The 130,104-nt window shown below is 43.8% G+C and overlaps 6 protein-coding genes across 7 annotated transcripts; all 6 read left to right on the top strand.

Annotated features, from left to right (window-relative positions):
• The first annotated feature begins 203 nt into the window (after nt 1-203).
• LOC119165333 (neprilysin-1) lies at nt 204-74,057 on the top strand. The gene is made up of 20 exons (XM_075870189.1): nt 204-228; nt 2,155-2,202; nt 3,594-3,749; nt 7,022-7,224; nt 10,605-10,799; nt 11,042-11,131; nt 13,295-13,425; nt 16,226-16,436; nt 17,773-17,871; nt 32,414-32,491; nt 37,153-37,262; nt 38,861-38,922; nt 39,323-39,374; nt 42,395-42,462; nt 44,228-44,358; nt 49,287-49,352; nt 50,400-50,495; nt 51,413-51,417; nt 71,036-71,144; nt 73,452-74,057. The coding sequence occupies exons 1-20, from the start codon at nt 204-206 to the stop codon at nt 74,055-74,057; spliced, it is 2,541 nt and encodes an 846-aa protein (XP_075726304.1).
• A 1,135-nt stretch (nt 74,058-75,192) lies between these two features.
• Nucleotides 75,193-77,577, top strand: LOC119165331 (uncharacterized). Its single transcript, XM_075870441.1, has 2 exons — nt 75,193-75,280; nt 76,848-77,577. The coding sequence occupies exons 1-2, from the start codon at nt 75,275-75,277 to the stop codon at nt 77,538-77,540; spliced, it is 699 nt and encodes a 232-aa protein (XP_075726556.1). The 5' UTR covers nt 75,193-75,274; the 3' UTR covers nt 77,541-77,577.
• A 5,485-nt stretch (nt 77,578-83,062) lies between these two features.
• On the top strand, nt 83,063-84,976 carry LOC119164384 (uncharacterized). The gene is made up of 2 exons (XM_037416564.2): nt 83,063-83,197; nt 84,365-84,976. Exons 1-2 carry the CDS (start codon nt 83,192-83,194, stop codon nt 84,935-84,937), a joined length of 579 nt encoding a protein of 192 aa, XP_037272461.2. The 5' UTR covers nt 83,063-83,191; the 3' UTR covers nt 84,938-84,976.
• A 17,202-nt stretch (nt 84,977-102,178) lies between these two features.
• On the top strand, nt 102,179-104,107 carry LOC119165328 (uncharacterized). Its single transcript, XM_037417508.2, has 2 exons — nt 102,179-102,336; nt 103,335-104,107. Exons 1-2 carry the CDS (start codon nt 102,202-102,204, stop codon nt 104,073-104,075), a joined length of 876 nt encoding a protein of 291 aa, XP_037273405.2. The 5' UTR covers nt 102,179-102,201; the 3' UTR covers nt 104,076-104,107.
• A 13,890-nt stretch (nt 104,108-117,997) lies between these two features.
• Nucleotides 117,998-122,430, top strand: LOC119164381 (uncharacterized). The gene is made up of 3 exons (XM_037416561.2): nt 117,998-118,236; nt 120,196-120,926; nt 122,321-122,430. The coding sequence occupies exons 1-2, from the start codon at nt 118,231-118,233 to the stop codon at nt 120,922-120,924; spliced, it is 735 nt and encodes a 244-aa protein (XP_037272458.2). The 5' UTR covers nt 117,998-118,230; the 3' UTR covers nt 120,925-120,926; nt 122,321-122,430.
• A 3,570-nt stretch (nt 122,431-126,000) lies between these two features.
• On the top strand, nt 126,001-128,754 carry LOC119165326 (uncharacterized). Of its 2 annotated transcripts, none has more exons than XM_037417506.2 (3): nt 126,001-126,106; nt 127,022-127,719; nt 128,649-128,754. In XM_037417506.2, exons 1-2 carry the CDS (start codon nt 126,101-126,103, stop codon nt 127,715-127,717), a joined length of 702 nt encoding a protein of 233 aa, XP_037273403.2. In that variant the 5' UTR covers nt 126,001-126,100; the 3' UTR covers nt 127,718-127,719; nt 128,649-128,754. The 2 variants fall into 2 exon arrangements, with proteins under 2 accessions (XP_037273403.2, XP_075726557.1); XM_075870442.1 differs by having other exon boundaries at nt 128,671-128,754.
• Nucleotides 128,755-130,104: the final 1,350 nt, after the last annotated feature.

Consider the following 130,104-nt stretch of genomic DNA (forward strand, 5'->3'; position numbering starts at 1 on the left):
GTATGCAATAGTTGTATGTTCTACCAATACCTTCGTGCAAAGAGTAGCAGCGAGAATTTATGTTAAGTAAAAAATTAAGACGGGGGAGGGGACTGAAGGCTTAAAGCTTCATAGTACGTTACGAGGTAATGCTCCAGCATAGACCTTGTGTGCCCAAAGCGTAAGCCACTAGCGTTCTTAAGCCATAAGGGCCTCGTCAGACGATGGCCTTGAAAGACGTAGAGCGAGGTACGAAAACCCACGTGACATCTTAAAATCCAGAAAAAGATCGTGGTTCAAGCCAAAATCAAACGCAGTTATTTTTCTGGCAGCCAAAAAGTGAGTGTCATGCGGCCATGCCAGTGTGCAAATCCACTTTGGAAAAACAGACCCTATACAGTCGTCGTGTCTGCAAAAGAGTCACTTACATAGGCATGCGAACGGGGGGGGGGGGGGGGGCTGGTAGGCGTTGGTCCCTCCCCCCCTCCCATAGTCACATGAGAGGGGTTGCGCGAAACTGCCCCTTACATTGCCTTACATAGAAGGGGGAGGTACGATGAACCTTCCTCCCCCCCTCCCCTGAAGGCGAGCCGTGCGCGCGCGTTTTTCACGCTAACAGATGTAATCTTGCGGGTCAGTTGCGGTTGCACAGAATCGCAGCACGGCCTGCAAGGCGTGACGATTTGTTAAGTCTGGAGACCCTCGACAAACGGCTTATAACTATCATCGTCAGCAGCAATGGCCTTAACAAAAGTGTGCAGCAACTCACGCGACTTACCGATCCTCGATGATAATGCTGATGATAACGATGATAAGAGAACAGCTACAGCTAATGGTCGCCTTCTAGACGTCTTGGCGTATGAATAGGCGACCGTGAGAGAAATAGATAGAAATATATGTAATCAAATGCTGGAAAAGCTGGTCTGGCTTCTAACATTACATCCAGAGTTCTCGCAGTCAACGTTCAGGTGATACGCAGCCTCCTTGGCAAAGAATCGAGTACATGACCTCCTGCACAGCAGTTATTTTCCGCAGAAACAGAACCGATACTCCAGGGAGTTGCTATTTAGGCTTCAGTGAGTCCTAGTGCGCTTACCTAGAATAAAACAAATGTTTTGAGCACGTGCTGGGGATCTGAAACTCAGCTCTACGAGCCCACCGCAGTCAATAAATACAGTCCCGCAAGTGCCAGGACAGCAAAAAAGGTCGGAGTTGGACGGAGCAGGGGGGGGGGGGGGGGTCAATAGAACAAAACATTTGGTAGAGGCTAGGCCATTCTCAAATCCCATATATCGGTCATTTCCGAAGGATATTTGACCTCAGAGGATTCGAATAGCATACGAACAATAATAGGAAGAACGACTTAAACCTGGACATTTTCTTCCACAGCATGAGGTGCGCTACATAAAAAAAGCGGGGCGGGGGGCAAGGGCAGGTACCTCCTCGAAATGGTCATTTTTCGCGGATTATATGTCATGGGAAAATATTTTTCCGGGTGGAGGGGGGGGGGGCATGGCCTGCGTGTGCCACCCACCGGCTGCCTCACTGCTTGAGGCCTGTGACATATCCATAGCCTGCCCGAACAAGACGTCACTAATCGCAATAGGTCGGCCAATAATGCTAGTACAATTTAGCAACGTCACAAAAACGTTGTTGCAAAGTAATGAAAAAAGTATATAAAAATATATGGGAAGACAGTAAAGTGCATGCGGGCACGGGCTGCGTGTTTGAGAATTTTCATCTACATATAGACATGAGTCTCAGTGCTGATCAGAAATGTACAGAGCTCAACACGCCTGCCTAGAAATCTGGAGTGGCTCACTCGGTGCTCCACAGGCGGCGTACATACTGATGACACGTAGTTTCAGACGGCCCATGTGGGAGCAGGCATCGTTGGTAATCAGGCATGCTTAAACTTATTCTATTTCATATAATGTGTTATCGGTAAATGTCATCCATAGCCCGGGACCCGCTGTAACAGCGCTGAACTCAAGTTGTTGAATACTGCACAGCTACATTTAATGACACCATGTGCTTGCCATTCGTATTGCCTATATGTTCGGAGATAATGCTGCAGTTTAATATTACTGAACCGTCGCAGTGAGTTTCTGCTTGGTTTACTCCTTTTTTTTTTTGCATTGTCATGGCTTTTTGTTTGTGTGGTTCGTTTTGCAGGAATCACAGGCAAACAAATGTGCAAGTCCGAAGAATGTTACTCAAGAGGTATGTATATTAGATACACTACGGTAAATTAAAAAAAAAACAGTTGCCCGTTTTACAAATGTAGCACCATTGCCTGTTGTATTCAACTTTAAATGTGAAACCACAGACACATCTGCTTCACAGCAAAATGGATCATTTTTTACTACTTTAGTTTTTTACGCGCGCTTATATTTACGGTATCAACGTCTTTACAAGCTGCCTTCATCGAAATACGTAAGTCGTGGTTGGTAGTCGAACCTCCGATCTCCTGCTCAATAACATAACTTCAAAGTAATGAGCAACTCAGCGGCGGGTCCTGCCGACTTGAACTGCTTCTAATTTGCCACTTGATTAACTGCGAATGACACATTGCTGGTGTATTCCAACGGTGACCTAAAAGCAAGGAAATTATTACTCAAACTATCATTATGAGTCCCCGGCGGTTAAATTCGGGCGTTAAGCCACGTTCACATAGCAGTCGCATCTAGAAGGGCCGTATCGCGCCACAGCTGTATCAACCGTTTGCGTAGGTAGAGAACGCGTATGTTCACATTAATCTTTTCTGCATGGTACGTTTTTCTTTACAACGCGGCAATTACCACTCTCTATGTGCGATGCGTCCTTGCTATAATCACAGACAAGCATGACTCGCGTATTTGGTCGCGGGTGGGGCTGGTGTATCTAAAAGGCAACTGCGATGAGCGCTTCTAATAACGCACGTCTCGTCTGCTCTCTAAAGTCGTGGGCCCAACAACATTTGCGTCCCTTACGTTGCACACTTTACGATCAATAGACAAATGCGTGAACAAGCTCATAGCATCGCTTGCGTTTACGATAGCTATCCTTACCGTGTATCCGTACTTTGCGCACGTAGTCTGAACATGGCTTAGCAAGATACATTACCATGCCACGACCTCTTCATTGAGACGCCCCGCCGCGGTGGTCTAGAGGCTAAGGCACTTGGCTCCTGACCCGCTGGTCGTGGGATTCAATCCCGACTGCGGCTGCGTTTTCGGTCGAGGCGAAAATGCTGTAGGCCCGTGTGCTCAGATTCGGGTGCACGTTAAACAATTCAAGGTGGTCAAAATTTTTAGAGTCCTCTACTACGGCATATCTCATAATCATATGGTGGTTTTGGGACGTTAAACCCCACAAATAAATCAATCATTAATCTTTTTATTGAGGGGGGGGGCACTGTGTGGTTATTCCGTACAGTGCCCCCCACCTCATCATGCAACACGTTAACCTCCATTTAAGACATTGAATCGAAGGATAGTGCGTATTGTTACATTCTTCAAAACGAAATAGCCTAATTTCGCAAAGAAATTTTTTTTTATTAAATCAATTCTAATTTATCTTGCTGCCACTTTAGTACTTGCCTTGGCCCAGTTTCATTCTCTGTATTCCTGCAGGTGCTGCAATGGTTCGATCCATTGACTTCAGCGTCAATCCATGCGATGATTTCTATTCCTTCGCCTGTGGAGGTCTATACAATTCGCCCAACAAGAACGATCCTTCTCTGTATCCTTTACCAAGAATGTCGGCAAAAATTCAAGAAAATGTCAATGGTAATTCGTTGATTTAGAAGTATCTCTAATTTTCCGTTAGCCTACCAAATGCTTCAAAAGACCAAGATTTTGGTACGTGTACCCGTGGCTCCATTCCTCCTCAGAATGAGTGAAGCAAAAATCTTGATCGTGTATTTCCGTGATCATGACTTCACATATGTGTTGCTGTGTTATATTATTGATCAAGACGTCACTGTGACGTAATTTAACGTGGCGTCGCTGATGGCGTCGTCATCCTTCGGTAAAAAGGGAGTCGATTCGGGCAGCAGGGAAAAACCATGCTGGTTGTAACTGGAGCGTAAGCAGTTTTTGGGATGGGGGGTGGAGGGCACTATACACTCATAATCAAGTTCCGCTCAATCACCCAATTAGATGGCTATATCTATCAATTTAGATATAACCAGGAAACCAGACATTTTTTGTCTCGTTTCACGAATACAACCAGCATTTAACCAGGACCTGATTAAGAGCGTACCTTGATCTGATGTGGCAGTAGTGATGGAAAAACAATCATTCAGAGAAGCACTGAGAGTTGTCGGTCAGGCAGACGTGGTCGAGTGTCAATTTGTTCTTGGTTTACCTTGGCAAAAACAAAACAAAACAAAAAGAATTTTGAGAGGGGCGGGGGGCACGGGCTCAACGTACCACCTGCTGGCCAAGTCACTATAGTATGGGAAGCTTTCGGAGGGGGGGGGGGGAGTAAAAACAGTCCGCTGGTTTGAAAATACGGCTTTCGCCTTCGAGTCACGATAAATTATTGTATCGTAAATTGCCCAATAAATTGATGACTTTGGGTATTTCCATTGACTGAGGAAGTTGCTAAGGTCGTTTTGATCAGCCGGTCCCGTTACGAAACAGTTCTACTAGGACGAAGATTTCAGAATAACATGCCGGGAAAGTAACCAGTTTCTGTTCTTTTCGAATACAGCCCTATTTCGAGAGTTGCCCGACGTCAGCGAATCCCGGAGTGCCGAGGAGAAGGTCGCCGTAGCCTACCACGCTTGCACCAACAGCCGTACGTACAAATAAACAGCCTAGTTTGTGAAACGTGGAAACAGTTTATATCTACAAATCTCGCTAACGATCACGATACATTTAGGACAATCATGTGCCCGAATGGTTGAGAAACTGTGGTGATTATGAACTGAGGTGAACGGTGTAGACGTGTATTTTTTTCACTGGACGATGTACGTCGCTCTTGGTGCACTCTACCTTGATTTTTTGTGAAGAATGTAGCGGGAGGAAAACCCATTTCATTTAAATATTTATTGATTCACGAATCTGGAATTCAGCACGGAAGCCATAATAATTGAGTCAGTTGGATGCAGTACTAAAGATTAAACCGACAGTGGCTAAGTAAAAATGAACCCAGCACAATTTAATGAAAGCATTATTGAATGAATGAATGATTGAACGAATGAATATAGAAACGAATGAACGAACAAATGAATGAATGAATGAATGAATCTTTTTTGTCCTCTCACTGGCGAGAAAAAAAAACCATCAGAGTAAAAATAAACTGAGGAAAGCTTGGTTTACAAAGATGCCACCTATGTCTACACAGTGTGACAAAACAAAAACACTGTGCCCACCAAAAGTTGTAGCATATATTAGTGGGCATCCGGGCAAGCGTTACGTAAAAATGGATCTGTGACGACACAAATATTGAAAATACATATTACATTAGGATATTACCGCATAAGCTGTAAAAAATATATGCCAACGGAAGCGGAAATAATGCTAGGTAGCCTGGATTACCATACAAAGGCTGCTTAATTTGTAGGCTCCTTTTGGTGTGACTTTGTGCTTTTTTCTTGTAGAAATACTGGAATTCGTGTTGTCAGTGGCGAAAAAGCAGTGTGATTTTGTTCGTTTGGGGAGGGGGGGGGCGGGTTGTGGAGCATTATAATAATATATAGGAGTTAATGTCCGAAAACAAAAAAAAATATATATGATCATAAAAGACACCGTACTGGAATGCTCCGGGAAATTATGGTCACCCGGTGTTCATTAATATGCACTGACATTACGCAGCGTTACGATGATTACGCAGTACAGGGGACTTCGGCATTCTACCCCCATCGAAATGCGACCGTCGTGGCTGGAATCGAACCCAAGACCTTCAGGTCGGCAGCCGAGTACCGTAACTTTTACACCACGGCTGACGGATTTCAGTAATTATTGCCCGTTAATTTTCCGCACGTTAACTGGGTAAATAATATAACTCAAACGCATCCCCCGGTTCCGCGGCCAGCATACGCATATTTGAATGGTACAAAACTATAATTAATTCGTACATAATCGGACACAAATCATTATGCACGCAACACAATTCGGATGATTCTCGGAGAGCGCTGAGCGCGAAGCGCCGCACAAAAGCAGGCGACGCGTAAGAACGAAAACGGTGTTCGCGCACTACCAAAGGAAGACGTCGAAGTTTGCATTGTCATTGTTATCAAACACGAAAACTACGATGAAACGACAAAATGAACGTTTGCGGTTAAGTTCGGGTTAGCACGTTTTGGGTTACTCAAAGCACGGATCGTGCTTTGATCGAACAACGTCGTGAGGGGTGAAAATTGTGGCTCTTACACTGTTCTTATGCAAAGTAAGCACAAGATTTCCGTATTAAACAACTATGAAGAAGAAAGGGACGATAGAGAAACGCCGATTTGTGGCATGAAGTGACAGCGAAATCCTTACGGATTTCTCAGAAAGAAAAGCTTGTTCGCTGCCAAAACTTTCGTTTTGGCTGGGGATCAAACCCAGGACTAACGTCTTTCCAGGGTGGTTGTTTTAACTAATTGGCCACCCAGGAAACTAGCGATTGGCAGCACGAGGGCGAACTCGTCGGCAACTCGAAGCATACGGACACAAGTAATGCGATTCAGTTCTACAGAGACCCACCAGGTGGGAGAAGGTTAAGAAAAGAACAATAGGCAACCACCCATTTGTGGCATGAAGCCTCAAAAAAAAAAAATCCGACGCATTTCTCAGAAACAAAAGCATGTCAGTTGCCAAAAAATTTGTCCTGGTCTTGGGATTGAACCCGGAACCAGCGCCTTTCCGGGGCAGTCACTTTACCATTCTGAAGAAGGCAGTTTCAGTGTGTATAAGTACCCTATCAAAGTGTCCATTTATTTATAGTTTTCTAGATAGTTTCGATAATTTGGGATTTGGGTAAATTGGCTTGTTTTCCGGTTCCGCGAAATCCAAGTTAACGAGCTTTCACTGTAATGTCGCACTGTGTGTGTGTATCTTTAACATCGCAGAGATCAGCGAGGAGGAGGAGATAGAGGCAGTGAAGGCGGGACTTGCCATCAGAGGCTTCGAGTCGTGGCCTCTGATGATCGACAACACCACGGAATCGCACTTTGGAAACGTCACAGACGTGCTCCTGAATATAGGAATATGTAATGTTCTGAAATGTACTGTGAACGCGGACCCAGATGATGCCAGCATAAGCCGCCTGATGGTGAGTGTAAATGTTTATTTTTATTTTTTACATTCATGTACTTACATTTGTATTCATTATGATTCACTGTAAAAAAGAAAAGTGCCATTCGACTCTTCTTCGCTACATTTGTGAGTAACATGTATCAATGAGTAAGCATCGTGCCTCTTTATAGGGGCACGATCCTCAGTCATTTTTGAAGAGTAATCGTAGGATGACTTGTGGCGAGTCGTGGAATGCTGCAGTTTAGGCGAGTGATCACACGACTCTATTCGGTAGAATCATCGACCACTCGTTGAGAGTCGTGGAATGTCATCACAGGACTCCCCTTAGAGAAGAGTCATCACAGGACTACCTTAGAAAAGTCGTGGAATGCAGAAATGTTTCTTTAAAGAGACGCGCCAACTGTCTTTTTGCAGAGTCGCGCGTCCCACGAATTCCCTAATCAGTCAACGTTACTCCCTTTTGTCATTAATTCTGCTGTTCTTGTGCGCTTTACTAACAGCAGCAAAGCCGCAATGCAGGAACGAGTGACTGTGTGAATAAGGGAAAAGAAACTTGTGCTGTAGATTGTATCGATTGTAAACACTTCGTTGTATCCAGAGTTTCGTAATAGTTATGTCCGTTATGCCTAGATCGAAAATGAACTGTTTTATAATTTTAGTGTCGTATGGTGCGCCGCTGAGTGCTATTAAACAAGATCGTGATCAAAGTTCTCAACAACGATTGACTGCCTCCTGTAGCTCGCGTGAAGACGCCAATCCCGATGAAGGAATTTAAGGCTGATCATGTTTCATCGTGACCAAAACTGATCCTATGATACCGGTATGACATAGAAACCTCTTCGTGGGTTTTCTCAATAGATATTTTCTCATGGCTGAACAATAAAAAAACGTAAACGAAGATGCTAGTGGTCCTTACGCGACATCTGAAAGAACAGTGTTTCTCAAGATGAAGGTTTAGGAAGCTAGTTCAGTTCGATTGTGTCTGAATTTTTCGTGCGTGAGTGAGCTCTGCTGGTGGAAATAGAGAAAATTGGGGTTTGGTTTCTGTGGCTTGATGTTCCGGTCTAGTGTCCCATGTGGATGTTGCCATTCGAGAGGCTTCTAAAACCCAGTTCGGAAAGTGGCACATTCCCACGACGATAAGTCTGTCCTTAATTAACGATGAGACAACGCCTGCACGATATTGAGTCCACTGCTAGCATAAGTATGCGCCACGTTCCCCATCAGGGGAGCCAAGGTTCATCGCAGCATCCTTTCTCCCCCTTATGTCGAGTCCAAAAGACAACATGCTGCGCAATATATGAAGAAACGAAACTGAAGTAATAAAAAGCTTCCTGCAGTGAGCTGTCTCTGGTCTCTCGCTTTGCGGGAGTAAAGACGAGAATCAAATGGTGGTTGAAAAGCAACATCAGTGACCCTTGGCCGTCATTATCATCCAAAATAAATAAATAAACAAAAAGTGCGTTATTATCGCCGTATGTTTCTCGTCATTCTGGTGCTCTCAGTGACACAGCTTGGTGACTCGCGCGACGCCATTAGGGTGGGTTTCAATCGGTTCATACACGCAAAATATGTACGATAAATTTGTTGGCCTTAATCAAAACATACCCCTAGACGCACTTTTCATTGACTTTGAAAAAAGCATTCGATAAGGTGCCACATAAACGCTTGCTATCAAAACTTTCGCGACTTAACTTAGATGCTCTTGTTTTCCGTTGGATTAAGGTGTTTCTTGCTAACCGACAGCAATGCTGTGCAAGCGAATAATTCATCATGAACTGTCTTATCCGGAGTGCCACTAGGCACTGTATTGGTTCCACTGCTTTTACTAAATTACATCAAGGATCTCACCAGTAACATTTCTTCAAACACACGCCTGTTCACCGACGACTGCGTCATTTATCGCCCGATTATCGACGTCACTGATAACTTGGCACTAAAATTAGATAAATAGTTTAGTGAGTGGTTAATAATGGTGAACACTAGCAAAACATCTTTGGTTTCATTTAATAGACGGCATGACTTCCCGGCATTCAAATATTCTCTTAACGGCAGCGTCATCTCCTCAGAACCCAGTGCTAAATTCTTGGGTATTACTCTCCATAACGAGCTCACTTGACCTACTCACATTAACAATATTACTAATGCTGCTAACCGTACTTCGAGCTATCTTAAGCGAAATCTAACACATGCCTCTCCTTCGGTGAAAAAACTAGCTTATAAAACACTAATACAACCTAAATTAGAGTATGCTTGTTCCGTCTGGGATCCCCCTGAACGCGTTCTAACCGATATAATAGAATCAGTACAAATCCGAGTGGCGAGATTTATTTATTCTGATTAATTTTACAAGGCTTGTGTAACTAACCTAAAAAGAAGGCAGGTCTAACTACTTTTTGTACTCGGAGCGTAATCTCAAGGCTTTCATTCTTTCATGTATTTTTTCATGTCCTACTTAAGTGTTCTCCTATCAATCCAGCTCATCGCATCTCTCAACTCAGTAGCATTGATAATGCCGTACACCTTCCTCGTGCCCACACTGCCACGCATCTGCAATCATTCTTTGTGAAGACTGCAATCGGCTGGAACAATCTTCCCCCAGACATCATCTTTCACATCAGCCATGCTCACTTCAAGAACTCCACTGAGACACACATTGTAAACATTAACTAACTCGATTGTTTGTTTCTCCGACTCCTCATGTAAAACCCTGTGATGTGTGCAGGGTCCTTGAGGTATTTTCAATGAATAAATAAGTAAATACCAGTCGTGAATTGTCTCCTCCACTGCTTTACCATGGAGCCGCCCACTCGTTCTTCCTCGTCTCACGTGACCACCACGCGCGATCGACTGACTCGATTTCACTTCGTTTTGTGTGTTTTCAACTGCGCAAGGGGAGATAGCGTGTAGCCGAAAAGCACGCGTTTAAAATAGGCTATACACGCTTAGTGCTGTGATTGTACAAGTAAATTTAAGAAATGAGGGGCGTGGAGGAGATAGTACACCTGTCGGAATGGTAAATGTGAAAAAGAGACCACTCTCTCATCCTGGAACTCAGGGCCGTGAGGGGACCTTGAAACAATGACGGGATAGGTTGGTCTGTCTAAAAGTGTGGAGGAGAATTAGCGTCCCGCTCTTGTGTGATTATGGGGGGCTGAAATGAATGCCCCCCCCACACATACACATCATCCACACGCCTATTAGTGGTAGCTGTGAGTAAAGCTACCACTAAGTACAGTCCCAGTAGTACAGTGAGTACAGTCACACCACGAACATTTGTCACTGTGTTTTTGGAAAACATCTCCGGCACTCTAAGTGCAGGTATGTAGGTATTTGTGTTTAACCAGACCGAATTCGATGCAAGGAAGTCTTTCTTTTGCGCTCTTGTCGTTGCAGCTAGAAGTGGACACCACTGCGAACTACGATGTTTGCATGAAAGCACTGCTCCAAGAATTCCTTGAAACCAATGAAACTGCTTACATAGAATCGTTCTTAACGATGATAACGAAGATTATGGTACCGGACCTACCCGAAGAACAGCGCACAAAAATCGTTGAAGACCTGGCCGTTTTCTCAGTGAAGGAGATGAAGGTACAATCAAACTTTAATTCAATGAACCCGGATGTATCAAATTATCACTTACAACGAAGTGTACAAAATGCTTTGTCATTGATACAGTGCTGAGAATATATGCTTTTCACAAATTTTCTGATATAACAAAGCGTTTTTGTTGCAGATGTGACTTTTGAGAAAAAGAGGTCCGAGTGTAGTGCCATTATAGTTTTGTATATTTACAAAACCAGGGTGTGAGTAATTTGCACTTTCTCTTGCAGTTTCTGAAAAGCTTGATGAAGGGTACAGAAAATCTGAATACAACCACACTAATGGCAACTATTGGACAGTTTGAGAACATGTTAGATCAGGTGAGAAACGTTACTTAGGGTTCACATTACTTAATTAGCATTCACATTTGTTAGTTAGCGTTCACTCAGTGCAATCGCTAACGCTTGATCTTACTCTCATTCGCAGAAAAAAGAATTATGGCGTTGTGGGCATTTCACAACTGTACTTGCAGTCTGCACTCTAGGATATAGCTTGAAACACACAATGTTACACGCAAAGTCATTTCTTTTCTCTGGCACGGCTGAGCCATGCACCGAAAACGAAAGCTGGTTTAAAAGGCAATGTGCGCGGGACTCCATAGCACTATCGCGTATTACTGTTCATGCGAAAAAAAATTGAGAAAGATGCAAATGAAAAACTTGGAGGTCAAAGTTTTTTATTTGCATCTTGCTCGATCTTTCGGTCACGGACAAGCTTATGATCTTTCGCTCAAAAGAAACGACTCCAACGCCGACCCCGATGCCGACACCAAAATGTCTGTGAAATGAGCTCATCGGGACTATTACTTTAGTACGTTGAATATTCGTTGAAGAAAGCAGATGCAGATGTGCTAGCACACGCGAGAGGAACATACTTGTATGCGCGAATGAACTTCCATAAACCAAAGCTGCAATGAGATACCAAGCAAAAGAGCCAAGGACAAGATTGAAAGCGATGTAGCGATTCTTTAAAAAAAGATCGAAACTTGCAATGGTCAAAGAACGCTTCTAAACAGTGAAATGTAATTTTGGCGTTCTCGGGGCTCAAAACCGCGATAAACTTAGGGCATGCCGCTGAATAATGTTGGCCGCCAGCAGTTCATTTACGTGTTCTGAGTTAGGAGCACGAGGGTTTCTGCATTTTTCTCAGGACTATACTGAAATGTGTTGTATTTTGTGGTAGTCGAATCCATGGCATCATGCTTAGAAAGAGAATACGTTGTTCCCAAAGCTGTGCAGATGGATCTTACCTTAAAAGTATGCAAAATTTGGTTTCTTACAGTAATAGCGACCATTTAATGCAACGCAAAAAATGTCGTCAGGTTTAAATGTTCTTTGTGTTAGCTAAGAAAGTAAGCACTCTTGGATGAAGGATAATAATATAAGGTGTTCGTATACATTTTAAGTCCACTAGTTGCTGCATTCACCACAATGCGACAGGCTTCAAAGGTTATAAGGCACAGGATTGGAGAGGTGTGACCATAAAAATACATCTTTGTAGTGATAACGTCCAGTGTGCCTGATAAAATATTTGCGATACAGTGATCGAGAGAGTGGAGATTATTAAAAGGTTTGCTTGTCGCAGTCTAGCGCTGTTGGTTGGCTGTAATCTTAAGGAGCGTTTACACTAGAGCGACACGACGCTGACATGACCCCGACAAAGACACGAGGCAGACGCAAACCATCGGTCGACGAGTCGCCTGCCGACGAAGTCGCCAGACCCCATGATCACACTTGGCAGACGACGCCGATGACGCCTCAAAAGACAACATTTCATTGTAGTGTAACTTGATGAGAGACCGAAAACCCCAGCAAAACGCATCCGCAGATCTGTCGTCAGCGTGCCTTTGGGAGATCGGCGGCTGAGCGGAAATTCGGCCCATGTCATTGCTTCAAACGACCACACAGCGGGCAATCTCGGGGGAGTTAACAATGGCCCCTCCGGGGCTTCCGCGGCGTCTGTATAGGCAGCTAGAACACCCAACGCTAGTCTTTTCTTCGCTACCCTATTGTGTATCCCCAACCCCGTCCCTCGTTGCCATGGATTATGGAGGGGGCTTCGCAGCTTAGCCGGAGAGGGCAGAACGGGGAGCATGGCTGAAATTGAGGTGCAGGTGTGCAAGTTTAGTCGGTGTCGTGACTACAGAATTGTCCAACGAAATACTGTCAGCACGACAAGGCGCGAGCGGCTTCCTCGAAAGATCACACGAGGACTGTTTGTGTCTTTGCAGTGTACATAGGCCGACGACAAAAGAAAAGACACTCCTAAACACAGCCAGCAGACCGATACTGGTGTCATGTCTCTCTAGTGTAAACGTGCCTTTAGGAGTCAGTTATGACAGAAGCACACTTTAGCAGGGGCTGGTTTCGGTCAAGTGTCTACGCGTTACTCTTTTCTCGAACATTCCGACTTACTCGGAGAAGCAGAAATGGACACAGCAATATAAATGTGTTTTTTATCGGTATTTTTTTTCTGACACACAGTTCCCTCTACTAAGTGTTTTGAACAGCCAGTTTCGTCACTGGAACATAACCTTCAATGGGACCGAAGAAATAATTATGAAGAAAATTGGAATGGTGAAAGAGGTGCTGAAGTTTTATACAGACAATGATCCGTGAGTATCTGTTTGTGAGATAATGCTTAGATACGGTCTGAAAAATGCGTAAACACAGGTTGTCGCTATAGAGCTCACGTTTCGGCAAGTGGACTTCTTCAAGGTCGTTGGAACTTTGAAGAAGATGTAGTCTTCTGTCGTGTTGACAATTTTGAACAGAGGAGCTGTTTAAGACCAGTGGTGGTTCATCCGTCGCGAACAAAAACTACGCGCAGTGAGGACGTCACTGCTCGTAGCCTAGCAACAGGTGGCATAGCTTCGCGAGAACAGACGATGATCCGCGGAGCTTCGCGAAACAGACGATGCTCCGCGAAACAGCGCATGCGCCGTGACGTCAGTGTGGTGCAGCTGCGCTTGCCCCCGTATTCTAGAACTTCCCTTCACTCAAGGTTTCACCTTCACTTGAAAACTCCGATGGGAACGCCCTCTCTAGGCATGGCAAGCCACTGAATATCAGCAATAGTCTGCTGCAGTTCTCGAGTAGCGCAGCGTCACCTTCGGCCGAGTGATGGCGCAGGGCTCGACTCTGTCAAGTGAAGGGTGAAAGTCGAGTGGAGGAGCGTTTGTGACTATGGAGGTTAGATTCGCACATCCACCATGACAGTGCATGGGAACACTCTGCTCCACCAGTCATGACGGCATGATTAGCTGAACTTGCCGAGCCTCTTCAGACGTGGTCGACAAATAGACGTCGAAATCGTAAGGTTATGACGCAGCACTGCTTGAGAGAAAACAGAGCTGCGCTCTAAGCTTACGATTTCATGATGCATCAACTCGCCCAATCTGCGACACTTGCCCGAGTTTGCGTTGGCCTTGCTTGACGCGAGGTTGCTGCAGTGCCACGCCGTGGGCTTTAACACAGGACGAACTGGTGCACAGGGCCACGCTGATTGGCCTTACCGAGTCGTGGAACATCCTCATGCAGCTGGACGATTCAGAACTTTGACGTATCTTCGAGAGACAGACAAAGAAAGAAACCAAGAGAAAAATCAGGGAGGTCAACCAAGTTTTGGCTCGGTTGGCTACTCTACAATTAGGGTGGGACCCGCAGGGTGGCCGTTGGATGGACTCGAAAAGGTGCCAGAACTCAAGCCAAAAGTAGCCAAAGAAGCCATTTCATTTGAAATATAGCCGAATCGTTAGCCTATTAGAACATGAGTGGTTTATTTAGCAGAGAATTTACTGTTTGTAATTAAATAAAATCATTTTCAATAAGTAAAACGAAAAGCTTAAAACTACCAAGAAGATAGCGAAGGCACCAACAGAAAGTTTTTTTCGCGAACTGGTCCGAAAACTAGCCAAATAGGAGAAAAGCAGGCACCAGCAGCAAGCCTCGGTGGAGTGAAGGGGTTATGGAAGGATAGAGAAGAAAGAAGAAGTGTTAGAAAGAGATGGAATAACGTTTAACTTGGAGCTATGTACACAACACCAACGCGTGTTCAAAACGGCGGTACCAGCTGGGAGCCTGTCAGCTTCGCTGTGTCTTTGGATAGCTTGTACTATAGTGCAAACTATCCCGCGGGTTTTTAGTGTATTCAAGTTTCCGTCTTTTTCTAAACTGTTTTTTGAGTAAGGATCTATGCGCAAACACGACTGCATGAGGTTTATAAAAGAAAGTGTGTGTATGTGCTCAATTCAGCTCACCTATTAGCTGCCAATAGACACTTTGTTTGAGGTCCTTCTTACACACAAAAGGAAATAACTGTTCCAATAAAATATTTCAGAGCATTATAAATTACTAACCAGAGTTACTCAAAATCCGTCTCAAAAATTGCTGACTGCAAAATTACACACAAATGTTCTTGCGTGTCCATACGTAATTTAAGTTGTGAATTCTCCAAAGGCCAATGAGTAAATAACGTACAGTTGGGACCGGAAAAAAAAAAGGCGAACAATGCGACATCAACATTCTCTGCCGTTTCGCATATCCTTTCAAGCGGTTGTAGCCTGGACAGTAATAAAATGCCGCTAGAGTAATTTATGATACCATCAGAAATGGTGGCATCTTTTTCTTGACACTAGTAAATAACAGATACTGAGTTAAGAGCGCGATAAAGACTGCGTGCCACGCTGTTTGCGTTTCTGCCCCGCCTCCTCTCCCTTGTACGTTATTGTTAAGTACACTCTATGTACGATCTAAATTATTTAGTTATTTAGGTAACTAATGATGCTGCCTTCCCTCGGGCCTGTTTACTCTTCGTGCCCATAAGCCTATTTCATGCTCGTAAACATGGGTAGGCGTCCTAAACAAAGCGAGGCGGCTGTAGTGACGTGACGGCACATATAGGCTCCACTTTGCACAAAGCTTGCCACCACCCTCTATGATTGCTTAATAACTCAATAACAGCTCACCGAGCACAGCGTGTAAAGAAGGCTTCCTATACTTCAGTTTTCCATGCATAATTGAATGGTGCAGTCATGTTCATCCAGCTATGGCTTGTTTATGCGACGGTAAGATAAGGGCCGTTTGTTTGAAAGGTAGTATGCACTTGACGCCATCCACGAGGATCGCTAGCATCGGTGTCGTGATTTCGGAGGTACACGCGCTCGGCGCGCTCGAACTAAACTGGCTGCACACGCTGTGTCCATGATCCGTACAGAAGTCTGGATGTCTAGAGACTTCCGGAACACTTTCTGCACGCCCGAAGCACGGACAACACGACCGAGAGTATGAACGGAACTTCAAAATGGCGCAGCGATAGTGTTGTCGCCTTGCGGATCGAGGTTCAGTGCGTACCCTATATACACCTAACTGCTGCAACCAGTGATGGAACATTGCGTGTGCAATCTTGTCTTACAGGGACGTCGTTTTCAATAACTTCGGCGTAAAAGAAGCCGCCAGACTTCTGCGATACTCCTCGAAGGAGTACCTAAACAACACGGTGGAACTGTGCGACGGAGTGGAGACGGACCGGGAGCGTTTCTGCATTGCTCTCTTGAGGTCGAAAGCGCGACACATTGTGAGCAAGTGGTACGGCCTACGTTACCTGGGAACGCACGCGAGAAGGCAGGTGAGTGTGGTAGTGCAACTTAACGTATTGAAAACCTGACACTGTACAGAAACAATGAAGCCGACAAGGTCTCTTACGTGTTCACCTTAGAAAAGTAAAAGGCAAAAGCCAACTTCTTTATCACCGGGTCGATGCTTTAATCCTCTCCCGCAGCCATCTGGAAGCTTTCTGCGTTTTTTTTTTGCACAGGATTCGTGATAAAACCCCCCTTGACCAAGCGATAATCTCATGTGATTACGTCATTTTCTGACGTTACGTAATGGAACGCCATAGCGACGTCACAAAGACGAGTGACCCATGAATTAAAAGTGTGACAGCTTGGGCTAGTTGGCATGACATGACGATAGCTATAGCGCGAGAACAGAACGACGACGTCCTTCGTGTCCTTCTTGTCTCTGTTTCGTCGTTCTGTTCTCGCGCTATAACTATCGTCATGACCCGTGAAGTCATACAGTGACGTTATTAAGAGAGGACAATTTTTCCGCATCACTCGTGTTAACGTCGATGCATACGGGAACCCGTATGCATGCGTTGGAGGATGCAAACTTAATGTAGTGGATCGGGACACTGATTGTGATGACAACAAAATGAAAAGTATTAACGTATAGGTTCTCCAACGGGAGCATTGTTTACAATCTGTTGCATCAAGGTTCCCTTAGGAGAGAGAAATGCCGAGAGGGAAAATTTATTAACAGATAGGCAAGGAGGTCTGCCTGAGTGGTAGTTTGCTCTGGCCGGCTGCTTAACTCTGGAGAGTGGACATGGGAAAAGAAAGGAGTAATGAATGAAAATGCTGAATTATTGCGGTGATCTGGACTGCAGTTCCGGCACGTTAGAACTGCTCCAAAGATGGACATCCAGTTCACTAGCTTGTAGGAAGGCTGTGATGCTCCAATAGCAAAATTTCCGCTGTTGACGTCAGTCCAAAGACGTAGCATCACCTCACTGGTTACTGGTCGGCTATAAAACCGTGCGATCGAGGGAATCGGTTTTTACGTTCCCACGCGTGCTCCAGACAGGAACAAAGTATTGTTGAAATGTTTGTTGTAATTAAAAGTAAGCACTAATGGGAGCTGCATCGCTCAAAACTTGAGTAATGACTGCGTAAGAGTTGGTGCTCGAGCACCCGTCGTTCCTTTTTATTTGTAATGTATTTTGCCCAGTTTGAAGACGTTGCGAGAGCTCCGAAAGATGCTGTTTCGTATAGTTTAAAAATATTATTATGCATATTTATTCCTTGTTCGCAGCGACTTCATTTATTATGATAAAAACAATACGCTTTTTTAATTGACAGCGACAGTGATGTATTATAAACAATGCGATTTTTTTTTCAAAGGCTCGGTATCTCCTCAGCTATATTGGCGAAGCGTTCGACCGTCAGCTTAAACGTGTGCCATGGATGGATGAGGGTACCAAGAAGGAAGCGAGAATGAAGGTGCGTATGAAAATTTACACGAGGTTCTTATCATTATTCATCATCATCATCATCAGCCCGACTACTTTCACTGCAGGACAAAGACCTCTCCCATGTTCCGCCAGTTAACTCGGTCCTGCGCTAGCTGCTGCCAATTTATACCCGCAAACTTCTTATACTCATCTGCCCACCTAACTTTCTGTCTCCCTCTAACCCACTTGCATTCTCTGGGAATCCAGTTTGTTACCCTTAATGACCAGCGGTTATCCTGTCTACGCGCTACATGCCTGGCCCATGTCCATTTCCTCTTCTTGATTTCAACTATGATATCCTTAACCCCTGCTTGTTCCCTATTCTACTCTGCCCTCTTCTTGTCTTTTAAGGTCACACCTACCAGTTTTCTTTTCATTTCTCGCTGCGTCGTTCTCAAATTAAGCTGAACCTTCTTTTTAAGTCTCCAGGTTTCTGCTCCATAGCTAAGTATTGGCAAGATGCAGCTGTTATATACCTTCCTCTTGAGGGATAGTGGCAATCTACCTGTCATGATTTGAGAGGGCTTGCCAAATGTGCTTCACCTCATTCTTATTCTTCTAGTTACTTCAATATCCAGGTCCGGCTCTGCGGTTATTGCCTGCCCTAAGTAGACATAGTCTTTTACAATTTGAAGTGCACTATTACTTATCTCGAAGCGCTGCTCTCTTCCGAGGTTGTTGTAGATTACTTTCGTTTTCTGCATAATAATTTTAAGACCCACCTTTCTACTCTCCTTGTCTAACACCGCAATTATGAGTTGCAACTCGTCCCCTGAAGTTACTCAGCAATGCAATGTCATCGGTGAAGCTCAGGATACTAAGGTACTCTCCATTAACTCTTATCTATATCTCTTCCCATTCTAGGCCACTGGAAACGTCCCGTAAGCACACGGTAAATAGTATTGGAGAGGTTGTATCCCCCTGCCTTGCGCCCTTCTTGATTGGTATTCTGTTGCTTTCTTTATGAAATACTATGGTAGCAGTTATCCCGCGCATCTTGATTGGTATTCTGTTGCTTTCTTTATGAAGCACTATGGTAGCAGTTGATACCCTGTAGATTTCTTCCAGGATGTTTATATATGTTTAATGGACGCCCTGATTCCTCAGTGTTTGCATGCCTGCTGATATTTCTACTGAATCAAACGCCTTCTAGCAATGAATGAAGGTTATGTAGTTGGCTGCATTCTGAGCATTTGTCTATTATCTGATTGATGGTATGAATGTGATCGATTGTTGAGTAGCCTGCTTGAAATCCTGCTTGTTCCTTTGGTTGATTGAATCATAATGTTTCCTTAACTCTGTTAGCAATTACCTTTGTAAATAGCTTGCATAGATATGGAGAGCAAGCTGATCGGCCTGTAATTCTTCAAGTCCTTGCCATCTCCTTTCTTATGTATTAAGATGATGTTGGCATTCTTCCAAGACTCTGGTACTCTTCCCGTCAGGAAACACCTCGTAAACAGGTTGGCTAGTTTTTCTAACACAATCTGTCCTCCATCTATCAGCAGATCTGATGTTACCTGATCCCCACCACCAGCTTAGCCTCTTTGGATGCTCTCCACGGCTTTTTGACTTCTTCTATCATTACTGGTGAGGTGTCATCTCGGTTACTGCTAGTTCTTATAGTATTAAGGTCGTGGTTGTGCCGGCTATGCTGTACAGATCTTCGTAAAACTCCTCCGCTATTTTAACTATCCTATCCATATTGGTAGTTATTTTGCCTTCTTTGCCTCTTAGTATATACATCCGATTTTCGCCTATCCCGAGTTTGTTCTTCATTGCTTTGACGCTTCCTCCGTTTTTCAGAGCGTGTTCGATTCTCTCCATGTTATACCTTCTTACATTGGATACCTCACGCTTACTAATCAACTTCGAAAGCTCCGCCAGTTCTATTTCTTCTGTTGTACTTGAGACTTTCATGCTTTGACGCTTTTTAATGAGATTTTTCGTTTCCTGGGAAAGCTTGCCAGTGTCCTGTCTAACTACCGTGCCTCCAACTTCCACGGCACACTCCTTAATGATACTCGTCAGATTATCATTCATTGTATCTACGCTAAGGTTGGTTTCCTCACTAAGAGCCGAGTACCTGTTCAGCAGCGACCCTCTGAATTCCTGTACTTTCCCTCTCAGTGCTAGCTCATTGATTGGCTTCTTGCGTATCAGTTTGGGTCGTTCCTTTTTCAAGTCTAGGTGAATTCGAAACCGTACCATTCTATGGTCACTGACCTTGCCAACCACTTCCACATCCTGCACGATGTCTTGGTGTGCACTGAATATAAATTCTATTTTGTTCTTACTTTCGCCATTAGGCCTCTTCATGTCCACTTACGGCTTCCTCGTTTTCGGTAGAAGGCATTCAATATCCGTAAATTACTGCGTTTTGCGAACTCTACTAGTAGCTCTCCTCTGGCGATTCTAGTACCGATATCATAATCTCCTACTGCCTGGTCTCCAGCCTGCTTCTTCCCTACATTTGTATTAAAGTCTCCCATCAACATACTATACTGTGTTTTTACCTTACTCATTGCCAATTCCACGTCTTCTTAGAAGCTTTCAACTCAAGCGTCATAATGGCTGGATGTAGGCGCGCAAGTCTATACCACAGTCATCTTGTATCTCTTATTGAGTTTAATTACGATACCTACCACCCTTTTAATAATGCTATAATATTCCTCAATGTTGCCAGCTATGTTTCTGTGAATTAGAAACCCCACTCCAAATTCTCTTCTGTCAGCCAAGCCCCAATAGCAAAGGACGTGCCCAGCATTGTATAGGCCTAATCTGTCCTTCTAACCTCACTGAGCCCTAATATATTCATTTCAATACGCTCTAGCTCCTCGAATAGTACCGCTAGACTTGCCTCACTAGAGAAGGTTCGAGCGTTAAACGTTGCCTTATCCTTATTATAGTTATCAAAATATCTACATTGCACGCTTTGCTCACGCTACCCCTCCCCCCCCCCATATTGCATTTAGAAGCAGACGGGAGGCCAATTTAAAATACCATGTAAACTCTCACTACGGCGTAGCTGTGTGACCGGATAGCTGTCCTTACCAAGTTAGAAGGTTATTTGAAGAAAGCTACGTTTATCCACGAAGCAGTTGCTGATGATTGAGTGAAGGAGGCTGATGATGATGATGATGATGATGATGATGATGATGATGATGATGATGATAGATTTTAGTGGCGCAAGGGCAACTCAGGCCGAAGAGCGCCAAACACACGGTTTTTGGTCGATTTGATTATAAAAAGTCTACTCAGGGTGGCAAGAATAAAAGAGTAATGTATAGGACTTAAACTTAGGTGTAGTGACTATGTGTAATGGGTTTAAAACGGGCTATGCTTATGGGTTTTACAAAGTCATGTTGGGTCGTCAACAGCCCTTGTCAAGACAAGGAGTGCGTGCTGCATGACATATGATAAAAAAGTCTCAGCGATTCCCTCAGGATTGAGAGGTGGCTGAGATTAGTGAGAATATGTTATGGAATGTAGGAAGCCTACACTAGCTAAAAACTTTAACACTACTTTTGGGGGAAACAAGGAATCGTCTCCAAGAAAAAAATTGTGGATGAGGCGGAATGTGACATTTGTACAGCTTTGAAAAGTGACACAGTCTTTCTGGTTCGAGGTACGGACAGGTAATTAGAACGTGAACGACAGACAGCTCATCACCACATTTTGCACAATGTGGTGCTGGAGAGTTGTTTAAAAGGTGCGAGTGTGTTGCATGTGTATGACCGATCCTGAGTCTGCACAGTGCAACCTCTTGGTGCCTGTTACGTTTTTCAGTCACATATCTTCCTATTCTTGGCTTTACTAAGTGCAGTTTGTTTGCATTTGCTGCGTTCCATTCTTCTTGCCATTGTCTACGCATTCGGGATGTGATGAGTGGCCTCAAGTCCTCATACGTGATGGTGTCTACGTCAACTGATGGGCGGAGTGCTGCTGACTTCGCAAGTTTGTCCGCTATCTCATTGCCAGCAATGTTGCAGTGTCCCGGAATCCAGCATAGCGTGATTTTGAGCTTAGACTTGCGGACTGACATGATTCATTTTAGAAGTGTATTAGTAACTGGGTTCTTGAGTATCTTAGTGGAGGACAGCGCAGTCACAGCACTGGAAGAATCTGTGTATATGATTGAGGCTGGTTCTTTCTCCTTTAAAATGTGCGTTACAGCTAAAAGTATGCCATAGCATTCTGCAGTAAATACACTGGTATGTTCGTTCATTGTTCTAGATTAAGAGAAAGCGGGACCGTGTGCCGCACATGCGACTGCAGAGGACTTGGAGGCATCAGTATAATATTCAGCACACCTGTATTTGGCCTGCAGGTACTTGAAGTGTTGATCGATTGCGACTGGGTGACCATTTTTTCCTACCTCTAGGAATGACAAATCACAATCGATAGCCTGCATTTCCCATGGCACAACAGTGTCCTTGTGAAAGGTTAGTTAAAGATTGGAGACCAGTATGTGCATATTTCCAAGGTGTGAGGCCACTCTGAGGGGATACGGTGGCGTAGCTTATGGTCGCCTCAAAAACAGGAGGGCTTTCGATGTATCCTGCAATAGCGCACGAGCTGGGTGGTCGACATGGGAAAGCACCTTGGTGGCATACGTGACACTTGTAAACTGACGTCGCCGTTCTAGTGACCACCGGTCTGTCTCAACATACAGGCTGGCTGTCGGGCTGGTTCGGAAAGCACCGCTGACCAGCCGAAGCCCAAGGTGGTGCACTGGGTCAAGCATCTTCAATGCAGATCTTGAAGCTGACTCGTAAACTACTGAGCCGTAATCGATACGTGATAGCACTACACTGTTGAGAAGGTTCAGTAGACACTCACGGTCTGTGCCCCATGACTGATGCGAGAGAATCTTGAGCAGGTTTAAGGCTTTCAAGCACTTAAATCGTAGCTGTTTGATATGTGTAACAAAGCTTCGCTTTTCATCAACCACAACACCTAAAAATTTGTGATCTTTTTTGGTAGTTATGGTTTGTCCTTTAATTGAAATGTTGGGGGGTGGCCTTATGCCACGTAGTTTTGAGAAGAGTACGCAAACAGTCTTGTCACAGTTAAACTTAAACCCATTTTTGTCTGCCCAGCTTGACAGCTTGTTTACTGCCAACTGAATCTGACGTTCACATGTGGCTAGGTTGCGTGATTTGAAGCTGATCTGAAGGTCATCCACATATACAGAGTTGTTTTAGGCAGTATGGTGCTTATGGAGTTCATTTTTACGATGAATAGTGTGCAGCTGAGAACACCGCCCTGGGGGACGCCATTTTCTTGCGTAAACCACTTCGATAGGACATTTCCAACACAAACCACAAATGTACGGTCAGAAAGGTAGCTTTCAATAGTATTCAGCATATTTCCTGACACTCCAAAAGATCGCACGTCACGGAGATTTCCATAACGCCATGTCGTGTCGTAAGCCTTTTCCAAGTCAAAAAATACAGATAGGCAGTGTTGTTTTTGAATGAAGGCATCTCTGACATAGGATTCAAATGCTACCAGTTGGTCAGTTGTCGACCGGCCAGACCTGAATCCAGCTTGATGACGATCAAGGAGGCCATTGTATTCAAGGTAATACTTAAGGCGGCGATTCACCATTTTTTCGAACACCTTGCTCAAACAGCTGGTCAGCGCTATAGGCCTGTAACTAGCAGCAAGTGTGGCTTCTTTTCCTTGTTTAAGAATTGGTATGTTAACTGCCTTTTTCCAGGTCATGGGCAGACGCCCAGAGGACCATACATTGTTGAAAAGAATGAGGATGACGTCAAGCGTTTCTTCGTGTAGGTGTTTCAGCATGCCGTAAGTAATCCTGTCCGAGACTGCTGCTGAGCTGCCGCACTTTGCCAGTGCGGCCTTTAGTTCCCCTATAGTAAAGGGGGCATTGTACCCTCCTGCCGATGGCCTGTCATCACAAATAGGTTTACGTTCCTCGGCAAGTTTGTATCGCCTAAAGGAGTCTGTATAATGTGCAGAGCTGAAAATATACTCGAAGTGTTGGCCTAAGGCATCTGCCTGGTGTTCCAGTGTATCACCAGCAGTACTAACAAGGGGCATCGGATGAGTGCTGTGCCCTTGGAGTGCTCTTACTCTGTTATACACCTTATGCGTGTCAGTGTAAGAGTTCACCGATGAGAGGAAGGATTGCCAGCTCTGTCGTTTAGATTCTCGTCGGACACGTCTACCGTTTGCTTTTGCACGCTTGAAATTCACCAAGTTTTCGACTGTAAGATTCCTGCGGAATTTCGACCATGCTTTGTTTTGATTGTCACGAGCATTTTTGCACTCAGAGTTCCACCAAGGTCGTCTTTTGTTCCGTGTATTGTTAGATGTATGTGGGATGGATTGCTCTGCGGCGTGTATAATGTGCAGTGTGACCAACGCTTCAGATTCATCGATGCCTAGGGTTTCAATTGATGAGCGCGATAGTTTTGAGAGTTTTCGGAATTTCGTCCAGTTCGCACCCTGTTATCGGAACCTGGTTACATTCACAGTCATTGTACTCGTATTTCCTTTGTATTTTAGACAAACAGGAAAATGATCACTTCCATAGAGGTTATGAATTACAGCCCACTCAGTTGTTGCCAAGAGTGAAGGAGATCCGATAGCGAGATCTATTGCTGTGTATGAGTTGTGCGCTGCATTAAAGTATGTTGGCTCTTTTTTGTTAAATATACAGGAGCCGGAGGACAACAGAAAGTTTTCAATTAGGGAGGCTCGAGAATCCATTCTTCTACATCCCCATAAAGGGTGGTGCGCGTTAAAATCTCCGACCTACAGAAATGGATGCGGAAGCTGATCGATGAGTGCTTCAAATTCTTTAGTAGAGAGTTGGTAGTCTGGAGGGATGTATAGGGAACACACTGTTGTTACTCGTCCAAAAATTAGGGTTCGTATCGCCTCTGCTTCTAAGTCAGTAACTAGAGTGAGGCTTTGAGACGGAACTGCTTTTTGCACCACGATAGCGACACCACCAGATGAATGGGCAGTGCCCTGTCTGTCCTTTCGGTATACCACATATCTTTTCAAAAGGCTAGAGTGTGTAGGTTTTAGGTGTGTTTCCTGTAAGCAAAGTATGTTTGGTTGGTGTTGTGCAAATATTTCATAGATGTCGTCTAAGTTCTTAAGTAAGCCTCGACAATTCCATTGGATGATATTTTCTGCAGCCATTTTTATGAATGAGGAAAAGAGCGTGACTTATTCATACTTCGCTGCCTTTATTAGGGGGCTTCACTGGCGGGTGTCTTTTCCCTCTGAGGCGATCTATGGAGCCCCGCCTCACTTGGGGGGACTCCGTCAGCATCTTAGACGCTGAGGATCCTGGTGTAACTTCCATTGCCTCCGGTGGACCCTCAGAAGCTAATGGAGGTTTGTCAGAAGAGACAGGTGTCTCAGTTGTCTGTGTGGTCCCTGGGGTCTGATGAAGTTCGACCTCCGGGACGTGAGAGGTTGGCGCAGCCTGTGGCTGCTTGGTGGGGAGCAAAGATGTGCACGCATCAGCAAAGCTGTATTGCGTGCCCACGGTTACTAGACGCCGCCCGGCCCCCCGGCGCGCTGCGTCAGCGTACGTTCTTCCGGAGAAGAGCGACACCTCCTTCCGGGCTTCAGAGAATGTGATGTTTTCGATTACTTTTATCTGGATAATTTCTTTTTCCTTTTTGAAAATTTCACATGTCCGCGAGTACGCTGCGTGCGGCCCGTGACCGTTAGGGCACTCTGTTTGCGTGGAAGTACAGCTCACTGTTGGGTGCTCATGATCACCACATTCTGCACATGTTTGTTTTCCGCGACAGGTATTCGACCCATGTCCATATTTCTGTCATTTGTAGCACCTTCTAGGGTTGGGTATGTAGGGGCGGACTTTGCAGTGAAGGAACGCCGCTTTCACGGATTCTGGCAGGATGGAGCGGTTGAATGTTAGTACTATATGAGGCCTCAACACTTCTTCATTGTTTCGCCTGATGGTTATCCGACGGATGGCTACTACGCCTTGCTCTCGAAAGCCTTCAAGGAGGTCAGCTTCAGTTTCTCGCATCAGATCACGTTGTGAAATGACGCCTTGAACAGTGTTAAGGCTGCGATGGGGGGTGATAGACACGTCCAGGTGGGCGAACTGCTTCTGTTTAAGGAGAGTGTTTGCATGCTGTTTCTGGCTTACTTCAACAAGAAGATCACCGGATGACAGTTGCTTTGCGTCGTACTTTTTGCCTATTAGGTTAGCAAGGGTTTTAGCTATCAGGAAAACTGACAGTCCTGCAACTGAGACGTTATCTGCCAGAGAGTGTATGACTAAAAAGCGTGGAAAGTGGTCACAATCGCTTCCGGTTCGTTTGGAGCTTTCATCGGTGCGGTTCCTTTTCAGGGACCGATCATTGTAAGGGGGGAAAGATTTTGCCATGTGGTGCATTTCATGTTCGGCGGCGATGGTGACCACCCACCACCGAGCCCAACAGGGGGACGCTACAAGGTAGAACACTTGAAGGCGCCAGTCATACATCGCCGCTATAACCAGATATAACTACCCAAGGTTGGGTAACTACACAAGGTTAACCCTTGCCGCCAGGAAATTTGGAAGTAAACAGAAGAGAGTAGAAGACAGGACAGATAAATAGTAAGAGATAAAGACGAAGATGTAGGGAGAGAGAGATAGGAAAAGGCGACTGCCGATTTCCCCTGGGTGGGTCAGCCCAGGGGTGCCGTCTACGTGAAGCCGGGGCCAAAGGGGTGTGTTGCCTCTGCCGGGGGGCCTTAAAGGTCCAATCACCCAGCATTGGCTCAACCCCCAGGATCCCCTTTTCCCCGGACACGGCAAGGCCACGCACGGCTAGGCGTGGGAGGGAGTAGAAACTCCCCCGTTAGCTCGGGTCTGTGGTGTCGCTACACACCAAACGCCTACTTGCGCAGGCGCCCCTGCGGGGGTGAAGGAGGCTGAATAGAACAAGTTGGCTTGTTCTATTCATTGTTCTATTCTATTCATTCACGATTTTGAAAAACAAAGGCCCCCCCAAAAAAAGAAAACCAGTTTAATGCAAGCGTGAACCATCGCATTGACGTCACGTCGGCCTTTTATGTTGTACCGGCACCCTTTTCTAAGGGGTTTCGAATAAAATGCCGTACGCAACTTCCCACAGGGTGAACGCGTCGCAGAGCGGTGGGGGGGGGGGGGGGGATTTCGCGTGAATGTTACGTACTTGGGTATGGATTGGGAAAGCTCAATGAGTATTTCGTTTCTATTATTCCTAGTTATTGAATGTAGTAGAAGTGTTGCCTTCGACGTCAAGCGAAAGCCAAGGAAAGACGACCTTGACTGAATTACGAACGCGTGATCTAGTGCCTCTCCCACCTCGCAAACGTCGGCCTTGCGAGGTGAGAGAGGGGCAGGGGAGCGACAGTTCTGTGCGTGTCTTCCTGGGCCGGCACGAGACGCGAGCATGCGCTTGTCGGCACGAGATTGTAGGCGCGAGCATGACCAGTGGGGGTGTGGACGGCGCCACTGCCGATGCCAAAGCGCGACATCGTGCTTCTAAGAAATGTTTCACAAAAAAAATGTGAAAAAACCGACAATAATAGACACACTGTATGCAGCTATACTCGGGGACAACTTTCTGTGGCAATGAAGGGAAGGCTACGGAACCAAAGTGGGTGTGTGTCTCCGCTGAACAATATAGTGCCACAAATGCGTCTGTGTTTTTAGTGTGAAGATAATAAAGAACAATATTACTTTATTTCCTACAGGATGCTTGTAATAAAGAGACACTGAAAAAACCAAGGGGATATTTATATTTGCTTTACTTCATGAACTGTCATTTCACGTTGTTTTACGTCTGAAAACGTCGCACATTTTAGGTGCCCCTTACATTCAAAATGGCGTTTCCGTCTTTAGATGAGTGCTCGTCGCTCTCCAGTTATTCCGACGACTCGCCTAAGGCGCTTGTTCGAATTTCACTTATGAATGGCTGTGTAAACAGACGTAGCCAGTTCTATGCAGTTGTATTATTCGAAAACGGCCAGCATTCTAAAAGTGACTCAAGCCGGACTACTTGGCGGAAGAGCTGCATGTAGCTCCACCCCCGTAGCTTTTCGTTCACTGCCGCAGAAAGTTGTCCCGACTGTAGACACTTTCACTGTCCACGAACACGGACCCTTGATGACTTCCAGTTCTGTCCACCGATGTGCTTCAAGAACTTTGGAGGACCACAAGAGCTTTAGAAAATAGGCCGCTGATAATCTGCAGTTCTTTTCCCTTGTATAGAAATATATATTCATATAAACTTTCATTTGAGCTACATAAAAATGATGAAACATTCCCTTGTACTTCACGCACGTTTCTTTTATGTGAAAAACGAAAGACATACTTTCGTTACGCTTGAAAAGAGAATTGAAAACATCCTTTCAGTTCCAACGTTAGGGGCTGGTAATTGAGGTGAGTGGAAGTTTTTTTTTTTCTTGGGGGGGGGGGGGGTACAACGCTTGTGACCTTGAAACCGTCTATAAAACGCGCTATCCGCTTTTGATTTCTGTTGCTGATTTTTTTCATTGTTACTTCGAAAGCTCAAAAGCACCAGGCATACATGAGCTCTCCCAAACTGAGCTATTTCAGATCTTTTTGTTTGAAATTTGCGGTGTGATTTTTTTCACAGTTCATTTGTTAGCGCGCAAGACTGTCGAAATAATTTAAAAAGAAATGTACTATCAATAAGTTGTCTTTACAAAATGAAATCTCTTTACATTGACTGCTTAAAAAAGACGTTAACGCTCAGCCAATTTGCCTGCAAGAAAAGCGCTTCATTGAAAGTCCGATTGTGAATACCTGCACACAAATGTTAGTATTCCATTTTTTTATGTATCTGAAGTTTGCTGCTGCGTCATGTTGTTTCTGTGGTATGTATCTGCGGCTTGCTGCTATGCCACATCCGGAACCGTCTCAAGCTGGTGCTTTCTACCCCTAGGGAGTTTTGGTCAACAAGGCCTCTTTGAGTGTGAGGGCCACGGGACGGCTTTAAGCTCCCCCATAGTAGAGTACCAAATCCTCTAAATTGTGAACTCCTTTTTTCAAAACACACTGCTTAATCCTCTCTCATATGGCAGTCCGTACTAGAAACCCGTATTTTTGTCGACAAGGCCCTGTCGAGTGTGAGGCCCACGGAACAGATTTATGCTCTGCCATAGTAGAATTCCAAGTACTTCTCTAAATCATTAACCACTTTTCTAAACAGCTTAATACTCTCCCATAAATCGCGAAACATTTTTAAAATAAGCCTGTCGTTTTATTGGTCTCTCATAGCATAGTATATTGATCTATTTTTCTCGCTGTATAGTCGCTGTTTTCAATTGCTCGTTAAATGTCGCGACGCAATGAGCTTTTTCTGAACACGCTGTCACAGGTCGGCGTACCACTTTCCAGACTTAGGTTCCTCATCACACACGAAGGGCTGCCACACTATACTCTTATTAACGCTCGCCTCTGAATTTTATTTGACGCCTATGGTACACAAATTCAGCCGTCTCAGGTGCGCCGGTTGTAAGCGTGTTTGTATGCACCGTTTCCCGAGAATGATAGCTTCCTGTTCGCTCTGCACGTTAACATTAATGGTTGCTGGGTTTTTACGTCCAAAAGCCACGATATGATTACTAGGAACACTGTAGTGAAGGACTCCGAAAACTTTGACTTCCTGGCGCTCTTCACGGGTACCTAAATATATATGCACGGGCCTCAAGCAGATTCACCTCAATCGAAACTGCGCTGCCGCAGCCAGTATTCGATCCCGCTACCTTCTGGTAGCCGATCGAATCGCGGCCAACCTTTTACTACCTTCTGGTAGCAGTCAAGCGCCATGTATACTGGAGCCCCAGGTGGAGTCGTGCTTGTTTTTAATGGTCAGCTTAAAAAGTGCACCGCTGTTAAAAAATTCAGATCATATCCACGGAGTGAATGATGATGAGTGGGGTGAAGCGTCCCTCTGCCCCGTCGGTTCGTCTGTGTGACAGAGAGATGGACGAACAGACGGACGGATGAACGTTTCGCCCTACTGATCATCAATCAATCCGCGGATAAGCTGTGATTTTCTTATTATAACAGCGCCATCTATCCTTTTTAGTCATAAAATATACGACAACCACTTACGCTATCTGGCCATAATATTTGCATAGACGTATACATAAAATGCCATGTAGTGAGCAATTATCCAAACTAGAAGTGGCTACTACTACAACATGCTATCACGAAGGAACGACCCACATTCTAAGGAGGTTCGCCCCTAAAAGTAAAGTAGTACGTTAGGCAAACCCACGCCAACCTTCAATCAATTCCATTTTCCTGATAAGGAAAGGGCTCCTGGTTTTAGTTTTCAGTAAGACGGAACCTGTACACTTGGACCACAATGCGTCAACAGTGGCTTCAAGTTTATCTCTTCAGCTGTCAGCTGCCGCCTGCCTGCCCTGTAATTTCTGTTTCGCTTGCTACATTGGTGACCAATGCGCCACGTAAGAGCGTGACCGCTATTTCTTGGACGCCGAGATACGCTATTTATTACCAGCCGTGCGCCTCAATACTGGTTCACAAGTGCTTAACGTGGCCGTGTTTTTTTTTTCTAACGCATCTCCTTTTATCGCTACGCACATGAAATTTGACCTGGTATACATAACTTCGAAAACCACGTCATTGGCAGAACGCCAGGCGTCCTACTCCCTCTGGTGCCAGTCGTGTTTCGAGGAGCGCCACAACAGCTACATTTCTGTTTGTCCACGTGCGCGACTTCTTGCGGTGTTTGGACCCAATGCTCGAGATAGTAGAGAGCTGCGGCACGGTACATCTTCGATTTGTCCAATCTGTCTCTTCAAGCGTTCAAGCAACACCTGACAGGTGAACGAGTAGTTGACATGGTAATCTGGAGAGTCGTACAAGCTGGTTTCTGTGGTCTCTGGGAGTTAATCGCTTTGTTACATTTTGTCACCACTGAATTAGTCGCTTTGCAAGAGAGCTTAGTTGCTGTTGGGACCTTTTGCCTGTAGGTAGGAAGTGCGAGGCCCTTCCCAAGGCCGTCACCATGCTCTGTTTTCACTTCTATAACACTTGTATACTCTGAGCTTCCATCCATTTTTGTCTTCGGAGGAACTGTTCTTTCTTGGGAGAGAGGAATTTCTGCGGCCTTGGTCATGCACTTTTCTGCCAGAGGTAGATGGACGTGTGCGGCTAGTTTTTCAACTGACCTGGTTCTGTAGCCTTCACAGCACAGCTAGCTGAGGCGTCGTTACAGAGATTGCATGTGTGAAAAACTATTTTAGTTCCAAGAAGAACATGAAACGTTACATAGAGCCGATCGAACGATTAATCAGATACCCCTGATCTGAACGCATCTGTAGTGTATGCAGATGTATGGGAGGATATAGTAACATTACTGTAAGAGAAAAAAACTCCATCGGATACCTTTGTGAACACCACTACGGCTTACTGCAGCATTGATGTAGCCGGAGAGAGTGAAATACGTCGTCTCTAACTCTTAGTCTGTTTCTATACATACATACATACATACATACATACATACATACATACATACATACATACATACATACATACATACATACATACATACATACATACATACATACATACATACATACATACATACATACACGCATACATACATACGTACATACATACATACATACGTACGTACGTACGTACGTACATGCATGCATGCATGCATACATACATACATACGCACACATACATACATACATACATACATACATACATACATGCATACATACATACATACACACATACCACACACACGCACATACATACATACGTACATACATACATACATACATACATACATACATACATACATACATACATACATACATACATACATACATTACATACATACATACATACATACATACATACATACATACATACATACATACATACATACATACAAACATACATACATACATACATACATACATACATACATACATACATACATACATACATACATACATGTATCGCGGTCACGCCACCGCCAACCATATCAAACACCTGCAAGGTCTGCATGTGCGTGAGATTTGGTCTACTTGATTGTGTGTCACTGTTATGACCCACTATGCATAGACTGTTTTTACACACGAGTGCTCTGAGTGTCACCATCTCCTCCGCGGGTTCGCGCGCTTAGCGGTTTCATAATTTCATGGCACCTAATCAAGGCGGCTGATTGGGCCAGTTGGTGATTCGTTACCAATTTATACTGCGTGGTAGAGAATGGACGACCTTGTCGGCTTGTCTGGGTGTCCTGGTCTGCTTGTCGTCCATGTTCTCTACTACGCCGCGTGCATCGGTCACTGTACCAACCATAGCCTGGAACTGGCCTCTGCTTCTGTTGATTTGGTTGAATAAATCTGGTAAAATTCCACTTGGATTACAATACCTGTGAGAAAGTTACTGATTTGTTAATATATAGTCGACGTTCTAACGCAACTCACTCATTTGTTTCTGGCGTTTTCTTTTTTTGCAGCTGCGCAAGATGGTGCCCCGGGTCGGTTATCCGCTTCAGTATCTGAACAACAGCTTCATGGAATCATTGTACAGCCGAGTGAGTGCAAAACATTCCTATGTTGATAAGCCTGTGAACTTGAACTTTTTGTTATACATAAATAGTAAAAATCAGCGTGAAAAGACAACGCGTCCTCTGTCTTTGATCTCTCGCTTGTTGTTTCCGGCTGTTTTTTACTATGAGCTTACTACGTTTTTTTCTAGTTACGCTAAATACTAAATTTGTAGTCAAATGCAAAAGAGAAATTCAGTTTCAGAAAGGATACGGAGGTTAGGTAAGCCTTTAAATTTACCAGTGATGGGCCCACCAGAGGCGTCTACAGCAGCAATAGAGCTGCCTCGTTATTTCTTACCTAACTTTACCTCATGAACTATCTTCATGCTGCTTCGACGTTTCAGCAGATTTTTTAAAACAAAACAGTATTCATTCAGGCAAATCTGCTGTCAAAGCCTTTTGAAGATATACCAGTCAGTGTGGTAGTTACCCTTGATAGTTCCACGCGGTTTAGTTGATGCCCAAGGCGCAATTTGTGCTTCTTTTTTAGCAGTTTTTTAGTCAAAAGCATAAAGAATATATTTGAGGGAGCCACTCTATGTGGACAAACAACAAACAAGCGACTGTTCGACGCTCACAGAAATCTCGTCGTGAAGGGAGCACAGCGCATTAAAAGACGGGCGCAATGAAGGGCGACTCGCACACACAGCGCTGACATGGCTTATTCGGAGGACGGGAAGGATGAATATATATACATATGCTACTCACAAGTGGCACGAAAAGCAAAAATGAGTCATTTTCACCTTATGTTCTACGTGGTACAATCATCACAGAAAGGATTTCCTGTTTTGTGACGATGTATACGTGATTCGTTCCTCTTGTGGGAAGAGATAAACTTGAATGAGCGCCTATATGAGAAAGTCTCTCGAACTGCTCACAACTCGCTTTTTGGAAGTGAAACCGCCAATTTCATTCATATGGTACATTACATCGTATTTCAATTGTTGAACATTTTTTACACATGATAAGGTGCACATACAATAGGGTTCCAGGCAACCAGAGAATCTATGGCCACGATTGCAGTTGCGTGCGCTTTTCTGACAGCAGCTGGATTATAATCAGTGATTCCAGAAGTCAGCTGTGGTAGAGTCGTTTTATGAAGAAGGAAGATTGAAAAAGGACCCTATTTTCTAACTGGCTTGGTGAAGGCACAGCGCAAGGCCTCTAGGGATGGAAAAAGATAAGTAAAGATGATGATAAGAAGATAAGATAGAAATGAGCAAGGTGCATGACAAGATAGTGTCTTGTCAGCGCAGACGAGAGAACGAAGGCAAGGCGTTTAGCTACAGGGAGCCGAGTTCTGCAGGAACCGCTAACTCGCGGAACGTTCGAGTTTGCGGTTCCTGCAGACCCTGGTGCTTACTTCCCATGTTGGCCTGAAATTTATCTGCCGACAGTGGACCGCGCCGAACGCTATCATGAACTATGTACCCGCCTCAAATCCCTCTGCATAGCCCGGAGAGTTTCCTAGACCAGCTGATGCTTTTTCGAGAATTGAAACAGCGTTTTTGAGGTAAGCGCAAACACATTTCTTTCCCAATGACTTTACACAGCACAAAATACAAGCCCTGAATACACCTCATTGCCTAGTGTTCGGTTCCATACCGACTCTATCCCACGCAGACTAGTACTGCCCCAGAACCAATACACCACAGCGCCAGTAACTCCGCTATAAGATGCTTACATGGGAGGCCTTGGTTGAGAATCTGGGCGGAACAACCTCCTAGTGCACAATTCTTTTCAACCACATGTTAACGATCTTGGGGAAGGTGAGTAAAACTTTATTCTAGAGCTCAGACCCGACTTGGGTTTCGAAAATAAGAGTAAAAAGGATTTTAAAATTTTTATTTGGTTGTGGTGCATGTCAGTAGCATATGTAAACGCCTTCATCATTCCTGTCCTAGAAATTAGGTGTTAAAAGTCAGCGCTGTGTTTTCATCATCCTTCACCGTCTCAGTCTTCATTTTTGCTGAATTCCTTTGAATGTTTCACGAACGTGTCCAAACTGATACATTTAGTCTTGGCGCATTCTTCGAGCCCTGATTCACGACACCCACACCAAAACTAATCAAAGACATACAATTCAGTGATTAATCCACAACTATGAGGGCACAGAGCACCAATTACTCGAAGAGCTTCAAGCAAAGCTACGTGGCTCTGTTAATCAGCAAGCTACCTACCTCCACCAACAATTCGACACCCAGTGAGTACCGAGGAGCCCCGAACAAAGCACTAGACAAGCCTTTCACGCAGGGAGAGCTACACGCAGCCCTCGCTAAGCTTACGCGCAACACGAGGCCAAGAAAAGACATAGTGACCAATAAGCACCTACGACAGCTACCGCCCCGGGCGTTGACGGCGCTCCTTCGGCACTATAATGACTGCTTGAGGGAGAGTGAGCTACCACAAGTCTGAAAGCACTCGGAGGTGATCATGGTGGTCAAGCCAAAGAAGCCGATTTTGATAGCGAATTTTCGTCCCATTTCTTTACGTCTGGCGCTGGGAAACTTTTTGAGCACATAGTAGACGAGCGGCTTGCAATACAACTCGAAGACAACGGTCACTACCGGAACACCATGTTCGTCTTCCGCCAAATGCTCAGCACACAAGATGCCCTCTTGTAGATAAAGGAAGATATTCTTCTCTGCTTGAGCAAGCACAGTAATCTGTTCTAGCTCCGGACGTAAAGAGCGCATTTGACAATGTGAGCCACGAAGCCATTCTGTGTAGCCTTAAAGATGTCGGTTGCGGTGCCGAAACATACGCCTACTTATTGGCTTTCTTTACCAACCTCACAGCCACTGTAGGAATTGTCAATATCCGGAGCGAGCTTTTATACCCTTGTGTGCTGCCTTACTGTTACAGCAATGTAGGGATGACAAGGCATTACTTAGGCAAACAACGTTCTGCCTTTATTGTTGACATCCAAGAAGCACTCTGTGAATCAGTCAATTGGTCAATCGCTTTACTTTTTTGTACCGCAATAATTCTCGCGGTCTAAAAGCTCTAAAGCCCCCATCTTGTTATTCATGTTAACCCCTTTGCAACATTTGACTGTCTTCTCTCAGGGGCCTGTTCACTACTATGCAAATATCTTAAATTACGTGTTAGTGACTTTTTCATACCCAAATGCTAAGTCCTTTTACGTCCATGAGTCAGGAAACCTTGCAAGACTTGCACAGACCTAAGGATACCTCGCGAGACTGGCTGAGGCCGCAAAAGCGTACTGTTATCACGTGACCTCTGATGACGCCAGAGAAAGCCGATCACGAAATCTCTGATTGCATGGGCTGCATGGTTGCGACCATGTCTGAGTCTTGGATTTCGGCCTGCAGCTACGAAATCGGTATGCTGCAAGTTATCACCCCCAATGTGAACAGCTTTATTCGTCTCATCGGGACTACTTCGTGCGTACCAAGTCAACGGACAATGATTCACACCGTCATCTTTTCTCCTTGGCTACAAACAGGCGTCTGCGGTTATCTCACAAATAATGAAACCTTCTTCCGTTTTCAGTTGCTTCCTTGTGAAGAAAACTTCACTAATCAATTATCCTAATAGCTAAGGTATATCTGCAGAAATGATGCACCCTGCATGTGTCCTCAGTTTGAATTTAGACGTGCACAAAAGCGATCGATTGGGAGGTTGATTACATGCGTAATGTTGCAATTGAAACATGTAATCGCTCAGTATAAACTCTCTAAACACCGTACGGTGCACTTATTGTAGTTTAATCACACTTCTATTTCAACATGTCATGTGATTCATGACGACAGAAGGAAGAAAAGGAGTGTTTCACACTCGCCGCCATGGGTACTAGCCACCCCAGGCACTCTGGGGTTTAAATCCACATACACGCTCCATAAAGTGGACGGGAGGATGAACGCTGCTTGAAAGGCCGATCGGTATTCTTGCATTAGCATTTATTACATCCAACATTTTATCGTTTGGTGCCAGTCATTTGGGAACGAGCCAGAGTGTTATTCTGTCCGCGCTACATAAACTCATTCAGGCGACCGAATGGGTACGTTGTTAGTACCAACAAATGGATACAATTCTTTGTCCCCCTTCTATTTTATGTCTTTTATTTCTGGCTTTTCAAATCCTTTTTGCCCTTTTCATTTTTTTACGTACATTACGTCTCGTTCTCCGTTTTCTCTCTCTAATCTCTCTTCTTTAAGACGCATTGTATGTGAATTTTCTTTATAAGGTACAGTGTGGCCAATCCTGCTTGGGGGTATAAGCCGAGATCATTCAGGTGACAAAACAAAGCAAAGAAGACCAATGCTGTAGTTCTGGGGTAGAGCATTGGACACGTTATGCGAAGGTCGCAGGTTCGGTGCCTGCAGGCAGCTTGTTATCTTCTCGTCCACTTAACTTTCTTAACATTTGCGCCATAATGATGAGAAAAATAATCTATGTTTTGTGACATTCTTGTCCGCCAGTTCTAATTATTATTATGTCTAGCATAGAGAAACTAGCCGTTTGAGGACCCGCATCTTCTGTTATACGTGGAGATGTAACGCCGAATAGATGGTTAACGTGGTTTCGGCGTTCTTCGAGCTTCAATGTTTCTTATTGTGCATTCGCCGACTGCGGTTTCTACGTAGCCTACACTTTCTCATTGCGGAATCGCCCTCTTTCAGATTGGAACAGTATTTCGAAACGAATCATTGTCTTCCATTATTCTCCGCTTCGACTTTAATGCAATGTACTTGACGATGTCCGACCTCAGATCCCGTGAGAAGCTAAGTCGGTAAGTGTGCTTCTTAAAAGCTTCCAGAAGACTTGTTTTTCCTATCAATAGACGTTGAGCGTATACTGAGCTGCAAAACAAGTACTTGAAGGAACACAGTGTATGAGACGTGCTGCACTACAAAGTTCATCATTGTAAGTTCAAATCTCGTGGGTTCTGGGAACGTAGCAGTTATATGTTCTACAGCACCACGGCTTTGTTGCATCGGGGAATGGTTCAAGCATTATATTTAGGGAGCTGTATTCACCGAGTAAACAAGAGTGGTCCAACAAAAAGATCGTGGATTCATTCTTTATTCATGGAACTCGCATTCTTGAGAAGGCTTTCCTTGACGCAGCCTATTCCACACTTCAAGCATTTTCTTTGGCAACACCTCTTATTAAACTACAGTTGATATTTTGTCTTTATATATACTTGCCAACTTCTGTCATGTATGGATTTCCAAACAGCTTAAAAAGTGTGTGTGAACAAATGCAAACTTACCTACACAGATTGTTAGTATATTTTTGGCTGTTTTTTGACTTGAAATGTGTCCCTAATGCACATTTCACTACAGTGAACAGGATCGTACAACCCGTTTATAAAAACTACAAAGCAGCAACCAAGTGTCTAAAAAATTGTATCAGTTCTAACAACACAACAAAACGTTCGAGAAGAAAGTCAGTGCAAATTTCGGCAACCCAATGACATATGCTGAAGGAGTTCCTAAAAGCTGAACACTGTAAATTTCACCCTTTGCTATTGCTGAAACATTATTCTTTGAGTCCGGCCTAAGAATATTTCACTCTGACATATATGCGATACGTTAACAGTGAAATTGCGCGGCTGCTTTAAATGCTAAATATTGCTTTATGAATTGTTACGCATTTATGATCGCTGAAATTATCATTTTTTCCCAATTACTTATCTTGATAATGATGTAACAACTAGTTTGTCACCTCCCTGAATATTTAGGAATTAATCATAGACCATGTACATGAAAGGTCTCACAGTTACCTCAGCTAACGGGCCGCCGTCCTGAAATTCAGTCCCGCAAAATCCCAGGCAGTTAAGAAGTTAAAAACTAAGGAGAAGGGACAAGAATGTTCGAACAAAAGGTCACCTAACTTTAAAATTCTAAAGAACGCCTTTCCCATATCACCTATTTGAACAATATTCGTAGTCGATGTGTCGTAAGCTTTTGAAAATGATATCAATACTGCTTTTTACCATAACTGAATACTGTATGACTGTTCCGAAATATAGTTTTCCTTGCACTGTGATGGTTAGACTCATAGGTACCGCATGACATCTCTCACAAAGAAAGGCTTGAGGCCAGTCTGGCCTCTGTAACTTGCACAAACAAAGCGCTTTTATTTCATTAGGCGAGAAAGTAATGCGAGTAATATAGAGCAAAGCCACAGTCTTTCTTCCGAGTGAGCTCATGGGCCACAAATGACAGGTGTGCGGGCCGCATGCATTCCATGGGCCTCTAGTTTTACACAAAAGTAATACTAATTGTTACGTATCAAGAAATTCCAGAATTTAAGAAGAAGCGACACGCATTTCTTCAGTAGTCGACATTTGTTTCAGCCACATTGTACATCCCTATTTTTCAGAGATTTCACGTTTGATTACTCGACGAGGCATAGTCGTTACATGGTGAATTACAACACTTTGGGTGAGTAACGTGAGATGTGAACTTAACATTTGCGTGATTTCTTTGAATTTAAAGAAATGAAAGTGATATAGAAAAATCTAATGAAGTTTAGGGCTGCTCTGAGAGACAAGAACACAAGGCCCCAATGATAATCGGAGGGTTGTTTTTCCCAACTTAGGACACCGCACTTTTCCTGGGAATCAGCGAGTGTACTCTTGAAACGTGAAAAATCATTCTTAAGGCATTGTGACATAGGAGCATCAGTTCGTCCTTAATACTTGCCCACATGTCATGACCTTGAATGTGCCACTCTTTCCGAATGAGAGTAGGCCACCTGTGCCCCCCCCCTCCCCCCACTTCAACGAAGTCACATAAAGAGCTTGCTTTTTCAAGAAATGTGCATTTGCCCGCTATATTGCAGTGATCCAGGCGGGCTTCCTTCAGGACTTTATGTTCAACGAAAATATGCCTTTGTAAGTTTCCATTTTTTTTCTGACGTGCGAGCAGCACATAAACTGTCGTAAATGCTTCTACAGACAAACGTTTACCAAGAATGTACCATAGATATAATAAACTGTTGCATGCTTTCGGTCAATATTGAAAAGCTAAGGATTATGAGAATTTGGCCGTTGGGTAGGAGAGCTTTATTCGATGGTATATTTGTAGTCACTAATTACAACTGAAATTGTCAAAATAGCTGGAATTGCCCGGATGGGTGGCACTTGTGCTGGGGAAGCTAGCGGGGGTAGAAACAGACTTACAGACACCATGTGTTACATTTTTGAATGAAGTGAAGGACTCTGTATAGACGGTAAGCTAGGGAAGCTTGGCCTATACAAGTATATAAATTCATTCACTTGCTCTATGATTTTGAATGGTAAGACAAAAAAATCGCCAAGCCTGCGTGGAAAACGCAGCACCGTCACAGCGGAAGTTGGAAGGGCGGTCTTTCAGAGCCTTTTTCAAACAGTCTATGGGTAGCTGCTTCAAGCACACTTGCAAGGTACCCCCTGCACCATTAATTATTGTGTAGTAGGCATGCGTTGATTATGCCATCCTTCGTCATTATTCGCAGAAGCGTGGTACCCGCTGCACACTCGCAAGAAGTTTTGTGCAATATCTTTATGCTGTGGTCAACGACGATACAGAATTATGCCACAAATTTTTGTATTCCCGAGAATCCCCCCACAGTGGGTACACTTCGCAGTTAGTAGGTGAATGAGATGAAGCTTTCGTAAAAGATTAGAACATCCGAGGACGACCCACTCGTTGCGCAATTCGCATTATGTGACACCTTGTTGTTCCTTTGCTGTTCTAGAACGCTTTATTACTCACATTAACACGATTCTTTTTCCGACATCAAACATGCCTAAGGCCAGTTCGCAAAGAAGTTCTAAACATCGGCGGGGCCCAGCAATGAAACTCAGGAATGGAGCAGAGAGGACCCGGGTTCGAATCTCATTGTGTCCTTGGTGTTTTTTTTTTCTTTTTGCTATAGTGGATACGGACACAGGCGGTGGTGGCGGCGGATAACTACGGCGCCACACGTGACCGCGTCGCGATGTAATAACAGCTTTGCTGTTAAGTAACGGATTTAAATTTTAGTGTTATGTAGTTCCCGTTCTAAAGTAACATAATAAATAGTTACTTCGCTGTACCGATGCAGGAGCAGCTTCTTGTACGGATCTGAAAATTTGGTCGAACAGAATTTCAGCCCTTTTTGACGGTTTACAAACACAGTGACACGAGCGGCGTTATTTTTCCCGCGAGAACGCTGTGAAGAATTATCAACTTACACATGGAAACTTATACAAGGACCAGTACTTATCGCTGGGAAAGAGAAAAAAGAAATGTAGTTTTTGTGTTACCTACAGAGGTCGGCAAAGCAATATGCCGCGTTTTGCTGCGTGTCTCATTTTACTCCACCCTATATATATTTATACACTGAGGGAGTTTATCATAGTTTAACACCGTAAGTTTCGCCCCATGTTACTGCTGAAACATTAAGCCCTGAGTTCAACGTACAAGTATTCGGACCTTGCATACGTTACGTTGCCATTGAAAGGCTGCGGCAGCCTGAAATGCTAATTATTGTTTTATATTTTATTACGCATTTGTGCTGACATAAAATTTGCGTTTTACGAAGTGCTAATCCCGTTAACGGTGTAATACACAATTTTCGACCCTTTTCAATTTTCCAGAAATTATCGCTGAGCCTTTACACCTCAAGCTCTGCTATGCTAGCGTGCACAGTCACTAAATTTATCCCCACAAGGGCCGAGACAGGGAATCTGGTGAAAAAAGAGGGCGGGGGGGGGGGGGGGGGCTAAAGGTTTTATAACAAAATATCATTTTAATTTGGGATCTGAAAGAACACATCGCCACGTCCTCTATATGGTTCATTTTAAAAAGGGACTTGACATCAGGTTTGTAAAAAAGCATATGACTAAAATGGGGGCGTCGATTCTGAATTAAGATTTTTTGTTCCACAGTAGTGTTTCTACTCACAACACATCTTCAGTCAACACCACTTGAATATCGAGCTGAAAACATTAGAAGTATGCTATCTTAGCACAGGTATTATTTTGCGTGATATACTTCATAGTAAGCTTAACAGGAAGCCTAATAAATGCATGTTTGCAATTCTTTCCTTCTAAGTAAAATAAATGTGAGTATGAATGTATGTGTGCTTATAGTAGCCTACGCTTTACGTTCACAAATTTAGACCTGCTACTACAATGTAAGTTATCTCTACTATAGTTCGATATAGACATGTCAAATAACTGACTGTAACAACTGTCCTACTTGCCTCGAATATTTGGTTTTGATCAGCGCTGATGTCAGCTAGAATCGCTGATAAAGTTTGCTGGCACGTTCAAGTTTACAACCAAAAACCAAAAACTCAAAGGTGTCTTTGTCTAGTAAAATATATAATCTTGAGCTCGGACAAATTTCTGGCTTCACAAATGAACGCATCTGATTACATGCACTGCCTGTAAAACGTGTATGCCTGCTAGCTGGGCTATTTTGACTAATGTTATTTAATACATGGCAAGCATACACATGGTATTTGTGCGTTTGTTACTCTTTCGACTACACGTTCAACTCATCTTGCGCAAAATCACTCGGACAACTTCTCTTTGAGTCTGGCAGCAGCGGCTATTTCAAGTCGGCACAAATGGGGGACGTCACCAAAGTTGCATAAGTTAACTAAATGAGTCGCCTATTCAAATACTTTTTAGTTTGGGCAGCAGTGACAGTAAGCACAGCTTATAATTCTGCTTAGTACGGAATCCACAATAGATAGATACATAAGGTAGCGATAATTATTTCTTGAACCTCTTAATTACAGGACTTTCATTCATGAGGAAAAATATCAACAAAAAGTTCTCGAAGACTAAATAAAACCATTGAGCAATCACCGCCCGTGTTGTATAACCTTTCCTTTTGCATAGTCACCTCAAAAACAATAATTTGTTCTTTTTTGTCCCAGGGTTTTAAACCTAGCGACAGCAGGACGGTCTATGGCCCACGAGATTACCCACGGCTTTGGCGATAAAGGTATAGAGATATACGGCATGCAAAATGTGTGGTAAACCTGACGCGTGAATCGGCGTCAGTACCTCATTAGAGTAAAACACTGAGGAGACAGAAGCTTAACCTGAAATGAGTATGCTACGCGTTGTGCGAAAAATAGCATAAATTTGAGGTGTCACACCCTGCACGCTGCGAAGGAAACTTCGGAAACTTCAGGCGACGTATGCCATGAGTTATGAAAGAAATGACGGAACTTTCAGGTGACTTATGCTAGATTCTGAGACAGAAACAGCGGGAACTTCAGATGACGTATACTACGCGCCATGAAAAATATGGTGGAAACCTCAGGCGATGCTTGCTACGCGATGTGAAAAAAAATGGCAGAATTTTAAGGTGACTTATCTCAAAGGGGAATCGTTGCGCACAATGGTTTATTTATGTGGCATTCGAAGCCACAGTCTAATTAAAAAAAGAACCTTTGCAGCATTGAAATAATAAAAAAATGAAAATGAATTTAGAGCTGCATCAATGATAGAACATCAGTACAGCTTACGCTTTGACACCATTTGATTTGCAGTTGAGTCTGAAAACTGGTCTGTAGTCATTGTTTTAGGAAAGTGTAGGTTCAACTTCAGTTATTCGTGGCTTAAGACACAAAATACCTCTGAAAGGAGGCCAGAGGGGTTTAAAATAGGTGGAAACCTTGCCATTACGTGTGCCGTAAGATGGCTCATGATGTCGTATGACGTAAGCGAATAAAGCTCACAAAATTAGCGAGTTTATGTATGTATGTATGTATGTATGTATGTATGTATGTATGTATGTATGTATGTATGTATGTATGTATGTATGTATGTATGTATGTATGTATGTATGTATGTATGTATGTATGTATGTATGTATGTATGTATGTATGTATGTATGTATGTATGTATGTATGTATGTATGTATGTATGTATGTATGTATGTATGTATGTATGTATGTATGTATGTAGTTATTCAAATCGCCTCACACACTTCTAAATCAAGGTTGTGTGAGCGGGGATTACGTATGTAAGAGAAATAATCACAGGAGCATGATAACCTCGTTATACAATGCTTGTTGACTGATGATATGTGGGGTGTAACGTCCCAAAGCCACCATGTCATTATGAGAGACGCCGCTGTGGAGGGCTCCGGAAATTTCGACCACCTGGGGTTCTTTAACGTGCACCCAAATCTGAGCACACGGGCCTACAACATTTCCGCCTCCATCGGAAACGCAGCCACCACAGCGGGGATTTGATCCCACGACCTGCGGGTCAGCAGCCGAGTACCTTAGCCACTATAGACCGCCGCGGTGGGGCTGCTTGCTGACTGTTAGTACGGAGCACGGTAAAGAATAATAAAAAAATCTAAAGAAGCACGAAAACATGCCTAAACGATTGGTTAATAACACACCAATCAAAAAGGATGCCCGTTGCTTCGGCGCTACAATTTTCTACATTTGGATTGATGACGTCATGCTAAAGAAGATCATTTCAGTGAGTAGTTGCTTGCGACAAAGTCGAGTATAGTTTGACGTAATGGCTGTAAATTCATAGCGAGATACGCCTATAAATAGTAATATTAGCTTTGTTCTTCTTTGAATTATGTTTTATATTTTTGTAATCTTTAGATTGGATTTGCGAATTAGTTACCTCAGTTTTGTGCAATAAATGGGCAGCTTACGATCATCGGAAACCTTGAGTTACATGGAAGTTTGCTAGCCGATTAGAACTTCCGGATTCAAGAGGTATCTCATTTTCAGGAAAGGAGTACAATGGCGATGGCAAACACGTGAACTGGTGGTCAGACTATGCGACGAGCAAGTTTAACGAGAAGAAGAATTGTTTCGTGGAACAGTATGGAAGCATCTTCGACCCCCTGACGAACAAGTCGGTGAGATTCCTTCACAAACCAGTGAAACACCTTCGTACGTATTCGGTAAAATGTCTTCGTCATTCGATGGGGGCCGCCATCGTAGGATCATACTTTCGTTCACCGTTGTGCCGTAATTTTGTTTTTATTTTAACGCGGAATGGGCAGTTGTTGCGAAAGATTATTTCGCGAATATTGCGTAAAAATAGCCCGTCTGTGAGGCCATGATGGGTGCACTGCAGATGCTTGTACGTACGCGACGAATATTGCGGAATTCATTAAAGCTCGGGAGGGTTATGTCACTGCAACCAAGGGGCGAAGCCAAGGGATCTTGGGGTGGTCGAAACCCTTGCCCCAAAAAGTTCGATTTTGCTTGCGCATACACTATAGACGCACAGATCCAAACGCATGCACGAACATACTAAAGTATGGTTGACCTCCGCACCTCAGAAAAAAATTTTTACTACGCCCATGCGTAGAAGTGAATGATAAAAAAAATTCAACAGCTATTTTTCTATACTCAATGCAGGACCATCTAAGTGTTTGCATGTCAATCTATGTGAGGTGCCTTTTTGTGAAAAACATTGTGGCTGCCTTTAAGTCATAATGTTAGCCTATGAGATAAATTGAATTAAGGGACATTATAGTATGTGAAATGTGCGGATACAGTTATCAGTCTTGTAAAACAGATTTTGTTGCGTTGATAGCGAACAAGCGTATAGATGAACGCTTACGTTGATCAAAGTGACGCAGCGAGCATGCATAAAGCTAATCACCAACAGAGAGCCACTTTATTGGCAAAATGGATGAGCCAATTTGTGGAAGCAGGATTGGGGAGAGATGGACGCCTGTTGAGATACGTGTAACCGTGAAATCAAAGGCGCGAAAAAGTGCCGCATCGAAAATGTGTCCTTAATTTATTACCATAATCCACCGCATTAATGAAATGTCTACCATCATGCACTCGGTGACTACTTTTTTTTGCACTGAATAGGAAAGCTACTGGTGTAGAGCATATGCACATGTAGCCCTACGCGAAGTCTTCCTATTATGCGATCATCTCGTAACGCTGTGCAAAGTGACGGGGGTACGCCATCAGAGTTTCATGTAGACGCAGACGCCGCTCAGCGTTCGAGGTACATGTAAAAAGGCGCGACTTTCTCGAAAGTTCGAAAACGCGAAGTCACAACGAATAAATTAAAGGAAATACGAATATCTTGCAGGTGTCAGCTGCGTCCTGCCTGAAATAGCTCTACGTAGAAAATAAAGGACGAACTGTTGAATTTCACGTTTCGCAAGTTCTGTAGACTGTCGCGCCTCTCTGCGGCCGCCAGCGTAATTTTTTAAAAGATTATCGCAGTAGTCGCGGGGCAGCACTGCTCATAGCATGTGCATGTACGTCTTGTCTGGTGTTGGACCTTCACTAGGACGTTTCTGTTGTAATTACCGGGCGCACAAAGGTCACTGCATGCCCAACTGGTCAAGAGCAGAGTCTGAGACACTGAGTGTGCTCCTCAGAAAAGTTATCAAGAAGGTCCTGGGCCTGCCCATACATACCAGCACCGAGCATGTACTTGAGCTTGGCATTCACAACACGCTCGAAGAAATAGCAGAAGCTCAAGAGAGAGCCCAGTTTGCAAGATTATACAACAACGTCGGGGAGAATGATCCTGTAGGAGCTGGGCCAACACCGAGTGGCAATTAGACGCAATTACAATGATGTCTCCGACAACATCAGAGAAAATATCATGGTATCTCCTATACCCTAAATATCCATCCAGAACACAACATCGGAAGAAGAGTAGCGAGGGCCAGGACTATACTTCGTAAAGTCTCAAACGAGGAACAAGGGGTCGTATTTGTTGACGCGGCTTCCTACGCCAATGAGAAAGCTTTTGTGACAGTGGTGGTTGATGGGGCTGCCCATGTCGTCAACTCAACGACGGTAAGGATGAAAGACCCAATCATTGCGGAACAGGTGGCCATCGCACTAGCACTGAAGATGGATAACATTGTAGTCGTCTACAGTGATTCCATGGCAGCACAACGGGCCTTCGCAAAGAGGATGGTCGCAGAACAAACGCTGATAATACTACATGGCAAGAACATAACGCATCATCTTCTAAAATGGTTCCCAGCTCACCTTGGACAAATCAACGACTCCCCTGCCAATATCAATGAAGCAGCACACGAGGCGACGCGAGATCTCTTCAACCGTGCCTCTCTGGGGATTCGTTCTACCGGTGGAGGGGATAACCGGAAAATTCTTACAACATATAACGAGCTTACTAATCATTTCTACCAGTCTAGAAGGATTTCCCCTCCACCTCACAAAAAAAATGGCAGCATATCCACGGAGTGAATGATGGGGAGTGGGGCGAAGCATTCGTCCGTCCATTCGTTCTTGCTTCCGTCCATTCCTGCGTACGTCTGTGTAACCGTCCATGCGTCCATCCAACCATCCGTGCGTGCGTCTGTTCGTGCGTCCATCCCTGCGTTCGTCCATGCATCCGCGCCTGCGTCCGTTCATGCGTCCATCCATGCATGTGTCTGTGTGTCCGTTCGTCCATCTATTCAGCACTCCAAGTACCACCATCTCGCATCTTTTCATCTTATATTCTCCATATAGAAGCACCGCCATCCAGCAGACATTTCAAGGACTAAACGGGAGGTGGCCCATGCACACTTTCTTATGGCTTGCGCTTTGGGTTTACTCCCCACCTTTAACCACCTCGAGTTCATGGTATATACTAGTTCACTGTATTCATGGCTAAGCGGCCCAACGCTCGCTAAACCTTTCTAAAACCAAGGAGGTTACACCCAGCGAGTATAACGTAGCAACCCTTTCTTGTCAGATCGTGCTCAATGTACATTTCAATAGCTGCTAATGGGGATCGCAGCGTGCGCGTTACCTAAAGGCCGAATGCTCCTGTCTCTCATTCCCCCTTAGCAGCCACTAACATGTGCATTGAGCACTATCTTTTATTGTTCAACAACGCACAGAAGAAATCTCTCACCGGAACCACCTTGGAGGTCAAAATCGTAAGGACCGCTATTTCGGGTATGTGCAACTAGTGGTTCCGTTCTACGAGGGACGCACAAGCCACGCCTTAAGGAGCTTAAGGAGTCGTGAAATATAGATGTGCCGAAGTGTATGTGCCCTGTTACTGGAATGGTATGAAGCCTTTGTGTTCTGTACATGCTGTAAATAAACTTTTTCTAAACAAGGAGCTTCGCCCCTAAAATCTAACTCCGCCCTAAGCACTTACATTAAGGCTTTTGCAAATGCGCGTGTACCCTACTTTGAAAATGTTACACATCATGTACCCTGACCTATACCCAAGTAAACTTTGCCCACATTGTGGGGAAATAGCTTCATTAGAACATATGGTCTGGCAGTGTACCGAATTCATTCATTTATCGAACATCACCTCTGCCATATGGGAGGCGGCAATCCGCAGCTCGTCCTTGGCAGATCAGCTCTGGGCTGTCCACCAAGCCCGCAAGGCGGTTGAGGAGCTTGGCATATCAGTCCCCACGTGGGAGCTGCCCGCAACACAGTGATCTGTGTATTGGAGGACCAAATAAAAGTTTATCCAATCCAAAGGTCACTGCAACCATCGCAAACTCTCCGTTTGCGAAAAGGGTGTGCTTTTCAAACACAGCGAAGTAACAACTGAGATGCTTATTCGCGTTCATCTGTACTGTGAGTATGCTTCGTGCGTCATTTGTGCCTGAGAAACGCCGGGCACGTTTCGATCTGCTTGCCATTCGGTGCGTGACCTTCATATTCGTTGCTATCGCGTTCATTGCGTCACCTTTGCGGCAAACCTGTGGCTTTTTTAAAACCGCGTCAAAAATATCGGCATTGCGATAACTTAGTGAAATCTTACATCGGTAAGTATCCGCTCAAAACCGAGGACAAAAGAGGAAATACTGAATGTTATAACATTATTTGGGGTTTTGCGTGACAAAACACGTACTGATCGTGAGGCACGCCTTTAGTGGAGGTCAGCGTGCTCCGACACCGCACACCACAACAAATTATGTGTTTGGCATTCAGGACCTCTTCGCCTTCAGCGAGGCATCGTATCCGAGTGTTTGAAGCGTCTAGATGGCGCATAATACTTTACTGCAAAAAAAAAAAAAAGTAAAGCTATTGCGTACGTTAAACACTGCAGTGCAGGCCACACATGTGCTCAGCGACTCCGATACTCTCTGTGGGCGTTATATTGAAGCATTCTGTGCGCTCCTAATGGCGACAAAACTTGCAAATTCACTGGTTGTGAGATGCACACGATTTGGTTCTCTATCATTCGCTGCAATGCGAACATGATTTATGTGTTGTGAGTGATGTGCCCCTTCTGAGCAAGGGCGAAACCTTTTCCTCTATGTCTGCATGGTTGACTACATGAAATATGGGTAATTGCATGAGCACAAGGTTGTGGCAAGCATCTTCTCCTGCGCATAGGCTTGTGATGTGCAGGTTTTGCTGCAAACTACGATGCTTTTTTGATAAACCAGAAGCGTGGCCAAGGGCATGCAGATGCATAGGTTTCAATATTGCTGAGAGGTGTGGAGGAAACAGCTTGAGACGGATTAACTGTGAGTTTATTTAAGCACACATAAAAACTCATGGTATCGTCACCATGTCGACAACGATATATACTGTTTAATAAGGAAACATTTCATTTTAAAGATATAATAGGGCAACGTATGAAGGACAAAAATAATGTATTTTCATTACAGGATTTCGTGAATTGTAAACTGCTTCCCAAGGAAATATCCGCTGTACAAAAAAGTGACATGCTGTCGGGTTGTTTATGTATTTAACGTTAACGCAAAAATCGTTGGCATATGGTTGGAGCTGAGAATTCAGGAACCTTTATTTCTGAGCTTAGACTTCTCATTCATTCAAGTCAAGAAAAATAAAAACTCACAATCCGCAGGTTGACGGAAACAGAACTTTGGAAGAAAATATAGCTGACAATGGTGGCATGCGTGTGGCGTACCAAGTGAGTAGCCATTTCTTTTTCGTCACTTTTTTTTTACATTTATGCGAATTTTGTTACTAACACAAATACAAAGAAATATTAAACGCCCCAAATGGCATCTATATTTAGATGTAGGGGTGCTGTCTCATACGCTGAAGATTTTTCTGCCCATACGGGATATAAGGAAGTTATTACATGCGTAGGACTGGTCATGAAGTGCGGTATAAGATTATGTGCAGTCATGAATTATGGAAGCATACAATAAAGAGGATTGCGCCAGCCAGAGCTAAAGGCCTGAATCGAAATGTTAATGAATAAAATATCCAATCTATCAATCAATCAAAATTCAACCAATCAATCAATACTTTAAAACATAAGGTTCCTACAATGCATGCGCGTTGACCCATACCTTAAAACAGCTTAATTAATCCTAGGCCTGCGATTTCATTGAATGTAACAATTCACCAAAACCACTTGTGTCTTTGGCCAGCTGAACAGAAGCTCTATGACAAGTATGGGACAGGGAGTCACCGATTCTCTTCGTTCTTTCTTCTCAATTTCTTCATTCTTGCTCCTCGTACTAGTCAGTTGAACACTATTGAAATAGCATTACTATTTTCCATTGATCGCGATCCCAGCACTGTTATTCGTTCACAAAATGTCTCGTACTAAAGCACACCGCGTCACTGGCACGCTTTTGCAGTGCATGCTAAGAGTTCATCTATCTATCTATCTATCTATCTATCTATCTATCTATCTATCTATCTATCTATCTATCTATCTATCTATCTATCTATCTATCTATCTATCTATCTATCTATCTATCTATCTATCTATCTATCTATCTATCTATCTATCTATCTATCTATCTATCTATCTATCTATCTATCTATCTATCTATCTATCTATCTATCTATCTATCTATCTATCTATCTATCTATCTATCTATCTATCTATCTATCTATCTATCTATCTATCTATCTATCTATCTATCTATCTATCTTTAGTCATGTGCCCTTTGACGGAGCCTCATTTATTCTTTGTCTTCCACACTGGTGTTGCTTTCAGGCCTACTTAAGAGTTACGGAAGACAAGCCAGAAGTGACGCTACCGGGTCTCGAGAAGTTCACGCAAGACCAGCTATTCTTTTTGTCGTTTGCAACAGTGAGTCTGAATTAAGATGTGCGAAACGCTACGTCATTACGAACTGCTTGCATCGGGCTGGTGTTGAAGCATGCCCCTATTTGTCACTGCAACATATGCTTGCTGGATTGGCTCATAATCAATCTTACCCGGCAACCTTGGCAATCCTAGGCCCCTGCTAACACTACATTTATTCTCTTGAACCTATAAAGCAGTGCAGTCACCGAGTTGCTGCTAGTATATCAGTGTTCATAAATGATTTTTCTTCGCTGGACTGTACACCCGTGCTTCCGTGCCATGAATGGGTTGAGATGGTGCCAGCATCTCACTATTTTAGATGTTTTTTGCCGTCACTGAGATAACCTTAAACGTTACTCATGTAAACGAGGCTCATAAACACCTACTGGTCGACCGTAAAACACGCCCTGCTAGAGTAATCGCTAAACATCAGGTGGAGGGAACGAACGTGGTGGTTACAATATCTGACAAGGAATACAAGTGCCTCGACAAATACTTTATGCTGCATGCGTTCATACAGTGGCGCGCTCCTCTTGATCCCAAAGCGCACGGTTTGCGAGGACACCGTAATATCCTCACTGATGTGCACTTAATACGTAGCATGACTGCAACACTGACGCCGAATTTCTGTTTATTATTTTGCCCCATGATTGTTATCGGAATAAAACAGAAACAACTTTGCCCTCCCATGTTTACGTACAAGTGCATCTTTTAATCGTCACGCAACATATAAGAGGTGTTTTTTAGGATGTCAATAAAATACGTATTCTTGTGAACTATGCAGAAAAAAAAAGCTTTGGTAAGCATTTCTTGCCTTAGCACGGGTTAAATTCTTTTATCCTGATATTTTTCACAAGCTCGCGAACGGACTTTGCCATGGCATTTACCCGTACATGACATTTGTGTTTCTGATCACGCAGGCATGGTGCGTAAGAGAAGATGTTAAATTGTTGCGTCCCGGAGATACACATGCTCGCACCAGATTCAGGTTAGAGCTCTTATTTCATTGAGTGTCATCGAGCGCCAATAGAGTGACTTCGAGCACAAATAGAATATGCTTCTGTCATGTTTTCCGTGTCTGCTGCCCCGCCGTGGGCGTGGCTAAGGTACTCGGCTGCTGACCCGCAGGTTGTGGGATCGAATCCCAGATGCAGCGGCTGCAATTTCGATGGAGGCGAAAATGCTGTAGGCCCATGTGTTCAGATTTGGGTGCACGCTGAAGAACCCCAGGTGGTCGAAATTTCCGAAGCCCTCCACTACGGCATCTCTCATAATCATATGGTGGTATTTGTACGTTAAACACAGATATCAACTATTCAATTATCGTGTCTGCTGTCGATATGCCACGCGATGTCGCTATGCTTGTACGCTTTCGGGCTAACACTAGATAGCTTCAATATTCAAAGAACACCTAGGAAAAAGTGCGAACGCTGTTATGTTGCGTTATACCTAACTACTTTCTGCACTGACCATGCACTGACATGCTGCATTTGAAAACGCCTTAATCGGTAAGCATCAAGAGTGAGAATTATAGTTGCGTAAATTAGGAACTAGTGTTACTCTTTGACTTGGCAGTGAAGATGATAAAAGCTTAGTAACTGTAATAAATAAGCATGGCGTAACTATGGTCAGGATAATTTTGTTTACTTTTATGTAAGAACACTGATAGTTGGAACCAAAGCTTGTAACAACCAACACGTTTTGTAGTTTTAGTACTGAAAAAAAAACAACAACAACCCAAGTTGAAGAAATACAGAGAGAGAAATAAAATGCAGGAAACACAGGGAGGTTAACGTGATTGTGTTTTCTCCCCATCATACACGCGAACGTAACTCACTGCTCGTCTTTATGTGTTTCTTGGGTTTTTTTCTTAGGCGCATGTATTTGATTTTCGCGTTTTGTTGAATTTCCGATAATAAGTTCAATTATGTTCTATTCCAGAGTAAATGTACCCCTGCAGAACATGGAAGAATTCGCTTCCGCTTTCCACTGCCCGCGAGGTTCAACAATGCGACTTTCGGACGGGGACCGATGCATAATGTGGTGACGTCTGAAACATGCGAATCCTCGCATATAGAATAAAAAAAATGCTCTTCTTTGGACTGTCCTCTCTTTTCATACGCTTTCGCTATTGTCGTTCTTCTCTGAGCATAGTACTGTACCCAATGCAGGGCCCAGTAGCTGGTAAACGTTTTCATTCTCTTTTACAGCATCAGTCGTAGCTGTTATAATAAATATTGTTACGTAAAAATGACACGAGGCGTGTCTATTTAGAATATATATTGAAACTGATGCGTATAGCCTCGACTAAGATGGAGGACAGCACGCACAACCGACAGACCACTCCCTCGTCGTCTTCTGACTCCTGATATGTCAGCTACGTAGCAATATGTTCATTTTTAGTCGTTATTGAATAAACATTAGAATCTAGCATAACTGAGAAAGATAATCTCTTAACCATTATGGCTAATTTCTCAGTGTTAAAGAAAAGTCACCCCAAGCTGTATACAAAAGTAGTGAACCCCCCCCCCCCAAAAAAAAATGACAGGTTCAGTTAATTTAGGGTCCAGCTTTTGATGAAGTGGTACCACTATTTCTTTCCTCAATATTGTGGACCGGTAGCAAATTCGAAAGAAGCGATCAATCATTTTCTGCTGACTTTAGATGAGGCTCAGAGGGGAAGTCACTAAAGCTGACTGATGCGAGCAAAATTTGAAGTTTTTAACGTGGCGACAAAACTTAACTTGCCGCTCTTGTGCATGCAAGAAGATTGAAGCCTATGGGAGGAAGAATGGCACCCACTATTCTTGTAGATTGCCAGTCAGCCTGTGCGAAGAATCATTTATCGGTGGCTTCGAAAGCGCCTCAAAGAAATGTCTAACATGCTGTTATCGAGTGCATTAATCGTGACAGACTGTACGGTTGGCAGCCATTTTTTTTCTAAGTTCACCAAACCTTGTTGATTCAGGTCCAGTAACATGGCTTGGCGAGTTAGGTGAGAGTAATGGAAACATGAAACCAGCAAAAAATCTCACAACACAATGAAGAACAGCAAGAACACACGACAAGTGCTCAGAAAGTGTGCTATTTCAGTAGTATACAAAATTTTCTTTTCATGCAACCTCGTTTGTACCGGCCAGATGGATTGATGCCGCGTGAACACCACTATCTTTTCCCCACAAGCACTGGTGCAAACCTGCCTCTGTATTGAGAAATTGCGACTGTGCTCCAGATACCAATCAAAGATCGCAATTGGCAAAGATAGAAACAAGAAAGAACGTAAAATCTGAGAGGCCTTTGAAATCAAGAAGCAGGGAAAAGTGCCGTGAGTGAGCGGATCTTCAGCTTTCCTCATCGAGAAAGAATTAGTGTTTTAGACAGCAGGTAAGCTGCGCGTTCAATTTCATCGTTCTTTCACACGTTTCATGCTCTGTACGGTTAGGTGCATAAGTTTGACCTCGTGCTGCTGATTCATGTGTTGGGGTGTGAGCAGTTTTTGAATAAATGCGATCAGTTAAAAGTCCAGAGCTCGTCTTGTGCGCTTGTTTTTCTTCGCTGTCTTTGTGTGGGTTTTCGGTAGTTTCGTCTTCCTATTGCTTGAAAGAGAGAGAGAAGCTCTTTAGTGTAGAAAAAACTGACATTTTTACCGGCGTCTATATATCGCTGGCATGCTACTCTGTATAGAGATTGGTAAGTGGACTGATAGATTTCATTAGAGAGAAAAAAAATATGAAAGAAAAAGCATCGACCGAGTGAACTTGATTTGTCAGCTATTTACAACTAGAGCATAAGGTAACTAAACGCTTTTCTTTATGAGATGTTGTATCATTAGAGCCTTCCAACAAGATCAATTTTGGATTAGCAATTGATCAATGACAATATGACCCGATCATATTTGGAAGGTCCGCGAATGGAGCCTAATACGTAGCGCAAAGTATGTGGAACAAGCATAAGAGTTGGAATCAACAACCTGTAACTTTTGATATCGCCTGTATCTATCACAAGGCTACAGGTACTGGACGCAGCTAACGTTTCAATGGATACCTCGCCGTGCTGGTATTTCGGAAAACAAAAAGCTGATGAAGCTGCCCGAAGTGAACTACAATTCAGAATTTCAAAAAGTTAATTAGAGCGCGAAAACTTGACACAATCACTCACACACGCACACACCCATGCATCAAACACACAGCGCTCACTTCCAACAGCTCACTACCAGTGTGGCCCAAGGTATTATCGCCAATCACTGTTATGGCGGTGACACGAAGCGAGTCAACAATGCTATTCATACCAAAGCTCTCCCACTAACGCTTATATTGATACCTTCTTAAGTGATTCAGCAGTTTAAGACGAAAGCTTTAGAGGCACCATCAAAAGCAAAAATTGAGCGCCGGTGGCTTCAATACGAGAGATGCAAGAGGTTTTTAATCAAATGACGTAACCCTACTACATAATCATGGCATCACAGATCGGGAAATTAAAAACACCATCATGACGTCATCACATGAAGTTATCGCTAGGTCTTAGATGGGCCGATCACGGAGACAGTGCAAAGACATGTGAGGCTGGATGGATGGATGGATGGATTGATATTGCTGTACCCTTTAAATCGGGCGCTGACTAACGCCACCAAGCCGTATTACTTAGTGAACCAAAAGCTAGATTTATTTATTTTTCCTCTAAATAGTGAAGTTGAGGACTCGTACTTTGCAGTGAAGGGTTAAATTTTCACTCGTACCTTGACTTTAGCCACCAATCAGATAACCTCGTTCTAGTTATTTCTACCCGCTTAAAGTCTACTTTGCCCTCCCTGTCCCTAAACCCCAGTGCTTTGAAAAACTCTGCGTCATCATTCTGAACTATAAGGTCAAGCCCTTTACAAAACATTATCAAGTATTCGGCAGTTTCCTCTTCCTCTCCACATGCACTGCATACCGTGTCTACCCCTTCATATTTGGCCCGATATGTCTTGGTTTGCAATACTCCCGTCCTGGCCTCAAACAGTAGAGAACAACCCTGAGTATTATCATAGATCCTTTCCTTGGCAATTTCCTGCTTAAAAGTTCAATAGATCTCTAGTGCGGACTTCTTAATCATGCCGATTCTCCACATATTGGCCTCAGCTTCCTTCACTTTCTTCTTAACCGACAGTTCTTTTTGGTTTGGCCACCTGCTGTTTTCTAAGTACTTACCAGTCAATTTTCTGGTTTGCTTCCTCCATTTGGTATCGACGTTCTTCATGTACAAGTAGCTGAATACCTTCCTAGCCCAACGCTTCTCCCCCATTTCTCTCAATCGCTTCTCAAATTTTATTTTGCTGCTAGCTTCCGTGCCCTATAATGATGTCCATCTCATATCACCTTGTACTCCCTGATTTGGTGTATTCCCGTGAGCTCCTAAGGCAAGCCTACCTATTCCACGTTACTTAATTTCTAATCTTGCTTGAACTTGTAATCTCATGCACAAGATCGCAATGCCGAACGTCAGACCAGGAACCATGACCCTTTTCCATATTCCTCTCACAACCTCATACCCATCGTAATTCCACAATGCCCTGTTTTTCATCACCGCTGCATTTCTGTTACCTTTAGTCGTCATGTATATTTCGTGTTCCCTTAGGCACTCGGCCCCATTGCTTATCCATATGCCCAGATATTTGTATTTATCTCTCATCTCTAGCGTAAACTCCTGTATTCTAAGCTCACTACCTTCATTATCATTAAAAATCATAACTGCTGATTTTTCCTTACTGAATCTGAAATCTAACCTATCTCCCTCATTACCGCAGATGTCCATCAATCTCTGCAAATCTTTCTTGTTATCGGCCATTAGCACTATATCATCTGCGTACATCAATGCTGATAGTGCCTGTTCAATGAGTTTTCCTTGTTTGACGAGAGAGAAGTTGAAGCCTAGTCCACTTCCCTATAATTTGGCCGCTAATCCTTGTAGGTACATCATAAATAACAAGGGTGACAGAGGAAACCCCTGTCTAAGCCCCCGTTTTACTTCTGTAGGCTTGGATACCTGTTTTTCCCACTTTATAACTGCCTTGTTACCTTTATAGATATCCTTTATTAGGTTAGTGACTCCATTTCCACACCTAATGTGTCCAGTATTCCCCATAAGTCCTCTTAAACAACGCTATCGTATACTCCCTTGATATCCAAAAATGCTAGCCACAGGGGCCTGTGTTCCTTTTCTGCTATCTCAATTTACTGCGTCAGTGATAATAAATTGTCTTCCAACCTCATGTGTTTCCGAAACCCATTCTGCAGTTCCCCCAGCACCCCCTCATCCTCTATCCATGCCTGCAATCTTTCCTTTATAAACTGCATCACCAGCCTGTAGACCTCTGATGTCACTGTTATAGGACGGTAGTTGTTTATGTCCGCTTTGTCCCCCTTTCATTTATACATCATGCTCATCCTGCTAAGTTTCCATCCTTCGGGGACTTCACCATCGATTATTATTTTGCTCACTGCATCTCTCAAAGCCTGCTTAGACTTCGAACCTAATGTCTTTATCAGCATAATCAGAATGCAATTTGGGCCTGTTGATGTACTACTAGGAACCCTCTTCTCAGCCCTTTCCCACTCTCGTTGTTAAAATCGAGCCATTGCGTCACTTGATTCATCTTTGTCTATTGCGGTGCACAAAGCACTTCTTTGTTGAAATTTTTCTGTGACCCTTGTTCTTATATATTCAATAGCTTCGTCACATTCTAGCCTAGCACCTTGAGCTGTAGTTATAAACCTCTGCTCTACGCTCGTCTCATTTCTTAGGGAGTTCAGATAGTTCCAAAATTTCGCTGCTTCCTTTATATCTTTTTTATGTACTTCTGCCAGCCACTGAGCTCCCTTTCTTCTAATCTTTTCATTGATCCGAAGGGATGCATCCCTTCAACAGCTTAGAAAGATTTCCCATTTTCTTTCAACATCATCTGTCGCTTCACCCCGCTGCTTAGCACGTCTGTGTTCTCTAGAGGCTTCCTGACGTTTTGCTATGGCTTTCTTAACTTCCTCATCCCACCAACTTTTGGGTTTGTGTCCTTTTCCGGGGTGACTTGTCCAGCGCCTTAGCAAGCTCTAGCTCAAACAGTCTAATTAGATTCGTGTATGTCCACACTCTTTTATTATCATCAGTGATTACTTTCTCAATTTGTTTAGTAGCTATTTCTATTTGTCTTTCTGAATAAAAATTTTCCTGTAGTTGCTGATCTTGTCTCCTTCCTAGTATCACTGCTCTTCCAAAACTTAGCTTGATACGTTTGTGATCACTACCTAGACTTCTGGAGCCACCTCGCAGAGGCGCAGAAAGCTTACAGCACCCCCTATAGTGAAGACAATTGCAAGACTGCATTAGATGCAGAAAGCTTGCGGAAGTTGGTGAAAGAACATCAATATATGGACTGACAAGAAAATAAAAAGATTGCTTCCGCCTTCTAGTCGTTCTAGGCTAATGTGTGGGGGACACCGAACTTTTTGTAATTGTTCCTATCCGTATTCCCAATGTCACTACGGCGTTACAGGGAGGAGTGGTGTCACAAGTTCGTGAGGGCAGTTTGATTCATGCTCGTCTGCCACTGTAGCAGCCCTACTTTTGTGTTGAATGCCTCAAGTTTCTCCGCTGACGCCAGCGTTTGTCATTCCCCTAGCGGAGAAAGCGAAGTTCTTCGGCTGGATGCACCCCTCCGCTCCCGTTGCTGCCCACGCTCTTGCGAAGCACCCGCAGCACGTTAAACGTATCTCATTCTGCAATGTCATAACGTTTTAAGGTAACCAGAGCACATTCGTGCTCACACCTGCCTTGATACATCGAGTTATTAGGAGCGAATTTTCTTGGGCCCACACTCCGCCGTAACGGTTGCGACAGTCGAAGCTCCTAGTCCAGGCAAGCCTACAAAGGAAAACAAGAAATGCTCGCCTGCGGCGAGTGCAGGTGCGGCAGCACACGGGTCGTTCTGTGTCGCGTGCGACGAATTCTCGCTCACTCTGTCATTCCCACGCGCTCCCCACTCTAGCACCTTCATAAAAGCCAACAGCGAAATCAGGCACACAGTCGTGTCGTGTGCGTCCAATTTCTGAGGAGCTTCGCTGATCAGTTGTGTTTGTACACAGAACTGCTAGCTTTTAGATGATGCAAATTCGCGTGTTGGTTGCGCCTACGTTGAAGCAGAACCTATATACTATAGCGTGTTTAGCTTCCGTCTTTTCATCAGTATTAAATATTTACGGCGCGAAGTGGTTCAACTTACATATTTCAAATTGATGATGAAGCAACTGATGGGAATGGCAAGGCATGTGATGGCCAAAGTGCAGACATAAATAACGTTCTACGGTGGCACGTGTGTGACTTGTAGTAGCGTTTACAACAGTTCATTAACCCCTCAAGTGCTTTGAACGGGCCGAGCTTGTCCTACCCAAACTGTCACCAAACGGCCTTGAGCGAGCAGAACTCACACTAGCCAAGGAGGTTATATTAAAGTTTTAGTATAACATCCTTGTTCCTAGCGGTATAGGTAATCCCCTCTAGGGTCCAAGTAGAGAACGATCATTTACGGCTCGCATTGCGTGTAATCCACAGGAGGACATCATTTGCTCGAGGATTTAGTTTTTTCTTGGAGCAGGAGCGCGGTTTTTGTATGGAAAGACGGCACGCGATGATGGCGATTCATGCATAGCTGGCCCGCGAACACACACACACACACACGCACACACGCACACACACACACACACACACACACACACACACACACACACACACACACACACACACACACACACACACACACACACGCACACACACACACACACACACACGCACACACACACACACACACACACACACACACACACACACACACACACAAAATGCTATTCGTTCTTGCCATCTTCGTTGAGTGAAGATGATTTGAATACAGATGTTTATCTTGTTCCCTGGAAGTGAAGACAACGATGACAGTGAACAGAGTAGCTGTTCCAGTGATGTTGAGACAGCTTGGACGCCAACATTGCGATTGCCCGCCAGTGAAGCCACTTTATGTTATTACACGTTTTGAAATTTTCCACGCTGCCCCAAAGCTTCCCGAGTGTTGCTTGGCCTACACAAGTGAAGGAAGATGTGGCGCCTCTAACTGTTTGGTGAAGAGAGTGATGTCAGAGCAGCTTTTACCTTCAGCTGCCCTTCATCATACGTATTCGTAAGAAGTAAACACCATCATCATCATTACTATTGTCATTATTACTACTATTATTTGCGCAGGACCGAAGAAAATGCGTGGTCGCTAACGGTGTCCACAGGAATGTGTACCAGATATGTATTGCGGCAAATGACACACTCCTGTTGAGGACAAATGTACCAAATCTGTGGCCCTACTCTGTTTACTCTCATTCTTTTTTTTTCAAGACGGATAACTATCGGTTTAACGCTCATGGTTCGAGAGTGGCATGTCTATTGCTCTTATTGCTGCTCGCTAGCATAAAAAATGTAATGTTTATGAACCTCGAAAAGAAAAGCTGGGGTGAGGTATGGCTCCCGGAACAGCTTGGCCCAACGCGGCTGCGCGAAACTGCCACTAGACTATTTTCCGTGTGACGTCCAGGTGCCGCCATCTTGGACTAGTTTCTTGTTTTTCGTCGATTGCGACGTGAATTAGTAAGGCTGTGACAAATTGTGCGCACGAATCCAAGCGCATTCATGCGTATATGCGCCTACCGTAAAACTGTTCGTTAAAGTTGTTAAAAATGCAAAATACAAAGGTTAACAGCCCGATAATGGTGGCACTGAAACATTTGTAAAGTAGTCTACAGCACGCATGCACTATTCGTTTCACTCGTTTGCTTGGTAACGCGCTCCGTAAGGTGATGTTTTTGGACTCGGTGGTCGACGATCACGCATTCAGGTTGCTGCGTTCAAGCAGCTGTTGTCGCCGACCGAGAGGTCGTGGATTTGACTCCCTTGGGCAGAACTTTTTAGATGCGGAAGCATCTTATACTCGCGCCTTGTAGTGCGCCGTCCGCGCCGTCCGCGCCGTCCGCACCGCTCCTCGAACATTCGACAGCTGACGCGTGCGCATGCGCCGTCGCGCCGTCGCCCACTCTTCCACCATCTGTGCATCCCTTCCTCCTCTACACACCGCGCGTGCTTCACTCCTCCACCATCTGTGCACCCTTCCTCCTCTACACACCGCGTTCGACATCTACAATTCTCCTGATTCTCCAGTGGACGCGCATGTGGCGTCGCGCTTCGAGAACATTCAACAGCTGACAGTGCATGCGCCGTCGAGCTGTATATATACTCAAGGTCGGCGCTCGCTCGCTCAGTTGCCGCTCGTCGGTTGGTTTGTACGGCGCGTCGACGTCCAAGGTCGCGGTGAAATGAATTCCAACGAATCCACAAACACAATGATCGACGTCCCTTCGACCAGCGCCGCCCTTTCGCATACGTGTGTACGTGTTCACTCATTTAACACCCCCTCCTACAACCACGTTAACCAATTTAGCCATCGACCCAAGTAAGTCGCAATTTAACACCCCATTTCACAACCACGTTAACCAATTTAGCCATCGACCCAAGTAAGTCGCACTTTAACACCCCGTTAACCAATTATATGCTCCGCATCCTCCTCAGTGTTCCCCCGAGGGAAGCTGCAGGCAATTTTTTTCTTTGACTTCTGATCCTGTAAACTTTTTTGACGTCATTTTCGTGACAGAAGTGCGTCACTGAAGCTTTGGTGAAAGCTGTATATTATGCTTTCGTGTTAAAAATTGGCGACTCTAATTCCACATTCGCAAATGAACTCCGCACCACGAAAAAACCAAGACAACAGGAGATACGTAAAAAAACGGCACGTGCGCTGACGTGACGTGAATATTTTTTTTAGGTAATGTGTATATGACTGCGCACATCACCCGAAAATCAGACAAAATCTGCCAGGAAATCAAGTTCCTTTTTCAGTTGTGGTACCTATGGTGTACTGACGTCACTCGCGCAAAGAATAACCAAATATGATCAATAACATCGTGTTCGCGGCTGTCCTGCAGCCGATTACAAAAGCTGTTGTTTGGGGTCAAGAGGAGCGTACAGGTGAGCAAAAAAATTATAACTAATACGGAGGACGATTCCGACACAAAGCAAACAGTGTGAAAGCACTTCTGTTGTACATAGCACCATACGCATGTTCAATAGGCACATGATAAGCTTGAACGCGTAATAACTGGGACATATTTTTCTAAATTGCAAAGGGGTAGTCATTTCTTATAATTATGTATACCACTACCTTCACAGTCATAAGCATGAGCCAGGTTTCCCGTCAGGGGGGGGGGGCGAGGGTTCGTTTTAGCACCCCCCTCTCTATCAAGTCAACGTTTTGGGCTCGTCTTGCGCCCCTCCCCCCTCTCTTCTCGCCCCCCTCCCTGTCACACACTTATGTTCACAGCCAACGTTTTGGGCATCGCATTTGGTGCGTTTCGTCCGTAGTTACGTAAGCTTCACAGGACAGTGGGTAAATTATTCAACGTCCACTTGCCTGCACGGCGACACAAAACACGCTCTGTTCGGCTTCCAGCGAGAAGAAGGCGAGCGGCGACTCCAGACAGCGCTTCGTCCTGCTTGTAGCCAGACGATCCTTTCCTTTGGGCTCGGGCAGGCTGCCGCATATCGGGAGCTGAGAATGGGCCAGGCGCAGCACTGCTGCGCGCCATGCGGCGGTATGAAGCCTCTGGGCGACTGCATTGCTCCTACCTCACATATCTCTGCCTGTTAGCACTGAATACGTCGTCAAGTTCAGTTTACCAAGACGCCCAAAAAATAGCATTGTGCCATATGTCACGTTTTACGATTATGGATTCCCTGTACTCAGGCGCTTCCCTGGCCTTCAATAATGATAGTAACAATAGTAATAGTATTATCTGGGCTTTTGATTTCAAAACAACGATATGGTTATTAGAGACACAGTAGTGCAGGGCTCCGAAAATTTCGACCCTCTGGTGTTTTTTAACGTGCACTGAAAATCGCACAGTGCATGGGCATCTAGCGTTTCGTCTCCATCAAAATACGACCGGCATAGTGGGGATCGAATCGGCGGCCTTTGGGGACAGCAGCCTAGCACCCTAGCCGCTGTTCCACCCAGGTGTACTTACCCTGTTGTTCTCTTACGCCAATGTCGATTCCGTCAAAATTGGACTGAAATTTGAAAAAACAGAACGCTTTGCTAGGCTTATCGTTTTGGTCGGACGTGCACCCAAATAAGATAGTTCATGAAAACGAGACAAAAACTTGGCCTAAGTGGTTTTTGACTTGAACATACTGATAGCGGAACTAAGACAGTGACAAACAAAACGCACACGGGACGAGTGCTGGCACTTAAACTGAATTTTTACATTCTGCACGAGACATGAATTGATAATAACCACCAAAAAAAAACAACATCATGACTGATTGCAACGTCACAATGCCGTCAACATCTACGTGCGAGGCGCTACTTGTCGTGCATGCACCCATGGAAAAAGCTAATCGCATTGTTTTGTAGCACAAGTACTAGACGAGGTTGAACAGTTTTGCGGAGCTTATTGGGAGTCATGCCTCACGAGCCCGAAAAGCAGTGGCGTCACACAGTGCGCAGATGGTGGCCGGAGAAGGCCGTGAAGCTCCTGAAGTGACGTGTCACTAATTGGCTGCCGCTTGACTCGCGCGAGCTCGCTCACTATTCCGTCCGTCTGTCCATCCATGCTTCCATCTGTGCGCCCATCTGTCCGTGCATCCGTACGCAGCTAACGCATATGCTGGCATAGCCGAGCTGGGCCAAAGCAATTTCTTTGTAAGCAGAATTAAGGGTACTCAAACGCAGCTCACAGAAGTCTTCTGATCTGGTCTCGACCTTGTTCCAACACCAGAGTTCATAGGCGACCGGAGTGCGTGGGGGAGGGGCAGGCAAAAGGAGCTCGCCCCACATAAATTATTCGATATTTTTTTTTTCTGTGCAGCATCAATAAGCTACACTAAGGCGTCTCTCATAATCATATGGTGAGTTTAGGACGTTAAACCCCACATATCAATCAATAAGCTACACTAACGTCACTCATCTCCCACATGGCTATGTGAAACAGCTTACCGTATTGCCAGCCAACTTTGCACGTGACACACATTTGACTAATCTTTTGCATTCGTGTCATGGTTCGGGATTGGGTTAGTAGGTAATCTATCATCAATAAACAGAACAGGAGCAGACAAGTGACGGGGTCAGCAAGTCCTCGGTCACCTTCACTAAAAAAAAAAAAAATCGGGCATTTGACTGCATAAACTATAAAACACACATCATTTGCTTTTCTTTGCTTTCTTGTTGTAAATTTGCATATCGCGCACTTCGAAACATCTGATAAGGTTTTGCTATTCAAAATTTTGACGCTTGTTTCGCAACTGGAACTATGTACGCTTGTTTTTCAATGGATCTTCAGTTGGAAGTCAGCGCCTATTTTTGTTCTTTTTTCCTAGCACGTCATCAGCCCTTGCCCTATTTGTTCATGGTTAGGTCAGGAACGGCAACCCCCTTCCAAAACTCTCTTCGGACGCTCTTGCCCAAGTTGCATCAAATGTTTGTGTGTGTGTGTGCTGGTGTGTTTGTGTGTTTATCACCTTATATATCATGCGTCGCCAGCAGAAATTCAGTGCAAGTCTAGCGCTCATCCATTGTGCATCATTTTTCGTCCTTGAGCTAAATCTCAGACACATACCTTCAAAGCTAAGATGTATGGCCTCGGAAGAATGCTTCGCGGATGGATCAGATATCAGTGGTGTAGCCAGAGGTTTAAATGTCGTTCAAGTGGACGAATAAATACATGCATATTCAACTAGCCCAACTTTCGATTCTGTAGCCAGAGGTCGCACATGGTGCGTGCTCCCCCCCTTCCATTTCTTTTTTCGCCGTCAAGGGGGTGGGTGGGGGGGGGGCTTACCCTGAAATAAAGAAGGTGCCCCCTCAGCGATTTCTGCCTACACCCCTTTTAGACACCATGAGGGCACCTCTGGACCATTTGAAACCTAATTAGAGTCCTGTCTGATGGCTAGGCCTTAGTTGTGTTAAAGGACCCGGGCTGGGGTTCTTTATTTTTATGAAGTCACTCTTTCTCGTTGTTCCTTTTTTAGTTTCGATAGTGACACGTATTCTAGCAGTAAATAAAAGAAGTAAGACTAAAGACATAAGCGAAAGCGGCGGACGAAAAGTGACAGGAAGGAGGGAATTCCCTTCACTTTCCCACAGCCGTAGATCTTCAACAAGACACGTCCGCGACTCACGTACGCACAAGGTTAGCGCATCCGTGGTGACGGTATAGCTGCGACTCACAACCGACGACCGTTTCCGGCCGTAGGAAGAACGGATCGACGGTGTGAAACCGGGAATGGGCGGTTTCCTCCCACACCCCGGGAAGAACCTCCGAAGCAACCGGACGGAAAAGCGAAAGCCAAGGCCAAGGGCACTCTTGGGGTTTTACCGCCTCTGTACTGTAAAAAAAGATTTTAAAAATGTCAGGCCTGCGCGGAACGCGCAGCACACTCGGAGCATAGGTTGGAAGAGTGTCATTCCTAGATTCCATTGTAGACGCCTTTGGAGGAAGAGTGGGTGGTTGAAACAGCCTTATTAGGTCCACACTAGGTGCAAGTTATCTTGACGCCACCTTGTTTAGGCCCTCTCAGGGATGGTCACATTAAACCTGACTGCACTCGCGCGGGTGCTCTGGACGGCCAGGATGGAGAGGTCAGGCCCTGGGCTTTACTGAGCATCTTTTATTCCTCTTAGTGGGTCTGGTAAAAGCACAGCCCCACAGGACGTGTTCGAAGTCCACATAGCCACCCCACAGGTGGTAATCCGTGCTTGGGAACCATTCGGGGTATAATGTATGCAGTGCCGCAGGGTTCGGATTGGGAGAGACAGAGAAAAAAAAACGTTTATTGAATAAAGCTTGTGAGTGAAGGTGGGAGGGTCCCTTATTCCAGGAACCCTCTGGCTTGGACAGCCCGCCGAGCTCGAGCGACGAGTTGACACTGCTCGACCAGGTCCGGCTGGGAGATCGCAGCCTCCCACGCTTCACTGAGGAGGTCTTGGTCCGCATCTGGTGCTGCTGCTTGTAGTCTTGGGACGCTATTCGAGAAATATTTTAATGAAGAGCTGGAGATGTTTGTCTGGCTTTTCGCCTGACGTGCTGCTCTAGTTGCTGGCTGACGAGTATGATATAGTCAGTGATAAACACATAACGCATACAGCCACACACGCAAACTACTCTATTTACAAAGTTGAATTCAGGCTAGTAGGCCGCAAGAATGTCAACAGCGCTTTCGTGGCATGCAACGCAATGGGGGTGCTTTGCCATGGGCTCAGAATATGTTTCCACTCCTATTTCGAGTGGCGTTGGAGAATCAAGGCACGTTGGAGACTCTCTTGGAGCAATTGACATAAGTACACATGTAAGGTAACCACTAATTACACTACAAATCAAAACACTTACAAAGTAGACAAGCTCCCACTATATATGTCTTTATTGGTCATTCTTTGGAGATGCGATATACCCGCTGCACATCTGTAAAGCATAAAGTGTACGTTGCTGTTGCCAATAAAGAATTATAGCTCATGCCATTTCAATAACTTGTAAGCAGTGAACGAGCTACCCGCTACGAATCACTCATTGTGTAACGCATCGTTGCTGTTTTACTCTTCTACCATGCTATATTACTTTATCAAAGCGATTCAATGACCACAATGATGCCTCCCTAGAATCCTTTTGCGAAGACGTTTGAAGCATCGTCGTGGCTTTGAGGAAATATAGTTGAGGGCCCTAAAGAGAGCCCAAGCTTAACGCTAATGCAGCCCTTGATATGCTTTTTTCATATCACTCTATAGCGGTCGAATACACTGGTGGTGGCGTTGGTAGTCCACTACGGCACCAAAATCACCTATCTCATAACAGCTCTCGCCGTAAGTGAAAAAAAAAAACTGCGCATGTTGCAATTTTCGGTGAGTTCTCACTTGCCAAACTTACACTGCTCTCAAAACTCCCCTCTGGAGAGTCGTGTCTCCAAGAGAGTTTAATTTTTAAAGGAAGTTAACGCCTGGATTCAAAAAACGTTACACATCTGACAATTCAAGACACATGAGAAAGAGTACAAGCAATTTTCTTCAGAACGCAGAGGATCAAGTGCGTAGTCAAAATTTTTTAGGAAGGGAGGAGAGCGGAAGTGGGTTACCTTTTTGAAATGGTCATCTTACGTTGTGTATGCCATGGTAAAGAATTCGGCGAGGGGCCCATCAAATGCACACAATTTGCGCATTTGATGGACCATCTAATACCGACCTCCTTCACGAGGCCCGCCGCGCTGCTTATGGCACTTCACAGCTGACCTAAAGGTCGCTTTGGTCGCTTATGCCCCCTGGCTACGCCACTGCAAAGAGCAAGTAGAAAACACACAGGATCTTTTATACATCCGCCTCAATGGAGTCGAATGCGAAATCTATCTTCTAGCTCTGTTTCTTACAAGTCGATGCCTCCGAAAACGTTCTGCATCTAATGCGGTTTGCAATAGCCTCCTGGATTAGTGCCATTGTAAGCATTCTGCACTAACTTCTAGATTTACCCATCTTTGACCAAGCAACTACGTCACGTGACTACGTCACAAAAGTGGCGATCGTGACGCCATGAGGACCTTTTATGGTGACGCTAAACTGTTGCGAATAAAACAGGGTGTTAGTTGCGTGGGCGGGAGCCACAGGCACGGGCGCGCTCTGTCTTTCGGATGACTTCGATGTAGCCAGACGTCCAGATTCCTCCTTCGCTTTTCTCTGCAGCTATAATGTGACGAACATTTCCCTCACGTGCTGACGCAACCGACATGGGAAGATCGTCAATTTGCGCCTTTGATAGTTCATATTATACAGACCTCCTTCGGGAGGCCCATAACACGGGTTGTGACACTTAACAGCTGACCTAAAGGTTGCTTTGGATGCAATAATAAATATTAATATATAAACAATATTATTTATATATTATTTATTATATTATTACCTGTAAAGGTTTTACGCTTCAAAATTGTGTGGTTACGAAGGAAGCAGTGGGAGTAGAAGGGGTCCAGAAATTTGGAGCACCTGTAATGTTCTTAATGCACATAAATTATTATTAACGTGCCTCAAACAATGTTCCTCTATCAAAATTCGGCCGCCGTGGCCAGCATTCAATCTCGAGCCCTTCAAGGTGCGTTGAAGAAGCTGCTTGCTACGCAGTGCTATGAGTAACGGTATCGGCTGTCTAAAACAACCCTTCTCTTGACGGTAAGATTCTCAAACAACAATTTGGCAGTGTTACTTCATTGATTTAAAGGCTTGTTTTGGATATAATGATTTGTTTATTGCCGCGTTCAAACGACGTGTTAATGATGTAATTGTATAATCAAATTGTCTATTTGCATACGCGCATCTATTGCCGACTAATACAACAAACTCCACTTCCATCTTCTGTTGTTGTTGCAAACTTCAAAAGGTGAAGGACATTGAGCGGAAGTTGGCCTTGTGGATTAGCTATGGAAGCCCACATGCAGCTCGCTCACGTTTCAAAGGCAATTCACGCCTCTCCCCTTCATTCATAGAAGGGCGTGAAGGCCTTGTGACACTCTACAGACCGCACGCGTTTCACATTGCGTCGCCATTGAAACGGGAAGTGCGGGTCGGTTGCGAAACATTTGATCGCCGCGAGCGAGAAAATGGGAGCGGCGAAGTGAATACTAAACAGGCTATAGGTGCATGCCTTCGGCAGCGGAGTTCAACGGTAGCAGCGGTAGAAAGCGTAGCCGCCGTGAATGTGGATTCGCGTTCAGAGTTTGGCGACGCTTTCGTGTAGTGTTTTAAAACAGTCGACGTTCACTAATGTGCGTGGTAGGTTAGAAGACACTCTCTTTCGGAACGAAATTGGAATAGGTGCCAGCTTTACTCACGCTGATATGAGCTGAAGACTCGCTGGGGAACCGATTTTTAGGGCTCCGTAAAACTGACAGAATCGAGAAAAACATGTTACCATCATGCCGAAGCGATAGTACTGCAATACGATCGTTTACTCACTTATCTCTGTCTATAGAGATGTCCCGAGTTTTGTTGGTTAGTTATCTTTATAAGTTCAACACTAGCATTTGCTTCATTATATTTGCACAGTAAACGCTTCTTATTTAGTGTCCCGTTAGTTCGGAAAATTATCTGTGTCGGACGTGTCCTGTGGTCCAGGCCAGCATATACATGTTTCTATAGGATCAAACTTTCGTCACTTCATTATTATTTGGCCGTGATACGGTAGTATTGGGACGATCTTCAGAACACGCCAAGCACGAAGCGTCGCGAATACGTCACCCAAACGAGTGAGAAACGGCGTACGAGCGTCATCGAAAGACGTCATCGCCATCCACAACCACGTAGTTGGTAGGTAATAAGGTACTAGAATCAGAGCCCATTTCGGCCTAAGCCATCAGTACTTGAGCCGCATTCACTACGCGCACAAAGTCGCAAATCATAAAAATTGCGGCTATTGGCCAGCCTTATGCAAAATACATACTGGTTTTATGTATTATTCTCTCCTTCCCATCTTTATGCCCCTTTTGCCATTCCCCAGCGTAGGGTAGCAAACCGGGCATGAGCCTGGTTAACCTCCCTGCCTTCTCTCTTGTTGTTCTTGTCCGCCTTCTCAAGAAAATTAAAGTACATTGACAATACTTAAAATACTTAAGCTGCAGCTCACAGAACTCGAGGACACAGATGAAAGATGCACTAAGACCAGTGCAGCTGGCACGTGTGAATCTTCTAACGGAAATTTTCATTGAACCTTTAGCCTGTGTGCTGGTGATGTGTGCGCTAAAGATTGAGTATGCAAAAACAAAACACGTAGCCTGGCTTTCCGTGTTATTGCATTGATGAAAGAAGCATTGGTAATGGTTTTTATAATACATTCGAACATTCGAACGTCATTAAGGCATTTCGGAGGGGTATTTATGTCCCGTGAAGTCAGAATCAAGAACTTTCACAGTATTATACTTGAAATAACACTTGTGTGGTAGTTAAAATGCGCAGGGGTTATTCGCTCATGATTTCAGGTTAAGGAAAAACAATGAAAAATATTTTTTTTGTTTTACCGCACCTTACCTAAAATGAATAATTTGGGTAATGAAAGAGGCTAGCTAGTATGCCGATATTCAAATGATCCGACAAACACACACTGCAACATTGCACCTAAAAATACAGCAGCAACTACCCTGATGACCGGCACAATGAGAAAATTTATACGAATGTTTCGTTATCGCTTTTACGATTGTTTGTTTTCATGAGAAAAATAATTTGTTAAGTGAAAAATCAATATTTATTCAGATTTGAATAGGACGATAGGAGTAAAAAAGACCTCAAGCCAGAAATACTGACCGTAACTTTAAGAATTAAAAGTACAAGATTTAAGAAGCGCGAACTTTCCCAAATGCAGAATGAATGAAGAGGCAGGCACATGAAACACTACATTGTATGACACAAGGTTATGATTAACTGAAGGAACAACCGATAACTGCACTCTTAAATTCACACTCTTTTGGATGCAATGATAATGTCCATATAAAATTTACGCGAAATAGGTTTGTCTGAGTAAGACGAATCGAGTTGCAGGATACGGTGGAGCAGCTGGTGTAATATAGTAGTACGTGTGACAGTAACTCCATAGTCTCCCTTCACCCTCGATACCCTAGCAGATAATTATATCACCATAGTGGAACAAGAGGAAAACACAAACCAGCAGAATTTATTTGAACAGTAGAATGAAACGGTAATCCAGTCGGCCTACATATTCAAGTAACTGTAAAACTGATCTGTCATTACTGCAGCTCTTCTCCACACTACATATGCAAGTCACTTGCTCCTGGGTTGGGGTCTACGCAGGCATCCTCACCACTTCTTGTCATTGATGAACCTGTCGTTGCGAACGTGCAAGTTGGGAACCCTGCCTCTAAATAGTTAAAAACAGCGCAGACAGCGAACGGAGGAGACGTTCACACGGGGTGGACGCACGTATCAGCTGTTTGAACAGCACGTATCTATGTTGTTTGGGCACCTCTTGTCTCATCTTCTCCGTTAACCACCGCGTTGAACGAAAACCGACTGCTCCAGCTGAGAACCCTCTTGAAGCGCTTGATCTCGAATAATCAGATGATTCACAAGTACGCTCCAAAAGTTCCCGAAGTCATGTGGGCAAGCTGACGTCACATGCACGGTAATCCCATATCCAGTTTTTAGAAGCAGAGAGGCAGTAACTAAGTAAAACCTTGGACTACAAGTTTTCGGAAGGATTGTGTTGATAGCTGGACACGTTGAAGTTCAGAGATAAAGCCTTCCCTTCTTGCCACTGTACTCCTTTACTGCTGGGACCATCAGTGCGACAGCCGCGTCCAACCAAGAGGCAGAAACAAGACACCACCATTTCCCGGCGTACTTGAACCTCCCACGCTAGACTTGGGCTAGGTATAAAGCCCCGACTACTCAGTGGCGGAGATCTGATCGCTGTCAGCGGTTCGCCATCTCGTCTCAGGAGCTTGGTGCTCGGCGTTAAGCGAGTACTTTTGAAGGCATTCACGATCACCGAAATGATGAAGGTAAGGTTGTTTTTGAAAGACAGCAAGCTTACACCGTTAGTAGAGAGCAATTTTCATTGCAATCGGGTTTTTATCAACACCGATTTGTGACACGCATTGCCATCAACTGCCTGCAAGTGCGGGAAGGTTACTGAATTGGATTTCTTGGTCTTGAGACCAAATTTAGAGCAAGTGGAAGTGTTACAATAAATTATAGTGTAGTACAGAACAGTTCATTGTCACCAGAACGTCAACAGTTAGGTAGTTGATTTTTTTTATTATGCTACACTTACCCCTAAGACTATTTCGACAACCAACGTTAATTACAAGCAATAGTGAGATACGGGAACCTAGCGGGCCTAAAAAGGTAAAAAGAAAAGATGTGACGTGAAGGCGTACTACAGCGAATTGTATTTCCTACATACATGAAATTTCAGAAATAATGAGTGCATCAAACTAATATCACGAGGTTTACGTTCTAAAACGAAGATATGATTGTGGGAGACGCTATAGTGGAGGGTTCTGAAAATTGTCGCCATCTGATGTTCTCAAACGTGCAATGACATCCCCGTGTTCAGGGGTCTATAGCACTTTGCCTCCGTCGAAGTGTGACCACCATGACTAGAATTGAACCGGCGACCTTTGGGTCAGTGGACGAGCACCCTAGTTGTATCGAGAGGTACAAAAATAATCAGGGCAATATTTTCAAAAAACTGGGGTCAAACTAAACGTTTTTTGATCACAAGTATTCCCTGTCATTGGTACAGTGCAATTGCTAATCATTTATGCAGTATTAGATTGCTTCAGAATTTTCTTGCGAATAAGCTTATTATGGCGTCACTCGATCTTATCGAGATTGCATTTTTGCGACGGTGTAGTACACAATTGTGCCTCACAACTTCTGAAACTAACAGAAACACATCTGCGATCTCATCGAAATTTCAATGAGTAGTTGAAATATAAATGCAATTCACAATAGAACATCACCCCTAAAGGCAAACTTTTTTCTTTTCAATTTTTAGTGATGAATGTGATGTCACTCAGAAGTTTGTGGTTGTGCTGATAGTTCTTGGGTTTTTCAAGATGACATAGCACTTCAATACAATACATAGAACAGCACTGCTGAAGTGGTTCTTGAACAAGTTCAAATCTGGAGCATTTGTAATTTAGCGTTTGTTTAAAAATAGGTTCTTTCAAAGTCAGCCCTGAACTCAAAAATAAAGCGTTTTAATTTCTTGCTTCAGATAACCGTTCGATGCACTGCTATAACAATAGTAGAGAAAGCTCGTCATTGACGTTGAGTAAGTAGCTTAAGCATGTTCGAGGAGTTATGATCATTCTAAGGCAAAATTTTGATCAATAAAAGAGCTGCACTGTAATATTGAGGTGCAGTCGAGCTGCCCTGCTTGCTGGATGCCTAGCTAAGTTGTCGAACAAAGCTAACGTAATGTTCCAAATAACTTCAAATCAAGCATCTCTGACCACACCCTTCAAAAAATCAAATGATAGTTACTTGCAAAAACTGGGAAGCCAAGTTAAACCGGTTTGGAGAATCAGCGAAGCCTGGTTGAACGGGGGCGGATGGTGGAGAAGGCACGCGGCTAACTGGAATAAAGAGGCTGCTCCCCTAGGGCGTACAGTTTGCTTGCTCAAATAAAAGTTTGTTCTCTCTCTCTTGCAGGAACTTCTTTTTATCCTGTGTAATGCGTGGAATAGGTTCATTTATACGAGCACCATCAATTGAACAAGGAATGCCGGGCACAGGGACTGATTTAAAACTAGAGTTGTTTGTTTGATACGTCGCGGTAAATGTGCTTCCCTTTCGTCAAACAACTTCTATAGTGTGCACCATGCACTCCTCAAGCTGCTCAGCCTCTTTTTTGTTGTTGTGGGCATGCGCTGTATGTACCTTGTGGCGTTGGAGCGATAAAACTCCAGTTAGTAAGCGCCTTTGCCTTGTCTTTCTTCGGTCCATCCTCGTCAAAAGCCTGCTGTTCTCGCCTTGTTAAGATAAACCTGGCATCTCGAGATGTGTTACTCCACCGATTTAGCGAGCACATCATAGATCGCTCTGTTGACGAAGAAGTAACTAAGTTAAGCTAGGAGAGAAACGGGATATCTTAAAGTGGTATTCAATGTTTCATTCCTGCAATATGTTACATAACAGCAACTTGACAGACTTGGCACAAGATTACGAACAAGAAAAAAGAAGGCACTGTTACTTTTTTTTTATCATAACCTTTCGTCTCACTTTTCAAGTAGCCATACACAAACAAGCCCAACATAGCATCTTATTATATAGCGCTCGCCTCTATCTTTCAAACGCAGTGCTTCATCGTCATCGCTGTCCTTGCCTTCGTGGCCAGCGGAGCCTTCGCCCAGAAGGTTGAAGGACGAACTCTAGTGGGCCCTGGACTCGGAGGCTACGGCTACGGCGCTGGTCTTAGGCCCGGACTCGTCGGCGCGGGACTTGCAGGTGCAGGTTATGGAGCGGCTGGCCTCGGCGGTTACCGCAGACCCGGTTTCATCGGTGCACCAGTAGGTGGTGCAGGTCTCATTGGCACCGGTGGTCTTGGATACGGCGGGCTTGGCTACGGTAGCGGCCTCGGCTACGGAGGTGGCTACCAGTCCGGTTATGCATCTCTGGCTGGAGGCCATCTGGGAGGATATCGAGGGGGTGCGGCCGGCTTCAACCAGGGATCAGCGGGTTTCGCAGGTGGTGCTGCCAACAGACACGTCAACGCTTACAACAACAACCGAGGTTACAGTCACACCTCGGGCTTTTCATCATCTGGCAGCAATACTTTCGGCTCCGGACACAGGCAGAGTTCCGCCGGTTTTGGGGGTGGTGTTGCCGGCCACCAGGGAGGATATGGACACTCCGGGTATGGTCAGCATGTCGGTGCTGGCCTCGGCGGTGGATACTTTGGCTAACAGCGTGAAGTGAATAAACGACGTCCTTTTTTCGATTTCAAGTAATACGTTCGTGCTCTTGGTTTTTTTATTCGACAAGAAAGAAATCAGGCTTATCCAAATTCGGCAAGATTACAATGACAGAAAAGAAAGTAGGCAGTGTTCAGTTTTATTGCATTCTTTAGTTTATTTGAATAATGCACTCTGGACCCATGACATTGTCGAAGGACGTAGTCACCTTATTGAATAGGTTTCTAAGAAGTGCCCGCGAAGTGTTCTCGCCGTCTTTGTTGTTCGTTTTTCAGCGATCAATTGTACCTTAAAGAATACACAAAATCACCAAAAACATGTCCTCTTTGGAGATAGACAGAGAGAGAATAAGGATGAAAGAAAGGAAGAGAGGTTAACCATGGCTGAGCCCGGTAGGCCACCTTGCACTGAAGGAGCGAGTAAAGGTTGTCGCACCCAACAAAAACGAGCCCTTCTTACACAGAGTAACGATTGCGACATCTATCAGTCAAAATTGTATCTCAGGGCATCATGTCTTCACCCACAACGACGCAGGGTATAGGTATTACGCTACATAGACCCCCCCATGGTTCCTTGACCTGTCACCAAATATAACATTATCGTATTTACTCTGCTTTTTTATTCCTCTGCTTTTGAATCATGCCGCCAAAGGAAGCTGTTAAAGATGTAATTTAAGACGTAGAATCAACATGACGACACTGCTGCTGAAACAAGTCGGCGCAAAAGTCGTAAGAACCGTGGTGGACTAACAGGATATAGCTATATTTTCTCAGCCTCAAGTAGGAACGGATATGAAGGGGAAGTTTGGTTTTTCGGAGAAGTGGACAGCTGTGGAACGCGAGCACTCGCTGATAGGAAGAGATGGTAAGTTTCTAAGAAAACTGCGAGAATGCGGATCGTTGAGACGCGTTTAGATCTAGAGATAACATCTTGGTACTCGAGGGGCTAAGTTCCTACAGTTCTGGAAGCAATAGATCCTACAAAGACTATCGACTCGTAGAAACAATTCAGTGTCACTTACATTTACAGTTTTGTTTAACTGTTTTGCTTTCCTTGAGAGCTTCCCTTCAGCTTTTAGTAGGGTATAAAAAGGTGGGTATTGAGCAATGAGGATTCACTCACGGCCCACAGATCCATCCTCCCATCCAAGCAGCCCTGCTTCTCTACATCGACGTGAAGCTCCGAAAAGGACGACAACTTAGGCTGCAATGAAGGTAAGGCAACTTATGAAGGATGGTAATGTGTTTAGTGCGATTCGAAGGTGGTTCGTGCTAGTGTGTTATGTTTCCCAAATAACGAAATTGGAGTTTTTGGAGTATAATCATTTTGAGAGCACAATTGTGTTCTCAACTTTACTACCTCACCACAAATTCGGGTATTCTTATTGTTCAAGGCTTTTGTTAAATTAACAAAGAGTTGTTCTGCAATACGTTTACTGCATTTAAATGGCATAGAACTTGAAAACTTGAATATAAAGAATATAAGTAAAATATTGTGGATGAATACCTCTTGAAATTGCACTAAACCAGAGGTCCGTTCACGTATCTACCTTTGTGCTTACTTTTGACGCAATGATTTCAATTTATATTTACAGTACTGAAATATCGTAATTAAGTAATTTCGATTAGACAATACGGCTACGTTTTAGTGAAGTCAATGCAGAGTGCAGCTACAGTTATGAATTGCACTTATAACTTTGTAAGGAAAACAGCAGCGTGAAATGAAAACAACATGAAGCAAAGAACAAACCCAACCCACTAAGCGAAACAGCAGCACAAACTGTTCAATGAGAAGAGGAAGCAAAGAATCAAAAATACTCGCTGAAGCACAAATATAAGGCAAAAGACATGAAATACAAAGAAAAGAACTTCATATAATCAACAAGCAAGTAGAGTCCAAGTTTCTAGCCCGCCGGTTATCATTACTTTGTCACCATTACTATGTCAGCAACCATTTTCATCATTAGTATGCCAGTTATCATTATCAATAGTGTGTTTCTAAAGTAACCTGTAAAGACGTGTTTTTATGTTTAAGTAAAGTTAAAATAAATGTAAGGCTTCTCATGTATGTTTATGCTCTGTGTCTGGAAAAAATGGCAAGGACGATTCTGTGTTTAGAACAAATGATAAACAATTGATAGCGTAGGGTACCCTACTAGAGCTCTCCAAGATTCCACGAAAATGATCTCTAATTAAAAGCCCTTCATATCAACAGTAGAAGTGTTAACGCTAAAATGATCTCTTACATGGAGCAATTTGTGACTTACCAGGCTAAATAAATTATATCAATGTTTATCACTCAGAGAAGTTCAAGGTGCAGATTCACCAAAATCACCAAATACGCTAGCATTTAGCCAAACAAATATAGTGTAATAAATTTAAAATAATTTATAGACTAACATGGTCGAGTGATGTCATGCACAAAGCACTGCGTATTCCAAGATATCGGGTCACCGAATTTGCTGTGTTTTGTCACTCAAAAACCTCAAACATATGCAAAGTGTTTCATCTCATAATGCATGAACGCCGCAAAAGCAAGACAAATGGCGTAGAAGACACTGAGCACGTGTGCGAAATAAATATCTTCTGGAATATATGTGATATGAAACAGCAAGTCCGATGTTTATTTATCCGTGAGTTCAGAGAATCCCTATTCTGTCATGCAGAAGAAGTGGCAGTTAGCCCAAACCTACAAGCATATATTTGCAGACTGCACTTACCTGCATACCATATGACACAACGTGCATTAATTACAGAGCCCGTTTGTGTTATTATAATGCAGTTCCTCGTTACCACTGTGTGCGCTCTTGTGGCCTGCGCGGCCTACGCTGAGGAAGCCGTCAAGAATGAAAAAGTCGAAGGACGTGGAGGCCTTCTGGGCGGTAGTGTTGGAGTCGGCGGCTATGGGGCCGATGTGGGACCCGGTCTCGTTGGTGCTGGTCTCCCCGGTGCAGGAATCGGAGCGGCCGGTCTTGGAGGTGCTGGCCTTGGTGGCATAGGTATCGGAGCAACTGGTCTCGCTGGCTATGGAGGAGCCGGCTACGCCGGCCCAACAGTGGCTGACACCAGTCTCATCGGAACCAGTGGTCTCGGATATGGGAGTGGCATTGGACTACGTCATCTTGGGTACGGTGGTCTCGGTTACGGTGGTGTTCACAAAGGTTTCCAGTCTGGCTACGGCTCTTCGGCTGGCGCCCAGCAGGGCGGCTACCAGGGTGGTGCTGCCGGGCACAACCAGGGAACCGTAGGCTTTGGTGGTGGTGCTGCCCACAGGAACGTAAATGCCTACAACAACAACCAGGGATACAGCCACATCTCAGGATTCTCGGCCGTCGACGGTAACAACTTCGGTTCCGGTCAGAAGCAGGGCTCTGCTAAATTTGGAAGCGGAGCTGCTGGAAACCTGGGGGGATATGCACAGTCAACGTTCGGCCAGAACACCGGTTCTGGGTTCGGCGGAGGATACCTCGGTTAAAATTTACTGTGAATAAAAAGCGTCCTTCTATGTCTAATACTAACTTCTTGTACCATTTTTGTGTTGTTCAAAAACAAACACAAAAACAAAAAAAATCACCCTCAGGATCCCTCATGCATTCGCGAAATTCGCTTCGAAGGTGACAGCTGTCTTTTTCTCGTTGTCAATTCAATTGATCCTTCGTGCCCCGCAGCGGTGGTCTAGTGGCTAAGGTACTCGGCTGCTGACCCGCAGGGCGCGGGTTCGAATCCCGGCTGCGGCGGCTGCATTTCCGATGGAGGCGGAAATGTTGTAGGCCCGTGTGCTCAGATTTGGGTGCACGTTAAAGAACCCCAGGTGGTCTAAATTTCCGGAGCCCTCCACTACGGCGTCTCTCATAATCATATAGTGGTTTTGGGACGTTAAACCCCACATATCAATCAATTGATCCTTCGACCCTCAAAACATTTATGCGCCCCACTGTTTCCGGTATCGTGACCTTTGCAAGTTTTCTGGACATCACGTGCCTCTAGGATAGGCCCACCTGTGCGAAGAAACAAACACATGTGGTGACTTCATGTGACATCACGCGATGTCACATCATCATGACGTCGGAATTGTTGGCCATCTTTGACGTCATGATGCCGTCACGTTGTACTTTCGTTCTTTTAATAGAAATTGTGCATGACTCCGCGGAACCTATCGAGGTCGAAATAATTGAGCAGATTTTCTTAATAATAGCCCCTGCCACCACAAAACAGCCTCTTGTGTGACAGCATCTGTTCGTACTGCTCGTGTTGTGCTACAAGTTTTACAGCGCGCACCCACTGACGTTGGTGTATGAAGCCATTTTGTTAGCTCATGCTTGCATTTCCGTCGCACTCCTTACGCATCATACTGGACATATTCGAAAAAAGCTACTTCATTTTTTGGTATGAATGTGCACTGGAGAATGGCCTCACACATGTTGATCTGCGGCCACCCCTTTAGCTAAGGACGGAAAACTCCTAAGGCAGGACTATTCATGGTTTTGTGGGCCCTGTGGCTGTGCCAAATGCACATAAAAAGATGGACAGTGCCATACCAATTGCTTGTACTTCATGGATGAAAAGTTAATGTATCAGAGGTGCTGTTGGATCATTTCTCTTGTATTTTGCATGTTACAACACGAACAAGCGAAAACTTTTCTTCAGTGTCATGAAGCCACAATAATTGTTTTATGTGGAGCAATACGTATTGGAAGATGTCCTAAGTTTTCTGGTAGCATTTTTAAAATGTTAATAAATAGAACCGTAGTATTTCTGAAAACAAGGTACGTTATTAGGGAAAATCAAATCGAACGTAGACTTGTAAACTTTACGTTCAATATAACAGGTATCTTAGGGTCAAATGACGTTGGCATGTCGCTGCGATAGTTGTTTTTCGTGGAGCCATTTCATCCCATATGTGTTCTACATAGCAAAAGTATTTTCAGCACCAATAGGCAGGAACATGAAGGCACAGACGTTATGACACATGGTCACTGTTAGGGTGTTGTGATGTCCTATCTACTAGTTACGCAGAGTGTTTCGTCATGACGCTGCAGCAAGTATTCGCAACTCGACAAAAGTCTATGTATACTAGAAACAACTGTAGAAAAAACGAAGATGGCAACGCCTAACAGGGTAAGCGTGGTACTTTCACCTAACATACGTTGTGCTGTAGTTTCTTCACTGTGGCGGTGGATCGCGCTGCTTCCTCGAAGACGAAAGAGTGCTGGTCACAAACCACTTCTTTCGCATTGGCACAAAATGATTTGACTGGCAGAACCGCGGAAATAGTTGCGTTGTGCGCGCAAACACGGAGTATCTATGCCAAACAGCAACCAATTTACTTCAAGTTGAGGAACCTCTCCAGTGAGCCCGAGGTTGAAGAATGCAACTGCTCATGTGTACGACGCCTCTACGAAAAGTGCAAGCACTTGTGGGCTGCGTTGGTGCACTGCTACAGACAAGGCCTTAACAGTTTTCGAAGGAACTCAGCGCTGCGACTCGTGTTGCTGATTGCATAGATGTATCCCATTGAAAACTGTTGTGCTGTCCAAACTTTAATACAAACGCCATTCACTTGATTACAAAACCGAGCTGTAACTGGGCCAGTGTATCCTAAACTAATGTAAATCGTAGTTTTAGGCCTCATTATTGCAATTCCGACCTAACGCGGATAACTTTTTCTTTAGGGGTAAAGTTCCTTAGGGTGCAATCTTGTTCGCCGCTGTCCGTCATAGTTGTCCATAGTACTCGGAGTGATAAATAGATGGCACTCCGGCTCTCGCTCCCACAACCAGCTCGTTCACGTGGCAGCAACTCGGGAGTGGCGGGCGTCATGATTCGTCGTCATGATTCGCCAGCTGGGCAACCCACACGCATTCCTCACGCTTTCTGCCGCGGAAGTATACACAGGGACAGGCTCCTCGAGACTCTGGAATAACTGCAAGTGGAATTCGCGGTTTACCAATGTACCTCCGGAGCTTCGCCCATTCATCACCATTGACTCCATGGACAGCTGTGATTCTTTTTATTCCGCTGGGGAATTGCGCGGCATTGACCACATACCTTTTGCACGCGACGCTGATGCTATAATTACTACACAATCGCGAGCTTTTTAGCATGCATTCGCTGAGGTGTAATTTTGGATGAACTTATATGCAGTGCGAGTAGAATAAAAGTTAGGTGCAAGTCCGCGTTAGTTTTTATGTATATAGTACACGCACTCGTTGGTTTGCGCAGTTTACATGTGTTGCGTTTAACATAACTCTAGTGCCCGCTGTTCATGGACGTTGAAATGAGGGATATTCAACGTAATCGCTTTTAAGCATTGTTGTAACAATGCACCATGTTGAAGAAACAGTATACAATGCCAGTTACGTAAGCCGGGAACGCCAATAGATGCCCCAGTGGTGATGATTGCCGCCTGTACTGTTCTCACTGAAATCAATGTCACTAAAACGGTTCACCGCCAGACGGGTAATTTCACTTGCTTAGATTCGAGATAAGGTTCTTAAGTATCGCTGTCATAGAACAGCTTGACCATATAGTCCTGCGGAATGGTCATTCAGTCCGAGCATCAGCGATGTTTCAGAGAGCGTGAGGTAGGTGTAACAGTGCAAGACTATTGACATGGCAACCGTGATAATTAAACTTGGAAGACGCCTTAGGTTTAGCTTCAAGCGTAGAACGCGATAGCGTATTAAGACCACGTGCGCATCGACTTCGACCATGCCGCAAGAACAGGAATGTTCGCGCGCGTGACATTGGCTGTTTGAAACTGTCCTTGAATGTCTACTGGATATACAGTCGTCAAGTGCCCATTACGCCATATTTCTTCCTTGAGCTAATTAGCGGAGTAGTCTCTACTCACCCGTAAGAGGCCACGTCCACTTGCGCTGCTGCGAACTTTTTAACAGGTTGACAGCTTTATATCACTTACTTGTTTTCCAGGTCAAATGTTTTCGACACCTGTTGTGACTGTGGAATTCCGCAACGAAGTATCACTTGCGTTAACGAGGCTCCTTCCGATGACATTCATGTGGTGCTTTATTCCAAAGAAGTTTCAAGTGGTGACACGGCTGTACGACGCATAGGGCCTGAGTTTGATGGTTACTTTCAAGCGCAAAACCGCAAATTTTTAGTGATCTTTAGCATAAGTTTTCTATTTTTAGGGGTAAGATAATGATTCTTCGTTCACAACCAATGATGCTTGCAGTGGCGTATCCAACAGGTAGCAAACCGAGCTCATCCCCCATCTAACACACACAAATGTTTTTCGCCACAGCACATAAAACTACAACTGAACATTTCAGAAAGGTACCTCCCCTCCACATAAAACAAAATTTCTGCCTACGCCTTTTGACGCTGGTGCCAACACCAAGGCTAACACCGGAGTTAATGCGAAACGAGCTCTATTAAGCTGTTGCGCTAAAGAAAGCTATCACCAGTAACGAAGAAAAAGAACGCTGATGCTCCGGCGAAACGCATGAAGACTATGCTTGTAATGATTTGCTTCTTGTGTAAAGATAACAATGATTGATGATCATCAAACGAACAACAAACTTTCTGTAGAGAATATGCAGCAGAATATGAAACAACACTCACTGAACAGTATTTTAAAGTCATTTCATCGCTCCCTCACTATCAGCACAATCGCATCAGAAGCAGCAGCACAACACATCCTAAGCTGAAGTTGGCTCACTAAAATATTTGTGTCATGGGTATCTCCCGAGGTTCTTGGACTCCAGCTAGAGAAGGTGATTGGAGCCCTACACAGGTAAACCTGTATTCATTTTTACAGCAATCTTTACAAAAAGAAGCGCTTCGGGACGACTTAGTTGTTTACTTGTGATTATGTACACTGACGTTTAATGAATGTTTTGTAACTGACCCGAAAAGATGCGCCCACGCTGACCTTTGTTACTGCTCCCGATGCATTGATATTAACGTGGGAATTTAGGATTGTCAGAATTATGATAACAAATGTAAAACATAACAAAATGGCTTTACAACTTTGTTGAAACAAACTGTTTCGAGACATTAATAGCGTGAAGCCATTAGAGTACCCAAAAACAATCACCGTTAGAAAACATGATGATTCTTGAACCCCCGACATGTTTTTTGTTGTATTTCATTACATCGTTACAAAGCTTCGCTAAGTGGACCCGGCCCCAGAAAGCTTTAAACTTTCAGAACTTGGTGAAACACTGTCAGCCTATGCGGCATATTGGTTACGGTGATTGGATGCTGGCCAGACAGACGTGGGCCGGATCCAGGCCACTGCGCTGACATTTCAATGTAGGTGAAATTCCAGACGTCCTTGTTCTTTGGGATATCACTCTGTGAAGACACTGAGAGGCTGAAATTTCCGCAGCAATCAACTATATGGCATATCTCTGATGATATTGTTATGATGGCACGTGAAACTCTAATCAATATTATCATCTGTTATCCTTACTGTCTTAACGTTAATGTATCGAAAAATTTACGTTGTGAACAATCACAAGACGAGGCCAACACAAATATACATTTTTCAAGCAAAAGACATCCAACTCTGTCATTTGAGTACTTTTGCACTTCAGAGAAAATAAACCAAAATACGTTTGGAGGTCAAACCCTCCCTGGAAAGCTCGGGAATACTATGACATGTATTTCGAGTGCAGTGAAAGGGTCACATTATCCTACGGCAGCGGACATCCTTTCTGTTCTTATTTTACACATAAACCACCTGTAAAAAGAAAAGGAAATTGCTAGGATGCGAGGGGGAAGGGTGGTGTGCAGAGAGCTTATTTGCATGATGGTAGACATGAAGGCTGCTTCATTGGTAGTGGAAAAGAGCAAGATTCAACGAATGGCAAAAGACATCAGCAAGACGCTTTTAGACTTGGAGATAACGTTTCCAGTACTTCAGACAGGATTTTTTCGAGGAGGGAAGCATGACGTCTACAATGATAAGCGTGTCGTGGGAACTAGTATCCGTCATTTTCTGTTTTGTTTGTGTTCTTCCTAACCACTTTTGAACGAGTCGTTGGCATATGGTATAAATACGGCGACACTGCATGGTAGACGTTCAGTTACCTCCAGCGGTGGATCTCCAGGTTCTGACTCAACGAGAACATTGTGTGAAAGACAAAACCCTCGAAAATGAAGGTAACATTTTTTTCCCGCTTCTAACCTAAGAACGTAGCTGATGTGCAGATGTATTTGTAGCTGCGTGTTTAGTTGAGAAGCGTGTCAGGTTCCACTCATACAAGGAGTTGGTTTCATGCAAATGAGTAGGCAATTGTTGGCCCATATGTCATAGTTTATTGCTTTGAATTAGGCGTTGCGGGTTCGACTAAGTTATATCGGTATTTTGAGCAGCTGCGTGCACTTCGTGGTCACCCTAGTAGCGACAAGGTCTTTTTCTGCAATGCTGGCATCTCGTTAAGAAATGCTTCACATCTAGTATTTTTATGTAATATAATCAAGCATGCTTAAATGTTAGAAATTATTAAGAAGAATATGTAGAAAAAAAGAAATGTCTCGCCTAGAGTAGCAAGTTTTTGTCCACAAAAACTAAAAAAAGTTTCCAAGCGTTGCTTTACCTCTCAGAGACAAATAATATGAAGGAACGTGTAAAAAAGTACTAATCAGAGCAATAAAAATTTTCCACTAACAATAACCAATACGTATACATTAGAATTATTTGAAAGCGTTCAAAATGGTTGAAGACAACTGTAATAGAATTTCGTTACTTTACTATTAAAAGCTTTGTGGCTGTTTTTGCGGTTTCAAAGGAATTGCTGCAATAATATTCATACTTGATCAAAATGCAAGTCACATTGAAATTCGCCGAATATGCGTATAAGTGAAAAACTTGCAACACGTTTCTCAAAAGCACAATGATGACTTGTGGTGCTAAAAAAGACAGCCACGATTGACCACTTAATCTGGCATAATATGTGCCTGGAAGGTACACATACAATATTTCAGAAAGTATTTCACAGTACGAAGACTCTACAGCGTGTTGTCCCACTGAAAATAGAATAAACAATCATGCTTCTGTGGTCCTTCATAAGGCACAGTATTCTATCGTGTGTCTCTATCGATTTCCAAAACATCTGTGCACGTTCTGATAACGCATACATGTGATGTAATAACGTTGTGGAGTTCTAAATATTACCTCACAAACAGAGATACTTGGGAGCACTGAGCAGATTTCATCTCTCGGTCGAAGGAATGATCTAACTATGAAAGGCAATTGTGATCTAATACTTATAATAGTAGTGAATACATATACTTGAGCCATGTAAATTTGTTTGTTTTAAATCACAGCTCTTCATCGCTACCGTTGTCTACGTCCTCGTGGCGTGCGGTGTTTCCGCCAAGGAAGCTGACAAAGAAGAAAAGGTTGAAGGACGTGGAGGCCTTCTGGGTAGTGGTCTCGGAGTCGGTAGCTATGGTGGTGGTGTGGGACCTGGTCTCGTCGGCGCTGGTCTCGGAGGTGCAGGCATCGGAGGAGCTGGTCTTGGCTACGGAGGTGCTCTTGGAGGAGCTGGTCTTGGCTATGGCGGTGGTCTCGGCAACGGCCAGGGATTCCAGTCCGGCTATGGCTCTTCGGCTGGTGGCCAGCAAGGTGGATACCAAGGTGGCGCTAGTGGACACAACCAGGGATCCGTGGGCTTTGGCAGTGGTGCTGCCCACAGGAACGTGAATGCCTACAAACACAACCAGGGGTACAGCCACACTTCGGGATTTTCAGCCAGCGAAAGCAAAAACTTCGGTTCCGGACGTAACCAGGGTTCTATCGGGTTCGGCAAAGGAGCTGCAGGTCACCAAGGAGGGTATCGACAGTCGACGTTTGGACAAAATGCTGGTTCTGGCTTTGGTGGAGGATACCTCGGGTAGAACTGACACTTAATAAAGTTTTTTTTCTGCGATATACAACATTGGTGATCTTGCCTTCCTGTACCAATTGTAGATATCGGCTTACTATCTGCAATCAAAAATGCGCCAAACACACAAACAAAAAAGACAGTTAAAGGCTTAGCTTGCCTACAAACTTTGGCTAGTGTAGGATAGCAAACTAAATGTTTTGTGCTTGTCAAGCAGCCTGGTTTTCACCCAACCTTGTCTCTTTCTCTCTCTATGGTTAGAGTATATGAAGGCACCAGAAGTTACCATGGTCAGTTTACCTCGTGAATAATACCAATGCTGCTACATCTCACTTCGTGTCACAGATGCCGTACATGAATGCAAAGCAGAACTAGTAATGCAATGCGGCAAAACTCTTGGCGTTGTTCTATGACTGAGTCAGTCAAATATCTTGACGTATTCCAAATCTGTCCGAACGTCTCATTGAGCACCAAAGATTTGATATATATATATAAGACGAAATAAAAATCGTAGAAGTACGTAAACTTCCATGATTCTAATCTTGTCCTGTATTTCGCATTGCTTTTACCGTCTATCATGTGACAGTAATTTGTGTGTACTGGTAGAAGGAAACATACATCTTACCAAACTGAGTACGTATCGGTTTGCCATATAAATCTGTAGCCACTTCTACAGACTACATGCACGCAAAAGTGAGAAACAGATGGTTCGCAACTAACGAACAATATGCGAATTATTTTGGCTAAAGCGCAGCTTTTTCGCGTGATGACGCCGTATAGCATGACACACATTAAAAAATCATTGTTTCAATTTGTAATTTTTTATAATTACTACTATGACCACTGAATATAGCTAAATATGGCATGTGTGATAATATTAGAATAAGGACTTATTAAAGGCAACTGTCATTCATGTCTATATTCATTTAGTAAATTGGAGCTTCGGGCACGGTTGGTTTTACGATGAAAATTAGGAACAGCGCGATATTCTGTGTGTCACCTCGTAGAACATTCAGCTGCTCGTGTTTCATAAGGCTTCATTCAGTCCCGCTATTTTGTAGCTTGAAGTGCTTCCGTATACCTTTGAGACAGCTTTTGGTTAACACAACCTTTTCGTAGTATTTTTGTAGTTTTGGTACGTCGGCGTGTGTGTTTAATTAAAGTATTAGAGGTACTTAGTTGAGTCCTCAACGCAGCTCGCTGGACGCGTAACTAAATATGTCCCCTTTTGAAATGCATGTATATGGAAGGTAGCAGATTTTCTTTTGTCAGAACACCATAAACTACAATACATAATTCAGAAAATGAAATCCCAATTGACATAAGATTTTATACGTGATGCAAGTGAATAAGTTCGATGGAGGTCTGTATACTAGAAGTAGAGAATATAAATTACGATTTACCGCTTACGATGACTGACATACGTTTGAGAATTACTCAGCAAAGTTCGAAAGGTTTGAAGGCAATACTGACACAAGCTACTTTAGTGCTTTCAGACTACAAACGTATTTTCCTTGTTGAATAAACAAATGTATCAGGCCAGTTGGTAAGAATCCATTTTGCTAGGAAGCCCAGCCACTGTAACACAGAACACACAACACAAGCGCTTAACTTCAACTAAACGTTTATTGCAAACGTCAGAGTTTATAAAGGGGGTGAAAAGAGAAAAAAAAGAATAATAAAATGTAGACAACAAAGAGCACACGTGCCAGTCCCGTACATTACTATTCGTTATTATCTATCATCCCCCTTGTTTAGCCTCAGACCACTCGATGCATTATCTCATCACATTTTATGTAAATATACCTGACGAAATTGCATACATCCCACTGTTTATAAATATTTATCGGTTAGGATACCAATAAGCACCAAACTAAAGATAAAAGGAATATGAAAGGAACCACCGAATAGTTTGCACTCTGTCAGCTTATGTGTGATATACGCATGTAGAAGCGAAAATGTGTGGTCTCATCAAATTTAAAATTTTATATGTATTTAGGATACGCAATAGGCCATTTTAAATTACAGAAACAACTACGAGAGCTCCAGCAATGAGATTAGCCTGTAATATATATCTCCAAGAATGCACACGACGTATGGCCTGGGTAGACGTAATCAATCGCTTGACTATAGTATTCCTGATTCAATGAATTGATTATTTGGTAATACGAGCTCCCTTCAAACCTCTCCATTTGTTTTATATCAACAGTTCTTTGTCGCCGCCACTCTCTGCGCCATAGTGGTTTGCGGAGCTTTCACCAAAGAATCTGCCAAAAAGGAGAATGTACAATGGCGTGGAGGTGTTCTTGGAGGTTCTCTTAGAGTAGGAGGCTATGGTGATGGTGTGGGGCCTGGTCTCGTCGACGCTGGTGTCAGAGGTGTAGGTATCGAAGCCGATGGTCTTGGAGGGGATGGTCTCGGAGGTGCTGGCATCGGAGCGTCTGCTGTGGGTGGCTACGGAGGAGGTGGTTTGGCCGGTTACGGTGGTCTGGGATACGGAAGCGGTGTTGGACACGGTCGTCCTGGCTATGTGGTCACGGCTATGGGGGTGATCTCGGCCACGGCCATGGATTCCAGTCCAGCTATGTCCCTTCGGCTGGTGGCCAGCAAGGTGGATTCAAGGCGAGCGCTGCCCGACGCAGGGATCCGTGGTCTTTGGCAGTGGTGCCACCAACAGGAAAGTGAACGCTTACAACAACAACCAGGGATACAGCCACACCTCGGTATTCTCACCCAGTGAGAGCCGGAACTCCGGTTCCATTCATAACCAGGGTTCCGCTGGATTCGATAAAGGAGCTGCTGGAAATCAGGCAGGATAGGGATAATTGTCTTTCAGACAAAACGTCGGCTTCGGCTTCGGTGGTGGTAACCTCGGGTAAAATTGAATTTTAATAAAACGTTGCTTCTCCTTGATATACCATTATTGTGTTCTTATTGAGTGTGATAATTTTGAGAAGACTAATAATAGCTGTTGGGCATTAGGGAGCTATGTAAACTGTGCCTAATTATATGTATACGAGTGCTTCTAGCCTTTCGCCTCCATTTGAATGCAGGCACCACGGTGGCAATTCGGATACCGTAACATTCGGGTAATGTACCGTAATCGGGTAGACATCTGCAATATAAAAAGTTCATCACTCAGAAACATTGAGGAAGATTGGCAATTTGCTTGCATTACGATCTCGGATAAGGTATACAGAGGCTGCGAAAATGAACGTGATGAGTTGGCCTCCTGGACAGGGTCAAAGCCTTCGTGAGAATTTACCTCGCGAAGGCGTTGACACATTTCGCTAAGATTCACGTCGTGAAATGTGGCATTAAGGAAGCTCGGCGCCCCGGTAGATTTCGTACTTCGGCTTCATAAGAACGCCATGAATCCCTGTATAATATCCGACACTCTTCTGTGACCTGTAATTCTCGTTACCTAGTGTGGCTGTGGATCCCGGTATGGTAATGTGCATTGTGTCAGAAAATGCTCGCTACTATGCTGAATCGATTGCTGGGATAGAGTGTGTAAATTAGCTTAATTATAGAATTGGACACATCAGTTACAGAGGAACACGGTTCTACAATACTGAAATCACGCATATTGCACACTTGAAGCCTTTTACTCGCCAGGAGAGCTTTGTTGACAGGAAGAGCAATACTACAGCAGGTCTAATCTAACGCCGAGAAGTAACAGCGGCAACAAGCGTGGAGGAAAAAAGAACGAGGAGCGACTTTTAGCACCAGCTGATTCTCGTCGTCCAGCTGCGCCAAATAAACATTTCTTACAAACCCCGTAACAATGTAAACAACACACTGCTTTCGCACTCGCTCGCTTGAATAAACACCAACACGCCTTCTGAATTATAACCATTATTCCTGAGTAAGAGTCTATACTAAAAAACTCATCAATATGTTACGCCGCTACGAAAGAAAGGAAATGCTGTTTGATGACATTACGAAAGCTAGAAGGGTTCATAATTTTTATAACAGGACCATTAAGAGTATGAGTGCCCGTGAACTGCAGTTTGTTTACATTGCTTCACGGCGTTATATTAAATTTATCTGAAGATTTTCTGCCGTGCACCAAATAACGAGAGAACAGGTGTAAAAAGATGGTATCATCGCCCTGAGTGCAATGACTAACTTCAGCATTATTCTATGGCCATACCGATAATTGTGACTGTTGAAACTAGGTCGTTCACAGTGATTCTGGGGTGTCATTTTCATTTGTGATATGGCACACCAGTCTTCGCGTTCCAGTGAAATTTCGACGTGCGCACCTATGAAATTGTCAATTCGCGTCAGTGTTCATGAAGTTTCAGGCAGAGTGAAGTAGATGTAATTGTGCAAAAGCGATAGACTGATCACAGCGACGAGTCGGGAAATGTCAAAACAAAAAGCATTACAACGCATTCAAAGCTGCATTATCAGAAACTCACAAATGTATATTTTTTCACGTGATAAGGTTGATGACTTCGTTTTCCAAAAACTCCAGCGTCGGTGTCAGTGTAGGCGTCGGCGTTAGAATAATTCGTTGTGAGTGAAAAATCACCATCTTGCGCATGACCGCTAAATTCAGAAAGATGCAAACAAAATTGTTAATAAAAATTTCCGGGTCTGGGTGAGGCCCGAACCGAGGCCTTCTGCGAGGCAAGAAAGTGTTCTACCACACAGCCACGCACATGCTTGGAAATGCAATGAAAATAACGCTCATGCTGTACAGGCGCAAAAGTCCTGTATAGATGCTTCACAATACAACATGAAACATCACAGTAATATTGCATGGAAGTACATTACCATCGGGCATCAGAACCTAGGATTATCATTCCGTCTCGTGGTTTAAAGTCGGCTACCTATTACGGAAGCCACACACGTTACTGCATGTATTTCTTTAGGACCACGTAGTGGGTGCATAGCGAAAAGATTTCACGTGCGTAGTCGCTCGTGGTTTAAAGCGTGCTACCAATTACACAGATTGCAGCTGTATGCGAAAGCTTTGCTGGCACAAGCCATGGGCTTGCAAGTTTATCGATTATATTGTAGTATTCCACAATTTAAACTTCTGGAGTAACATGATGCCATAAACATTATGCACTAAATGATGGAAGCACTAGAAACAGCTTATCGCTATCACGTTCAATTCGTAAAGGCGAAGCCAGAGGGTACCGCCATTTTTTGTGTTTCTTCAGAAAAACAACTGGAGAAGGTCACGCCAGTTAAAATTCATGGTGTATCCACGCAGCAAATAGTGATGAATGGGTGAAGCAATGGTATCATTCGGTGTTGCCGCAAATGAACCTTGACATTCACCACGCATGTAAATGAGTGACGAAGCAGTGAACTCTACAGTTGTATATGATGTTTAGTGGTCATAACTGGCATTTTGTGTTGAGGTGTGAATTTCGTTTGCCTTCTTTATTACTTCTTTCCCGTATAAAAAACCAGCATAAAGTTGACAAAGATGAGGTCTGGGCACGTTACCCTGGCGGATGTCGGTTGTTTTTATACATACAAAATGCATCGTGGCGCATATCCGGAGGTCATATACTGCGCACGTCACTCGTTATTCATGGTCATCGTTATCTTCATCGTCATCATCATCATCATCATCATCGTCATCGTCTTGGCGTATAGTAGGTAGCTTGCATGTGCTCGGCTCTTGCGAATGCTAACGCCACCAACGAACAAGCCTCTACTTTAAAAAGCTTCGCCCCTAAAAGAAATACGAGAGAGAGAGAGAGAGAGTTCGAAGCAATACATCAAGCTCCTTATCAAAAAGCCTTATATTTATATAAAACGTTACGCATACACATATTGAGCAGTTCAGTAAACATTCGCCTATTGCCATCAGCAGCACTAGAAATTTTTCAGTGCAGCTGACCAGCTAAAACGTTTTGCTACTGTAACTTCTCGAGTTTGGTGGACTGCACCGAGATAACACTAACTTAAACATTTCATTTCATGAAAGCCTACACACGTTCAGAGTAATATTCCTAAATAGAAGCGTTTTTTATGGTTCTATCAAGCAGATACGTCAACTAATGTTCACTGGAGACTTGCTTTGCTTATGCGAATAAAAGCATATTCTGATGAATGGACATTACCACGGCTATTGTTGGTAGCATTCGCTAAGAAGTACTAGAAGTACTAAAAGTAATGTTGAATATATGTTATACCAAATGAAATGAGAAAGGTAGTACGGCAGCAAATTAAACGCTATTCCTGACGTCATTCACTGCCTCCATTTCAAAGGATCGTTGTCAGATACATTCATTATTGAAAACTCGACGAGTTGCTCATTTGAATTTCCGACTCTGTTTTAAAGCTCGATACTAAATGTGCCCAAAAGAAAACAGTTGAAGATGGGAGAATTTTGCGAAGCGCTGCCACAGACAACTGTACGTTTCAAGTAGGAGACACTCGAATATGCTATCTACGTACTTTTTATCTTTCCCAGAAAATCAACCATGACATAATCGGACGTTAACCACTCCCTCTTAAGTTCAGAAATAATGTGTCTCCTATTTTGAGTACACTGAAAGCTTTACATCAGACTTTGGCAATCGACATCCTTTCTGCTTTTATTTCACAAGTACACTACGTGTTGACGAATGAACTAGCTCAGACGACAGAAAGGAGAATAAGTATACAGAGCCGGTTGATTGGACGCGGAAAACGCGAACTCTGCAGCGTTGGGCGGAAGAGACGCAATATTCTGCGAACACCCCATACATCGTCGAGGCACTTTCCGATTGAGAGATATCGTCTGCAGTCCTTCAGCTTGGATTTCTCCGAGGAGGGAAGCACCACGTAGGCGAAGGTGACCGTCTTGTAGAAAGAATTATCAGTCGTTTCTACTTTTGGTTTTGTTTTCCTTTAACCCTTTTGGCAACTGTAAGGAATAGGGCATAAATGCAGCGACACTAACCGGTAGATATTCAGTGTGCGCCAGCGGTCGATCCCCCTGCTTTCGTTCAGAAAGAGATCTGGTAAACACGAAAAACCGCGAGAAATAGAGTTGAGAATATTTCTTTTTTGTACAATGGTAATGTGAGTAATGTGCTTCGGAAAGTATAGCAGTGTCACTTGTTAAATCTTGGCATAAAAACGACACTTATCAATATTTAAACTTCGGAGAGTAATAAAACAGCTACAATACGACTTTCCCTGTTAAAACACAGTTTAAGACAGTTTTCAGAGGGTTTTTCAGGTGTAGCACGCGAATAACCCTAAAGGTCATACGCGTTACTCGTGTATAATTTAAAATCTGTGAAGCAAGAAAAGACCAACTCACCATGATGTCAATGCATTTCAGTTTTAGTAGCGTTAAATGACGGAATACAGACGTAATGCTTATGATTTGATCAATTTAATGTTAAAAATTTTAATGGTATTTCAAGAATTCTAATGACATTATTGAATAATTTGATCCTATAGTTCTTGAGAATGCGATTGCCAATGAACTTTGTCGAAAGTACATAGATTCAAATATTTCCAGTTTTCTCATGTAGGGGCACATTGACAAGTGCACTGCCAAAAAAAAAGACAACTATCATTGAGTTTGTACTGCGTATACCCAAATTATATGTCAATAATACCTAAAAGAAACTGGTCTAAGCGCTCTCGCTGGACTTTAAAAAAAATACGAGCTTTCTGAGGTCCCTTATCGAACACCATTTAATCTTCTGTGACCCTTTCGTATATAGAAACATATGTCCAAGTCATGGCCAGGTGAACATTCAATAAAGTAGTGATTCATCATCATCAGCCTTACTACGCCCACTGCAAGACAAAGGCATCTATCTCCCTCTCGTTCCACCAGTGAAGTCGGTCCTGTGCTTGCTGCTACCACTTCATACCCGCAAACTTTCTATCATCTGGCCACGTAACTTTCTGGCTCCCCCTCACCCGCTTGCCTTCTCTGGGAATTCAGTCGGCAACCCTCAATGGCCAGCGGTTATCCGGCCTACGCGCTATGTGCTTAGCCCATGTCGATTTCTCGTTCTTGATTTCGACTATGATATCCTTAAGCCCTGTTTGTTCTCTGACACACTCCAGTGAATGACCTTCGAGGAGCTTGCTGGTAGGAGCACGGCGCGTTTCTTGGCGAGGCCATTTCTGTAAGAAGGCTTGTTAACCAGCTGGCGCATGATGTGTACGTCGGAGGCAGCGTAGTTGGGCACGTTCCGCAGCCGAAACTGCGCAGTCTTGGCCATGTCAATGGGCACGTTAGCCACATGCCCCTTCATACCATAGTGGCCGTTGCCGTGAGCCAAATGCCTAACGCTCATAAATGGCAGATTTGGAACTATCAGGCGTACTGCAGCGGGGTTGAGAGCAGGCAGGTGAGGGGGCTTGGGAGGATATCGGTACCTGTGTGTAACACTCATCGTAGGGAAATTGTCACGCGCTGCTTGCCTACGAAGCGACGGGAACGAAGTGGATGTAGTGGCGAGGAGAACAACGCGTGGGCCATTGGAAACCTATGCCTTGGGTAGCGACGCGCTGTCAAGTGAGCAACATAGGAATCACCGGAGTGGACGCCATCAGCGGCAACCGGACAGGTGCACACTGGCAACAACTCGTGTACATGCCAGCCGTCGCTGGACAAGGAGCAAGCATAGGAAGATTGCCGAGAAAGATCCTAAACATTACTAGGGTTCGCACTGACACGCCAAGGCTGGGTAACAGCAAAGCTGGTTGGCAAGAAAATAGTCCTGACTCAGCTAGCCTTTCATCCACTTACCTGTTTCCCACCCCCCTTTGCTCATTTACCATGATGTACATAACTCCTTTGCGTCCTTTGAAAGGTTTTTTAGTCTGTATCTTTCTATCTCTTTCTCTCAATGTCTGCAGGGAAACCTCGATAAAAATAACTGCACCGAAAACTTACAATAGGGCGTACATGCATCGGAAATACAGATAATCCCATTGTTCAGCACACTGGTCGACTGAAGAATACAAGCGAGCGGCAAACATCAATTAGGGGGCACACGTTGTAGCTCCTCTAGTTAAAAATTGATACCAAGTGGTTGAGAGGTGATTGAATGCGTGCCAGTTCATAGTGACGTCCATGTTTTATCTACGGCACACGTCAACCACACCAGCTCTCCTGAAAAAGCTTTGTGATGCAATGACTGACGTAATTTAAGTGGTAATTTGTTTATTCTCCACAGTTCTTTATCGCCGTGGCTCTCTGCGCCCTGGTGGTTAGCGAAGCTCCCGCTAAAGAAGCTGCCCAGAAAGAGAAAGTTGAAGCACGTGGAGGCCTTGTGGGTGGTGGTTTAAATTTCGGAGTTTATGGCGCTGGTGTGAGACCCGGCATTGTTTGTGCTGGTCTCAGAGGTGCAGGCATTGGAGCAGCTGGTCTTGGAAATGCTGACTTAGTCGGTTCAGGCATTAGAACAGCTAGACTCTGAGGTATTGGTCTCAGCGCTGCCGGTGTATAGGAGCAGCTGGTCTGGGAATCGATGGTCTCGGAGGTGCAGGAATCGGATACGCCGGTCTTAGAAGTGCTGCTCTTAGAGGTGAAAAGATTGCAGCAGCTGTGCTGGGCGGCTATGGAGGATCTGGATTTGCTGGACTGTTGCTGACTGGCCCCGGTCTCATTGAAACTGGTGGTCTCATATATAGAAGGGAAATCGGTCTCAGTCATCTTAGATACGGTAGTCTCGGCTATGATGGTGGTCTCGGCTACGGCAGAGGAGTCCAGTCTGGCTATGACTTCTCAGCTGGTGGCCTCCGACGTGGCTACTAGAATGGCACTGCCGCTCACAGACATAAATTCGAGGGTTTCCGCTTTGGCAGTTGTACATTCGCAAAAAACGTGAACGCCTGCAGCAACAACTCGTGATACAGCCACAACGCAGGGTTCTTGGCCCGCAACTGCAAAAATTTTTGTTGCCGACATAACCATGGTTCTGCCGGGTTCGGGAAAGAAGCTTCTGATCAACAAGGAGGATACGGGCAGTCGACGTTTGGACACAACGTTGGTTCTGGCTTCGGTGAAGTATACTTGGAATCAAAGTTAGAAACAATAAAATAATGTTTTTTTTTCTTCTCGCTCTTTCTGTACTTTGTTTCTAGTCTTTTAGTTGGCACAAAAAGAGCAAGTATAGAATCCTACCACAGAAGAAGGTAGAAAGGAGTAAAAATTGACAAACGAGTGTGCGGTATAGTTTATGTAGAAAATTAAAAGTTAATATTACTATTATAATTTTTAGCGCTGCAAACGATAAATATCTTCGTATAGGGTTACTTCGATTGGCTGTTTATATTGCAGTATTATTTTCATTTACAGTGGCACACGTTATCTTTCGTCCCCGCGAAGGCTGTCCTCATCTCGTGTAGGGCAGATTAACGCATTATAAGCAGCAAGTTTTATATAGTTCAATAATTATAGTCGCAAAAGAGTAGAAGTCCTCCACTTTTAAAATACACTAAAAGGCAATATTGAGATTATCACAGATCGTTTTATTGTTTATGTCTAGAAAAGTAAACAATATTTTAACAGTTTTTAGGAAGCTAAGTACCATTTTTACCATATTCATCAGTACTTTTCACAGCGTATTAATGTTTCAGTACACTGCATATTCAAGAGAAAGCACCGTGTATTATATTAACGTGACGCGAAGTTTTTTTTCCGCTCTTGCGGTGCTCTAAGTGCCGAGACTTCTTTAAAACAAAACATATCGTGAAGATTGCTCTCTAGATATTGTCGCAGCAGTGATCAATGCCATGTTCGCATGCGTGCCACCGTGTGCAATCGAGAACAGCAATAAACATGAACACTTATTTGAACTGCACCCTTAACTACAATTTAAGCATGATTCTCAGAGACTGACTATTTTTTACGATGTTTCAGACAATTTTGAAACATGTAAAATGGTTGTGAGATAACAGCGTTCATGTGGGAAAACTATTTATATGCATGTGTTTTTTTTAAAAAAAGGTCCATTGTTAAAAAGTTTTTGTGGTGTAAGTGACGTCAAAAGGAAAGATACTTCACAGTGAAAATATACGCAAGAATACATCGACGTGGAACATAGGTTGCGTCATTGGGCTCGTTAGTTCTCTTCTTCTTTTTTTTTTTGAATTGTGGCTGGCAGGCTCGTAGTCAGATCTTTTTTTTTTTTGGGGGGGGGTGATAAGGAGGTACTTATCCATGGTTTTAAAACACTTATTCTACTCGTATTGTTTGGTGAAAGACCTCTCTCTACGAAATTAAGGGAAGGGGGCCGGGCTTCCCGGGCACCCCCTATCCCTGGTTCCGGGTTTCGCAGCTTGAGTGTTGAGCTAACTTACTTGAATAAGCAGGCAAACGTCATGGCCATTTACAAGGTCTAGAGCCCAGCTGAAATAAATCTGCTAATTTTTGTTCTGCTACAGTAGTTCTTACGTCCAAAAACAATGATATGATTATGAGTACTTCCGTAGTGCAGAACTCTGGAAACATTGACAAGCTGGTGTTCTTTAACGTGCCCTGAAATCCAAGTACACAGGCATCTAGCATATGAGGCGGGCATGGCCAGGATTTGATCCTGTGACCTTCGGGTTATCAGTACACCCCCATAACCGACAGACCACTGTGGTGGGCACCATTGTGCTAATTTTATTTTTGAGTGCAATATAGGCAATACAATTGTTAGTTACTGATACAATGCTATGAGCACAATTAGGAATACAACAAGGACTCGTATTGTGGCATTTCTTTTTTCTTCAAAACTTCGTTATTGCTGATATTAACGCTCAAACTGATATTAACGCTAAGTGAAGTTGGTGGCCTCTGTTTTGACTGGTGGGATCGGTACCCAGTTTACAGGATACCGATGCCACCATTGATCTAGCAGTCCTATACTACTTTTATATACTACTGCAAGCACATATCACGCCCTACAAAGGCTTATTCTTGTAATAATAATAATAATAACAAATATAAAATAATAATGCTAATATTATTATGATAAATACTGTCATTCTGTGACAGAGATTCACCTTTAGTGAATTGGAGTGAGAGCCACGCAGTGAGGTTATTCTGCGATGCCCGCCATCATTATCATTACTTGAACATAAAAGGTGCGTGAGCAGCTGTGCCCTTTTTCGAAGTCCTAGCAAATGAAAGTGATGATAAACTATATCTCTGATTTGTGTCATTGGTTGACAGCTGCGAACCAGCCACTGGTTCCGCAAAGCCATGAGTGAACGCGGGTGAGGTTCCTCACATCCGCCACTAAGTGTTAACATCTTTTAACAGGTCATGTTTAGCGGCTTCACAGGGACGAGCGTCGGAGTGGAACGACAAAAGAAAGAAAAACAATTTTTGTTACCAGAATGGAAACTTCACCCTGGAGTGAAAACAAAGTATTTTTTGTTGCATTCAGTTGAAAAAAAAAAGCTTGACAATCCAGAAGAACCGTGGTCATGTTGTGAGCTCTAGAGGTCAGGCGAAAGCGTATCTCGGGCAGGGATTCCAAAGTAAAGGCGCGTTAAAGCTTTGCGGAAAACGAGAAGGGCAGCAGCCGTTGCTGTTTACACTAATGAGAGCGGATCTTAGTGTGCCAGTCACGCAGACCAGCGTAGAGAGATATTTATCGCTTTTGAACTCTGTTTCATCAGAACAGAGGTGTTGCATATCCGAGACTGCACTTGCTGACGTGCTTGCTCCTTTAGTAAAAGCACCGATCCTGCTGAAAAAAATACAATATTCATTCAAGAAAAACTTACGTTCGATGTTTGTATGGTTACTTTAATTTTAAATTCTCTGCATAAAAATAGATACTGGTAGTAATCGTTATGGAACACATGTATTTTTTTGTTCCAGAATAAATATGGAACGGAACTAAAATTAAGATGAAAAACAATTTCTTGCAACAGCGTGGTATAATTTCACTCCGACATTCCGACAGTTTCGTTCCGACGCCCTAAACCCCACCAGTGCTGGAAACCACTTTCGTCTGATTAATATTAAATAGGGTAGCACGTTAGTTTCAGTGTACATGTTCCAACATACGCCCCATTCCCACCACAACCCACCCCGGGCCGGGTCGACAACTATCTGCAACCCCTTTTCCAGCCTCCACAACCTCAATAGGCATCCACTTTTGCACAGTTATGGTGACTAGGGATTTTTTCATTCATGCAAACAAACAGGGTTTCGTACTTAGGTCTTACATAGACAATATTAGGAATCATGCGTCACCAGACAATTGGTTTTGAGTGTCAAGTTCAATACCCTAAACCTAGATGAGAGCCGACAGAGGAAAAAACGTAGTGGGCTAATCAGGGTTAACACCTGAAGGGACTCAGACTGGCTGGCCGACGTTTCAATAGGAGGACCTATCTTTTTCAATGGCAATGTGTCATCCTTGACGTGTTAGTTTTAAGGGGGTTAGTGGTGTCGTCAACTTCAATACCCTGTTAGACGAACAAGTTTACTGTGGTTAGGACAAACCAAGGTTAACCACGTTGAACCCCGGACAGCACCAACCATGGTTCACCGATTTTACACAGTGCAAAAGCGTCCTCAGTTAAGAACGGCTGACCCATCCTCCGTGGACACCTTCATCGCTTTCGTTAACTGCTAAAGCGAGGTTGCCAAGCTCGGTTTCATATTACCGAAGTTAGCGGCACAACAGTGATTTCACGCACACTGAAACATAGGTGAACCGCGGTTACGCTAACTGCGATTTAGGCTGCCTGAGTCACAAGGGTATAACAATGATTCGAGGAACCAGCCATTTATCTGTCGCCAGAAGGGCGACCCAGAGAATATAACCGGTTCTTGGGAGGCGGTGAAGGCGCGCTTGGTGTTGTCCTGGGCGTGACCTTAGCGAGTGTATAACGTATGCTGCAGTGATAGGGGCATCGTAAAATGGACGTGCGTGGTGGCGCTGCCGTCTTCGGCCTTGACTTGTGCAAGCCCAAAGCTTTTGGCCAGTGACCTTCTCTGACCGAGTTAGGTCACCAAAGAGCTCCTAACCATACATATAAAATATACCTAATAATAATAATAATAATAATAATAATAATAATAATAATAATAATAATAATAATAATAATAATAATAATAATAATAATAATAATAATAATACAGATGAAAAGCTCTTCTGCTCATGTAATACTCAAAACCGTCCTTATCTTGTGGCTCAGATTGCGTCTTGCGGGTCAGGATCTGCGTCTTGCGGGTCAGGAGCCGAGTATCTTGGCCACTGGACCACCACGGCGGGGCTCGAAGATACTTGAGCTGGCTCTTCACAACATATTGTAAGTTAGCATGAATAATTCATCGACTCGTAACAACACGGGCTTCTCCCTGGGCGCTCAACTACCACAAATCTTGCTAGTTTCATGACACATATATCTCCTCCTATTTCTCACAGACGACAGGTTGATCTATACTCTACTTTGACCTGAGCAAGGCTGTTGACGTAGTTATCCCCTCACTGTTTTGTTGCGATAGCAATCATATGGACACCCTCCGCTGGGTTTTGCCGCCAATATCGGCGTCATTCACCCTATATGTATATCTATCTGTATATATATATATAACATTCAATAAACAAAAAAAAAGCCGCCAGCACTCAGCGCCCAACTGGTCGTGATGCACCGACGCGCACTTTATCTTCCACGGGTTCTTTGCCCCGCAAGGGGGGGGGGGGGGAGAGATGCTTGTGCACGCACGCTCATCCTTTGGTGAAGAGAATCGTGTGCCTTCGGCTTTTCTCGGAACTAATGCGTTAGTTTCTGGACCCACGAAGTTCACTTCGGTCACTGCACAGGCCCCGCTTGCGAAAGGAGCACGATATTCGTACACAGCGAGGTATAACAAATGGGAAACTCATTGGATTTCACTCATCTCTACCTGTGATTACGTTTTTTTGCGTCGTTGAAAACAGCGCATTACGTATCGAGCGCTAAACGTTGTTAGTTTGCTCTCGTCCTGTGTGTGTTCTTTTTGTGCGTCATTTGTGCGTAAGCAGCGCGTTGCATGTTTCGATTTGCTTGCCGTTCTTAGAGTTACATTCCGAGTGGTAGCTAGCGCACTCAGTGCTTCACCCTTGTTGAGAAACTGTGACTTCTTGTTTACACTTGCAAACTTTGATGTTGACTCGTCCGTTGTGCATTTCCTGCACATCTTAGTGCTTAGTAGATCATGTTATGTTGTCATAAATGGCCAAACGTGTTCCTCGTGCAAAGTTTCTAGTAGGGTCTCTCAAGAGTCTGTGTTAGGTCCACTCTTATTTTTAATTTATTTTAACAACGTTTGTTTTCCCGTTCATTATCTTTTTGTACGCCGATGGCCTCAAGATATTCCAAAGAAATTCATTCAGTTGACGACTGTCACTTGCTGAAGTCAGATTTGTGTTCTTTCTCTGAATAATGTGACAATGATAAGATTTACCTGCATACCTCAAAGATCAAGTTTATGAGTATATCTCGCAAAACGTCCATCGTGTTATTTTCCGAACTATGTCGATACTATGTGGTCATACAAGGTTTATTAATTCGGTGATGTTGGTGTTCTTGTTGACAGCATGCAAGTTTTTCTGATCATACTTAACGTGCTGCCATGCGTGACCTTTGTTTTCTTGGCTGCATTTGTAGAATCTCTCGAGAATTCAGTTCTCCTGCAGCCTTCCACAAATTGTGCGGCGCCATATGTCTTCCTCACCTCAACTATGCATGTGTGATCTGACTTGACATCAGTAAATCTGGCGGTGACGCAATTGAGCGAGTACAGAAAAAAATTCCTAAGAATTTACAATCATCGTTTCGCTGCGAATAACTCTGGATCTCGTTCTAATATTGCCAGAATATTAATATCATTGTCATAACTTAACTGCCGACGAAATCGCGCATACCCTTTTATTTCTTCACGAACTAGTTAAAGGTATGCTATCCTGCATTTTGTTTCTCAGTTGTGTGAATTTTCAAATTCCTCGCAAGTCAACCAGAAAGAATCAACCATTTCATGTACCTGCCAACTTTTTTCAACACTCTATTGTTCACAGAATAAAAAGTCTATATAATGTTGATTTTCAAGATCTTGATGCTCTTCACAGTCCACTGTCAACATTCTTATCTCAGCTCTGCACTGTTTTAACATAGTTTTCACAATGTAAAGATTCTTTTCTTTTCGTCTTTCAGAAAGGTTTTTGCATAGATGTCTATCCTATATTTTTCACTTCCTTTCTATGAATTTCTTCCTGTCTTCTTATTCATCCATTTTGCGCTAATTTATTTTTTCTGTGTATTTTCACTGTTTATTTGACTTTTCTGAAGAGTGCCTGTATTACATTATTTGTATTGCTTTATTGTTATCTATTTTTATTATTTATTTGTATTGTTTTATTGCCGGCTGTGCCTGCACTAACACCCCATGGTTGTTCCAAGGCACGTTAAATAATTGATTGATTGATTGATTGAATAATTGATTACAAAGAGCGATCACCATTCGATGACTTTTAGCTCAGGGTAGCTGAAGACGCTACCCGTGAACATAAAATAAATGGATATACACAGGTCCTACAATATACACGACTGACGCAAACCATCATGGGCAAAACAGAAATGCTGATGCAGGAGGAAAAAAAAACTACTCCATCCTTCGAACGACTAAAGGAAAGTTCAAGAACTAATTGTTGACATTAGTAATGCACTATATACGACATTCACGACCTTATCAGTGGCGCGTGAAGCGTTGATGCACTAAATCCTACAAGATTTATGTTATGCAGGGTTAATTCAAATGGCTGAAGACTTTCGTTCAGATAAAACCAGAAACAACGAGATAAACTGACAAAACGAGCAGGCTAAAAAACACATGCCTACTATTCGCATGGTACAAGTATTGAATTTTTTCATTTGAAATAATTTCGAAGAACACAAACTAGCACACCCTTTAACAGGAAACCACTTCCGAATTCACAGTCTAATGATACTTTCCAGAAAACCAAAATTCTAAAAACATACGTTGCGAACGGATATCCTTTCGGTTTACATTCAGCTTCGGAAACGATGAGGTAGGACGAAGAAAAGGAGGGTTTCGCAAGCCGGGATTTCCATCAGCCGAAGAAATATGGGCACTAGGACATTGGCTGGAAAAGACGTAAGTTTCGCCGAACACAGAGCAGCAGGAGGCCGCGACCCCCTGAGATTCGAAAGATAACGTCGCTGCTTCTCGAACGCGGTTTCTCCTATGGTCGAAACACAGCGTGGTCGACAATTATGAACTCGTAGAAACAAGTGTACGTCACATCCTGTTTCGTTTGTGCCCCCCTTTACCGGTCAATGGTACGTTTGAGTCGAATATATATAGAGAGGCACACAAGGGCAGAGAGTCAGTCACTGCCAACGGTCGAGCCTCAAGGTCCGTGGTTCAGCGAGGAGATTGGATCGAGAACGAACATCTCAGCCACAATGAAGGTGAGGGTAGAGCTGCGTTATAGTTTACGCAAGTCTCGATGAATGACCGTGTCGATTGTAGTGGTATATCTCTCATTTTCGTGTACTTGACCCAAAATCCGTTTCCTAAGAACTGGCCGTTGGGAATGATCGAAGAAGCTGCACTACCATCTGATAAAAAATTGCTCAAAACAGTAAACTTTGTGCTGAAAGACACGGAAAAAACATCCCAATATGTTTATTGTGAAAGAACGTGTTAGCATAACAAGCGGTGACCCAAAAGAAGCCACTGAAATAGGACTACATGTGTTAAAACGTCCTTTTTTGACCATATTAGCGTGGATGCTCAAGCTTGGTAAAGCTATTTGTGACTTGAAGGGCTGGTATAGTTAAACTAAGCTTTGTGTATTTTGTTTAAACTTACCGCTCTTTCCCATCAGTAACGTTTATCTTATCCCTGAGCACTACGGATGTGGCCTTAAAAGTAGCGCATGCAAATTAACAACTACAGAATTTCCTTGTTTTGGGGCGCCTTCACGATGTGGTTTTCAGGTGCCTTTCGGAGCGCCAAAGAAATTACCGAGATTTGGTGATCTTAAGCACCTCTTTATTTTACATATTTGCTGAAAGGTTTTCGCTAAAATTGCAGGTCAAACTATACCCAGATGGAGTACAACTAACGTGCCCACTGCCTCTTTTAAGTGGCACTGCAGGCGTGATACTGTGCGTCCATGTAATTCTGAGAGCTTGTTTGAGATCCACGGTGATTCAAAGGAACTTTTCAAGCTTATGAAGCTTATTCCGTCCCTGAAATGTAGTTGAAATTATGCAAGCTTGTCAGCCCTAAAGAGACTCTCCTTTTTCATTAGAGCTATACAAGTGCTTAACAGTGATGCTAGTAGAACAATGCAGGTTAGGCGTGGACATTACTAAATTTAAACCTTTACATATTACGCAACACAATTGTACTTTCAAATCTGATATAATCGAGTACCTTTCTCCATGCATTCTAAACGCAGTTCCTAATTGCCACTGCTGTCTGCGCTCTCGTGGCCTACGGAGCCCTTGCCGAGAAAGAGGCCAAAGAAGAAAAAGTAGAAGGACGAGGGGGCCTTCTGGGTGGTGGTCTTGGAGTCGGCAGCTACGGCGCTGGTCTCGGAAGTGCAGGTCTCGGAGGTGCAGGCCTCGGAGGAGCAGGTCTCGGAGGTGCAGGTCTCGGAGGGGCTGGTCTTGCAGGGGCAGGTTTGGGAGGTGTAGGTCTCGGAGGTGCTGGCCTTGGAGCAGCTGGACTTGGCGGCTACGGGGGTGGTCTTGGTGGCCCAGCTGTTGTTGGCGCTGGTCTTATCGGAACTGGCGGTCTAGGATATGGCGGCCTTGGTTACGGTGGTATTGGATATGGTCGTCTTGGTGGATTGGGCTATGGCCGCGGTCTGGGCTATGGTGGCGGCTACCAGTCTGGATACGGCGCTTCGGCTGGTGGCCACCAGGGAGGTTACCAAGGGGGCGCTGCTGGATACAACCAGGGATCTGCTGGTTTCGCTGGCGGAGCTGCCCACAGGAACGTGAACGCCTACAACAACAACCAGGGGTACAGCCACTCCTCAGGATTCTCGGCCAGTGACAGCAAGGTGTTCGGTAGTGGACAGAAGCAGGGATCTGCTGGATTCGGAAGCGGAAGTGCTGGCCAGCAGGCAGGTTACGGACTGCAGAATTTTGGACACACCGCCGGTTCTGGCTTCGGTGGAGGATACCTCGGCTAAAGAACGTAGCCAATAAAACTGATCTCATCGTACCTATAGTCCTCTTTATGCCTCCCCAGAACTGTGAAACTATTCTCATTTTCTCATATGTATGTCTACGTATATTGCAGAGTATCGAGTGGAAAGTCCTGTCTATTTTACCTGAAGCTATTAAGCTCAGGAGCCATCCGTGTGCAAGTGTGATCTACGTATTTGCTGTAGCTGGAACTGCCAGTCTCCTTGTAGTAAAGCTTAGATTACGCTGCTGGTGATACTGACAGGTTCTGAAAAAAATATGAGTAGTAGATCATAAAAGAGGGTGTAAACAAACAGAGATAGATGATGAAACGCAAACTCAGACAATCTATCACTATAAGGAAGCATTTCGACGAGACTATTTTCAAGATAAAGATGCCATTGCGATGATGCATCTTTTTTGACCCACAGTCACTTCTTTGGAAGCATCTTTCTACCAGCCTGTCTTGCACAAAATATGTACCCTACAGCCATCTGCGATCCGAGACAAGCTAGGCAGCCCCGACAGGGATTCCGAAATATATTCAGGCACAAAAGGACAAAGACCCAACAGAGAAACTTATCAGGCATTGGCAGGATTTCCTATTTTTCTTTGCGAGTATTCATAAAAAGGCTGAGAAGTGTGTTCAGATAGGTAGCGGTATAAAGCGATGTCAATTCATCGTCACACATATACCATCTCAACTATACAAAGGTATCTGACTAGCACACCAAGCTCCAGGCAATAAATTTGTATCACCAGAATTAAACTCATGCTCATCACGTGGCAAGAACTATTCACGAACATAATTAACACACACTACTTAGCGAATAGTACATGATAAATTGATTCTCATTGTGTTTCTTGTTTGTGCACTCAATATTCAAAACCTAAAAAGGCCATCTAACGACATTTGCTATCAAATTTTAACTGTGTTGTTGCCGCCACTGGAAGTTTGTGTTCGCATTCTACTGTAGCTCATAGGTGTGGTGGCAACTGCAATGGAGCAGCATGTATCACTTCGTCTCTTTTCATAGTATTCTTTTTTTAACACGATAGCGTTAGAGAGCTCGTGTCGCAGAAATTCCGCCATCAGCGTCAGTACCGCTGGTTGTTAGCGAAAAATCGTCCATGAGCGAAAAATAAAAAAAGAAGCAAACAAAATGAAGAATAAAATTTTCGGTCCCATTGAGGTTCGCGTGGTAAGCAAGTATCTTGCCACAAAGCTACCATGTTACTTATAGCTGCTTCGGAAAAAGAAACAGTACATAAATGTCACGTAGAGAAAGGAGTCTTTCGTTCGACAGGTGTGACGACGAAAACGAGCCCGTTCGGCAATTTGTACCACCAAACTTCGCCAAAAAAGGCTGGGATAGTTCAGCCATCGCCGCTAAAAACACACAAAACACACAACTTTTAAACAGCTTTAAAAATAGACAACTATGTACATCTAGTGGAAAACATATCACGCCTCTCCACAGGCATTGATTAAGCAAACATCAAACGCTAGATAATATGTTGCCATCTTTGAGGCATTGTGAGACTCTTTATGGCCTCTCCGATGGCAAGTGCATGGCGTGTATCTTGGAGGCCATGCGACTCTTGCTTTGGACCGAAAACCTGCATGTACCATTTGCGCGCGCGTGTGCGTGTCTGTGTGCCATCTGTGAGACATTGTGAAAAACGTGTCTCGACTACATCAGAGAACCATTCTAGCAGAGGGAAGTGGCCACACTGCACAGTCACTGCATTACATAGATACGTCATGCGCATGGCGTGTGTGTGTGTGTGTGTGTGTGTGTGTGTGTGTGTGTGTGTGTGTGTGTGTGTGTGTGTGTGTGTGTGTGTGTGTGTGTGTGTGTGTGTGTGTGTGTGTGTGTGTGTGTGTGTGTGTGTGTAACAAAACATATTAATAAGTATGCACATAACGGTTGAAGGGCGCACTAGAGACCAGATTTCGCTATTGCGTTCCACTCTTAAAGGCGAAGCTTAAGGGTCCCCCCAATTTTTTTTCCTTGAACTAGGTGTAGAAGAGAGTCCGGGTGGAGTGTCTCTAAGAAGGTATAGTTCTTACCAAGAAAGGCCACATTGCACGAGAAAGTTCAAGTCCACTAAGTACTTCAGTTCAAATATGTTCTGCTGAATTTTACAAGCTGACCGAAGCAATAGGAAAGGTAAATTGAGGTCAACTTGCTCGCAGCACGAAACCACGAAAAAAATCCATGAGGAAATAAGGAAAGATTTTCTTGTGACTGTGCTAGAAAGAATTTCCTTTCAATTTTCCTTTTCAGTGAGGTAAAAGTGTAGCAAAAAGGACAAAAGAAATAAGACTAAGAACGTGAAAAAAAAACAGGGTACCTTGTTTTCAATTTTTAAATTGAACGATGAAAGTAGGTAGCTATGGACTATTTTTTTTTCAGCTGTCTGAACACTCTTGTGCACTAAGTGTTGCAAAGAACTGATGTGCAGAAATGATTCATTGATGGAGTTCTTCTATTCACATAATAAAGCAACTGTGAGTTATCTTTCTAATGCTCCTTAAAAGCTATAAGCCTCCAAGGCTTCAGTTACGCCATTTACGATGACTGAGCTCAATCATTTCTCTTTTATGTATCGATCATGTGCATGTTAATACATCACTAACTTAGGTTCGGCTCTTCTTAAGAATGAATGGGCAATGCCACTAAGCGAATTCCGCTTTATCGACACCACGCTCTCCTAAGTGGTGTCCGAACTTTACTTACTCCCCACCTAAACGCCACAAGCAGCCGACGACACTTCAGTAGAACAAACAGAGTTATCAGACAATCTTAATGAAATTTTGAAGTATTCTTGATCAAAGACACTAGGCGTGCGGACGGACACAGACAGCACAAACGCCCCCTACTGACTGCTCTATCTTGGTTTCATAACTTAATACTCCAGATTGGGTAAGTTGGGGCACTATAATGTCGTAGTGCTATAGCGAAGCTCAGGTTGACATGAAGCGAAGAAACAAACGATGAAGGAAATGACAGGCAACATGATCAGTGCCAATGAAGCAGAATGAGCGCTCTCCTGTCATTTCTTTCTTTGCTATTTTTTCTTTCCTTCATGCTCGAACTGAGCTGCGCTGTATTATAGCTTCTGTCCACATAACTAAGTCTACTGATTTCCATAAAAATCTCTATCAACTAGCCCCCGTTTCTGTCATTCCAAGCTCGGGGGTATTGTTTTTCTTCTTTTGTCACAATAAACATTTCGTTCATAAACAGGAAAACCAAGCTCTCTTTATGCGAGCGAACCAGCTCACAGAATTGCGCCACGAACACGAAAGTGACATCTGGGTCGATAACTCATACGACCACCATTGGCAATGGTAGACGACCTGAATCTCTTAGCCGACTTGGAGGCTATGTGTGTGCATTTAAAAAGGAAAACACCGGGGCGTGAGGTGAATAACAAACTCCGGTTACGTAATCGCGCATTCGAGGTTATAAACGGAATGAGCAACCACACGTGAAAAGACCTTCGAGCGCGTTCCAGCTATAGACATTTGTACGGCAAATGTTACGGAGAATCGAAACTATTCGAGGCTACATTTTTGGTTGTACAAGAAGAGCATTGCAGAGAGGGCAGCTTCCCGCACAACAATACCCGGAGTCTCAAGCGATGTGCCCAAGAGTTGCCGGTCATACGTATTTACTTCATTTAGCGTGGCAACTAATGTGCGCACGCTACATTTGGTACCCTTAAATAATATTAATGCCATCGATGCAATAATCTGTCAAGATCAGAAGCAAGAGGTCAAGTACGCTTCTCGAAACTTTGCTACCACGACATTCCCTGTAGGAGTACCCGTTTTTTTTTTTTTCTTGCGTGGCTTCAGATGACGAAGTGTTTGTGAATTACGCGCCATAAAAGCTAAAAACAGCGGAGAACACTGTAAAACACTGTGTGGAACATTAGCTGTCTGAAACATTTGCGTAGCGTGGAGGAGATTGGGCGTCGACGGGTTGAAACTTCGCTGAAAGTTTAAATATTTGCACAACACACACACACACACACACACACACACACACACACACACACACACACACACACACACAACACACACACAGACACACACACACACAACGCACACAAAAACGCACACACACACACACGTGCACACGCACACACACGCACACACACACACGCACACACGGCAATGAGCATAAATGGAACATAACACCCCCCCCCCCCACCCTTCTCGAACTCGAAAGATATTCCTGGCTGCATGTCTGGTTTAAAACGCTCGACAAGGCCACATTTACGTTGATGATTACGTGCATGCACACTAAAGAAAGGGAACCTTCCTCATAAAGTTCCTTTACAATCTTATTGTGTATGTGACCACCGTGCATACAGACGGCAGTGGTCCGACCTATCATCAACATGGGAGGTTAAACAAAGTAGCGTCAGTATTTATCCCTGCAATCGTTTAGTCCAATATTATGATTCCCAAGCATGCTAGAGATGTCAAGACCTTGACAGCAGTAAACATTTAAGAGGGAGCCATATCTTCACACTTAGCACAAAACGGGGTAAAAAAATTGGGGCAAAAAATAATTAGGTACACAGAGGAGGATCATAGCCCCGAAAGAGAGCGTAAGGACATCAATACGGGACGCAATAAACGAAAGTCTCATGTAATGGGGTACTCAGTGCAGTGGTTGAGTGGCATTTCGCGTGTGAGGGAACGTATTCGAGTCCACTGTTCTTGTGCTTCTTCGCTCATCTGTAGCATCAGCAGGCCCCAAGAGAACGGTCGGCCATTAAAAACAATTCTGCATAACTTCCTGTATGGCCTTCTTGTTTTTTTTTTAATCCGCACCCAGATGCCAGCTTTGAGTCGGGTATAAGAGGGAAGCCATTGAACGACAGTCAGTCGCAACGCTGTATACGAAGCTAAGTGTACTCAGAGCACCATAGGGAAAAGAAGCGCGGAAAACGAATTGAAGAAACTACTTCGAAGACAGCGGGACCCTTCAAAAGCACTGCGCGGATGAGGATACGCATGGCATATGTGGTCTCATCAACTATCTGTGCAGCAGGTCAATCTTGACAGAAAAAAATGAAGGTAAGTGCTTTGCTTGACCATTTCTGTTTTGTATTTCTAAGTAATATGTAATGATATCAACTTTTGAGCAAATACCCGTAATTCACAATTGTTCTGGAAAGAACCATCTGGAGCGTGACTTGCCGTTACTATTTGTTTAATTAACTCTTTATTGAAAATCTTCTTAAAGAGATGTCACGTGAAAACTTCGGATATTGTTTACTCTACGTGAGAATTACTTATCTCGAATACTTATGGTAATTTCTTGAGCATGCGCTTGTGTAGCTAACATGAATCAAGAAAAAAGGCCTGCTTGAATTAGATGTGATTGCTTCATAATAACTTTTTTATTATCGTATTAACTATTTTTCTTTCAAAGAAATTGTGAGCTCATCTGATTTTTCTATATGCATCCTGCAATCTCTTAAAGATAGTTTTATTAAGTCACGCGATTTCAATAGACACCAGCGATTTCTCACAGTACCCCTGAAACACAAGGTGAAAATGATAGCGGTCGCCTTCAGCTCGAGTGCCCAAGAAAGTGTTAATTCATCGTTATTATGCCCTTTCCCTAATGGTTTATGTGGAATGCATCTAGCTTAAATTTTGCTGAGATGGCATATTTCTTTCTTGTACATAACACCCGATTTGCCAATAACATGTTGAGCCTCGTAGTTAGCCAAACAACGTGTGGTGTACGGAGATTGTTATCCTTTCAACCAAGTTGTTTAGATGAACACCATCTAGGCGCTTTCTTTATTTCATTCAAATGCAGTTCTTCGTCACCACGGCTGTCTACGCTATAATGACCTACGAAGCTTTCGCCAAAAAATACGCCAAGGAGAAAAATGTAGGAAGTTACGGAGGACCTCCGAGTGCAGGCGATCAAAGTATCAGAGACATTTGGCCTATATACCCCATCGATATTCTCAATGGGTTGGTCCCGCGAGGAGCTGGGACCGGAGGTCTCGGAAAACACATCAGTGACACGCCATCTTTCAGTGCTGGTCTGATCGGTACCGGTGGTCTCAGATACAGTGGTATTCGGTACGACCATCAAGGTTATGATCCTGAACGCCAATCTGGGTCTGGTTCTTCCCCTGTTGGCCATCATGCCGGGGCTGAGATGAACATTGGTATCATTGGACTCATTGGCACTGGTGGTCTCGGATACAGTGGCGTTAAGTACTATCCACATGGCTACCACAGAGAACGCCAATATGGGCTCGAGTCTACGGCAGGCGGCCACCGCGGAGATGCTGGAAGAGGCATTGGCCTCATCGGCACCGGAGGTCTCGGATACACTGGTGTAAAGTACGGACCCGTCGGCTATGGTTCTTGGACTGGTCACCATTATGGAGGAGCTGGGATCAACGTTGGTCTCATTGGTACTGGTGGTCTAGGATACAAGTACGACACCCTCGAGTATGGCAGTGAACGTCAGTATGAATACGGGTCTTCGACCGGCAGCCACAGTGGAGTGGCTGGGACTCCCAACGGTCTCTTCGGCACCGGTGGTCTCGGATACAATGATGTTAAGTACGCAACACCCGGCTATGGCTCTTCGACTGCTGGCCATTATGGAACAGCCGGGATCAACATTGGCCTCATCGGTACAGGTCGTCTCGGATGCAGTGGTGCTTACTACGAGCCCCTGAGCTACGGTACTTCAACTGCCAAAACGAAGCGATCAGTACTTAGGAAACGTGTGGAGTGACATCGTTCGGACAAAATGCAAGTTCATGCTACGGTCGTGGATATGTCTGGTGAAAGCTTAACAGTGTAAATAAATGCTGTTTTAAGTGCCTGTTGTACTTCGTTGACAGCTTCTTCACCACTTGGACCGACCAACTGACCAGGGCACCTGAGGGCTTCATGCGATTTGAATATGTAAGACCGTGAGTACACAATGTCAGAGTTATGCATATATACACCTGTTAACACAGATACCGATCATAGAGTGTTCGGAGGCTGTATTTGAACTATGAGCTGTATTTGGAAGATTCAACCCTCAGATCCTGTGTGGGCACCTGATCTTGTGAGATCAAACATCTTTGACAATGCTCTGCATGAAAGCAGACACTTTGAAACATTCAACACGCTTTCCACTGCGCTGTCCGTAGCCTATACAATATACCCTTTTCAATATAACCTTCAGGTGGTTTGATGAAATCTCTCAGTTTTGATGAAATGTTGTCAAGAGACCGTCAGATTGAATGCGGGTTCCTACAGAATGATAAAAAGTTGTGATCAACGGCATTTCGATACGCATGGTCAGTGATCAACATCGATGGATGTTGCGTGCGTGAAGTTATGTAAACTAACCCAGTTTCATCATAAAAATATAAAACTGCGTTTATACAAAGGACGAAGGAAGGAAATAACGCACACGGTTTCATTTTTGTGACTTCCTTTCATCGTCGTCTGTACAGGCGCTCTTTTGCATTTTTATCATGGAACTGCACAAACTCGCCCTATGTGCATGTCTTCTTAAAGAGAACTGCAAGAGGAAAAATACAAGTTTTTTTTCCGAAATTACATATTTCTCGTTTTTGTTTGCTGTCACAAGTTTGGTTTCCTTACTTAAAAAAACAAAAAAATCTCAAGATTGTTTTCACCTTGAACTTTGTTAAAGTCACTTTTAAAGTGCACGAGGTGGCTACGCAAAACTAAAAAAGAGCCCATTGTCTGGGGTCCTTTGAAAATCGTAACCTCGCTGCTCACCATTGCATTTCGCATGAAGAGTTTACAAAAGCCACGTGTTTAAATTGAGAATTATCGCCAAGGTCTCACGATAGAATAAGTCATCCTAAAAAGTGCACGTTTCCCCAAAGATTAGCCTTTTATTTAAGCTTTGAAATGCCCCTTTCTCAAAATCTATTTTTGGGCAAGTTGAGTTTCAACATCGTGTTTTTATTTTTTTCTGGTAGTACCATCAAAGTGAAATTTTACCTACATATTTTTTAGCGTGTCAACGGTGCTTGCATAATTTTTATAACTTGATATGGCGAGCGGAAGTAATACAAATCAAAGTAAGAAATTAGTATAGGTGGTAGATTCTAACATTTTGTCATTACAACTATACTTATCCATTGAAATATCTCATACGCACTTTCTACATGGTTAGTTGCGTACTACAGCTATTCAGGAGCAACACGAGCCAACAATATCCCAGAGCCATAAATGTCTATTGGCGCAAAAAAGTTTGTCTTTGAACGAAGCATATCTTACACAACGTCAAGGCACAAAGCAAACTTTTTGAACCTTTCTGCAAAACTAATTACACATTTGAAATCAGTATAAAAGCCCATAGGTACAGCACAAAATGTTCCATTGCTCTAGCTTACAGCTTCACGAAGCTTTTTCTCAAATTGCATCTCTCCTTAAGTTAGTTTCTTTCGTTTCTCACTACACTGTGAATGCTAGGTGCTGGAGCTTTGTGTAGTAAATTAGTTAGTCAGCAGGGAATGATTTAATGGGTATTAACCAAAGTTATTATACCGTTTCTCCAGACATGCACAACTAGGAATAAATCTACCTGTCGGGGAATAAATGAAACACCAGATTGGATATGTGCCCCTGTTTTGATGGCCATCACAAAGAGACCGACCCTAAAATTGTTGACGACGCAGCCCGGACCACAAGCATGCCGGATGTTGAAAGAAAAAAGTTTGTTGACTCACTCACGTAGGTACACAAAAGCGAAAACAAAATGGCTTTCATATGCGAACAGTTCATACCAACAAAGGTAAGCGCGCAATATAGAACCATAACACGCCTACGATAAAAAGCATTATATGTGAAAGGGCCCCACGTATCTGGGCTTTGCTCTAAACTTCTGGCGTGGTACCATGGTCCGTACCATAATTGAGGCCACCTTTCCGATGAACTACATCATCGAGCTCGTCACACAATCGCCCGACTTGCGTCGTCGAGGACGTGAGACCGTACAGCCGACCATCTCAATTTCTTATACGACCCTCTAATCTACCTACTCTCAAAGTCACCAACATGACTGCGCTTCACCCCAGCGATATTGTTGATCGTTGTGGAGAAGATAGTTGTACACAAGATGAAGAAAAAAATTTGGCAGATCAACGTACCTCAGAATCGATGTTATGCAAAGCATGCAGAGGGAAGGCTACCATGTTGAAATTTTTTTATTGGGCGACACGTCATGAAATTGAAATAGCACTAAGTATATGTACAAATGTTGCACGCATAGACACATGTTGAAGACTTGCAGATGCTTATATTACCAGTTTGCACCTGCGAAACGATGCCAACTGGAACATGCGTATCAGCAACACCAAAAGCCTATGTGAAGCGCTGATGCATGCGAGGATGCTGTCCCTGAGCAGTGGTACATAAATCAACTTCAGCACATGGCAATCAAACACAGCTGACGTTAACCCTACGTGACGGCTGTACCAAAGGAGTACATATTTATTGTTTATAAAATTAAGTAGACAGCACTACAACCACTTATTGACGTTTCACGAAGATCAGCGGCTATGTGAAAAGTAGTTACGAGACTTGGCGTAGCTCGGTGGTAAAATGCTTCATTGCCATGCAGAATGCTTGGGTTCAAGTCCAGCTGGGAACCCGACATTTATTCTTTACATTCGTCGGGTCGACGGTACCAATGTGAGGTATTTCCTTATGCTTGCGCGTTAAAATTGCCCATGTGTATTCTCGTCATTCCTGGGTAGATACTAAGTGTCAATCACCAGTGGCTCATACCCGCAAGCCAGCGGCACATACCCGCCTGTGGGTATGTGCCAATGTCGGACGGGAATCGTTTGACGACGTACGCGATGGGATTGTAATATTATTCATGTCCTAACCAGCGCAACATATTCGTCAACCATCTTAACCTCCCATAATAATTTTAGTTCACGCCAAGTTAAGAAGGTGACCACGAGAGTGCCCAAACGTAAGCGGCTAAATAGAATAAAAGAATAGAATAGAATGGAATTAGAATTACCTGCAGCGCCACGAGGGCAATATTGCAGGGGGGGGGGGGGGTAGCACGATTAATCACGTAAAAGCACATATATTTACACAAACACAAATATAGATAGATAGATAGATAGATAGATAGATAGATAGATAGATAGATAGATAGATAGATAGATAGATAGATAGATAGATAGATAGATAGATAGATAGATAGATAGATAGATAGATAGATAGATAGATAGATAGATAGATAGATAGATAGATAGATAGATAGATAGATAGATAGATAGATGTGCTCAAACTCGCCGAAGTGTGCTAAGAAATGCTCCGCATTTAAAAAACCTCTGCAGCTGATTGCGCGAGAGTGTGCCACCTTTGCCGGCCTTGCACTATTTTACCGTATGGTCTTCCTTCGTTAGGACCACATGACCTCTATAAACGTCATCACAAAGGTAACAAATGAAAAAAAAAGACATTTCCTTAAACTTCGAACTTTTACTTTCATCGAAGACAACAATGTTTAGCATATCTTGTGACTGTTGTCACATATATTTGGAAACCACTGATAATTTTTTGCTGGAAATGAACACCTTGGTTATGTCATTGGTGTTTTTTGTTCATCTTCTATATGATTAGTATTTAAATGATTTTCGAATGCGGTATAGACAACAACATGTACTAGTGTCAGATCCTTTCAATGTGCTCAACACATTGAAACACAACACAAGTTTCAACAATGCGGGACATTTGAAAATGAAAAGAACAAGTTTACATGTACTTTTGAGCACCTAAATTTCTACGATTTCTCGAAATGCAAGGTTACAGGCGTTTACAGGCCTTGCCGTACACTTCATGCTGCCTTGTGGACAACACGCGGCAAAGGCGAAGACAGATGTACATAAAAATCACACCGAGTTGTAGCGCAAATAAATGCAGTTTTATCGTCTTGATTCACACTGAGACTGAAGATTTATGACTACCTAACTGCGTATAGCTCAAATTTTCGTTCACATAAAACAGCCATTGCTAGCTAAGAGCCAACAGCGCTGACACCAACGCCAACGTCGACACAGAACTGTATGCGAAACGAGTGATATAACACTATGATATTAAAATTAAAGCGCATCTTTGTGAAGTACGCATCTTCACTGCGCAATGGAGGCCAAAGAAGAGAAATGGTACTGCGTTTACCTTCAGTCTTCAAAACATCGACACCGATTACATTGTTTTGGTGTGATATCCAGAGAGGAAAAAAATCCAGGTTCAAGGCGTTTTATGAGACCAAAACTTCAACCCACACGCCATTCAGTGTGTTTTGCTTATTTGTTTTTTCCCATGTGGCCGCTTGGCTGACTCGGCTATTAAATATAGTCAATCATTTTTAATTTTGTCCCTGTGCTGTAAAGTGGACAGACTAAAGCTGACTGATTTATCAATATGACGGAACTCAATCCATGCAAGGAAATTTAAAATATTTTTATTCACACGATTCGTATGACTAATAATAATAATAATTGTTGGGGTTTAACACGCCAATAACACCATATGATTATGAGAGACACCATGGTGAAGAGCTTTGGAAAGTGTGACCACCTGGGGTTCTATAATGTGCACGTAATTCTAAGCACACGGTTCTCAGGGATTTTAGCCTCCATTGGAAATGCGCCCGCCGCTCCAGGGATTCGGTCCCACAATATGCAAGTCAGCGGCCGAGTGCCTTAGTCACTAGACCACCATGGAAGATCACGTTTCGTACTTAAATACCAAAATACGACGCATAGTGTGAGAGTGTCAATCTGCAAGAGTAACTCTAATTCACAATCGCAGAACGTCAATGAGCCAGCATTGAACCTAGAATATCAGAACCAATGCGAAAATAATTAGCTATACTTAGCACCTCACGTTGTACTTAACTAAAGGTACTTTGTGTCAGTGAACATATCCTTCTTACAAAACTTTAGTACCAAGAAAAATATCTCCAGGGCAAGATGAAGCAGTAGAGCGATGATAAAACGTTGTGAGGAGAATGCTGCTGGAGACAACAGTTTCAGCTCATTTGCTTGTCTCTCTCAGGCCAGCAGCATTGCCTTGACAAAGGAGGGTTCAGTTGTCCAAATGTTGATTCCAGTGGCGTTTCTTACCAAACAATTTTTCAAAACAATGATTTGGTTAGGTGTATTTTTGTGACAGTGTTAGAAGTAAAGACCCACAAAAATTTTGACAGTTGGGTTTAACATCCGCTCGCGATTATTGCCTGTTTAACACGACATGGTGAGAGAGCACGTTTGTATGCGGCGTAAGGTTGTGGACTGTGCCCTCTTGGGGTCACCATCTGGTGGAGGGTGAAGCCTTCATTCATGCTTCCAGTAATACGTGACGCCTTTATAAGAAACCAGTGCCTGGCTATGGAAGTGAGCCCGAAGTGGGAACCTGCCAGTTTGTTACACTTGAGGACACAAGATGCACCTCGTCATTCCCCTTGTTCCCGATGTAGGCAGGCATCAACACAAGCTGGATGGTTTCCTTGACACGGTCTTCTCAAGGATCTTTGCCACTTGAATGGCCCCACCTCCTTTAGCGAAACCGGTTATAGCACATTCAGAGTCACTTATGACCGTCCGAGCGAAAGCACTTGTATGCCCGGCGCGATGGCAGTGCTTTTCACTCTCCCAAACAAATGGGACTTGAACGGAAGCAATGTTTGGGCTTCGCGTCTCTCCTGTCACTACATTCCCTAGGTTATACAGGTTACAAGTTTATTTCAACAAACTAACTGTTTATGTCCACCGTAAGATCTAATTCAGGTGTCTCAATTATACCGACTCAGCCACACGCTGCCAGCGCACTTCTCGCTTTTGGCCCGGAGCCCATATCATCGTTTCGGTCTGATACGTTTCTTTTTTTGTTTTCTTAATGAGTATTTTTGTAACTAACGTGGTTGCTTGGGCGAGTTAGTACGACATGATTCACATAAAAAACAGCGCCAATAATGAGAGACAGGAGAAAGAAGGAGACAGACAGCGGCACTCCTTCGACTATTTTTGTAAGCTACACAGGTCCGACTGCTCAAAAAAAAAAATTTTATTTCTCGTAAGAGGCTCCCTTCGATCACCATGTGATAGTATATGAGCTAGAAACAACCGGGTGTCTAGATTTGATTCATTTTGGAGATAATGTCCATATACTGTTGAAGTGCTTCTTGCAAATTTTGTTCACAAGTGGCCCATATTTTACTTATGAGAAATGTCTTTTCTCAGTTGATAACTCTATCTATAGCGGAAATTCTGTGCAGTCATGCAGAATAAATATTGTGTGAATATGAACGAGGTGGCCGTAATTACAAAACACCCGAGGTGTTTCACTCTATGCATCAACTCACATCAGGTGGTTGGCCGCATTTAAAATGCGTCACACGAACGTCTTGTTTTGTTGTTTTTTTTTCGTTCCGACCCGTCTCAATGTGAGTGCCACCGTCTTGATCGAAACCACGACTTCGAGCCCGACGACGCGTCACCTTGATTCCTCAGCCACCACCGTTTGGGCACGCTGGCCGATGCTTAGCGTCCTTGAACAACCATTAGAAAGTGTCCCGCGTTCGCAAGTATTAAAAGGGGGGTTTTCTTACTGACCGGTTCTCAAATAATCACGCCTGCCCTTGAGAGGTCTGATGCATGTACGCCAGGCTGCACGAAATTCCCAATGCGAAAAGAAAAAAAAAAAAGAAAATACAACTGCGAGATGAACGGAAGCCGGGAAAGACGCTTGTGCGGAATTGTCATTAAATTTCCACGAACAGTTCACTGACTGTATACAAGTCGCTTGCAAGGAGATTCGCGTTGCGCCCGTAACCTCCGTTCTTGCGAAACACAACAATAATTAGAAGAACGAGGAACTTAAAGGAAAAGGTGTTGCAACGGCATTTCCTTCAGACAAACGGTTTCTCGGTCGCCTATTTTGAATTTTTTTGCACAGTACGTTTCCGGGGAGCTGTGTTATATAAAACGGGTGTTGGCGGTAGGCGGGGTTTGTACTTACTGTCCAGCGTCAGCGTTATTGGACCTGGACAAGGCGGCTCCTCACACACAAGGTTCAGCTGAGATCGCCAATATCTGCCAAAAATGAAGGTGAGACAACTTTTGTTTTGTCTGCGTTGTAATATGCTGTCTTCTTTTTATATTCAACACCATCAAAGCCTTGTAACGTTTTTTTCCAGGTGTGCGTTTACAATATGACGCGTAGTTCAATATTTCTATGGGGCATATTTTTAGAATTGATCTATTTAAACGTACAGTATTTTTGGGACAAGGCCACCAATTTTAATGCAGTTTGCGGAAAGGTCTATAGGAAAGATGAAAATTTATAGATTCATGCAGTTTTTTTTATATGCAACATCAAAAATCAAGCTCAAATCAAACACAACAAAAAGCGTGAAATGATATAGATGGACGGATAGGTTGCACCTATAAGACGTTCTTGAAGACTCTGAATCTTGTGTGACATACCAACCGAGGTTGTTAAGGATGTGTAACGGCTATAGAGGTTTATGATCGCTTACCCTAAGCAGCTGATGATATTACTCCTCAACGCGAAAAGCTGTTCTGACTTCAACCGCATGCAGGCTAGATCTCTAGTATGGAGTTTCTTAAAATGTTAAGGTTTTGAGTATTTCTTATTCAATCTTTTTTTTTCGGCGTTGCAATTAAAAAACGAGACGGGCTAAAAAACTTTCATTTTTTCTGAATCTTCTGTAGCAAACACAATTAGAACCAGATTATTTGTTGAAAAAAAGAAGAGAGCCCAATAAAATAAGTCAGTTCAAGCAGAATCTTCAAGAAAGGGCAATGATACGTTTCTTTGCAAAATAGATGCCATCGTATTTCATCTTCACGTGCCATTCGGCATCTTTTCAAATTTCAAGCTTGGAGTGACATAGTAATGCCTTTATAAGTATTATTACGTTGACTTTGTAGTAATAGGCAAATTTTCAGAGAGAAATCAAAAGTCAGTCAAATTTTCTATTTTTATCAGACAGCAAATTGACCATGTGATTGTGGTATCAGGTGTTGAAAGCAGAGTTCTGTTTAGTTCTGTTGTAATTGTCTTGCAGTGGAGAGGTCGATATTCATATTACCTCGGCAACTTCATATTGATAAGCTCTGCAGTGAAAACAGAAATTACGAAGATTACCTCAAATGAACAATGACAAAAAAATACCCCTAATAGTTGTTTCTCGGATTTGGGTCCTGCCATAGTACCGTGAAAGTTTTTTATATTTTGCCACTGCCACTTTTCGACATTTTAAGGGGTAATTGCAGTCCCTCTTCGTGGACCTTTTACCATAGGCTAGCAGAAAACCTATCAAAAATTAATTATGGCAATCATAAGCTGCTTTGAGAACGTTAAAGCTTGGCTACTTCAGCATCATTTCAGTTTTGTGGAGCTCCTGAGAGGCGTTTCTGAGTGAGAGGATAAAAGCCTAGCCAAGCCAGGACAAGCGATGAGATCGCCAGTTCTGCCGCGACCCCACATTGCGCGACCTCAGGCGAGCTACACAAAAACTTCTCTGTAGAATCTGTTTAGGCCTGAAATATTTTATACAGAGTCAAGAATGAACATGCGCTCATCCACCTGGAAAGTGCATTACGTTAGAGAATTTCATTCTTACCCAAAGAGGGTCCATAATACTTCAAAAATAATGTAAATATTGAAACATGAAGGTTAAAGTAAGCATGGGCAAATGTCCCTAAAGTTAAAATTAGAAATAGGCATGTAAAAATTCGCATTATATTCAATGCACAAGAAAGTGAAAAATGGCTGTTGATGAAGCTTGCCCAGTTTCACTTCCAAGGCAGTGATGGTGCCGGTAGGCTTGTACTCTCACCACAGGACTCAAAAGAAAAGAAACACTGCAGGAGAGTGGTGCGAGGCTAAGGTTATCTGTTGACAATATAGAATTCACAGAAAAACAAATGAACATGCTAAGCAAGCAACTTTTTGATATAGTAACGTCATGGATCTTTCTCCCCCACTTGTTATGGAATACGGCAATGATAATAACGAGGATCTCACTCTTCCAAACGCAGTGCTTTTTCCTAGTTGCCGTTTGCACCCTCATGGCATGCAGCGTCTTCGCTGAAGACGCCGATAAGAAAGAAAAGAAAGACATCGAAGGACGAGGAGGCGTTCTAGGTGGTGGTCTCGGAGTCGGCGGCTACGGTGGGGGCGTAGGACCTGTTCTTGTTGGCGGTGGTCTCGGAGGCGGTGGTCTTGGTGTTGGCACCGGCTATGGTGGAGTAGGTCTCACAGGTCCTGCGTTGGCCAAAACTGGGCTCATTGGAAGCGCTGGCCTCGGATATGGTGGTTTCGGATATGGTGGTCTTGGATATGGTCGCCTCGGATATGGTGGTCTCGGCTATGGAAGCGGTTATGGTGGCCTGGGTTACGGTGGTCTGGGTTACGGTGGTCTCGGCTATGGAAGTGGTCTTGGCTACGGTGGCGGCTATCAGTCCGGCTACGGATCTTCCATTGGGGGCCAGCAGGGAGGATACAAGGGCGGCGCTAGTGGACTCAACCAGGGTTTCGCCGGCTTCGATGGTGGCGCTTCCTTCAGCAAAGTAAACTCGTACAACAACAAGCAGGGTTACAGTCACAGCTCGGGTTTTTCGGCGAGCGACCGCAAGAGTTTCGGCTCCGGACTCAAGAAGGGCTCCACCGCATTCGGAAGCGGTGCAGGTGGACTCCAGGGGGAATACGGCCAGACATCGTACGGACAAAGCGTAGGAACTGGCTACGGCAGTGGATACCATCGCTAAAGGTGGGTAAAAACCTTTGCTGCTTTCGACACGTGTGTTTTGCTCTCGGGATACATACCTATAGCTTTCGGTATAGGCTTTATTTTTTCATATTTTAGCAAAGACAACAATAATATGTGTGCTTCAAAATCACAGAAGAGACAATGCCTTGAAAATAGCCGTACATATATTATTTTATTGGTGACCAATTATGCTGTACAAATGGAAACTGCTAGTTTATTCGCGAAAGTACAAACACTATGCTTCGCAGGTGAAGAAATAACCACAGATATACCACAACATTACGATATAAATATGAATAGAAATACCACTATTACAACTAAATCAAGAATGCTTTGACAGCGCAATAGATCTGAAAGCACAAAAACAACATATCCTTTTCGCATAATTATGACTTTATTCAGCGGATGGAACAGTACCATGAAGTGCCAATAAAGGCGAAAAAATTATTTGGATTATAGCAGTACCCCCAATGGAACACCAGTGGAAGACGTAGTACAGTGTTGTTTCCACTAAGGCGATAAAGTACTTTGCTAGACGGTTCATATTGAAGAAATTCACTTACTGAAAACGTTAGAAATGCGGGAAAGGGGAGAATGAAGGCGTATCCACGAAGTGAATGATGGATCGTTAGGTGTGGCCGTAAATCACCAGTAACATTGACCAGTTACGCAGGTAAATGAGGGCCGAGTGGTGTGCAGCTACATAAAATGTTTATTGGCTATAACCGGTATGTCGTGAATTTCGTTTTGCCTTCATTATTGCTGCTTTGCGGTAACCCACCCAGACTGAAGTCGGCCAAGAAAAGGTCCATGCACGTTCTCCAGGCAGTTATTGGTTGTTTGCAGTTAACGAAATGCATTGTATAGTTTATCGAGATGTCATCTACTGCAGAAGCCAGTCGTTGTCTGTGATCGTGATCGTCATCAGCGCCATTTTCATTGTTATTGCGTACAGTGGGTACCTTGTATGTGCTATGCCTCAATAACGGAAAAAGAATGTGTGGTCTGGAACGCGTTTGTTCTTCATCGTCATCGTCAGTGGCGGCTACGGCTATGGCGCACAACGCCTACGCCGACACCAACACCAACACCAACGCCAACGCCAATGGACAAGCATCGGCAAGAAGGAGCTTCGGCCCTAGAAGCATAGTGTTTGGAAACAATGCGCGTCAGCTTAGCGCCCAAAAAAACTGTATGTTCAAGAAGAATATTGAAAAAGCGCGAAGTTCCTTTGGTCATATCACTATATCTACCAAACATAGTGTGGGAGTTTTTTCTCATATTTAGGTCTTACTTCTACAATTTGCCATAAATATGTGTGTGTACTTATGACGTTGTACGGGAGCTTGTCATTTAAAATAAATACAAATTGCACTGCTTTATATCTTTTTCAGGTTGAGTCCTACGTCCTGCTTTGAAGCCCTACTTCGACGACGCTTGTGTTCAAATATGGTGTCTCATCATTTCTCTCGACTGCCAATAAAGCTTGTTGCCCCAAAACGCACAGCTGCTGGCCAATTTTCGCTGTGCCTGTTTGTGCGTTGTTAAACACGAAGCCTCCTCGAAAGTTTTACCAAAGAACCACAACATGAAATTACACATTTCGACTCAGATAAAGGCCTGTGGGACACTATTTCTTAGAAACACCTAGTTTTGAGTCTGTAATCTACATCACAGGAACGTCCACAGGATACACAAAAGGTACTTAGAATAAGCACGTCAGTAGTTTGATGAGACACCGTCTTCTCTGAAATCACAAATCCGAGAAACATTTGCTTATAAAATTGGCCTTATAGTATCGCTTGAACAAGAGAACACTAAATCCAAGTATACACTGTTGCTTTTGGTAGACAGCGATAAATGCTTTTAGTACGAAACGGCATTCTTATGAATGCCCAGAGTCAATTGAACTTCTGTTGTAGCAGGCTTTAGGCTACAATGTAAAATTTTTTGCCCTATAGAGGTTACAAATTTGTCAAAACGCTGTAACTTTTACTCCTTAGACTGAGCAACCGCTATTGCATTAGAAGTACAAAAGTTGTCAGCTGTGAAAAAAGTTATACTTACAATTAAATTAAAAAGAGAGAGAGAAAAAGAAAGCAAAAGCAGGAAGGTTTACTAGGTTGAACTCGGCTGGCTATTCTACACGGGGTTTGTAGAAGTGGGAGGACAAGAATGTGTAGAGAAAGAAGAAAATAGAGGTACTTGTTAGGAACATAAGCTTCTGACACGAGCAATAGCAGTGACAAAAAGCTAAGTATATTCTTTATAAATTTTTTCACTTGTCCCTGTTCCCTTAAAGGTTATATATCCACAAAACTCGTTCTGGAGAAAACTTTATCTGTCACAACCAATGCTAAAGTGTGCCTTTTATAGCATTTAAATATTGGTCATGGCATCAAAAAAAAAAAACCTTTAGAATGAGCGACGGCGGGTTGCTGAAATGCTTGGGACACATGTTGAGCAGATTTGCAAAGACCAATTTGGTGGAGCCCCGCATCCTTCTCGTTAGGCATGTACGACATTCGACACTGACATGTTGATGCCATAGCTATTCGCCTATAATTGATGGCACGTGCCAGCGTATATACTGACGGTCGCATATATTTCAAGAATTTGCACCGGTACAAGCATCGCGCGTATGTGGGTATTACTACAGACAAAACTCTTTGGGTTTAACCTGGGATAACACTGACGAAGGTTCCGGAACATGCTGAGGTGGCACATATTCAAAATTGAAAGGGGCGGCTCAATTAGCGTTCACCCTTTCTTCTCGAAAACATTTCAGTGGCCTCGACATTCGTCACGACCCCTTTCCTGTGGCTTGAAGTATGCGTGTACTTTGCCCGCGTGCCCACGCCAGCAGCAATATGGAAAAACAAGATTCATCAAGCACAGAGAAGCGACACGGACTTTGTTCACCCAGTGAAGGATGGTCACCGGGAAAATATGAACAACGTGTACGCCGGCCAGTAAGATCACGGAACGATGGAAACGTTAAAGCACCGAGTCTTTGTAATTGCAGGGACAAAAGTAGTACAATATGCGTGAACGTGAGCTGAAAGTGATGATAAACCGAATAGATTCACAATATTGCTATAGGAGCGTCCTTTACGTAGCGTCAACTGAAGTTCGCGACATCAGAGTGGAGCCACACCTATTTGCACAATCGGCGCTTCCTAAACTTCTTGATCGCACTGAAAAATTTCTCATGGCAAATGAGGCGTGATTTCGCCAATAAAATTAACTTAATTGGGTTGTCGTATAGCACAGGTGCATTAAAGCAGGGAAAAAAAACCCAATGAAAACGTAGCGCTGCGTGGGTTTTATTCGCTTTTATATTGCACAGCATTTCTCTGTCAATGAACCATGTCGTTGTTGCAACTTTGCTCGTGAATCTGACTTCCGTTCGTAATATATTGAGTGTCAAAATGTTATTCATAGAGGTGTCCACCTTTCCTTTTTTTTTCAAGCGATAATTACTAACCGTGGTTTCTATTCCTGAACAAGCGGCAATTAACCTGAGAAGCGGAATGAGTGGTCACTGGAGCTTCGTATGAATGAATACTCACAGGCGATGCCATTGACTGTTTCCTGCTTTCTATTTTGTTTTCGTAGTGACGGCGCCACCACCTGCAGCAGGCTGTCAAGGACGATCTCTTGCCCTTTTCGCTGTATGTTATTGTTGCCACACAACACGGCTATTGCTTGAGGACAACTTGAATATATTATCGCGATAGCAATTACATGAACAGTCTCGACTAGTTTTTGCCGTCGCCGCCGCCACCATCGCCATTCACGTATATGTATATATATGCGAAGAAGGATGCGATAGCGTCCTCTTTCTGCGGATTGAACATCGCCTTTCAGGTTTAGTTATAATAACTTTACTGAACAGTAATAGAATAAGTTTATCGAATTATACTTTTGAGATAAGCATGTAAAATGCAAATACATCACATTAGCTTAGAAAGAACATTTTAGTTTGCACGAAGAACAATACTCAGCGTGGCGCTGCTGCACGGATGTATAAATTTGCTGAAAAAAACTGCATGACGCCAAAAAACATAACTTCGGCTCACAGAAACTGTAAAATCTGCCTCATGAGTTACAGAAATCTGTAGACTCTCCACAAAGAAAGGGAAGATCAACAAGCTTGTAAAAATTATTAAAAAAAGGTAATCTGTTCGAGTAGGTCGTCTATGTCAGACACAATCAAATAAATCCAGAAGACGATTAAGCCAGGGACAGTATAGGATACATTAATTGCTGTCTTTATTTGCAATCAGGTAAACATGACGCAAACTTAAATTTAAATAAAAACAATCGCCCTTTTTGCCGATGGAAGCTGGAACGGAAGGCTGTGAGTTCGGATGCCACCGACGGAAAGAGTATATATCTCCGCCACTTTATTTAATTTAGTTTTACGTCATAACTACATGCTGTAAATAAAGGCAACCATTAAGCCCCTTTCCTTGTCTTATGGCATTTTGACTCATTCGGTATCGTTAGTCGCAGTGTTTCGACGCCTCTTTCGAAACTAGCACCTCTTTATTAGTGCCAGAGTGTTCCTCTTTAGCAAGCGGGACTCACTCTACAACACTTCATTTCGATTGTTTCAACGTAATTGTTGCCTTCCATACAACTTCACTAGGCGAACCCGTCCGCAGAGTGCACCTCTTCTCAGATACCAAGATGCCGCGACACCCATTTCGGGCCTCCTCGTGTATCGCATACACGTGTCCGGACCATCGCCAGTTCCTCCGCGAAGTGCTGCGGATGGCGCACCGGAACGGAAAACGGCGGTGGCCGGAACGGAAGTGGCGCAATCTCTTGGAAAACACGGTGTTTAGCGACGCGCCCTGGACGTGAGGCGGCATCTCGATTTTCGACCATGCTTCGTTGCGCTTTCGGGAGCCCTACGGGTAACTAAAAAGCACCAACGAAGTCGCCTAAACAGTGCCTCGGCGCAAGTGCACCGAATGGCACGGGCGCGGAGCGGTTTGCGAGTTTTTGTTTGGGAATAAATACACACCACTTCCGCCGCGTTTGGTATAAAAAGTTAGCCGCTCCTACACTGAGAGTTACAAGCACCTCGGCTCACTTCTACACGGCGAAGAATAGCGAGAACTCCAGAAAGAAAGCCTCCCCGTTTTACGCGGACCAAGGCAGCTATGAAGGTAAGAGTGCGAGAAAAGAGGGATTTACTTGTAAGGTGTGGACCAGTGTGAAATGAGGGTCATGATGACACGTTAATGGCAGAATGAGGATGGCGCAAATACAGTTTAGTGCTAAGACGTAAAAATGTTTCACGTCATACCTGCAGACAGGAGAAAGTAAGGAGATGAACAGGCGGGGCTCGCCGCCCTTTTTCTGATGAGCCTTACGCAAATTTAGCGCAGTGTGCCAACGAAAAAAAAAGCACGCATAATGACCCGCTACATATTCAAACGTAGCGGATGTAGGTAGGGCATACGTGTACCTATTGTCATCAGAAAGAAGAGGGCACACCACGATAAATTGCGCACATCTGAAGCAGGTATTTGTGGAATATAGGTAGCTCAAATGAATATCGAAAATAATGCGGAATTTAAAGGGAATATGCAAGCAGTTACAGATGAAACGTTTTTTTATATTGAGTTTTACCATGGGTTGTTTCCTGGTTACGTCTGCTAATTATAATATGTTAGACCTGGTTCGTTTGTTTGGACCTGATTTTGAACATCACCAGCCAAATTCTCGGCCTTTATTGACCCTGTGTCATGGTTGGCTAGTTGTCATGGTACGCAGCTTCAAGATGTCCACAGATTACGGGGTGCCGCTGGCTCTAAAGCGACAAGCGGTGTACACGAGTTCTTTTCGTACTGATAAAAAATTTAATGATAATATACGCTGCACACCACACGTAACGCACTGGCTTCTACAAGATATGTTATTTTCATAATACGAAGGTCATCGTCATTTAGCGACAGTTGGTCATAACACGTTCATTTAGTCACCTTAGCAAGACGTGGGTTGCAAGATGAAGCTGAATTTTGTATGCGTTCACGACAAAAGTGATAACAGCTGGCTCAATTTTGTCCCATACACTGCAGTTATTTGCGGTAGCCGTTGTATTCGCCCTGGTGACAAGAGGAGTTCTTACTGAGGAGGTTCCCAAGAAGAACGTGGTCAACAAGTTGGAGCTTCCCAAGAAGGACGTTGTGGACAAGTTGGAGCTTCCCAAGAAGGAGGATGGTCCCAAGAAGGACAAGGACATCGAAGGACGCGGAGGCTATTATGGTGGCGGTCACGGTTACGGTGGTGCCTATGGTGCTGGAGTGGGTGGTTATGGCGTGCCTGGTCTCGCTGTTCCCGGCGTCGTAGGCACTAAGCTCGTTGGAGCCGCCGGTGGTCACGGTTATGGAGGTGGCGTTGGCTATGGTGGTCACAGTTACGGAGGTGGTGCAGGCTATGGCGGAGGCTACCAGTCCAGCCACGGCAGTTCTTCAGGCGGCTATCATGGAGGCTACCAGGGCGGTGCTGGCGGCTACAACCACGGATCGTCTGGTTTCTCCGGTGGCTCCTCCCACAAAAATGTCAACGCTTACAACAAGAACCAAGGCTACAGTCACAGCTCAGGATTCTCGTCAAGCAGCGGAAACACCTACGGTACTGGGCACCAGCAAGCAGCGTCCGGGTTTGGTGTCGCTGGTTCCGGACACAAAGGTGGCTATGGGCAGTCATCCTATGGCCACAGTGTCGGTGGCGGCTATGGAGGAGGCCTCGTTGGCGGAGGATACCATGGCTAAAGGTGAGTTATGAAGCGTAAAAACGAGGATATATCAGTTTAAATTTTGTGACGACTTAGCAGCTTTAAATTTGTAGCTGGTGAATGACATTCCAGAACTGTGATGACTTCACAAAACAACGCTGTCAAGTCTATTTACTTCGTTACTCACCGAATCATTATGAAAGGTTATACGCCATTCATTCTATGAAATAGAACAATTTTTTTCTCATTGTACACGAAAGAGTGCAATTAAGACCATCGGGAAAACTTTCTAAATATTCACTCTGCAAATGTATTCAACCGGTGAGTAAATAAAACCACACTAAAACAATGAATCATGATTAAGTAAGTAATTAAAAGTGAATTAGAGAACAATATTTTTGTATGAATGACGTATTCGGTACTCACCAATTAGCGTCACTCATCGCCTATTACTGCAATTATAATAACACAACTTTCAAATCCCTTCTTTCTCACTTCACAGTTTTCAATTCGATGAAGTGCAAGAACTCGATAATTGTAGCAGTCACGCCACATCCACTTCTGATGTGCTCACATCATTTGTAGCGTAAAAACTTTCTGAAACAAAAAAAAACAACACGTATATTCTTCCGATTCAAGCATGAGGCGCTCATTCCACTTCTGTCACCAGTGACAGGGTACGCGGCAAACAAGCTCTTACACTGCTGAGCTTTACATATGCAGCCCAGCTTAGATGGCTGCTTCGTGATATTAAGCTGTAGTGGAGCTATTAACACATGAAAAAGTTTTGGCACGACTGAAACATTTCCACGTGGAATGAGAAATATTTTCCTTAAAAGTATGTACTTGTTTTCTTTTTAGGGCTGCCTATGTATGGAGCACGATTTAACCTCGTAATCCGACTAACAAAACTTTTAGCGCGAAAGGTCAAACCATGACAAGTGTACAGAATTGTTCATTGTTTTCAGTTTTGCCATCCCCTTTACGCAGCTACCTCGTCGGTGTTGCTGCCATGGTCTGGTTCCTGGGAAGCATCCGAGCATTCAATAAAACTTGTTTCATAAAATACAGCAATCATGTCTTTCAATGACGACGAAGCATTTGGGAAAACTTAGGACCCCAAAATTTACAGCCAATACAGTTGCACGCTTCGAAATCTCTTACTGCTACTCAATTTTATATAATACAGACACTTGGTGAACCATCAACAAAAAAGGTCACAGCTTTGCCACGATGATGCAGCAGTGAACGGGATAGCAACACATCGGAAGGTATCCGCAGAATGACAAGCAGATTGAAGCGTGCCCCGCGTTTCTCACGCACAAAGGACGCACAAAACGTACTCACAGGTATAGAATAACGTGAATAAGCGTCTCAGTTGTTATTTCGCGGTGTCTGAAAAGCGCGCTCTTTTCGCAAACGGAGGTTCTGCAACGATTGCAGTGACCTTTGTGCGCCCAGTCAATACAACGGACTCGTTCGGACGAAACTCAAAGGCTAGCCAAGACGTACGATTCTCCCCACTTCAACAAAAGGGCGCGCGATCGAGCGTACGCCCCCATATTTTCTACGTGGTCCAAAGTATGCGCGAGAGATGAGAGCAGCCACGCGCTAACTGTGCCATCTTGCTGATAATGCTGAAAACACAATACTTCTCCCCTGAGATGCCCGCCAACAGCGGTAACTGGTAGATATGAATAGCTAGCCGTTTGAACGTTGAAGGACGTACCTCTCGGTGGCTCAGTGATTAACGCCTCGCATTCACGACGCGGAGGTCCCACGTTTGATTCCGCGCACTGAAGTCTTTTTTCTGGGATTTTTATATTTCTAGCGTTTTCATATATATATATATATATATATATATATATATATATATATATATATATATATATATATATATACATATAGGTGCATGACGCATGACATCGACTCCGGCGGCAAAATCCAGCCGAGAATGTCCATATATTTGCTATCGCAATAAAAATGAATAGAAAAAACTGTACCTTAGATGTTGATAATAACATCATGCACATATGTCCAAAGTGTCACAAAGCGTACGGCCCGAAGTTACTAACGATATATTTATGTCAGCCTAAAGTGACCGAAAGGTCATCATGAAGGTTTTTTTATGAATATACGACAGGGTTATAGAGGGAAACGGGTTCTGGATTATTCGTAGCAAAGGCTTCAATTCGCCCATCTTACTCGACCGGATATTAGCACCGGTTAAAGTGTTACTTGTGTTAATTTATGTAATCACTGCAATAATTGTTGTTTGTACGCATCTGAGGATGCCTTCTGTCACAGGAAAGGCAATGCCGCAAGTAGCACACAGATACCTTCTTTCTGTGATTTTAAAGCGTATTGAACACATTTTTGAAACACCTTGTATATGTAGGCACTTAACGTGACACTAAATGTAAA

This window comes from Rhipicephalus microplus, chromosome 8 (assembly GCF_043290135.1).
Source record: "Rhipicephalus microplus isolate Deutch F79 chromosome 8, USDA_Rmic, whole genome shotgun sequence".
Classification (NCBI taxonomy): Eukaryota; Metazoa; Arthropoda; class Arachnida; order Ixodida; family Ixodidae; genus Rhipicephalus; species Rhipicephalus microplus.

Bases quoted from the DNA above. Each gene is read 5' to 3' on its own strand.
- LOC119165333 (XM_075870189.1), top strand. From the start codon at position 204: ATGGCCTTGAAAGACGTAGAGCGAG. The intron at 44,359-49,286 runs GTGAGATTCCTT...CACAATCCGCAG, and splicing joins ACCCCCTGACGAACAAGTCG to GTTGACGGAAACAGAACTTT. The intron at 71,145-73,451 runs GTAAGGTTGTTT...TTTCAAACGCAG, and splicing joins CGATCACCGAAATGATGAAG to TGCTTCATCGTCATCGCTGT.
- LOC119165328 (XM_037417508.2), top strand. From the start codon at position 102,202: ATGGTACGTTTGAGTCGAATATATATAGAGAGGCACACAAGGGCAGAG. The intron at 102,337-103,334 runs GTGAGGGTAGAG...TTCTAAACGCAG, and splicing joins ACATCTCAGCCACAATGAAG to TTCCTAATTGCCACTGCTGT.